The sequence below is a fragment of the Diceros bicornis genome, chromosome 3, assembly GCF_020826845.1.
Source record: "Diceros bicornis minor isolate mBicDic1 chromosome 3, mDicBic1.mat.cur, whole genome shotgun sequence".
NCBI classification, from domain to species: Eukaryota; Metazoa; Chordata; class Mammalia; order Perissodactyla; family Rhinocerotidae; genus Diceros; species Diceros bicornis.
In genome coordinates, this window is record NC_080742.1 from 87,097,380 (window position 1) to 87,240,951 (window position 143,572).

Consider the following 143,572-nt stretch of genomic DNA (forward strand, 5'->3'; position numbering starts at 1 on the left):
AACGACTGAGCGCGAGGAGCGTGCGCGCACACGTCGCGGCGACGGTGGCGGCGAGCGGCGTCAGAGCTTGGAGGGGGGGGCTGACGGCTTCTGGCGGGTGGCGGTGTTGGAGGCCAGAGCTTCTTAGCCCGTATCGCTTCTGTCCCAGGAACCCGACGGAGAGTGAGGGAACGAGGGTCGCTTTCGGGGGCTGCTGCCTTCCACGTACGCGTCGTCGTGAGGAGCGCAGCCCGGACTCTCCTGCAACCCGTCCGGCTCCCTTTCCGCACGCCTCGAGGCGGCGGCGGCGGCGGCCACCGGGACAGCGCCTCATCTTCCCCCACCCCTTTCCCTTGTCCCCCCGCCCGAAAGGGCCTGGCTGGCGCCCCACCCCCGCCCGTCCGCCCGCTACGCCGCCGCCATGTCGGCGCAGGCCCAGATGCGCGCGATGCTGGACCAGTTGATGGGCACCTCCCGGGACGGTAAGTCTCTGCCAGCGCCCTGGGGGTGGGGGAGGGGGCCGGGGCCGGCGAGGGGCTGGGGCTCCGCGGGCGCACTTGGGCTTGTGTGTGTGGCTGAGTAAGGGGCTCCCAGATTGGTAACACGAGGTCCCGGCTCCCGTCCCATCCAATCAGGGCTGGGCAGGCGGGTTTGGGGGCGGCGACAGAACGGATTGGCGGGAACTGCTGCCAATGGGGTCAGGCGGGGCCTGGAGGAAGAAGGGAGAGTTTGAGCCCTCCGTGTTGGCTTGGCGGGGACGGGAGAGCCCACGTCTCCCTTGCGTAGTCGGGCGGCCCGTTTTGTGGCTCTGTAGGGACCTGGGCTGCTCACGCCTCCGCCCCCTGAACTAAGGCCTTCACCCAGGGCTGGGGCTCCTGCCTCGCCGCCGCCCTCCAGCGTATCAGAGAACTGCCCTCCGCCCCTTACCTGGGGCCGGAGGAAGCCTTGACGGTGAACCCAGGCCCAGAGGCGCACTCTCGAGCCCCTCAGGAACAACCATTCTTGTGAGAAATCTGACCCAAACCATGGTTTCTTGAAGTGAGTGTGTTTGGCCCCATTTTGTGAAAAGAAAAATGTTATGGCTTGTTTTTTCGAGAGACCTCCATCTTGTTAGACAATTTAATAGAAGCTGTGTTCAGTAAATAGTGACAAATCTTGCTTGTGCCCCAAATAGAACCATTTTGAAAATGTTTTGCCCAGTGAAGTAGAATTGAGGGAAACAGCGGTCCTTTTAGGCACTTAGGTTAGAATTTGTATAGAAAACCACTAATTGCTGGATATCTTTTTGTCATATAGAGAATTTCTAAATGAGATGAAATGCTGTTGCTTTTTTTGATGATGATAATTGGTGATGTACTCTTTGAAATTCAGCTCAAATCCATGCTAACCTGGAGGAAAGGTCTAGTTAAGTACTTTCTTAAAAACAAAGCAAAACACTTGCTCATTTTTGTATGTTGGTTGTTCAGGCAAATCGTTTCTTAGACATTAAATAAATGCTTTTTTCTTGACAAGTTGTGTAAATTGCTTGATATAAGAGAAAAGGCACACAAATTTTTAGCAGTCGCTGTTATAATTTTCTTGAGTGCTTTGCAGCAAAATATGAGTGAGTAGATTAAAAAATTTATTGAATTCAAATATTTTTAGCAATGCATATTTAGAATGGCTTTTCACTGTTCACAGTTCTGTTTTAATAAAAACCCGCATTGGGAACTTTTCTTCGAAGAACATACAGACAAATAGGTATAGATGGCAAACCTACTTGTGGTTGTGTAGAGAGGAGGGGAAGATTGGGAAAAAAATGAATTTTATTTGTGTAGTTAACCCTTGAAAGTTAACATTAATTAAAAATGTCCGTGGAGAAACTTTTACCCGTTATCATTTTTCACTTTTAGATAAAAATGGTTATTTTATAACTGCAGCATGTCTTAACATTGCTCCTTTTCCATTATGAAAACTGTAATGGGAAGGGGGCTTAATCCAGGATTTTAGCTGACAGAATAATCTTTGTAATAAAATTATAGAAATATTCAAGACTTACTTTACATGATCCTTTTAATCCTAGATGGTACCATTTTTGGTACCTTCTGCATGGATTGAATTTCCTAATTTTACTGGGAGGGTAGGTAGTTGGATCAAAGTAATTACTATCACCTGATAAATTTCCGAACTAAGTAGCTAATCTAGTACTGCAAAGCTAAATTTAAAAAAACTATGTATTCCTGTGTGTGTAGTCAGCAGAAACATGGATTTTTCTTAAAATCCACTCTGTACACAAATAAATTTATATTTTTTATGTGTCTGTTACTCGATTTTTTTTGCCTCCAGATAAGAGGTTTACCAATGAATTCATGTTTACGAGTCCATGATATTATTTGGCTGAAATGACTGCATTTTTACTACTGTGTTGGGCCAGAAGTAAGAAACATACTACTTTCAAGGAAAAGAATTGAATCTTCTTTTACATACCCAAATTAGTTCTTTTATGTATACAAGATAAGAATCAGAACATTTCTTTTCCTTCTTACAGATAATTAATGAGTTTATGTATTTCATCTTATGGTTCAGGACCTTTAAATAATTAGGATTGTTCTTTTTTAGCATACAGTCAGCTTCGTTATCCAGGGATAGGGGAGTGTGGATATGTTCTTGACTAACATGAATTTGAAACCATGTAATGGGAAGCTTTGTATTGGACACAGGAAAAGCTTACAGGGGATGCTGTTGGGTGTCTTTGGCACTGAGAGGTGGAAATGGGTTCCGAGAGGTGGGAGAGAGTTGGAAAAGGTAGGTAGGAGGTTTTTAAGGCAGCTCTGTTCATTTTTTTTTTTTTTTTTTTAAATCCCAGAGCAACCACTGTCTTCTTGGATAGTAGGACTCAAGGTGGCAATGACCCCCTCAGTCCTTAGTGTCCTGCCTTTGAGGGAATCTAAAGTGACACAGGTGGTCCAGGCCACTGGGAAAACCTTACTTCCTTTCACCTCCCTCTCTCCTCCAATGAAAGATTTATTTCTTCTCCTCCCTCTCCAAAATCAGTTTTTAATTAGTTCCTTTTTAAACTCCTTGGAGATTTAAGTTTCTTAAATGTACCTTATTTTGAATTACTTAAGTCAATTAATCGTTTAGCTTACCTAAACTTCGTGAATAGGAATTTTAGTGGCAGGGAAATGGAGAGGTAATTTTGGATCACTGGGCACTTTCAGAAAGGACAGTCCTGGGTGAGTGGTGGAAGTGGGGGGCTTTGGACAACCAGAGGGCAGCATGATGGCACTGGGAGGCTGGGCAGGGGGATGACCAGGAGGTGGGAGAGGAATGCACAGGGGAGGTGGGAGGGCCAAAGACAAACTTTGCCTTCTTTGCAATTTTGCCTAGGGCCCTGGTGGTGGCAACCGCCTGTGTGCCACTGAAAATCGTGCCGATGCCTGGCATACTGCATAAATGGAAGCAGGGTACCGCGTGAGTTGAAACATTGGTCACACTATATAAAGTTTGTATATGTGAATCAGTGTAACTCATACCCATGTAACTGGGGGTCTGACTGTATTTGGATTTTTTTGATAAGGCTTCATGGGCTAAGGAAAAGAGCACTGGGCTGAGACTCAGGAGACCTGGTTTCTAGCCCCAGCTGTACCTCTAATTGTAACCTTGGGTAAGTCACTTAACCTTTTTTGCCTCAAGTTACATCTATAATTTGTTAAATGGGAGACCAAATAATTTCCTATGTTATACTCAAAAAATGTTGAAAAATAAGTATATTTTAAGTTTTTTAGAAAGGAGGAACCATAAGTAGATATAAAGTAGTATCTTATTTTATCTGAAGTTTAAGATACATTAAATTTTATAAATACCTTTCTGTTTTAGTTATTAGCATTAATAGAAGGGAGAGGGATAATTTGTTTTCCCTGAATATGTTCCGTTTGAAAGGGAGGAGCAGCGCAGGAAAATTCAGGCAGCAGTTTGAGAATTGTCTGTGTGACAGTTGGAAGAACCCAGTGTCTTCACTCAGGCTATAGTCATTTTTGCTGAGTTGGGTTAATTGCAAGGATGTCCCTGAGATAAAGCCCTTTTGCCAACAAATGCAGTTTGGTTATGATAAGTCTCTGGTCCTGACTCCAGAAAGGTCTGGCGAGGTGCAAGGGATAGGAATTAAACAAAATTGAGGGTGTGAATTTAGATTACATCCTGAGTTTAGAAACTAGGAAGTTACAGACGGTAGTTTTGAGGATTCCATACCTCTTAATTGCTTATAATCTTTTAATGGTATTAGAAACAATCTCTAAAGGTTAAGGTTAAAACAAGCCAGGGATGGCAATCTGCCCTCAGAAACAACGAGTAGACTAATACAATGTAGAATATGGAATAAAATTTTATAGCATCATTAGTTGTCCATTACAGTTAGGGAATGTTTAGGGCAAGTTAAAGCTTTCAGATAATTTGAGCTATTTTTGATGGTAATCTTTCTGAACATATAATGATGTGCTTCCTCAGTTAATAGAGTATATTAATCATAATTTCGTATTTTTGCTAATCAGTTGTATTGTAATTTATGGGATGTAAAATTAAAAGAATACTCATCCTAGGAGATATGCAGGAAAATACAGTTCAGAAAATCATTTACTTGTTTCTAATATAAGTTTAGTTATACATATCTGTTGAACCTATAGGGCAGTATGACATCTCTGCCTTTTCTGCAAAATAAATTATTGAATCACAGATTGAAGTAGTGTTTTCTTTAGCGTATTTTCTTCATAAAATCATCTTTAATCTGTGTTCTTTGACTTGTCATCAGCATTGAGAGCATTTCTTTTCATTTTTTCTCATTAACATAATGAACCATATTTATTTCTTGGTCAGTTGTAAGCCATTCTTCTCTTCCACTGGATTGTTCATTTTAAGTGAAGGAGGCATAGCCTTTAATGTACAGGCACACGTTTTTTGAAATAATAATGGAGTATATCTCACTCCAGAGCTTGTAAATTGTTTAATGTTATAAGAAATTTTAGCAAACATAAGGTTAAACAGTAGTCAAATGTAAGGTTAAACAGAGTTTTAGTAAATATTTGAGTTTATCAGAGGTCCAGGCATATCAAAACACTGAAAGCTCTGTTAACACCCACATAGTGAATCCAGTTAAAAAAAACTTCAACTCATTTTCATTTTGAACTCTGAATAATATTTCTATCGACAGAACAGCCCAGAAAACAATAATGGTATCACCTCATATAACCTTGCATTGTCCTTGGATTCTCTAAAGTTGTTTAGCTCTTCTCAAGGAAGCCTATGCTTCTGAGACACTCTTTTACTTCAGGTAAAAAAATAAAACCAAAGAAAAGTCCTTTTGTCTGTCACTGCATAACCTCTATAAGCAGCAGGTAAATGCTTTGATTTGGTTTGGGTAAGATGTCATATAGGGATAAATGGTAGTGAGCTGAGTGTTCAAGATGGGTAGCAGGAACTCAAAGGCAAGTAGGTGTCATGGATCAGGGTCAGAGTTGGTGAGTCAGTGTTCAATACCAGGTGGTTCATACAAACATTAAAATTTGAAGTTGCTAAGGATTTAGGCAAGCAGTGGGGTTGCAGAGATAGGCACATGGCTTAAAACTAAAGGTCAGTAAGTGTGGGTAAGACTAGATAAATGAGGCAGATACTCCTCAAGAATGGAATTCCAGAAAGATGCTTGAAATGGATTAAATCCTAAAAGCCCAGGGCTATTGGTATAGTCCTCAAGGAAACATAAGCGATCCTACTACCCAACTTAGTCTACTAAGAAATTGTAGACTAAAAAGATGAAGTAAGTTGGGAACATTTTGCTGGGGAAAGAATGAGGCAGAGAGAGGGAGTTTCTGACAGGAATCTTGTGGATGCAATACCTGCAGAAAAGTCATTCTGTTCCTTTTTGGTTTAAATTCTCATGTACCAGCAGCAGCTGGGGTAGAAATTGGAAGGCAAGGCCAGAATAGATCATTTAATCAGTTTTGTAAGATTATTGAGGATATAGAGAAAAGTAGTTTGTAAAAACTCTGAAATTGGCTACAGCTTCATATTCTTGTTTTAACTGAATAACAGGACTCTGAAAAGTCAGCCATCCAAAAGTAACATGTAGCTCAGTCAACTGAATAAATGCCATATTTTGCTATTTAACATAGACTAGAGAAAGGAGTCTTTAAAACTTTTTTCTAAAAAACACTCACTAGATATTGATTCATATGTTCTAATTTAGTTTTGAACCATGTGCAATGATGTTTGACCTGTGTGATTCAACATGAAAAGAATTTAACTAGCTGCTCTTGCCGAGTCTTTTGTCATGTCTCCTGAATGCATGGTAAATTGTTTTGTTTTTATCTTCTTGAGACCTCAGTTTTCTCTTTTGGAGTTAAAACTTGCCAAAGCTTTGCCTTTCAGTAAAATATATTGGGTATTTTTTGGCTAGTATTTATAGTGTACCTAGCTGTTCGACTGCTCTATATTCTGTCCTACTATTAGGTTACACGGTGTACCCTTTTCAGTTACTTAAAGGTATGTTTTAGATCAGGGTTGGCACTGTGGCCCACCTGCTTTTTTTGTTGTTGTTGTTGAGGAAAAGCGGCCCTGAGCTAACATCCGTTGCCAGTCTTCCTCTTTTTGCTGAGCTAACATCCATGCCCATCTTCCTCTATTTTGTATATGGGATGCCTCCACAGTGTGGCTGATGAGTGGAGAAGGTCTACACCCTGGAGCTGAACCTGCGAACCCTGGGCCACTGAAGCGGAGTGTGCAAACTTAACCACTATGCCCCTGGGCTGGCCACCCACCTGCTTTTTGTAAATAAAGTTTTATTGGAACACAACCATGTCTATTTGTGTACATATTATCTATGGCTGCTTTACCTTACAACAGCAGAGTTGAGTAGTTGCAGCAAAGACATATGGCTGGCAAGCTTAAAATATTTGCTCTCTGGCCATTTAAGAAAAGGCTTGTTGGGGCTGACCCAGTGGCGTGGTGGGTTAAGTTCGCAGGCGGTCCAGGGTTTGAATCTCGGGCGAGGACCAACACACTGCTCATCAAGCTGTGCTGTGGTGGTGTCCCACATACAAAACAAAGGAATATAAGTGCAGATGTTAGCTCAAAGCCAATCTTCCTCAGCCAAAAGGGGAAGATTGGCAACAAATGTTAGCTCAGGGCCAATCTTCCTCACAAAAAAAAAAAAAAAAAAGATGACGATGACTTGTTGACCACTGTTCCAGATGACTGATTCTCAAAGTGTGGTCCCCAGGCCAGCAACCTTAGTGTCACCTGGGAACTTGTTGGAAATGTATATTCTTGGGCCTACCCCAGGCCTACTGAATCAGAAATTCTGGGGATGGGGTCCAGCAATCTGTGCTTTAAGAAGTCTTCCACATGACTCTGATGCACATTAAAAGTTTTGAGAAACCCTGTTCTAGATAAGTGTTCCCCAAATGTTAATCCCACTTATCACCTTTCCTATTTTTTATCCCATTTTCTGTTTATTTAATATTTTTTCTTTATGTCAACTCACTTTCTAAAAATTTAAGTTAATTTTAAAATGAAAGTTTGTCACCAGAAAAATAAATGCAGTGAAAACCACATGGTGTTAAAAGGATAACTAGATTCTGTTGTCATTTACCTTACGCTAAAAGTTTGAACTTGTTAATACAACTGTTAGATGTATTAAACACATAACTAAGTGCCAAATGGAAACTTTTTCTTGACTCAGTCATGTTAAATAATCGCCACTAAGTGATTGAGTGGTGTTTAAAATGTCGTGTTGGTAAAATCATAGAACGCCCAAAATCATCTTTTGTACAAATCCCATACTTTGCAAAATACTGTTCTAGTTATTCCTGTGAAAGGAAAGCTGCTTGAACTGTATCTATGCAAGCCCCTAAGTAGAAATGACTGGCCAGAAATACACACCTGTGAGATGCAGAGATCTAGGAGTCTCTGGAGAGGCCCATCTAGACTTCTAGGGTGAAATTACCTCATTTAGCTTAATTTCTCACCTCTCCATTAGTGTTTTGGTTTATAATGGTCACCAGTTCTACAGGATTTCACCAGTCTGTTCCACAGTGGGAATGTGAAAAAGTCCCTGGCTGTGGGAAAAGCTGCTTATTGTAGATAACTCCTGGACTAGAAACTGGGGAAAGTGGCTGTGATTCTACATTATGGACAGGGGAACAGCGGGGCATGCTTGTCAGGAAAACAGTGGATTCACCTCAGATTTTAGAAACCATGTGTTTGTATTTTGAGAAATTCCTGTGTTATGATTTAATTTGCTTCAGTATTAGAAGGAATATTTTCCCAGACATGGTATTCTGTATATTTATTGGCTGATGTGCTTCAGGGTGTAGTAATTGTTGATAGAAATAGAATCTTACTTTCCTAAATATCCTTAAGTTGCTGAGTTGCTTTAGTTATTTCTTCCTTTCCTTTCTTAGAGATTATGGACATATTTGCTTCTACTGTCTTTAGACTCTGCAATAAAGTAGTGACATAGGACTCTAATCCTAGAGGGATGTGAAAATTTACATACGAACAATTACGTTTATTATTTTGTTTTCAAGGAAGATTAGCCCTGAGCTAACATCTGTTGCCAATCTTCCTATTTTTGCTGAGGAGGATTGGCCCTGGGCTAGCATCTGTATCCATCTTCCTCTACTTTGTATGGGACATCACCACAGCATGGCTTGACAAATGGTGCGTCTGTCCATGCCTGGGATCAGAACCTTTGAACCCTGGGCCGCCGAAGTGGAGTGCGCAAATTTAACCGCTATGCCACCAGGCCAACCCCACGTTTATTTTTAAATGATGAATTCTGTGACACTGATTATAGATGTCTAATTTTGAAAAAAGTGTGTAAAAATACAAAAGACAAACACCTGTATGAGTGAACAAATGTTATTTTGTATATTTCTCTCAAATTAAAAAAATGAAGCATTACATATGAAGTCTCTTATGTTCCCCTTCACAGTCTCATTCCTTTCTCCAGAGGCAATCCTTGTGAATTTGGTGTGTATTCAATGTGACACAGTATTTCTGCTGTGTTGTTTCAGCAGTTGTAAGGCTCAGTCTCCTTCATGGTAATCTGTGTTTTTCATTTTAACTTCCTTTGTCATTGAATTGTTTCTCACCTCTGTCCTTTGATATTCTCATTTCTTTCCCTTTTTTATTTCTTTCCTTCATTGATTTTAGATTTGGGGAGGCTCTGCTTAGCTTTTATAGGTATCACCAACCAATGAGAACTTATCTTTTTAATGGATAAATCAGCCAATCACTTTTTCTTTTGTTCTTTTCAGCTATTTCTTTATAGCCCAAGATAGCTTTCTTCTATTTTGTGTATAGAAAGTTCTGGATGATAGAAGGCACCAGATATCCAGAGTACCAGTGTTACTGTATCAGAATTGCAGCTCTGCAAGTAAGTATCAAAATATAAAATTTAGCAGGCTGCAACTTTTTAATGACTGACTTTTATGATGTATATCATAAAACAAATTCTATATAATCTTCTTTTAGAACTTAATTTTTAGATGACTATTGAAGCTTTTCTAATGTATTTCTTAAATCAAAGAGGAAAAATATGTTGATAGATTTCCTAAAGCATGTCTACTCCCCCAGTAATGTGATGATATTGACCGTGGCTAATGGCCAAGACTGTATGCTTGTATAAAGAGGAAGATAGTATTGTGGCAAGGGGTGAAATAGAGCCCTTAGAATGTAGCTATTTAGTAGTATTTCTGTTCTCCCATTTCTGTCACCATTCTGATAGCTCTTAAAGACCATATAAGCTTTTTCTCCTACTACCCAGGCTGTTTCCCAGTCTCATTCCTTATAATTTTGTTACATAGTTTTCATAAACAAGTAGGCTGGTAGATTTAAAAAATGATTTTAGCATTATTAATCTTTGATCATATTCAGCAAGAATGAATTTGTTCTGGAAATTTCTTCTACAATGGGCATTACATTTTTAAAATATTGGGCTTGTCATGGGGGTTCTGGTGGGGGTGGTATTAGCACCTGTTTGTAATTATAAACTTAGAGGACCATATGAAAGGATTAAGAGGGATAGCCTTTCTGAACTGTATAGTACATTTATTTTTGCATTTTCTGGAGGAAAGGAAAGCTGCTACTACTACTCAGGATGAGTTTATAAGCTCCATTAGAAAGAAGTGATTTGGGGGTCAGCCCCGTGGCTTAGCGGTTAAGTGAGCGCGCTCTGCTACTGGCGGCCTGGGTTTGGATTCCGGGCACACACTGACACACTGCTTGCCCAGCCATGCTGAGGCGGCGTCCCACATAGAGCAACTAGAAGGATGTGCAGCTATGACATACAACTATCTACTGGGGCCTTGGGGAGAAAAAGGGGAAAAAAAAAAAAAAAGGGAGGAGGATTTGCAATAGATGTTAGCTCAGGGCTGGTCTTCCTCAGCAGAAAGAGGAGGATTGGCGTGGATGTTAGCTCAGGGCTAATCTTCCTCACAAAAAAAAAGAAAGAAAGAAAGAAAGAAGTGACTTGATGTTACATTTGGAAGGAAGAATATCTAATTGGTTTTTTCCACTACCATCTTTGGCTGAGTACTCTTTCTTTCCTTTCCTTTTGTAATAAATATATTCCTGAAAAGTTTGACATGTATAAGTCATATTAATGTTTCAAAGCATCTGTAATCATATTATGTTAAAATATGGTAGAGAGTCCTTTTATAAAATGAATCCTATATTTTGAGCTGTAAAAATATCCAGTGAATTAAACTGAATGTATTTATTAACAAAGGAACATGGAGTAATAAGAATTTTTTGTGAGGAAGATCAGCCCTGAACTAACATCCATGCCAATCCTCCTCTTTTTGCTGAGGAATACTGGCCCTGAGCTAACATTCGTGCCCATTGTCCTCCACTTGATATGGGACGCCGCCACAGCATGGCCTGACAAGCGGTGCGTCGGTGCACCCCCAGGATCCGAACCTGGGCCACCAGGAGCAGAGCAGGCCCACTTACCTGCTACGCCACGGGACCGGCCCCCAAGAATTTTTTTTTTAAAGGTTAATTACAAAAGGGTTTTTATGGGTGAGTTTTAGGCTGAATTCTAAAGGAACAATAAGGGTAGGTGGGAGAAATTAGTAGAGTCAGTGAGAAAATTTGAGGAGGGTGTAAAAGGCGAATTGGTTCTTTAGTATAATAGTCACTGTGCAGCAGCAGTCACCTGCTTTTACCTTGGTTCCACATGAAGACATAAGGGTTTACTAGTACAGGGCAGATCTCTTCCTGTAGTTCCCACATTGTTATATGGACTCTGTAGCTTGTATTGTAAGAAATGGTAATAAGAGGGTGGAACATTTCTCTGCATTTGAGGATTTGAGGGTACAGGGAAATAAGAAGCTTTAAGCTCTTCGTTATATACTTCTCTGAGCTCTGGTGTTCCTTTCACTGAAGGTGTGTGGATTTTATTTCAGAGAGAATGTACCTACCCTGTCCCAAGCTGTCAGTAACATGTGGCCGCTAACAAGTGTACCTGTGGGGAGGGATTTGGTTGTCACATTGGAGAATATGGGAGGGCTTTCTCTCTCCTGGCCTCGTTTATAAACTAGGGGATGCTTCCATTTGCTTTGTGTGCTGTTGAGTTTTCTCCTCTCTGTTTCCCCTAAGCTAAGCTCTAAGCTAATTAGTTGTTTTTTTATAAATTGCTTGCCATTAATGCCTGATAATATGCAGTAAAATAAGGATTCTGCATACCGTTGTATATGTCAAATATTACAAACTTTAAGGTTCTTTTGAGATTATAATACTAAACTCAGTTCACTTTTGCTTAGCCTTCACAGTTGTTGATCACATAGCATGGTCATCCACTCACAGCTTAAAAAAATACAGGGAGCATCGGAGAGAATGGGTAAAGTAAAATTTTGATGTTTTTAAAATAGCATCTAAATCTATGAAAGTTGGTTTAATTTATTGTTTGTATGGGTGGGAGAGGGTGGGTGGCACTGGAGGGGGAGGGGGTGGATATTGGGAAAATAGCATGCACCATGTAAATGATATTAGATACCATCTAGGGTAAGGTTTTAAGTGTTACTGCTACAATTTAAGGTGGTCAGTTTCAGAAAAGGCAGGGTCATAAAATCGCAGTGTTGGGATTTACAGTGGGCTTATTTTCCTCTCCCAACAAATTGAAGGGGATTTTGAGAATAGCAGTATTTGAGTATAGTTTGGACAGGAGCCGCCTTTTTAGTCTGGCCTGTCCGTATTACCTGAGTGAAACTGCCTCGGTATCACTTCAGGCTCTGTTAGATTGCTGAAAGCCCTCAAGAGGAATAATATGCATTCATTTCTTATTGTACACCCCTGATTCAGGTGTTTCCAAATACAGTTTATAACTCATGAAACTCATGAAGGGTTTGAATGAAAGAGAGAGGTTAATAGAGTTGTTACTCTGAAGTTAGTTGCTTGGTAGGAAATACTAATGGAAATTTTGATGCTTCCATTCAAATGAAGAACACTTTGCCTGCCAAAGTTCGTATTCAAGTTTCTAATTCTAAAAACTTGGCGTTGTAGTTATGTACAAAGCCTGATTAATTGTGGAGGTTATAGGGCAGAGAGACCTCCATGTTTTTATGGGTAGGACGTGTTGTTGTTAACTCGAATAACTTGGTCTAATCTCTGTCCCATTATTTTTAATTTTTTTTTTTTTTACATTGTTTACACACTAAAAATCTGGATTGAAGAAAAAAATGAAAAAGTTATTTAAGAAATCAAATTTTACCCAAAAAATATTGTTCTGGCCCAACTTTTCTGTTCCCCTACGTGAAGCCATTTGCCAAAGCTAAATGTGATTTACTTACTGTTCCCCAAACCTTCCAGCCTCTATAAGCTTTGTCAAAGATATTACTCCAGTTGGAATGCTCTTCTTTCTCCTTTCCTTTAGTCTAAGTCCTATCTTTCCTTCAAATTTTGGCTTCTACTTATTGCATGAAGCCTTTTCTAACCTCTCCAGTCCTTGGTAGTCGTTCTAGTCTTAGAATTCCTCAAGTACTACTATTTGAAACATCCATTTGGTGCTTGCATTGTGCTACCTTGTATTATTGTTACTTCATTTAAATGTCCTATTTCTCTAGCAAAATCATGGCCTCTTTAAGGATAGAGAGCTTGTCCTATATGCTTTATTCTAACCTCATTGCCTAGCACAGAGGTTATGTTCACTAATAGGTTTGATTCTATGATTTGCATCCAATGTTAGTGTAACAAGGCAATTATTTTTTCTTAACTTAGGTTATTTTATATGAATATATGCCCAGAAAACCCAAAGATAAAATGCATTGAATTCATAAACTAATTCCTTATATTATAAGGAGATTTGGTTCATATTTGTTCCCTATTAATTGTAGTCCACCCCCTTCCCCCAAATGAGTGCTGTTTTACCTAGTTTCTTTTGAAAAACATGGTTTGGGCCAGATATCTTGACAGAAACCAAAATTACCGGTATTTTTATTTTAAAATTTTTTGTTGGTGTAGCCAAATTATAGTTTTATGGCATAAACCTAAATAAATTTATTAAATACTGCATGGTAATGTAGCCAAATTATTTTTAAATGTTAACCTTAAAGTCTCTTAAGTAATACTTTAAAAATATCAATAAATAGATACTCGATTGCTAGTCCCTCTCAGAGTATTTCTGTATCTCAAATTATTAGAGATTTTATTATTTTGTTGTTTTAAAAGTTTCTATAATGTACACAGGCTGATATTTGATAGCTGTATTTGTGTTTGCTGCACTTATCTAATGTCTATAGAGCAACCATTCATATGCAGTGAGGAGTTATTTTAAAATACTTTTTGGCATTTATAGAAACTGAATCTTTTTTTAAAAACTCATCACGGATAATATTTGCTAAATTTGTATTTGGAATTGTTCATATCTTATCTGACAGTTGTGTCTTCAGGGCACATATATCTTAATGACAGATTTAATGTTATGATTTCTGAAGCAAAAACAGTCGTCCTACTTGATGAAATGTTTCATTAGTAAAACTTGTATGAATCTTGATTTTATTCTGAGGCCTGGCTTCTAATATTCTTGAGCCGTTATTTTGCCAAAGCACTGAAACAATACTGTTGTTGCATTACTGAGAAGCTTAGATACTTGTAGCAGGGAGACTCCTAGGTATGTAAGATTTTTTTTCTCTTATTTAAAAACTTAATATCATCTTTAAGTTTTTTAGCATAATTTGGGTACAGATTTAAAATAAAACATTTTTTCTTAGATGCTAGGAATCAAAAACCCTCTAATATAGCATTGCCATTCTGGTGCAAGCTTATCATAGTCCCTTTCTAACATGAGTTTAAGGCCCTCACCGAAGTCTTGATGAAGTATACTTTTTAAAAAAAACATTTTTTAAAACCCTATTGGCCCAAGGACCACTTTCTAGAGCTGCAGCCTTGGACTTTTACCTATGGTCAGTCATATTCTTCTCCAGGGTTACACTTATTAAGTCAATATTTAAAAAAATAAAACACCCTGATTTTGTTCACTTTTGTTTTCATATACAAGAATCTTTACAGTCAACATGTACTTCTAGATGCTGTATTAAAATTGCTGGCAGAGTCTATTCTATACAGACTGAACAATCTGGCCCCTTGTTTTATTTGTAAAGGTTCAATGTTTCTATGCCTGCCTACTTCAATCAGCAAGGGAGTATCAGAAAGGCCCCGCATTCGCCGAGCCGTGAGTTATCACTAACTTTTCAGATGTGTTAATGAATGTGGAACAAAAGCAGTTGTGTTTAAAAGGAAAAAAGGACCATCAAAATAACCTTTATTATAGTAGCAGGCGTGAACACCAAGTGGATTATTCCAAATTGTGGTGTCAAAAGTAAGCTACTTTAACTAGAGAGTAGCCTCTAGAAAACCTATTGTTGAACTGCTCTGAAGCTATCAGTTTAGCTATAAATTACTGTTCTTAAAATTTTATATACCATTTGCAAATCAGAATGTTCTTTAGGTCTTTTTAACCAAGTCAAAACAATTTGAACAAAATCTTACCCCACCTAAAAATGACAGTATTTAGTTGACTTTGAGTTAAGCTCTTCAAAATAAGACCATGTGAAAGGGGTAAAGTTTAACCTTTTTTGTTATTCACATGTGAAAAACAGAAATTAATTTAAATAATTGAATCACTCCCTAGATGAAAGGTTTTGGAGTGCTGCAAGCATCATGTGAAGTACAAAGGTATTTACATTCTATTTTGGTACCAACAGTTCTCGCTTCAGTAATTCACCAGTAGGTTTTCATTCATCAATGATGATATCAATGTAAGGCTAAAATAAAACACCCACATTTCTTAGGGCTTATCATTCTACATAGGGGAAACATCCTTGAGTTTTTTCTTTTCCTTTTTTTTTTTTTTAACAAAGATTCTAAGCAAAAAAATTGTAACTAACTTCTATATCTTGTTATTAGAGCTAGTTACTTTTCTTTTTCTTAGATTCTTTAAAATTTTAAGTAGATAGGCATATTTGATTAGCAGGTTGGATGCTTCTGTTGCTTAGGAGGTGTATTGTGCTATATGAAGACAGAATGAATTTAAATGTATCCAGTTTGGCCATATATAGCATAGACTACAAAAAAGTTGGAGATGTGGGACCTTAGGAGCCATTAAAGTTAACATTTCATTTAGGCAATGTGCCTTTGTTTGACTGGTGTGTAAGTCCTTCTTCCAGGTTTGTACGCTCTTAAACACGTTATTCTACCCTCTCTAACTCCTCCCAGCAGCAAAAGGGAGACACTTCAGCTGGAACAAAATAGTGGAAGAAATGGCGTCTGGGGTTCAGTGGGGATTCGCAGTGTGTATGCAATGTTTGCAAGATTACTTTTTATGTTTTTCAATTAATGTAAATAATTATGGAATAAATCAATGCTTAGTGTCAAGTAGGGAACGTTGTATACCAGTAGAAACTCTCCTAGTGGGTCTGCTGCAAGTCGCTTAACCTCTTGGGGCCTCAGTTTCCTCATCTGCAATATGAAGGAGTTGGACTCAATAATCTTTAAGGTCCATTCCTGCTCTAAAATCCTATGCTTTTCTGAAGTACTCTGTTTAACAGAATGCGTTGCTTTCCCACTTTGACTATTTGAGTTACATGTGCAGTACACATACTGCAACTGCATGTTGTCTAAAATAGATTTTCTGTAGGATATTATATAAAAAACTAATCCCTCTTAAGCTGATTTCTAAATGTGTGTGTAATAAGCCACACATAAAAGCTAGTGATAGTAGGGCACTCAGAAAATAAGTATTTTCCAGTTGTCTAACCTTGAATGTTATTAACTTTCCTATATTACAGGAGATACTACTCGTCAACGAATCAAATTCAGTGATGACAGAGTATGCAAGAGTCACCTTCTCAACTGTTGCCCCCATGATGTCCTCTCTGGAACTGTATGTATTATTAAATCTATTGTTTGATTATTGGTATACTACAAAAATGAACTACTTGATAAAGTGTTAATTCCTTGTCAAATTATTATGCAGTGATTTTTTTAAACACTGTTTAAACACTAACTGTCATTAGTGGAGGGATTTGTATCCCTTATATTGTTTATTTATTTTGGTTGATAATTTAAATATGCAGTGATGGGATTTCTCGCAAAAGTAATTTTGCTATGCTTTGCTTTATAGTTTTTTTCATTCTTCAGAGCAATTTACAAAGCATTTCTTGTTATAAACCAATGTTACTGCAATAAAAAAAGCATTTCTTATTTGGAATATAAAGGCAGTTATACAGTAGTTGCACTTTTAGTTTAGAAGTAATATAAATACTTTTTAAAATAGTTTACTGTTGAGCAGAGTAGACTTTTATCCAAAACAGTATACATTTTTGTTAAAATTTGTGCACATTTATATTGTGGAAATCATAGTGAGGAAAATATATTAGTAAATACTTAAATTCACACAGCTTAATTTATGAGTAGTGTTGTCCCTTAAAATTCATTTATATTGCTGACTCCTAATAATGTAAAGCTCACCTAATTTAGATTTCTCTGTCTGATGATGATGGTTGATTTTAGAGTATCAGCATTTTAATTTGAAAGATAAACCACTTGATGATAGACCTATTAAATGGAGCAAAGAATTTGGTTCCCTGACTTTCGGATTTGGTTGAAATGATTACTCACTGCCAGAGCTTCCCTTCACAGGCTGCATCTGATGGCAGAGGAGCCCCAGTAGTGGCTATACATTTAGTTGATTTTATTTCTATTTAATTTTGTTTGCCAGAAATGACTGAAATAAGGAAAAGACTTCTGACTTCCCTTTTCAGAAGTGATGAGTTCCTTTAGTTAAAATGTCTAAATGAGTGATTTCTTCTTGATAGGAAGAGTTAAATACCCCAAACAGATATATATCAAGGCATATGCAATAGGAAACATCTCTGTCTTTTTCCAGTAGGAAAGACTATCGAAAATATGTTAAAAGGAAAAAAGAGCCTATATTTTAAAAAATATTTAATACGTAAATTTTTTTAAAGTATAATACCACAAGGCAAGAAATCTAGTTTGTCAGCACTTGAATTAGGACTATGACAGATAATTAACCCTCAGATCTACTCTTTAGAGTTTCATAATTGAAGTATTTTCTACTGTGCTGTAATAAAATTGAAATCTGTAAAATCTATAATTATCTGTAGTGTACTTTAATTCTTCACATTTATTATTGTATTACATTTAACAAAGTCATTTAATGGCTAAATTATCACTTCAAGTAAATTTTGAGAACAAGATTAATAAGGTGACAGAATTTAGTTTTTTTATTTTTTAATACTTTAAAACCAGCCGTAGCAAGACTTTGACTATTATATTCCTCAGATATGTTATTAATAATAAAAATCTGGCATCACAGTTGTCCTTTACATTTTATAATGCACATATGCAGTTATGCTCATTTATTTATTAAAAGAGTTCTGTGAGGTATATGATCTATGGTTAGCCTAAATAATAGTAAGTCGCTTATTCAAAATCACTCAGTTCTGTTGATTTAAAGTAAATTTGGGACCAAACCCAAATTTTCTGAGTTATAGTCTTAATTTCTTTTTTTGGTGAGAAAGATTGGCCCTGAGCTAACACGGTTGCCAATCTTCCTCTTTTTGCTGAGGAAGATTGTTGCTGAGCTAACATCCATGCCAGTCTTCCTCTACTATATATATGGGATGCCACCAGAGGATGGCTTGATGAGCAGTGTGTAGATCTGCAGCCAGGGGCCAAACCCCCAAACCCCAGGCAGCCAAAGCAGAGCGCATGAACTTAACCACTATGCCACTGGGCCAGCCCCCTGAGCTATAGTCTTATTCGGCATGTTTTCTACTCTATAGGTAATACTTAATCCTTCATCATGTTAAAAAGGGGGCCGGCCCGGTGGCGCAAGCGGTTAAGTGCGCGCGCTCCGCTGCGGCGGCCCGGGGTTCGCTGGTTCGGATCCCGGGCGCGCACCGACGCACTGCTTGGTAAGTCATGCTGTGGCGGCGTCCCATATAAAGTGGAGGAAGATAGGCACAGATGTTAGCCCAGGGCCGTCTTCCTCAGCAAAAAAAGAGGAGAATTGGCGGATGTTATCTCAGGGCTGATCTCCTCACAAAAAAAAAAAAAAAAAAAAGGATGAGTGGTTGGTCTTGGGCTTTCTTTCTTGTAAAATTCTTGCCACTGGATTTATAAGATGCACAGCTTTTCAAATTTTAACATCTCTGAAATGTACATCTTAAAATTGATGATAGGGGCCTGCCCGGTGGCATAGTGGTTAAGTTCATGTGCTCCGCTTCTTTGGCAGCCCGGGGTTCGCAGGTTCGGATCCTGGGTGTGGACCTACGCACCGCTTGTCAAGCCATGCTGTGGCAGCATCCCATATAAAGAAGAGGAAGATGGGCTCAGTTATTAGCCCAGGGCCAATCTTCCTCAGCAAAAAGGAGGATTGGCAACAGATGTTAGCTCAGGGCTAATCTTCCTCACACACACAAAAAAATCGATGATAGAAAAATACTCTTCATTGGTAACGTTTTTCTTATGGTATAGAACTTACTGATGAAGCTTAAAATTGGTGGTATGTTGGATTACATGAAAAATAGTTAAGGAAGGCCCTCCAAAAGGCGCTTGCCAGGAAAACCCAAGATGACAAGTACCTCCTTTTTGTCAGTCTAATAGACAAGAAATTTTCATATGTAAGGATGAGGTAGTTGTGAACCTGTGTCAGAATTTAAGCAGAGTTTTAAGGACTGGCTGTAGGACTTTGTGAGACTCCAGGGTTGCCATAGAGTGCTACCCTTGAGAACTTGAAACCATCCATAGTGTGACTTCCTCATGACCCTTATTATTACTAAAAAGGGCTATTTATAACTGTTCATCATATGTACACGTGGTTTGTAATTGTAGAGCTGTGACTTCTTTAGCAACCAGTTGCTGTAGAACAAGTGCTTTTCTGGCACAAAGTCTAACAGTTCACATCTGTTTATGTTGAAGATGCCAATTTGTTTTCTTTCTTTTTTTTTTTTTTTTACATGTTAGATGAAGGATGAAAAGAACTGAATTGTAACTGTTGATTTTATAATGCTTTTTCTTTGTTGTATAACTAAAGGTTGCTCTTTAGTTTTCCTGACCTTGTTCTTCAGAACTGTCACTTCCAACAGAGCAGGACTCACCAGTATTCTAGGTTATTTAGCACGAGAATACACAGAAATGTATTCTCTGTCTTTTTCCATTGTAAAGAGTTTGAACTTTATATCGAGCTCTTGGAGATGGAGAACTGTGATTTCTAAAAATATACTCTAACTGATAATTAGTATGGAATATTTTTGGAATTCAGTTTGATGAAATGCCCCTGTGACGTGTTACCTTTCGTTAGTCTGATACTCTGGTATAACTAATTCTTAAGCTAATAAATTAAAGAGGAGGTAAAATGTAGAACAGAGAATCAAAATAATTGTGTGTGTGTATATATATATATCTTTGGATTATGATTTTTATAAGAAACATGAATATTTCTTATAATTTAGGAAGTTAGTCTATTTCAAAGGCTTGGATTATTTTCCTATGCGTCTAGAATATTTTCTTGTTTTAGTCCCACTCTTTTCTGCCTTTTTGCACACTTGGTTTCTCCCCGTTCTGTTCAGCGTGGAGACAGCACTAGACACTAGACAGCATCCCATTTCAGATTTTAGGCAAACCAAAAAGCTAAGCAGAGTTGTCTTCCTTCCGCCCCGCGCACACATTTCTGTTATGTATTTTCCCTGAGGAAAGGTAAGTATATTGAAGTGCTGTAAAAAAAAGTCTATCTAGTTCCTAGTGATCTGGGAAAAAGATATGTGAGAGTGATAATTTACAAAAGGCATTGATCTAAAGCAGAGTTGGTAACAGAAGCTTGATATTAAGATCTGCAGAGATGGAAATGTGTATTCTCATAATGTGCCTGTCCTAAATTCAGAAATGGCCACTACTAATTTTTTTTTTTTTGAGGAAGATTGGCCCTGAGCTAACATCTGTTGCCAATCTTCCTCCTTTTTTTCTCCCCAAAGGCCCAGTAGATAGTTATATGTCATAGTCACACATCCTTCTAGTTGCTCTATGTGGGACGCTACCTCAGGATGGCTTGATGAGCGGTGCATAGGTCTGCATCCAGGATCCGAACCTGCGAACCCCCTGGCTGCCGAAGTGAAGCACGTGAACGTAACTGCTATGCCACTGGGCTGGCCCCAAGCCACTACTAATTTTGTTATAGCCCTCATCATAGTATAATTTTAGCACTGACAGGCCCTTATGTCTTCTATAAAATTTTCCCATTTTATAGATGGGAAAAATTAAAGCTCAGAGAAATTGTGTTTGTCAGATGTCTGACAATCAAAGAATCACTGTATATTATGCCATGCAGGAATCCCAGCATTATTTAAATCTAAATACCTTTTTAAATGGTTTTGTTGTTGTTGTTGTTGTTGTTAGTTTTTTAGGTAACACAATTACCTAGGGCAGTGACTTTCAGATGTTTCTTACTAAGGACATGAGGATAGGCCAATCTTTCCTATTTAAACTAGAATTTTACATATTTTAAAGATAGAAATTTTCCATGAAATTTTGTTTGGAAAAAAAGAGATTCTACTGCTCAGAAATAGAATTTAGAAAGAACTGATCTTAAATACTTAGGGACAGGGGTAAAGTAAAAATTTTATCTGCCTTTTTTTTTTTGCTGAGGAAGACCAGCTCTGGGCTAACATCCATGCCGGTCCTCCTCCACTTTATATGGGACACTGCCACAGCATGGCCTAACAAACGGTGCGTCAGTGTGCGCCCGGGATCCAAACTGGCGAATCCCAGGCTGCCGCGGGGAAGCGTGCGCACTTAACCACTTGCACCACTGGGCCGGCCCCATCTGCCTTTTTGACTTGCGCCACTGGGCCGGCCCCATCTGCCTTTTTGAAGTGACTTGATGGGAGTATTGGTTATCAACAGTTCTGACTGAGTTGATTCTATGGTGCCCCAGTAAGTTCTGGGTTCTATCCAAAGTGCAGTTTTTACTAATTGAAACTCTTTTATTGCTTCTCTAACTCTTTTAAGCCTTGTTCTAAAATCAATTAGTTGGGTACATACAAACCTGAACTTTAAAATTGCTGAGGTCTCTTTGGTAGTACGTATATAAAAGAGCAATGAAAGTGTGGAGAAGCAGAATAAATGATAAGAGGTAAACCTGCACAAAATTTTCTTAACCAGCCACTAGAATGTAAGTTTCATATAGCAAGAGCAGGGACATTGTTTCGTTCAGTGCCATATCCCCAGCATTTAGAACAGTGTCCCTCCATTGTGTTGAATGAATAATCAGTCCACTCAAAAGTGGAATGCTAAATAAGTAAGTATGTTTCAAAAACCAACTTTGAGTTTCAAAAATTAAAGATTGTTAATGGGAAATGTGTTACCTTTTAACAAGGAGCTGGAGAGTATCTTGATTTTCTTGGGATGCTTATCAAAATATGACAGCAGTGGTTCCACATGCAAATGTGAAAAAATTAATCTGTAGTTACTTTAAACTCAGTCTCTTCCCCAGAAATGGTTTGTTTTGGGCTACTTTGGTTTTTTTTTTGGGAGGAAGATCAGCCCTGAGCTAACATCCATGCTAACCCTCCTCTTCTTGCTGAGGAAGACCGGCTCTGAGCTAACGTCTATTGCCAATCCTCCTCCTTTTTTCTCCCCAAAGCCCCAGCAGATAGTTGTATGTCATAGGTGCACATCCTTCTAGTTGCTGTACGTGGGACGCGGCCTCAGCATGGCCGGAGAAGCGGTGCATCGGTGTGCACCCGGGATCCGAACCCGGGCTGCCAGGAGCGGAGTGCGTGCACTTAACCGCTAAGCCACGGGGCTGGCCCTACTTTTGTATTTTGTAACACGTGTTTTTAGCATTAGCCCAGATTACTGGCTTGATTTTTGTTGTTGTTTTAATTTGTATGAGAACCAATTTCTAGAGCTTCCTAATTTGCAAAATGCCAGAAAACATAGGTTTTACCAGATTTGGTTTTTGAAGGGGTTTATGTCCTCATATTAAGCAGATTTGCTGCTTGTATTTTATTCTTCTCAGTGTCTTATCAAAAATGTGTTTTTTTTTTTTGTGAGGAGATCAGCCCTGTGCTAACATCTGCCAATCCTCCTCTTTTTTTTTTTTTTTTTTTTTTGCTGAGGAAGACTGGCCCTGGGCTAACATTCCTGCCCATCTTCCTCTACTTTTCTATGGGATGCCGCCACAGCATGGCTTGCCAAGTGGTGCATCGGTGCGCGCCTGGGATCCGAACCGTCGAACCCCGAGCCGCCACAGCAGAGCGCGTGCACTTAACTGCTTGCGCCACCGGGCCAGCCCCTATGTGTTCTTTTAATAAGCATTTCTAGCGACTACATAAAACCAAAAATGCACTTGATGCCTAGGAAATCAGAGGCACATTAAAAGCTTCCCAGTGAATAATTAAACCTTTACTGTTAAACTTTAAAAGCCAAGTTCTGAATATAGTTTGGAGCATTGTTGGCAAATTGGCGCATGAATACACTGAACTACTCAAGTTGTGGTACATATGCCCTTGGGATATAACCTTTTTCTGTCATTCTGAATAATCTTTCAGTCATTCATTTTATATACTGAAAATAACTTAATATACTTCAGGCTTATGGAGGTGATTTAGTTTTTTAAGGTGACCCAGAGACCATGTATTCTAGAATCTTGTTCTAGTTTAGTCTGTTCTAATTGAGATTGGTCAGCGTATTTGTCCATTACTTGGATTAATGATTAAATACAAATACATACATGCGTGTAGATATGATGAACCATAGTGCTGATGTCCAGTATAAATCAAATACAAATTAGTTTTACTTTAACTTCTTTAATAGAAAATTTTAAATATAAATGAAAGTAGAGAGAATTGTATATTGAACTTCATGTACCCATACGCCAGCTTCAATAAATATTTTACACATAACTACCTTACTTCATTTATAATCACTTATGTCCTCTCCATCCTTTTGCTTGTTTTTTTAAGCAAATCTTAAATCTTGGACCTGTCATTTAGCATGACTTCTGAAACAATACAAAGTAGCAAAGACCAGTTACTCCCAAGCAAAGCTGAATGAGGTCTGGAAGTCATTGTTGAAACAAATCGTTTTTCATAGTCTGGTACTTGGTTAACATATTTCAGTGTCACATTTGTTTTTCTGTACAGTGATTCTCAATAAATGCTTATTACCTAAGAACCAGGTATCATCCTCTTAGTATTCCCTGAACTCTTCAGATCTTTTTTAGCAATAAGTACAGTTTTGTAAACTGCATTGTAACAAGTCTGAAGAAGTTAGTGTGTTCTCTGAGGCTATTTATTGAAAAGAGGAGGATGGAGTAATAAATGCATCGTTTGGAGGATGTAGATAGTGAACACAAAATAGAGCAAATGCATGGTAATAAGTGAAAACTTGAAACATATTTTTATTGTACAGGTGATTAACCACAAACATCAAGTGAAGTCACGGATTCTCTATGACTGGAAATATTTTTTTAAATGTGATGCGTTCTGCCTTGATGTGCAGGTGGCAAGACCAGATGACTTAGTAAAATCCTTTCTAGTTTGATGATTCTTACTCATTAAGGGAACTTTTTTGTTGTTTGTTTTTTTGGTGAGGAAAACTGGCCCTGAGCTGACATCTGTTGCTAGTCTTCCTATTTTTGCTGAGGAAGATTTGCCCTGAGCTAACATCTGTGCCCATCTTCCTCTATTTTGTATGTGGGATGCCGCCACAGCATGGCTTGATAAGCAGTGCGTCAGGTCCATGCCCGGGATTTGAACCTTTGAAGCCAGGGCCACTGAAGCAGAGCGTGTGAACTTAACCACTATGCCAGCGGGCCAGCCACTAAAGGAACTTCTTTTTTTTTGTGTGAGGAAGATCAGCCCTGAGCTAACATCTGTGCTAATCCTCCTCTTTTTGCTGAGGAAGACTGGCTCTGTACTAACATCTATTGCGAATCTTCCTCCTTTTTTTTTTTTTTCCCCTCCAAAGCCCCAGTAGATAGTTGTATGTCATAGTTGCATATCCTTCTAGTTGCTGTATGTGGGACGCGGCCTCAGCATGGCTGGAGAAGCGATGCGTCAGTGCGTGCCCAGGGTCCGAATTCAGGCTGCAGCAGCGGAGCGCGCGCACTTAACCACTAAGCCACGGGGCCGGCCCTAAAGGAACTTTTAAAGGCATTTGGTGTTTTACTCTCACCTTTATAGAATAAAACATCTTAAAAATATATTATATAGACTTCTTGGTCTACAGGATCAAAAAATATAGGCATACGTATATTCCTGTATTTGGATAATGTAATTTGGGGAATTTCCAAATTTAGGTTATGTTTTTTTCCCCTTTATGGTATTTATTATAATAGTGTTTAGAGTAATGAAATTACGTAATATTGGAATTAAGCAGAGGAAGAAATAAAAAAGTGAGCAAGATGTATCAGATTAATGAGGGCTGAGTGGAGAAGTTAAAGAGAATTCACAATAGAAGGTATAAAAAATTGCCCTTCAAGAAGTGATTTATCCTTTCAATGCCGATTGCTGAGATCAGCATTTATTCATTCACTCACTTAACAGGTACTTATTGAGGACCTGCTATGTACCATGTGCTATGCTGGGGATACAGAAGTTGACACGGGTTTCTGCTTTAGTGGTGGGAGCTACATTCCAATGTGTGAGCCACATAACCAAGTATGAAAAGAAATAAGGTGATTTCAGGTGGTGATTTAAGTGCTGTGACAAAGAAGTGTGGTTAGGTAATTTAGATTGTCTGGGACAGTGGGCGAGAAGCTACTCTACTTTGGCAGGGTGGTTGGAGGAAACTTTTTCGATGAAGTGACATTTGAAGAGATCTTCTCTTTCTACCACACTGACTTGTTCATTGTTGTCTCACTCCTTTCCTTCCCCAACGTGCTTCTTTTTGCCTACACTCTTTTTCTCTGCCTGGAATACCCTTTCTCCTCTGTAGATTTAAATCCTGCCTGGCTTACTACGCGTGATTGCCTTAGCCTATAGCAGTTTAGCCTCTGAACCCCAGTGTAGCACCTGCTCTCCATACTACTGCATAGGCACTTGTTATTTTATCTTGTTTGTGTATATATTCTCTCTCTCTTCTCAGTTGCATAGTATAGTCTTTGTGGGGCAAGGCCTTTTGTTTTAATTTTATCTAGATATCTTTGCATATGTAGGGTTAGAAATGATAAGAAAGTATTTTCTGCCATGTTCTTCAAAAAATATTAAGAAAACGTAGAAGGGCTTTATTTTCTTTATCTACTTAGAGAAAAATGGACTTGGAGGTGGAACATACAAGTGGGAACAGGCAGTTAAAAAATTAGAAAGTAGTAGAATAGCAGAAATTACTTTCTGCATGCACAGTGTGCCCCATCTTTCTTCATTGAATGTTCATGTTTGACTTAATTTGTTTTGAGAGCCAGGAAGTAGGAAATTGGAATTGGGAAAGAAAAACTTTAATTTTTATTTTAAGACAGTAGTGGCATAACTGAAACTCATACCCAGGTTTTGTTATTTCGGGGCTTTTCCCATATTATTCTAGGCTCTCTCTTGTTGTTGAGCTGGGTGTTGAAGCAAACATTGAACTTGGATGGAAGAGAGATTTTAGAGATAGGAGGAAGGAAGAAAGTGAAGGTGCAAGAAGTGAGGATCAAAGTGTAGGTGATTTTGTTTTAGAAAATAGTACTGGCTTTGGAGGGGTGTATATATGGAAGGTTCAAATGCTAGGCCAGGGCTTTGTATTTCCTGTGCTGTCTGTCCTGCTGCCATGATTTTCTTTCACTTTTTCTCCAGCTGATATGTATTCCTTTAGTACTTTACCAATGTTGCTATCTATTCTTATATTCCTTGCTGTCTTTCTACTATATCTTAATTATCATTTGTCACATTTTGATGTCTTTCACTTAAGACTCTTAAAATAGTGTAAGAAAACATAATAAAAAGGCATGGGGAAATTATTTTAAACAAACTAAGCAGTATAAATAAATAAATGGAAGAATTGAGGCCAGATTAGATGAAAATAGAACTGTTGCTCTCATGAAGGTGGTTTTTAAGAAAACAGTATTGTTAAATAAAGTTACCAAGGAATAGGGTTTCTTAAATCTTAAGTATGATTCAAGTTCTTTTTTTCATTATTAAGACACATTTTATAGAAATTTATACTGTTATTCCCAACCATTCTTCCTCACTTTCTCCCCCATTAAATTTTCCTGTGGCGATTTCATACTGTTGTGATCTTTAGAAATACTTTTCAGTGTCTCCACTGTTAATAAATTAACCTAGGGTGGTTAGACTCAGGGTTTCCATATAATTTGTTAATGCGAGTCCCCTAGAAAAATACTTGAGCTATAACTCCAAGGAGGAATATGTAAAACTTTCTGCTTGGAAAACTTAGTTGGATAAAGAAAGCCTTTAGTCAATATAGTCTTGTATCTGGCCAATACTGGACACTGCTACTTAGATTTCCTGTTGTTACATCAAATTCAGCATGTCCAAAACAAAACATCTCCTTCACAGGTCAACTCTCCTGTTTGATTTAGTCTCTTCGTGGCATCATTGTTTGCTCATGCCTGAAATATTTGAAGCCTTGATAAGACTCCTGAACTTTTTCTCTCCACATGTCGTTTCCATTTAGTTAAAACCTATTGATTTGGGAGTCATTGAAAGAATATTGAGCTATATTATAAAGAATAGGTTCAAATTTTTACTCTGCTACCACTAGCTTATTATGACTTCTCTGAGCCTTGATTTCTGTGTTTGTAGGAAGGTGGTGATGAAATTGATGATTTCAGAGATCTTTCCTATCTTTAAAATGCTTTTATTCTTTAGCACTCTATTTGACCTCCATCACCTCCTTTCTCTTTCCTCTTCTAATTTGACCCTTACGGCTTTATTTCTGGTTTTTTGTCATAGCCTCTTCTGCCCTTGGTCTGTTTCTTCTTGTCAGTCCATTCAGTAGTGTGATGTTAATGCTTCTAAAATATAGATTTTATCATGTCATATTCCTGCCCAAGTAGTCAAGCATTCTTCTTGCCTACAGAGAAAATTCTGCATATGTTGACTCATATTTAAAATCTTCTTCCATCTAGTCAGAGTCTGTAGTTTGATCCATACAGCAGTCCTGAAGTACTTGAGAAAAGAGATTAAGTGAACTAATTCACTTAATCTTAAATCACTTAATTCAGAGAGTAAGTGAATTTCTCAGTGAAATGGATATTAAGAGGTAAAGGGAGGTCTTCTGAGTTGGTCAGGGCTCAGTCTGTCTTATTTTGTTTATTACTTAGGCAATATAGTCTTCAAGTATAAGAGGTAAAAGTGTAAAACATGAACATTTCCTATTATACATCATCCCCCTTTCCAGACTGTTAACAATTTAATGTACATCTTTCACTCTCCTGTGTGTGCATTTATAAGTGTGTGTGTTTTAACAAATGGCATTATATTGTTTGAATTTTTCTCACTCATCTTGAAGAAGTTTCCATATTAGTGGTCTACATTTTTTTTTTTTTTTTTTTTTTTTTTGCTGAGGAGGATTAGCCCTGAGCTAACATCTGTGCCAGTCTTTCTCTACTTTATATGTGGGTCACCACCACAGCATGGCTGACGAGTGGTGTAGGACTGTGCCTGGGATCCAAACCCGTGAACCCGGCCTGCCGAAGCAGAACACACCGAACTTAACTGCTACGCCATGGGGCCGGCCCCTTCACTTTAAAAAAATACCTGCATTATATTTCATAATATGACTGTCCCCTAAATTATTTATCCAATGACTATTAATAGTTTTTGTTTCTGTTCTTGGTGTACGGTGTGGCAGTGAAAATTCTTGTATATACATATTTGTGTACATTTGCAACTGTTGCTTTAGTTGAATGTCTTGTTTTTTCATTGAGAATATAAATTGCTTGATAGCAGGAATTGTATTATCATACTGTTTTGTAATTCCCTTCAGGATCTAGCTCATAGAACTGAGCAAATGTACTAACATATAACAAAGCAAGAATATTTACAATTACTTGGAGCTCTTACTATGCCTAGTTTATGTCACTGATATATTCATTAACATATTACTGCCATTAGTTTACACTTGGCAGTACACTCAAATGTATGTCAGCCCTTTGATTTGCTCTACTATAGTATCATTTTTATTTGTTGATTTTGATGTATAATTTCCACATCTCTGTTGCTGTTACTTAATTTTTTTCTCCAAAATTGAAGTGGCTTCATTGATTTTTCTGATTGTAAGGATATTATATGCTCATGATGTTTAGTTCAACCAGTATCAGAAAGTTCAAACAAACTAACCTCACGGGAATATCTGTATGTAAATTTGCAAAAATGACATTTCATTTTATGTCTTTCTTTGTTATCTTCTGTTTTGTCCACTTAGTATTAAGAACGTCATTTCTAATGGCTCTATAATGTTGTAGTGTCGTATGACTGTTCCATAATTCAGTTAATCACACCCCTGTTGTTAAGCTCTTAAAATATTTCTAATTTTTTAAATCAAAAACATGATTTTAAAACTTGATCATCCATTTATCTTTGTGTACTTATTTCATTGTTTCCTCAAGTTGTTAGAAGTATAATTCTTTACTCGAATCGTTGAGTTTATTTAATAGTCATGGATTGTGCAAAACCTGGTCTTATATGTAGGAGGGAAAAATAAGAGAAATAAACCATTTTCCTCATGAAGCTTAGAGTCTATTTGGAGAGAGATTTTAGAATTTCAAAAGAACAGTTAAAAAGCACTCAACAGAATCAACTTTGTTAAACAGTAAAACACTATAAAATGCTGTGAGGTTATAAGGAATCAGTTATAGTTATTTAAAACTTCATAGAGGAAATGGATTTAGGATGAAGAAGACAAAAGGCAGAACTGAATTTATCCAATTAAAATTAAGCATTATCTTTTTCATTTACAATCTAAGAATTTAGATGTCTGTTAAAATACCAAGAATAAACTTGTGGAAAGAATTCAATTATGAAGTAAATTACCTGTTCAATTTAAAAATTCAAAACGCTTCCTATGGCTTTCCTCATGAAAAGTCATTTTAAGTTAAACAACCAAACATTTTATTTTGTCAGGTTTGAAGCTCACTTATTTCAAAAGAGAAGTAGCAGCGGCAAATATCTGTGCACTTAATGTTCAAAGCATTATTGCACCATCAGTTATGAAGACAGGATTGATTGGGCTTTTCAGGATTGGTCTACAGTTGGTCATGGTGTGATTTTATCATGGTTCCCTCTGGTTGCTTTTTAATTAGATGACTAGGATCACAGAGAACATTAACATATGCATACTTTCCCTTTACTCACTTTTACAGTGGCAAATAATTGGTGTATTTTGGCTTACTTGGTTTTTTTTATTTTAAATACTCCACGTGTCCTTGGCACAGTGCCAGAGTAGATGCTTAGTCATGACGTACAGACAGAGGGAGTAAATGACTAGTATCACGAATTCTGAAAATCTGCCTTTGCTACCCCTACTGTCTTGCTAGGTCCCTGAAGAAAAAAATCTTTAGGGGCCAGCCCCATGGCCTAGTGGTTAAGTTCGGTGTGCTCCGCTTCAGTGGCCCAGGTTTGGTTCCAGGGCACAGACCTAGATCACTCATTGGCAGCCCACATATAAAATAGAGGAAGATTGGCACAGATGTTAGCTCAGGACGAATCTTCCTCAGCAAAAAAATATCTTGATTATAGCTAGGCCCTTCCTCCTAGGGCTTTGGCCCAAAAATCTGTGGTGAGCCAGACTATACTGTAAACCTGCAGGGGCTCATGGCCCAGGATAGTGAAAAGCTGAAGTAGTCTACCTCCTGGAGGAGAGGAGCACACAGGAAAAAAGAAGAGTAGCTCAAAATACTTATGAAGGAAAGGAAGTCAAGCAAAGGAAATAATCCACGGAGAGGCTAAGAAGACCTTCCCCTACAGAGCTCAGACCACTTTTGTCCTGGGGTGCATCCTGACCACCCTTGCTTGTCAAGCCCAGGGCCCTCTGTGCCAAATGCCGTCTTTTCCCAGTTTGGTTCATTCAACAAATATTTATTAAACATTCCTATATACCAGGCACAGGTACATACTGTACAGTGTGGATAAAACAGAAAAAATCTGTGTCCTTGTGGAGCTTACATTCTAGTGAGTTAATAAATCTTTTCCCCTCCCATGAATCTCCCCCAAGGCATACATTACCCCCAACTCTACTCTCACCAAAACTCCAGCCCTACCAGAGAGGTATATTTGTGTCTTTTTTGGTGTTCATTTTGTTCTTGACCCATATAGTTGCTTTTCTTCTTTTGGTTGGTTGTGTGATGTAAATTTAAAGATAGAGTGGGGGGAAAGCCTAGAATTCCTGCCAAAGGGTAGTATGGATGGGCAACAGAGATGTTTAGGTTAAACAGACAAAATTTATATGTTACTTCTAAGTTTTTGTTGAGAACAGAGTAGAAATGTAGTTAATCAGAGGATAAAGAAGAGATAACTGGAGGAAAGGCAGTAGATAGCTGCTTTGAATATCTGCTGTGTACAGAGGTTTTTTAGATGTTATGGGGGATATCATTTGAAAATATTAAAAGATAAGTTACTACTGAAATACTTGGAAGTAGCATGATAAAGTAGAAGGGATGTTAGCCTAGGAATCAGTCTAACCAGATTTTCTAATAAGTACCCTGAACAAGTCAGTGGGCTTCAGTTCCTGTGTCTGTAGAATAAGAATAAAACTAGAGGGGCCAGCCCCGTGGCTTAGCGGTTAAGTGCATGCGCTCTGCTGCTGGCGGCCCGGGTTCAGATCCCGGGCGCGCACCGACGCACCGCTTCTCCGGCCATGCTGAGGCCGTGTCCCACATACAGCAACTAGAAGGATGTGCGACTATGACATACAACTGTCTACTGGGGCTTTGGGGGGAAAAAATAAAATAAATCTTCAAAAAAAAAAAAGAATAAAACTAGATCAGTGAGTGGTTCGCAACAGCATACATTACAAACACCTGGGAGACTTTTACAGTTCAGTCTTGAAAGGGTAAGACTTAGGCCTATTTTCAAAAGCTCCCATCAGTATTATTTAAAAGCTCCCTGGGTCCACGTTGAGAACCACTCAAGGTGGCTGAACAAAGGCATTTCCAACTGTGACATCTTAACATTTTATGAAATAGGTGTAACGTCCGTATAAGTGTAACATCCCATGAACAGCTATAGCTGTGGAAATACATACAAATGTAAAGGGAGTTGTTGGAGTGATTAATGTTAAGATATTATTAATTAAGAAAATGAGGGCCAGGGCCGGCCCCGTGGCTTAGCGGTTAAGTGCGCGTGCTCCGCTACTGGCGGCCCGGGTTCTGTCCCGGACGCGCACTGACGCACCGCTTCTCTGGCCATGCTGAGGCCGTGTCCCACATATAGCAACTAGAAGGATGTGCAACTATGACATACAGCTATCTACTGGGGCTTTGGGGAAGAAAAAAGAGGAGGAGGATTAGCAATAGATGTTAGCTCAGAGCCGGTCTTGCTCAGCAAAAAGAGGAGGATTAGCACGGATGTTAGCTCAGGGCTGAGCTCCCTCACCAAAAAAAAAAGAAAATGAGGGCCAGCCTGATGGCCTAGTGATTCAAGTTTGGCATGCTTTGGTGGCCCGGGTTCGGTTCCTGGGCACAGAACCACACCACTCATCTGTCAGTGGCCATGTTTTGGAGGCAGCTCACGTTAAAAAAAAAGAGGAAGATTGGCAACAGTTGTTAGCTCAGGACAGTCTTTCTCAGCAAAAAAAATAAGACTGGCTAGTGTAGCAGTAACATTATTCGTTAACTTGTTTCATTCCTCTCTTCCTTTCCTGCGTGTTTTTTTGAAAGTATTACATTGTTTCTTAATAAATGTTTAATAAGCAGCTTTGAATTTCCACATGTCTATAGAAAGTTTCAGTTGCTGTTTGTCACCAGAAAAATCCTTAGTTTGTTAGCCCATAGACTAATGAATGGGAGTAAGCAATGGGGCCTGGGAAAATCTCAGCATGCTCAGCAACACCATGATACTTTAGAGCCGTTAGTGTGATGATGACTTTTATAATAGTGGTGGATATTGCTTATTATTTCCCAGAGGGTATCTTTGAGGGCATTGTCTATTTTCCTGTTCGTTGCTTTATGCAGTAAAGAACTGAGGTAATAAAGTTTTACAGAGAAACCTTTTTTTTGAGATAGTTATAAAATCTCAGAGTTGGAAGGAAGAATAAAAGCTCCCTGATGGTTGAATTCTTTCCTCAATACCCTAGAAATATAGTTGTCTAACCTGTATTTGAGGGCCAGCCCCGTGACTTAGCGGTTAAGTGCACGAGCTCCGCTGCTGGCAGCCTGGGTTCGGATCCTGGGTGCGCACCAACGCACCACTTCTCCGGCCATGGTGAGGCCGCATCCCACATACAGCAACTAGAAGGATGTGCAGCTATGACATACAACTATCTACTGGGGCTTTGGGGGAAAAATAAATAAAGAAAGAAATAACCAAAGTGTATTTGAATCTCTGTTATCTAGAAACTCACTGAGGGAGCTTATTCCATCTTTGCAACGGTCCGATCATTAAAAAGTTTGTTGTTTCTTTTGTTTTTTTTTTTTTTTTTTTTTTTTGGTGAGGAAGAGTCGCCGTGAGCTACCATCTGTTGCCAGTCTTCCTCTTTTCACTTGAGGAAGATTTGCCCTGGGCTAACATCTGTGCCAGTCTTCCTCTATTGTGTATTTGAGTCACTGCCACAGCATGGCTGACGAGTGGTGTAGGTCTACAGCCTGGGATCCGAACCAGCAAACCTGAGCCACTGAAGCAGAGTGTACCGAAGCCAACTGCTAGGCCACAAGGCCCGCCTCAGAGAGCATTTTCTTACAGTGCGAGAGTTAAAATCTGACTAGAGTCCCTTGGGGCCATAATAAGACCTTTTCAGTTGATTGATGACTAGGTTCACATCTTGATTCTTCTCCAACTAATTACGTCTGTTCTCTGGCTTTTTTGTATAGCTTGGTTTTGAGACAGTTTGTCTAATTTATTCATATCCCTTTTGAAATGTATTACCACACAGAATGTGTGTTTTGGAAAGAGAATTGTGTGCTTTTAAAACCAGCTTTCAATAAGAGATTTCTCACTTTCCTCATACTATATCCTAGAAGTTAGCTTTATATCAATAACTTTATGTTGATCATGCTACACTGTACCCCTTACTTTTGACTAGTAAGTTTTTTTAATTTGTCTAATTTTCTGCTCATCCCTAGTTATTTGTAAAATTTTTTTTCTTAGGTATAACCATAGGACTTTCATATTTATTTATTTTAAATTTTATCTGGTCTGTCGAGCTGTTTGACTCTTTTAGCTTGGGATATTGTGCAAAATTGACGATCATATCGTTTGTTGTACACATATCCAGATTGTTGGCAAAAAAGTTAAATAGGCAAGGTCATTTCTAGATACCATATACAAAGCTGAGACTCAAATCTGTGTGCTATAGATACCCTAGTCCTCTTCCTTGCTACTAGAAACTTCCCTTTGATTGAATGACACTGGCACGTCCTTTTTTGCAAGATCTGCCTTCTGTGAAACCTGGCACACTCTTAAGGTTAGTTTGCTTCCTCTCGCTTTTGAGATCCAGTTTAAATGTATCCTCTTTAGAAAGATCTTCTCTGACCACCTCATCGCAAGCCTCCCATAGTAATGGGAGCATTACTCTTTTGTTACGTCATTTAACTTTGTTCAGAGACACAGTTATGGTTCATTATTTGTTTCCCTTTCTCTAGAATGTCAGCTCCATGAGATCAGAGACTGTACCTTGGTGTCACTTATTGCTGTGTCCCTCGAACCTAGCATAGTGCTTGGCGTAAGTGGGTACTCGGTTTGAAGGAATGATTTTACTGCGGTGATGTTTTGTTGTACTTTTACTTTACATGTAGCTTGTGTAACAAAACAAAAGGAATGTTTACTGGACCTTTCTGCATTACTGTATTCCCTTTTCCCCAGTCCTCCAGAGATTCTGAGACATTGCAGTGATGGGATAGCATACCTCCAATTAGGAAATCTCTGCTTTGCTTTTTATCACCCATTAATCACATCTGTAATTATCTTTGCATCTAGCCCCTTTTTTCCCCCAAAAGGATTTCATGAAACATCGGTTTCTCAGTTACATGTAAAAATTGACAGATTTTTAGGAATTTTTGTCATAGATATGAGAAAAGCCTCTGATTTGGTAACTAATGTCTAATTAGAATTCTAAGTAGAAAGATCCTAGGTTCAATAAGAGTATTTATTTTATTTCCCTGATATATACTTATCATAGGTGGGGTTAGATACTTGTTCTTTGTTGAGTTATACTGAGTCTTAATAAATTTTCTTTGCTAGTTCACTTGGGATCTTGTCTGGAATCCATGTCAAGCTTACCAGTCTATTATTTGAGGACTCCATCTTTATTTGAAAATCAGAATGTTCTTCAAAGAATATTGACTATAATTCAGCAATTTGATTTATACAATCTTTTAGTTTGATTTTAAATTAACTTTATCTTTTCTGTGTTAAAGGGCCAAGTGAAATATGTTTTGATATAGAAGCTAGAAGCATTTTTCTGATTCTGACAGGCTTTTCCTTGTCCGTTTGTTCTTAGGTACAAAAGTGATCACTATTCCCATCTGTTGGTAGACAGAGTTGGTGTGATTTCTTTCTAGCACCAATTTTTATACTTGTCCATAAAATTTCATAATTTGAAAGTTTATAAAGAAGAATCTGTATAATTTAATATGTATTCGGAAGAGAACTGTGGTGGTTAATGATTTTGGAAAAATGTGTTTTCTGTTTCAATAATATGTGTCTCTTTTCCCCCCGTAGAGAATGGATCTTGGAGAATGTCTGAAAGTCCATGACCTGGCTTTAAGGGCGGATTATGAAATTGCATCCAAAGAACAAGATTTTTTCTTTGAGCTTGATGTATGTGATTTTGCTTTAATGGGTTAGATTATCTTTTCCAGTAAAACGTTTTGAATATGGATTAATATCTCTTGATAGGAAAAAGCTCGTATCAAATTACCTTTGTTGTAGTTATATGAAGGGTAGTACTAAATTAAGATCATGTACTTGCTTGACTAACAACATTTTTTATAAACATAAGGTGAAACAGTATTTTAAGAAAATATGTAAAAGTCCTGCTATTCATGTATTCTTCTGAAAATTAAGTGTATTCTTCCAAATAAAGTAGTAATGATTAAGGAAATATCAGTTTAAGCAAATGAAAACAACTAATTTCTAGTGTATATAAGGTCCTTTAATAATCTACTTAATTTTTACATTCATACTCATTTTTGTATCTGTAAGTATATATATAGAGAGGGAGGATACTAAGAATAATGTTTTTTATGTAAATCTAATAGAAGAAATAGAAGATAACATTTAGGTATCTGAAGGGCTCAAAATCTGATTTTATATTATTGTTTATACAAACATGAGAATTGTTTGTATAGAAATAGGGAAACTTTTTTCGTGTTCATATAAAATATACCAATCAGCATTACATAAAACATACTGATAAGCATAAATCTTATGACACTTTTTATCAGTGAGGTAGTAGGTGTTTTATTTGGTTTGGGAGATAAAGCAATAAAAAGGCCCCCCTGTCTACTTCTCTGAACTTCTAAGAATTTCTGCTAACAGAAATGAAAATCATCAATGTAAACATAATTTAATATGGAGTTGAAATAATTGGGAAAAACACCTTAAAGCAGTTGGATTATGATTTAATATACACTGGGCATAAAATACTACAGAAATTCACCATCATCTAGATGTAGGGATATGGATATTTAGGTTATTTTCAGTCTTTTTCTATTATAGTATGATAATATATTATTTTTGCTTATCAAGTGTTCATAGAATAAATTTCTAGAAATAGATTAACTTGAGTCAAAGAGTAATTTTGCCAAGTTGCTCTCCATGAGAGTTACCAATTTGCACTCCTGCTAGTAATATATGAGATTATCTATTTCCCATATGGCGAGTGTGTTGTCAAGATTTCTTTGCAACTTTAATAGATGAAATGTGGAATATAAATTGTAGTTTTAATTTGTATTTCTCTTATGAGTGAGTTTGAACATATTTCATACATTTAAGATCTATTTCTATTTCCTTTACAGTGAACTGTTAGTGTACAACTATTCTTTTGGCTATTGGCTAATCTTGTATGTTAGCATTTTTCTAATTGATTTGTACTAACTCTCTAAATATTATGAAAATTAGTCCCTTCCCTCAGATAGTATGCTGCATTTTTTCCTATTTTTCTTTTGGTGGTTGTGGGCCTTGCAGAATACTTTTATAGGTGTCTAATTTATCAGTCTTTTAAAAATCTCTTGTTAGGGGGCCAGCCCTGTGGTGTATTGGTTAAGTGTGCCACGCTCCGCTGCTGGCAGCCCGGGTTTGGATCCTGGGCGCGCACCAATGCGCTGCTTGTCAGGCCATGCTGTGGCAGTGTCCCATATAAAGTAGAGGAAGATGGGCACGGATGTTAGCCCAGGGCCAGTCTTCGTCAGCAAAAAGAGCAGGATTGGCATGGATGTTACTTCAGAGCTGATCTTCTCACAAAAATAAAAAAATCTCGTTAGATTAATTCAAAAGGTCTTCCCTATTCTGAGGTGATAAGAGTTCTCTACCATAGTTTCTTCTGGTATTTTTTTATTTTTTCTTTATTTTTTTTATTATTTATTTATTTATTTTTTGTGAGGAAGATCAGCCCTGAGCTAACATCCGTGCTAATCCTCCTCTTTTTGCTGAGGAAGACCAGCTCTGAGCTAACATCTATTGCCAATCCTCCTCCTTTTTTTTTTTCCCCAAAGCCCCAGTAGATAGTTGTATGTCATAGTTGCACATCCTTCTAATTGCTGTATGTGGGACGCGGCCTCCGCATGGCTGGAGAAGCAGTGTGTCGGTGCGCACCTGGGATCCGAACCCGGGCCGCCAGTAGCGGCGCGTGCACTTAACCGCTAAGCCACGGGGCTGTCCCCACTTCTGGTATTTTTATGGTTTTGTTTTGTACACTTAAATCTTTGATCCAACTTAAATTTATTCTGATCTCAGGAATTAAAGTATAGATGTAGATTTTTTTCCAGATAGCTGCTTAGTTGACCTAACATTTTTTATTGATTAGTCCATCTTTTCTCTCACTGCTTTGAGATGCTACTTTTATACTTCCCACAAGGAAATTTTAGATTTCTGTTGTGATTTTAAAGATGAATTTTATTTTATTTATTTATTTATTTTTAAGTCAATAAATTTTTATTTAAGTAATTTCACACGTTGTGATTCTTTCCATTGCCAGTCACCTTAGTTCCTCCAAAGTTTTGAGTCCTGGTCTTCAAGATAGCCCTTTTAAAAAGAAATTTTGCTCAATCCACGGTTGTCATGTCAGTCAGTTCATGATTCTTTTAATTGGGCTTGTTTGATTTCCACTTGAATATGAACATTCTTTAAAAATTCCCCACCTGTAATCTTTGGGATCCAATTTCTTCAACCAATTTACTTTTTAGGGCCCTAGGAGTTAAATTATAGGACGTACACATTGCTATTTTGGCAAGTGATCTAAAAGTATATTACTCCTTAATCATTTCTAATATTAAAAAATATTTTTACATCCAATTTTTACTCATGAGCCTAACAAAAAATGTTACAGGTCTCATTGTCACCACTGCAATAAACTTACTGTGATGGAAGCATAACCTGTGTCTCAATGTAGCCACATTAACAATTTCTGGACACCATGAACAACAGTGCCCATTTTCATCTAGAATGAGGCTTCTAAAGATGAATTTTAAATTAAAAGAGTTAAATAGCTACTTCTTTGTCATCACAGATAAAAGCTTTTAAATGACCCTTATTGCTTTTCACTTTCTAGAAATTCTTGGGTTAACCAACCATTTTTAGAATTCGATTTGTGTTTTAAATTAGCTGTGTTTCTGTGTAGTAAGATATGGACGTCCAAATTGCTTAACTGGGGAATAAATCTTAAGTTTACTTTTAAATAAATTATTATTTAATTATAGGCATATTGATATATGCTTGACAAATGTCTTTTATATAAATATTGAACTAGATTTTTTTCAGTGTAGACACTGCTAAAATTCTCAATGGTTTATTCTCTGAAAAAAGGACAAGTTTTCCTGATTATAACATTTTCATTGTGGAAAATTTGTAAAAGGCAGAAAAACAAATTATTAAAAGAATTATCCAAATATTCAGAAATAATTATTAACATTTTATGTATGCTCTTCCATCTTTTTCTGTGCTTCTTTATTTTACAAAATTGGGATCTTACTGCATATAACACTTTGTAACTTTTTATTTACAAATCAATCATAAACATTTTCTTACATCCTTCATCCATACATCCTTTAATAGTGTTCTATTAAAATATTTTAATGGCTGAAGATCGAAATTTCTACGTTACCTGGATTAGTTGGGGTATTTACAACTTTTCACCATTATAAATAACACTGTGAAGAACATATTTGAATATTAATCCTTCTATATATCTCTGATCACTTTCTTAAAACAAATTTCTGGCAATAACATTACTAAGTCAGGGGACATTTTTCAGGCTTTTGATACCAGTTACCACACTGCCATTTTATAGAGGCTGCACTGGTTTGTGCTTCCTTCAGCAGGGTGTGAGAGTGGCAGTTTTTTTTAGCCTTTCTTGGGAATTATTTATGTTTACTCTTTGCCACTTTGATAGATGATGAATAGTATTTTCGATTCATAATTGAACCTGCTTTTGTTATTTTTTTACTTCTATAGTAGCGTTTTAAAAAACTGTAATTTTTGTGTAAAGATATATTTGAATAAAGTTGATTTTTCTGGCAGTAATTATCTTTTAATTAAACGTTGTAGGCTATGGATCATCTGCAGTCATTCATTGCAGATTGTGATCGAAGAACAGAAGTGGCTAAGAAAAGATTAGCAGAGACTCAAGAAGAGATTAGTGCTGAAGTGGCAGCAAAGGTAAGAATTTCAATCATTTCATTAGTACAAAGTATAGTTTCAGCTCACTACTTTTGTTTTTAACTTTTTATTTTGAAATAATTATATTCACAGGAGATTGCAAGACGTATACAGGGAATTCTATGTATTCTTCCTCTAGCTTACCCTTATATTAACATCTTACATAACTATAGTACAATATCAAAGCCAAGAAATTGATATTGGTCCAGTCCTTACATTTTATTCAGTTATGCATGCACTCATTTGTGTGTCTGTGTGTGTGTGCAGCTCTTTGCAGTTTTATCATGTGTAACTCGGCTAACTATCAGCATAATTAAGTTACTTAACTGTAACATTGCCACAAGACTTCCTCATGTTACCCCTTTATGGCCACATCCATTCCCCTTTATCCCTAGCCCCTGGCAACCATTAATCTATTCTCCATCTCTATAATTATGTTATTTCACTGAATATTACACAAATGGAGTCATGCAGTATGTGTTCTTTTGAGATTGGCTTTCTTCACTCAGCACAACTTCCTTGCAATTCATACAGGTTGATGTGTGTATCAGTAAATAGTTCATTCCTTTTTATTTCTGAATCATATTCCATGGATGGATATACCAGTGGTTTAACATTTACACATTGAAGGGCAGTTGAGTTGTTTCCAGTTATTGGCTAATAACAGTAAAGCTACAGTAAACATTTGTGTACAGATTTTTATGTGGACATAAGTTTTCATTTCTCTGGGATAAATGCCCAAGAATGCAATTGCTGGGTCATATGGTAAGTCCATTTTTAGTTTGGATAGCAAGTGCCAAACATTTTTCTAGAGTGACTGTACTGTTTTACATTCCTACCAGCAATGTATTAGAGATCCAGTCTCCACATCCGTGCCAGCATTTGATGGTGTCACCATGTTTCATTTTATCCATTCTGAGAGTCGTATAATGATTGAGGTTTCAATTTGCATTTCCCTAATGACTAATGATGTTGACCATTTTTTTCACATGCTTATTTCCCATTCTTATATCTTCTTCAGTGAAATGTCTGTATGTCTTATGCCTGTTTTCCAATTGGATTCTCATTTTTAAATGTTGTTTTGAGCATTATTCACATCTTCTACTTTACTCACTACTTTTTAAAAATGTTTTATTGTGAACTTAATGTACCTGAAAAGTAGAGTGAATCTCAGTGGATTCAAAGCCATCAGTTTTTTGCTATTGTTTCATTATTTTAAAAGCATTTTCTAGATGTCATATCATTTCACCTCTAAACACTAACCACAAAATCACATTATAAAGTTAACAATAATTTTTTAGTATTATGTAATATCCAGAATGTGTTTGTTTTTCCTAGATAGAGTTGATTTGTTCTAATAAGAATCCAAACAAGGTCTGTATATTGCTTTTTTTTTTTTTTTTTTTTTTGCTGAGGAAGACTGACTCTGAGCTAACATCTATTGCCAATCCTCCTCCTTTTTTTTTCCCCCAAAGCCCCAGTAGATAGTTGTATGTCATAGTTGCACATCCTTCTAGTTGCTGTATGTGGGACGTGGCCTCAGCATGGCCGCAGAAGTGGTGCGTCGGTGAGCACCTGGGATCCGAACCCGGGCCGCCAGTAGCAGAGCACGCGCACTTAACCGCTAAGCCATGGGGCTGGCCCCTGCATTTTGTTGATTTGATGACTTATTCCTTTATAACATTCTGTTCCATTTAGCACAGTCTGGTACATCTTATGAAAGTGCAGAATGGAGACAAAGAGTTACCTAGATAGAATTTAGATGACAGCATTAAATATAGTGCTCAGATATGTATGTACAAAGGGAAATAGATTCCCTTGTTTGAGGGAAGGGTTACTTTTAGCCAGCTTTTTCTGGAAAGTTTTCTGAAGATGGAGACTAGAAAGATGGGCATCCTGAAGTACAAGGGATCTAATATTTCACTGTTGAAAGAGATCCAAAGTGCAGGCTAGACCCCAAGCTGTACTGGTTTGTATAGCATTGTAGTGGTTATCCATTACTACGAAAATGCTGTTTAACAAACGACCTCAAAACTCAGTGACTTAAAACAGTATTTATTTACCCCATGAGTCTCTAGTCAGTGATTTAGGCTGAACTTGACTGGGCAGTTATTCCTGTCTCAGCTGAGCTCACTCCATGTCTTCCAGCTAGCCAGAGGCTACTAAACAAACTATGCCCAGAAGGCTAGCCTGGCCATGTTCTCATGGTAGTAGCAGAGATGTAAAAGCTTCATGCCCAGTCATACAAGTGCTTTTCAAGCCTTTCTTTTGTTATGTTTGCTACTGTCCCATTAACCAAAGCCAGTTACATGGCCAAGTTCAGAGTCAGAGTATGTTGGTACTCAGTCACATAGCAAAGGGCATGGATACAAGGAAGGGTGAAGAGCTTTGGGCATTAGTGCAATCATTCTATGACAGATATTTAAAGAAAAGTACCACTTTGTTATTAAAGAAGTAGGATAATGATAATAGAATTGGGAATTTCTTTGAGGGACAGATATCTTGGATTCAAGGAGATTTGAGAAGTAAACATTATTGGCACACTAGTTTGTTGGGATTAGGTGTCCGTATCAAATTAAACCTTCTTTGCTAATATAATTGGCCACACAGGTTGAATACTTATTCTGTGGCCAAAATAAAGACTATGTATATGTATCATGTGCCATCAAAACAATAGGAATGAGGGGGGCCAGCCCAGTGGCGCAAGCGGTTAAGTGCATGTGCTCCACTGCAGCGGCCCAGGGTTCACCGGTTCGGATCCCGGGCTCGCACCAATGCACCACTTGGTAAGCCGTGCTGTGGCGGCATCCATATAAAGTGGAGGAAGATCGGCACGGGTGTTAGCCCAGGGCCAGTCTTCCTCAGCAAAAAAAGAGGAGGATTGGCAGATATTAGCACAGGGCTGATCTTCCTCACAAAAACAAACAAACAATAAGAATGAACTAGGTTTCCAGGATGATGGTGATGAGGGGGAGGAGGCATATCAAATACCAAGGCAAGAATTAATCATGGTGGAAAGACGTGGACTAAGGGAGAAAGGGTGTCTTGTTAGTACACTGAAAAATCAGTAATATGCTGTGCAATGTATGTACAAGGCACATATTCTCATTTCTCACAACTTTGTGAGATAAGTATTATCCCTGTTTCTCCAGTGAGGAAGTGGATTCAGGTTAAATAATATGGCCAAAATTGCATAGCTGGTAATTGGTTTTGCAATAAGCCAGATCTGTTGGACCATAAGGCCATATCTTTGCTTTAAAGAATGTCTACTAATTCATTCCTTTAACTCGTGTTTGAACCTGTGCTATTTGTTGAGCATTGGAGATACAAAGATGGGAAGTAGAGATAGCTATCTTTAAAGTGGTGTGATATATGTAAAGGTAATTGTCATAAAAGATACAAAGGTGGCACAAAGGAGGGTATGGCTCTCTCTGTTTATGTGTTTAGGTGGGGGTGAGATGTGGTAATTTATTGGTCAAGAATGCTTCACAGAATAGACTCTTGAGTTGGATCTGGTTGAATGAATAGACATTCACTAGGCAGGCAAAGGAGGTAAGGGATGGCATCCCAGGAAGAGGGAACAGTATATGCAATGTCACAGAGGCAGAAAACAACAGGGTAAGTTTGGGAAACATAACTATAGATTTTGTTGTGAACAGCAAGAGATGGTTTGGAAAGGTACAGAGGGTCAGATTGTGGAAGAAAAGGTATTTTATACTTGAAATACACTGCCTAAGCAAGGTTGGAAAGTAGTAGTTATACTGAAATCAGTTGTATTCCTGACCTCACTGAAGTGAAGGCAGGCAGACTCAAAATATCCTGATGTCCCACCAATTCATTTGTGATATGCTCAGAAGGCATTATTTATACTCATATTACCTTAGATAACTTAAGTCTTTCCTGAGCATTTCTGAAATATTTTGAACTTCGGTACTCATTCTGCTTTTCATTCATGATCTTTTCTGTTTCTTTCTAGGCAGAACGTGTTCATGAGTTAAATGAAGAAATTGGTAAATTGTTGGCCAAGGTGGAACAACTAGGAGCTGAAGGGAATGTGGAAGAATCCCAGAAAGTAATGGATGAAGTAGAGAAAGCACGGGCAAAGAAAAGAGAAGCTGAGGTAACTAAATTCTTAATGGTAGTATATAGAGCCTTAGCATCTATAGTTAAAGAACATATATTTGACTGGAAATTATTGAAAAGTTATTAAAGGGAATTTAAAGCAATTTAAAAATATTTAATTTGTCTGTGTCATGCTAGTGGACTGTGTATCAAAATTAGAGTTTTTTGGAATTTAGAGCCATTGATTTGTTGAAATTTATAACTGGTGAATGAAGTTAACTAAGTTAGCTAGTCGTACACAGTAGTCACACACACATGATAGACATACGCTCTGCGTATAAGTGGTGATACCCTACTCCCCACTCTACCCTCTTGCAAAGGTACTTTCCATCTCAGTACAATATGCTAGCGCCTTGGGAGCCGCCTCTCATTCTTCCTCTGTAGCACAGGTCAAAATCTGATATCCTGCAGACAGAGTTCTTTTTGGTTGGCCCACCTGATGTTTTTTAGAAAATCAAATGCCTTCAGATGAGATTGTACTCTCCCTTTTGCCATAGTCTCTCCTTCTTCTAACTATCACACCTGGGTTTAATTTGTTCTTATTCTAGCCTCTTAAGGGTGGAAGCTTAGATCATTGATTTTAGACCATTTTAATGCTGTTAGTTTTCTTCTAAGCACAACTATAGCTGGAGCCCACAGATTTTCATATTTTGTGTCTTCATTTTCATTCAATTCAAAATATTGGCTAATAATTATATTATGATTTCTTCTTTGACCTATGGGTTATTTTGGGTGTGTTTAGTTTTTATTTGGTGTTTTTTCCATATATTTTTCTGTTACTGATTTTAATTTAATTCTGTTGTGGTCAGAGAACATTTTTGTGATTTCAGTTCTCTTAAATATGTCTGCACTTGTTTTATAGCCCTGCATATGGTCTGTCTTGGTGAATATTCTATCTGTGCTTGAAAAGAATGATATTCTGCCTTGTTAAGTGGAGTGTTCTATAAATGTCAATTGAGTCAAGATAGTTGATAGATTTGTTCAAGTCTTCTATATCCTATTGATTTTCTACTTGCTCTGCGCTATTTACTGAGAGGAATGTTGAAGTCTGCAGCTGTAATTGTGAATTTGTCTATTTGTGCTTTCCATTTTGTCAGTTTTCGTTTTGTGTATTTTGAAGCTCTGTTATTAGGTTAATATACATTTAGGATTGTTAGGTCTTTTTGATTAGTTGAACCCTTTATTATTTTGAAATGTCCTTCCTTATCCCTAGTAACCTCCCTTATTCTGAAATCTCCTTTGTCTGATATTAATAAAACCTCTGGCTTTCTTTTTAAGTTAGAAGTTTTGTACCATAAACCCTAGAGAAACCATTAGAGGTAAAAATGAGGTATAACTAATAGTGGAAATAAAATGGAATCTAAGAAATACTTAATCCAAAAGAAGGCAGAAGAAAAGGAGCAAACAACAGATTGGACATACGGAAAAAAAATTAGCATGATGGTAGATTTAAATCCAGTGTATCAATAATTACATTAAATGTAAATGGTGTAAACATTCCAATTAAAAGGCAGAGATTGTGAGATTGGATTTTTTTAAAAAGCAGGATTTAGCTATATACTAGCTACAAAAAATCCACTTTAAAGACGCAGGTTAGGGGCTGGCCCCGTGGCTTAGTGGTTAAGTGCGCGCACTCTGCTACCGGTGGCCCGGGTTCGGATCCCGGGTGCGCACCGACGCACCGCTTCTCCGGCCATGCTGGGGCCGCGTCCCACATACAGCAACCAGAAGGATGTACAACTATGACATACAACTATCTACTGGGGCTTTGGGGAAAAAAAAAAGGAGGAAGATTGGCAATAGATGTTAGCTCAGAGCCGGTCTTCCTCAGCAAAAAAGAGGAGGATTAGCATGGATGTTAGCTCAGCGTGATCTTCCTTCCCTTCCTCTCACACACACACACACACACAAAAATAAATAAAGACACAGGTTAAAGGTAGTAATAGGATGACAAAAGATATGCCATGTAGCCATTCTTGGTAATTTTAATGTCTTAATATTTAGGATTTCTTTAAGTGTAATTAATATCAATCCAGAAAATAAAACACTGTTATAAAATGCAAAGTGTTTATACTTATATGTATCTAGTACTATAGCTAATTTATTTCCCCAAAAGACTCTTGGGTAATGAAGCTGCTGAACATTATTACTTTCCTTCCATATATTACAGTTCCCATAAAACTTCATATATATATGTACTTGAAGATTTACTGGTATTACACAGTAGCTTAACTTCTTTAGCCTCTTATGTATTATCTTCAGTTGATTTTTATTAAGGACAGCGCATTAAAAAATTTACTTGTACTTTACTAAGGACAGTACATTTAAAAACTCATAGATTGTGTTCAGCTGCACATAATAGAAAACTTAACTTATAATGGCTTAACCAAAAAAAGGTTTTGTTTTTTCTCATTTAATAAATACTCACAGAGAGTCTGGGATTGGTACAGCAACTCTATCATGCCATCTATCATACAGGCTACTTCTAGCTTTATGTTGGATTCATCTTTATGCTTATCAGTTTGTAGTAGCAGTATGGCCACTAAGCCTAAAGCCTTTCCTCTATGCATAAGTGGAAAGAAGAGGAATAACAAGGCACAAAAATTGAGTTGACTTGCCTTTGTGTGTTGTGCATTAGTGTTTTCCTTTTTTAAAATTTTTATTTTGAAATATTTTCAGAAAAGTAAAAAAAATAGTATAAAGATGTCTGGCCACATGCCCAGTTGGGTGAGCTGTGCGGGATGGGTTGCAGAGAGACCAAAGAAAAGACCCGGAAACGGCGAACAAGACATATAGGTTTATTGCAAGTTACTTACAGGTCCAGTGGTGGCCGGCTGGACAGCAATGTGCACCGGCAAGCCACGGGCCGGGAGGGGGTTGCTTATATAGGCAGGGGACACAAGGCTGTTTGCTTGCCAAGAGGGGCTGTCCCTGGTATGACCAGCATTCCCAGGAACAGTAGCTCATGTGGAGGGGCTCTGTATCCCTTTAAGACGTGATGTTCTTTAAGTGAGATAAGGTAAGATCCGGGCTGGCCAGGCCCTGGACTTTTACAAATCCCAGCAGCTGGGCGTCCTGCCCAGAAGGGAGCCAGAAGGACACATGGTTGCAATGGGCTTGTGGGCTCTATCTTTCACCCAGACTCCCCAATAACATTTTACTATATTTGCTTTATCATTCTCCTCCTCTGTGTGTGTGTATTTGAACTGTTTGGTAGTAAGTTGCAGATATGGTACCTCTTTATCCCTAAATACCTCAGTGTGTATTTCCTAAAAACAAGGATATTTTATTACATAACCACAGTACAATTATCTGAATCAAGAATGAGCACTGATGCAGTACTTTTAATTAATCTAAAGACTTTATTCAGATTTTGCCAATTGTCCCAATAGTGTTCTTTTTCATAAAAGAAAGAAAATTCTCTTTATTTAAGATCCAGTCCAGGATCGTGTTTTGCATTTAGTTGTTCTGTCTCTTTAGTCTCCTTTAATCTGGAACCTCAGTCTTTGATATAATCTTGACAGTTTTGAAAATTGTAGGCCAGTTATTTTGTAAAATGTCCTTCAGTTTGGGTTTGTCTAATTTTTCTTCCTGGTTAGATTTTTGACAGGAATACTACTGAAGTAATATTATATCCTATTAGAAGGCACATTTTAGTCGTTTGTCCCATTTCTGGTGATGTTGCCTATTTTTCCACTGTGAAGTTACTATGTTTTCTTTTTGTGATTAATAAGTATCTTGGTGTGACACTTTCAAAACTATAAATATTCTCTTTCCCATCACTTTTTGATCCACAGCTTGCAGCAGTCATTGGTGATTTTTGTCTGAATCTATTGACTCCCTTTTAGAGAACTTTCCTGTAGTTTCTATCCAGCAATGTCTAATTATATCTCCTTAGCCAAAGCTACATGGAAGCTTGGAAGTTTAATGTTTTTAATTGGGCATGCTGCTACCTCAAACAAAAACCAGAATTGTCAGGGAAGAGGGTAGAGTGGATAGGCAAACCCACTAATATTTATTATTTCATTGAAAACCTTAAATAAAATGGTTGAGTACAAGACATCTTAATCTCAGTAAGGCACTTTTCATCTCTTGTCTTATAGAACTACTTTTAGTGGGAACCCTTATCGTTAGTATGCCCTGTCCACATTTCCAGAGGGAGGAAGAGTGATCTGTGGGAAAGAAAGCAATGGAAGCAAGCTGTAGTAATATGGAAGATACACGTTGCTTCTCTGCAAGCATGGGTGACTTTTGCTTCCTTGACCCTTCACTGATGTATAGTTTTGGGGTTGCTACATCTCCTTTTTAACAAAAATGATAGAACATTGTAAAACATTAAGAAAACCTTTTCAAGTTCCGTTCTGTATCATGGTAGAACTGTTATGGTAGTTCTTGGCAAAAGATGTTTGAGGCTCTGCTCTTTAGCCTCCAGTGGAGAGGTCCCAAGAACAGAGGATGGGGGAAATGGAGGATCTATAATTTTCATGACAATAGCCATGATTTTGTATATTCATTTAAAAATAAGTTTAGTATAAATAGTATATTTTAATTGTATGACTTTCAGTGATGTTTATATGAAAATTTGTTTTTCTCACTTTTGTTTAGGAAGTTTATCGGAATTCTATGCCAGCTTCCAGTTTCCAACAGCAGAAACTTAGGGTCTGTGAAGTCTGCTCTGCCTATTTAGGTCTTCATGATAATGACAGAAGATTAGCTGATCATTTTGGGGGTAAATTGCACCTGGGATTTATTGAAATAAGAGAGAAGCTTGAAGAATTAAAGGTATATTGGTAAATTAATCTCGCGCACTTTATCCTGTTTAGCCACTCATTCTGTTGATCTGTGTTAGTTGTCTTTTTGTATAATATTCTAGACTGTGATTCTGTTACTAGTTCATACTGAATAGTGTAGGAGTATAAATGGAGATACCAGCTGGTTTAATGGATGATGTCTGAGAAACAGACTTTGAAATGTTATCCTGTCATTCTAGGAGGTAATATGTTGTGTTGGATATGATATTGAATTAGGAATTTTCCAAACTGGGTTCTAAACTAATTCTTTCATGCAAATCCCCTAAAATTTCTATCGTTATTTTCTTTTCTATAAAATTAATAATAATATATTAATATAACAATGTTTACTTTAAAGGAAGACTATTTTTAAAAAATGGATGATAACTGTCAGTTAAATATATAGGCTATTGTGAGAAAGGCAACATAGTTCTTACTCATCTGCTAAGTTCTTTTGAGAAGATAAAAAAAATGTGAGGGTATTTCTGAAGAGGTAAAGTTAAGCAGTCGATGGATATGATCAGTTTGCTTTTCGACAGTCTGATGTGGCTAGTTTTTTAAAACTTGTGGCACTGCAGCATTTTGTCATGAATTAAGGACTGGCTCAAAGATGGCAAACACTGGATAGTGACTTGTGATGCAGTTATCACTGGAATTAACCCAAGATCCATAGTTTGACATTTAAAATTATGTGGAATCAGAAACACCTAGAGACATCTCCATGTTCGCAGTTAACAGTGAGCTCTTGTCAGTCTTGTGAGTAGTGAGCATGATGATCTTGGGTTAAATTTTTTTTTAATGACGAAATGAGTTTCACTATAAAAAGTGGTTATTGGGCTGTAAGTTAAAATTCAAAAATTTTACCTATTTGGGAATCTTTGCAGATATAGACTGAACAACAGAATTGTTTAGCGTTTTACTAGTATTTTTTAAAGCAGCAACATCAAGATGGTAATTGGAAGTGACAGAAGACATTTCTATATTTGAAATCTCTAATAGAGTATGGAAACTTGTAGTAATTTATAATGGTTGATGTTCTCAAAATAATGCTAGAAAACATTGAGGAGAATAATCTTAAAGAAGTGGTTTTGAAATATCATTAAGAAATCATGGAGAGACATGAGGTTTTACAAATGTTCCCCAAAAGGGGGAAAGATTTTAGAAAGCAGACTTGTAAGCCTAATGATTGTACCTGGCAGAACTTCAAATTGAATTGTTATTAAGCAGATTTTGATATTACTTGTACTGTATTGGAAACCAGATATGGTAAAGTTTAAGATAATGCTCATTAAGAATGGACTCAGTAAATAATGCTTCTCATTTATTATTATTTGAACTGTCATTGTTTTTTAAGAGAGTTGTGGCTGAGAAGCAGGAGAAAAGAAACCAGGAACGCCTGAAACGAAGAGAAGAGAGGGAGAGAGAAGAAAGGGAGAAGCTGAGGAGGTATGAAGTAATTAGTTGATTAGTCTGAGTATCTGAAGTTGAATATCCCCAGTTCTAAAAAGGTGGTAATTCACCTAAAATCCAATACAAGATTTTAGATGTTAATAAATCTGGACTTCGGAAATTTCGTTTACTCTTAAAAATATTACCATATGAAACAATGTTTATACAAGTATGTTAACTTACGGCCATTTAAGTCAAGGCAGTTTCCTTTAAAATATGCTGAAGACTGAACAAATAGTGCTTCGCATCTTTATGTTTTGTAATATGTATAACAGAGCCCTTTTCTCGCCCTCTGATTTTCATAATGGGCTAGATTTGTACCAGATTGGTATAGAACTATTTTTATTTTTAAGATACATTTTATACTAGTTGATAGAAGGTTTGGGTTTCTTGGGTTTTTTTTGTGGGTTATTTTACATTATACTTTGATTCTATATTTCAATTCTAGGAGCTTTAAACTATTAAAAATTCTATTAATTAAGTAATAGCTGTATGTACACAATCTTTTTTTTTTTTTTGCTGAAGTAGATTCGCCTTGAGCTAACATCTGTTGCCAATCTTCCTCTCTTTGAGGAAGATTTGCCGTGAGCTAACGTCTGTGCCAGTCTTCCTCTATTTTGTTTGTGGGTTGCCACCACAGCATGGCTGCCAACAAGTGGTGTAGGTTCATGCCCGGGAACCACACCTGGGCCACCAAAGTGGAGCGTGCCAAATTTAACCACTAGGCCGTGGGGTCGGCCCCCATAATGCTTTTTATATTGATATTCATTAATTGATAAAATCATATAATTCTTCATATTTTGAATGTTTAAATGTTCTGAGTCACTTTTATCCATTGGCAACAAATTGCATGGCATCATGGTGAAACATTCTTGGTAACTCATTTTTGTAACTTCTTTAACAACTTTAAGATGGACAGGTTACCACAGAAGATTTACCTGCAGTTTTAATTTATAGTATTCCTTTAATTGTATTACACATCTCTAAAATTTAAATACCTTCTCTTCTCTTCTGCAGATGTTGTGTCTAAGTTAATTAAAACCCTTTATAATATGTGACTAGGTCATGCCACCTTCCTCCAAGCTTTGAGCATGTTATACTTAGTCTGTTTCAAGACATTTAAACTACTTCATTTGTGTTACATAGCTTGTAACAGGTAATCTGTTTGCACTATAATGACAAAATGAAACACAGCTACATGTGGATATCCTCCGTTTTTAGGGGAAGTGATGTCATCCCTCCATTGATATATATGTTCTTCATTTACCATAAATCTTACCTCAGTGCTCTTTTGTGTACACTAAGTTTCTATGGGAAAATTGCCCAGTATTGTAATATTTAAGATGATATAAATGACATTAGAAATCTCAGTTTAGGTTAAAATTCAACTGAATGTAGTGCTGCTAATATATGATTCAACTTAGGTGACAGTCAAATGGTGAAAAAAGAAATTCTTTGCATGATTACGTTTTCATATTCATAGATGCCAAGAAAGTATATCACATCTTACTTGTTTGTTGCCAACTGGCAGATTTCTTTTAACACTTATTGTAAAATGTAACACTGTTTCAGAAATGTTTTTGAAAATTTCTGTTTTAATCTATGAACTTGAGAAAATGTTGCAACTAAGTATAGAAGATGAGGAAATTACAAGCGAGTACAAAATTACACAAGATGGGATTGCAAGTACGGTATTGAAAAGGATAATGATAAAAATTACTATCACTTACTGGGTGCTTATTATGTGCCAGGCACTATGCTAAGAATTTACATATGTTAGTTCATCTAATCCTCACAACCCCCTGTGAAATTGATATCACTAGTCCTCTTGCAATTGACAAACTGAGCTGAGGGAAGATATGTATTCTGCCCAGGTCACACAGATGGTGAGTGGTGGAATCAGAGTTACGATTTACATCAGGCTGAGTCCAAAGCCATGCCTCAACCATGCTGTATATTCTCCACAAAAAACCCCCTGTGGCTTCCTAGTAACCATAACATTAACTATTATTATTTATTGAGCATTAATTGTGTGCTAGGAAATGTGAAGAGTGCTTTAATATAAGAGTATCACGTTTCATGTTAAGAAACAGATGTTGTAAGATTGAATCGGGTGTTCTAGGGGTTATAGTATGAGACTGTAGTTCCAAAGCGTATGCATCTCAGATCATGGAAATTTTACTCTGTTTCCAGAGGGAAAGAAGAAATGACAGAGATATAAATAACAAAGAATTTTGTCCAGGTTGGGAAGTGGTTTCTGGAGAATTAGTGAGTTGTGATGTGTACCGTATTTTAGTCTCCTAGGAGCATATTCTTTTTTTAAGAGCCAGTTATCCTAGTTAAGGAAGCTCCTATGCCAAGGTGGGGGAACCTGTAGAGTTTGTGGTGCATTTTGGAAAAATTTGTGTGCATACCTACATGCCTTATATTTATAAAATTAGTGTAAAAATCAGAAATCAGGAAGAATGTAATTTTAAAAGCACACTTTTTCTCATTTATAGTTACTTTTCTAAAAATAGATTTTTTTTTTAGGTCTCGATCACATAGCAAGAATCCGAAAAGGTAGGTATTGTATAAGATAGGTATAAGTAGTGAAGCTGGGTTTTTCAAAGGTAGTTTTTGTGGATTAAATATTGTTTAAAAATGAGTGAGAATTAGGGGCTGGCCCGGTGGTGCAAGTGGTTAAGTGCGTGAGCTCTGCTGCGGCGGCTCAGGGTTCGCTGGCTTGGACCCCGGGTGCATACCGACGCACTGCTTGGCAAGCTATGCTGTGGTGGCGTCCCATATAAAGTGGAGGAAGATGGGCACAGATGTTAGCCCAGGGCCAGTCTTGCTCAGCAAAAAAGAGGATTGGCAGATGTTAGCACAGGGCTGATTTTCCTCACCAAAAAAAAAAAAAAAAAAAAAAAAACGAGTGAGAATTAGTAGATTAGTACTCTTAATTCTTTTTTTTTTTTTTAATTTTTTTTATTTATTTATTTTTCCGCCAAAGCCCCAGTAGATAGTTGTATGTCATGGTTGCACATCCTTCTAGTTGCTGTATGTGGGACACGGCCTCAGCATGGCCAGAGAAGCGGTTCCTTGGTGCGCGCCGGGGATCCGAACCCGGGCTGCCAGCAGCAGAGTGCACACTTAACCGCTAAGCCACAAGGCCGGCCCAATACTCTTAATTCTTTTGTAGTTCAAGTTTGAGCAGTGCCATTTGAGAAGAAACTGGTCAGAAGACACTCAATGAACTACCATTTAGTGTTATCAGAGTAAACTTATATACAGTGCCCTGGAGTTATAGAGAAAGCTAAAAATATTTCAGAATATTTCTTTAAAATTTTCTTTAGAAGCTCAGAGTAAATATCTGACAGGATTTATTTTTTTTATTTTTATTTTTTGGTGAGGGAGGTTAGCCCTGAGCTAACATCTGTTGCCAATCCCCCTCTTTTTGCTGAGGAAGATTGGCCCTGGGCTAACATCCGTGCCCATCTTCCTCTACTTCATATGTGGGACACCTGCCACAGCATGGCTTGATAAGTGGTGCCTAGGTCCCTGCCCGCGATCTGAACCTGCAAACCCTGGGCCGCTGAAGCAGAGCATGCAAAACTTAACTGCTACGCCACCGGGCCAGCCCCAGGATTTATTTTTTAAAAATCAGTTTGAGTGGTACATTTAAGAAACACATTCTAAGAGGTTGTACCTGTTGAAAATGTAAGTAGGTTAAATAGTTGGATATATTTTTGAATGAAAAGATCCATGGTGGGTTGTTAAGAGAAACTAAAATGTTTCATTTACGCCTTGATCTTGAGTTTATTACTTATCCCTTGGTACAGTGATCGCAAGAAGCTTTCAAGGGTGCTTACAGTGAAGAGAACAAGATAACACTTTCTTTTGATTTTTGGCATTAATATTTGGGGGCTTTTTGAAGCCTTTCTTTACAGTTTTTACTAATTACTGGTAATTTTTTTCTGTCTAAGGAAGGTGGGGAACATGATGTATTGCATCCTTCTTAATTCTTCACTTGCCATTTGCATTCCTGTCCTGGAGTCTTGCTCATGAATCCATTCCCACCTAGAATGCCCATTCTCTCACTCTTTTTCAAATCCTGCCGTTCCTCCTGTTTGGAGTACATCTTCTTTTTGAAACCTTCTGAGTACTCTGAACTCGCTTAAAGAGTAACTATTTCCCAAGAACTTGGCCCTATTATAAATCGGAGCATTTGTTATGAAAGAAAAACCTTATGTTTCTGTTAAATCCTCCTTAACTTTCTAGAAAATTTCAGTGGTATTTCTGCTTAAAACATCAGAAAATGAAGACTTAATAAACGAGATCAATTTGTGTCAGCCAAATTATATTGTTGTGAGTTTCTCAAATCCAGGATAAGAAGTAGAAACATTAAATGATGACACCTGTTGTTTACCGATTAACTAATGCAAGCTAGTCTTTTTGTTCAAAAGATACTTACTATTTATTTGTACATATTAGATAGTCATGCCAGAAATTTAATTTCTGTCACTCTAGTCCAAGCCACCTCTTTATCTCTCTATTATACAATAGCCTCTTAACTGGTCTCTTAATTTCTATACTTGCCCACTCCCCTTTTCTGCCTCAGTCTGTTTTTCACACATCAGCCAGAATGAGCCCTTCAGAAATGAGCCATAAATGACATCGGCCCTCTGTTTAAACCCTCCAAAGGTGCTCCATCTCACTAGCAGGAGAAGTTGAAATCCTCACCATAGCTTTTAAGTAGTGTGATCAGTCTGCCCTGGGTTGCATTTTATGTTTTGTCTCAGCATATTCATTAATTGCTCCCCCTTTCCTTCTATATAACTTATCATTCAGAGCATCCTGTTTTGAATGTTAAAGTACTTGGTCATCCTGCCTATAATACCCCTGATATTATTCTTCCTTGCTCACTTCATTCCAGCCAAATGGGTCTTCTGTTCCTTCAACATGCTGAACTTTGTCTCACCTCAGGGGCTTTGCACCTGTGTTCCCTCTACCAGACACACTCTTCTCCGAGATGGCTTGTTAGCTGATTCCCTTACTTCATTTCATCTTTGCTTTAATGCCATCCTATCAGAAAAGCCTTCCCTGCCTATTCTGTATGAAAGATTACCACCTCCTTTCTTTCTCCATCTTTACCCTTCTCAATATATCATTTCTTTACTGCCTGGCCTATCTTTATTTACTGCCTACATACCTGTGTAAACGTCTTTCTGGAGAATAAGCTCCATGAGGTTAAGGACTTTATTTACTGCTCAGTCTCCTTAGTACCTAGAACAGTACAATGGGCACCCAGTAAATAGTTTTTGAATGAATGAGTAATTGTCTAAATTTTTTACAAAGATGAATCATTGTGTTGGAAGAAATAGATTCATTATAACAGCTCAAAATGAGTGATTAAACAAAGTATCATTTGATAAACTTTTATTGAGTGAATTTTATGTTCTTTTCCCTCTGCTCCTTTTCAGAAATGTTTTATTCAATTGTGGAAATAGTCTCTTCAACTGGTGGTTGCTAGCTCCACAATATATGCCTTTCTCTGACTATAATGTTGACATGAGCTGAATGCTTTTAAACTTCATTTAACAAAATGATCATTTGAAAATAAACTAAATTGTATCACCTGAATAATGTGCTTTTTAACTTACTCTATCAAATTATGAGAAAACATCACATTCTTAAAGTGACTTCAGAAAAATTTTTAACAGCTTTATTGAGGTATAATTTACATAAGTTCACCCCTTTTAAGTCTACAAGTTAATGATTTTTAGTAAATTTAAAGTTGTGCAACTATCAATCCATTTTAGAACATTTTCATCACTCTTATAATTTTTTATTTATTTATTTTTCCCCCAAAGCCCTAGTAGATGTATGTCACAGCTGCATATCCTTCTAGTTGCTGCATGTGGGATGCGGCCTCAGCATGGCCGGAGAAGCGGTGCGTCGGTGCACGCCAGGGGATCCGAACCTGGGCCGCCAGTAGCAGAGCGCGCGCACCCAACCGCTAAGCCACGGGGCCGGCCCCTTCATCACTCTTAAAGTGACTCTTTTAACAAAGTTGCATACCTTTCTTCCCCTTTGTTTTCTCTCAGATTTTTTTTTTTTTAAAGATTTTATTTTTATTATTTTTTTCCCCCCAAAGCCCCAGCAGACAGTTGCATGTCACAGCTGCACATCCTTCTAGTTGCTGCATGTGGGACGCGGCTCCAGCATGGCCGGAGAAGTGGCGCGTCGGTGCGCGCCCGGAATCCGAACCCGGGCTTCCAGCAGCGGAGCGCACGCACTTAACCGCTAAGCCACGGGGCCGGCCCTCTCTCAGATGTTTTAAGTCCTCTGCATATGCCATCCCTACCCTCACCACACACACAATACACAAGGTAGTTTTGTGACCCAGTGGAGCCTACGGGAGTGTTTTTCCTTCTAGCTTCTTCAAAATGTTGTTCCTCCTATGTGCTTGTTGTAAATACTTTTTTTTTTTTTTTGCAACTTAAAGTTCTCAAATGACTTATGCAGGTTAGTTCTCTATTCAAGCAGAACGTGATTTGTTTGTGAGAAAAAACTATCTTACTGTGTTGTTTTTTTATGTGTGTGTGAGGAAGATTGGCTCTGAGCTAACATCTGCCAATCCTCCTCTTTTGTTTTTTTGCTGAGGGAGACTGGCCCTGGGCTAACATCCATGCCCATCTTCCTCCACTTTATATGGGACGCTGCCACGGCATGGCTTGACAAGCAATGTGTGCCCACCGGGATCCGAACCGGCGAATCCCAGGCCGCCGCAGCGGAGCGTGCGCACGTTTAACCCCTTGCGCCACCAGGCCGGCCCCTATCTTACTGTGTTTTGATTACTCTATGACTAGGTATATTGCGGACATTCAAACTTACTTGATGCTCATATAACCTTTCTAATTCAGAGAGTTAGTAACTTATCCTAAAGAATATTCTTTCTCATGCCTCTCCTCTCTTCTGTCCATGTACATCAGGTACATACTTTATTTCTAAAGTATACTAAAAATCTTAGCAGTTTAAATGAAATGAAATCCATAAAGCCTCTAGGTAATACAATCCGTGGTGTGTAGTAGTGGTATAGATTGTTTCCTTCAGTTTTTTATTATTCCTGATGTAAATTTATACAATACTGATTGACCTCTGAGAACCAGTGTTTAATTTTTATTTTGAAATTCTAGTAGGAAGTTATTTAATATACCAGCAATTTATTTTAGTATAGATTTAGCTGACTTGAAACAGAATTGGCATTAGTGAGGCTGCTGAGGGGGATAGTTTCTCTTTAAAGAAAAGGCTTTAGGGGCTGGCCACGTGGTGTAGCGGTTAAGTGCGAGAGCTCCACTGCTGGCAGCCCGGTTCGGATCCCGGGCGCGCACTGACGCACCGCTTGTCAAGCCATGCTGTGGTGGCGTCCCATATAAAGTGGAGGAAGACAGTCACAGATGTTAGCCCAGGGCCAGTCTTCCTCAGCAAAAAGAGGAGGATTGGCATGGATGTTAGCTCAGGGCTGATCTTCCTCACAAAAAAAAAAAAAGCCTTTAGTAAGTGAGAAATGTAGTGCTGATGAAGCTAAAAACTAAATCAAGTGTTTTCTGTAGATCCAGGTCCAGAGAGCATCGCAGACATCGGTCTCGCTCCATGTCACGGGAACGGAAGAGGAGAACTCGCTCCAAATCTCGGGAGAAACGCCATCGCCACAGATCCCGTTCTAGCAGCCGCAGCCGAAGCCGCAGCCACCAGAGAAGCGGGCACAGTTCTAGAGACAGGAGCAGAGAGCGATCCAGGAGGAGGTACTGAGGTGTCTGTAAGAGGATACAGAGCTACCTTTATGGTTTAGAGTTGGAATACTGTTGGTTTGAAACTTGCATCTGGTAATATGTACACATTTGTATGGGTGTATAACATTTTTTCCCCTAATTACATGGGTAATTCATTAAGAATATACTTATGAGCCAGAGTAAGAAATTGGAACCAATATGTGCAAAGGTTACTGCTTCTCTCTGCTTAGTGTGTCTAGTAACAAAAAAAAGTACTTTATGGGCAAATAATTTTAGGTACCAATACTCTTCGAGTTTTTTTTCAGTATGTATTGGCAAATTAGGGGCTCCGAGAAGTCCTTTCATTAAAAGAGTTGTTTAGCTTTGATTCATTGTTTTCCAAATTTCTTTGAACTTGTGCACTTTTTCAGAGCAGACACGTTCTAGTATATTCTTGTTTAATCTGCACTTAGGTATGCATTATTATATACAGTTAGCTTGGCAGGGCAGATTCAGAATCTTAAGGAAGTTAGACTTCCTTGGCATGAAAACTCAAAAAGTGCAGAGAGGACAGACTCAGAGTGAGGAATGTTTAGGGACCTGAGTATCTATTCAGGACAAAGGATTAGAATATGGTGGAGCCTTAACATTCGCAGTATATATAGACCAAGCTCTCAGAACTTCTCAGGTCACATGATGGCCCTTAAGCCAGGTAGTTTCTATGGAACATAAACTGTGCTTAAAATTGCTTTTTTCCTGCCAACCAGTCTTAAGTATATATATGGCAAACTTTTTGAGTGCCTGGTACCTACTAGTCTTAAATTTTCTATAGATTACTCCACATAAAGCCCATGATAGAATCCACAGAAAGCTGTTGAAAATCTATTTTTTTTGACCCTCAACTAGCCATTCCCTGAAACTACTCACAAGCTCAGTTGGTTAATAGGCTCTCAATCAGTATTTTATTTATTTCTTATATTCTTGCCTTGTTCCAAGTAGGTTTGTTTATTTTTTTTTGAAGTTGATTCTTCTTTTTTCCCCACCTTTATTGAGGTATAATTGACAAATAAAATTGTAAGATATTTCAAGTGTACATCGTGGTGATTTGATATATGTATACATTGTGAAAGGATCCCACCATTAGTTAATTGACACATCCATCACCTCACATATTTATGTTTTTTCCTTTGGTGAGAATGTTTAAGTTCTGTTCTCTTAGCAAACGAAGTAGTTCTTAAGGTGACTTCAATCAGTAAGAATTGTATACTTTCTACTGTACTAGGCTACTAAAAAAAAAACAAAGAAATACAACATAGTTGAACAACTTTGAGTGAGTTAGAACACAGGACTAACATCTTTGACAATAATGAGACTGATATAAGACCTAATATAATGTGATAAACTGTATATCATAGAGTATATATTACAGGAGTTTAGGTGAGGGAGATTCCAGAGTAATAAAAAATGGCTTCAGGTAGTAGGTAAAACTTGAATAAAGGTAGGTATAATTTGAATAGATAAAACCAGGGAGGAAAAAGATGTTCTAGATAGAGTATCATAGGCAAATGCAGAAAATGAGCAAGGAATTTGTAAGGGACAGAGTTTGTCATACTGTGATTTGTAGTCCACTTATCTCATTCTTAAAACTGTGGGCACACAGTGCAGTGCCCAGAAAACTGCATTTTAAAAAATTCTCTGTGAGTCTTGCCTGCACTGTAAATTTTGAGAATCGTCCTTCTGGTTGATGGAGATCTAGACAATTTCCCTTGTCAGCCTCCTCACCTGTCCTTGTTTCTGGTGTCTGTGAACTCTTAAATGTCTTTATTGGTGGTGGGAATGGAAGGGGGATGGGCATGAAGTCTCATCTAAGATTGGGTTTTCCTAGTCCCTAATGCTTCCTGCATTTATGAAGTTGTATAGGAAATTTTTCCACCATACTACATGATACCTCTAATCTAATATTTTCAGCATGTTCATAAAGAGGATTATTTAAAACTTAAAAGTTTTGCTTTTCTCAAGGGCAGTTCTGATCTTGATATTCAAATTATTCTCTTTCAAAGGAACATTCTTTGTTTTTAACCAAAATTGGCAGACAATTGTTATTAAAACCTACATGTTATTACGTATAAGATAACTTGACGTTATTGCTACATATTTGAGTTTAACTTTCAAGGGAAAAGTCCCAGTTAGAAATCTCTTGTTTGCAGTTCTCCTGCTCCAACTGTGAAATATTGGTCTCTGAGATAAGTAGATTCTGCTTGTGATCTTTCTCTGGCAACAATTACCATTGGTAAATGAGGACTATTTGCATTTTTTTGCTTCCCGCTCTGTTAAGACACAGGTAGTGCAGACTTCAGAGTCAGACTACTTGGGTTCAGTGGCCCTGCGCCAAGTAATCTAATTATCCTACCTGTCTTTCCGCATCTACTAAGTAGAGATGGTAAGAGTACCGACTTTATTAGGATTATTGGTAGTTTGAGTGACATAGTGAATAGAAACTGCTTACGTGTGGGACATTGTAATCTCAAAACATTAGTCAGTGCTCATCTCATAGTTGTTTTTCAGTTATTAGTACCAACCTCTGGGACTTACCAGCAACTGGTGTCCTTACTCTTAGGCATCGTCTCCATCATCTCTCTTCACATTCCGTTCTTACGAAGACTGTGGGTAGGACTAGTGTAACCGGACGTGCACTGTGTGATTTTTTTACATATCATTTTTAAATTAAGGGTATTAAAACCTTAATTAAATAGAATAATCAAAGTTGACATTAATTCTTCAACCTTTTTCATTTAACCCTCCTTAAGTATATTTCTAAGACTGATTTCAGTGGTATTTTTTTCCTGCCTTAGAAGTTGAAAGTATTACTTATTCAGGTTTTTGGCAGTGCCTCAGATCCTAATTCTGAACATGGGTTAAGTGAGATAATTATGTACAAGTACCATGTCACCTGTAAAGAATCAAATAAATGTAAAATATGTTACTGATTCATTCTAGATATTGAAAGTATAGAAGATTCCATATTAATTCTGATCCCATAATGTCCTTTGGTTTTCCTTCTGATTGAATCTCTGATATGAGCTTGTTTTGTTATTATTTACGTTTCTTATTGAAGTTGGGTATGGGGATGGAGAAGGTGGTATTAAGAAACAGTTATGATTAATCAAGATTTATTATAGTGTGATCATCTTTGTCTTCCATTCTGATTTTTTCTGTTGGTTGAATGAGCTAACTCAGGAGGAGTAAAGCAGATAATTCAAAATAATAAATGGTTATTTACAGCCATATTGTTAATTGAGTAGTTCTCTTATCTAAGTCAAGTGTTGGCAGACTGTTGCCTGCAGCCCAAATCTGGCCCTGTAGCTTGTTTTTGTATAGCTGGTGAGCTATGGATGGTTTTTACATTGATAAAGGGTTGATAAAAAGAAAGGGAAGAATGTACCTTAGAGACTGTATGTGACTTGCAGCATCTTAAAATATTTACTGTCTGGCTAGACAGCAAAGAAGAAAGGTTTGCTGACCCCTGTTCTAAGTCACTGATTTCCATTCAATTTGGAGTCTATGTTCTATTATATATTTTTTCAAAATTTGATAACATTTTTCACTTTTTTAAGGTATTGTCTATATATTATTTTTATATTAAATACATTTGCTATGAATTGGAGAAGCTTTATGATTGCCTCTGAGATAATCAGAACATCCTATAAATCATTATTTTAGCTTATGGTTTTTGACCCTTAGCTATTTGTTTTTACCCATTTCCTTGGTTTAGTACCCTTATCAAATATAGTAGTGCTCTTTTCTATCAGGAAACGGACTCCCCTGTCTTTCTTGGATGTATTCTGTATATCTTCAGCTATCAGTACCTTAATATTTATCCGATTCTTTCATTTGGATTTTGGGTTTCCCAACACATTTTGCTCCTCAAATTAATATTTTTCAGATCCTCAAAAGAAAGATTCAGAGACCAAGACTTAGCATCACGTGACAGAGACAGGAGTTCAAGAGACAGATCACCTCGTGACAGAGATCGAAAAGATAAGAAGCGGTCCTATGAGAGCGCTAATGGCAGATCAGAAGACAGGAGGAGCTCTGAAGAGCGCGAAGCAGGGGAGATATAATTAGCTATGTACACATCCTCAATCCTTAAGCTTCCTCTGGAGTTACATACTATTGTTTAGTTTACAGCTGTTCGGGGTGACACAGTGAGCAGTTCCAGACACCAATCCAGCTAGGCTAGATGTACAGTATCTAACTTGATCTGAACTGAACTTGTTTTCCTTGTGAAGCCTAGAGCTACATCCATAGTTTCTCGTGAAGCTGTAATACAATTCTGAAAGAAAGTTTTATATAATAAGATGCCATGTCTTTATTCTTTCTAGTAGGAGTGACAGTGAATGAATTGTGTTACTTGCCCTGGGATTTTTTGAACCTTTGTAAAATGCTGTCTTCCTTTCTAGTTCAAACAGCAGCAGCTTTGGGAATTTTTTTTTTTTTATTCTTCTTCCTGACTTTTGTATCCTCTAATTTCAAGAGAAAGGGGGGCAGGGAAGCAATATAACTTCTGTTCTAAGATTCTATTCCCATTATTAATTACTAGCTGATTACAGTTCAGAGCATTATATTGGAATGTGTGCTGGAGAAATTTAAAGTACTGGGAGGTTTTCTTTGTTTGTTTAACGGTGCCTATTTAGAGTTGGAACTTGAACAGCTGTTGCATTACATAGTTTGCTTTTGTATTGAAATTTTGAAATCAGACATGTCTTGATTTTTCTGTTCTATTGAATTGCTACGTTCAGGATGTTTTGAAGAGGGGGGTGGGGGCAGGGACTCTTTCATAAGCACTTCTTGTTTTATTTTGTGTGTGTGGAGTATAAAGGCTACACCCTTATTGTGAAAAAAAATAATAATAGTAATAAAATGAAAGAAACAATCACCACCACCATCATTAAACTGTAACTTGTCTAGTAAATTGTCACTAGAACTATTTGCTGTGGGCATTTCTTCTATTCTGTTATATCATTAATGGTGCCTTGCTGGAAGGCACCAAAGGAAATAAATACATACTTGCCAAGATTCAGGATGAACTCTTGCTCCACCTGGGCTCCTTGCTGACTCTATTCCAGCTGCTTCAGGGTTGTTTGTAATAACTGCTGTGGAGAAGGACCGGACTGGCAGAAGAAGTTGGTTTTTCTGTTTGTTTTTGGTTTGTTTTGTTTTTCTTCTCCTCCAGCAAACTGAAATAAAAACGTGGTGTAACCAACATGATGAGACTAACGATTTCTCCATTGAAGATCTCTGTACCCACTAGTGATTTAAACAGTTGTTGGCAGGTATCACTTGTGAGTCTAGAAAATCTGAGGGACAAAAATACATTAACTAATGAAATTACTGTCTGTGAATATAATTAAGATTACCTTTCAAGAACTATTTCTGTTTTTGGACCCCCCAAGTGTAACAAATTTGATGTGACAGAGGAATGTGGGCCTCAGAGAGAAAGGGAAACTGATATCATTCTAAACGACATCAGATTTATGTCTTAAAGGGACACTAATCAAATTCCCAGTTGACCAAGCTGTGCCTCATTCGCTGAAGGTTTTCCACCATATTTGGTTTCACACAGTTCAATTTATACAGAGTTTAATCTGAGAGACCCATCTGCACAGTGCCCTATTGCCTTTTATTTTTGGTTGCTGGGAAATTGTTTTTATCTACTTTGTTCCTAGTGATCTGCACTGTTCTCTTAAATCCTTATAAGTACTTTGGATTTCGTACCTTGGGGTATGGAGTAAGATCAAAAAGGTTAAACTGGTGGGTGCAAGGAAGACTGTCTGGACGTGACCTGTTAGGATTAGTGATATATCTGAAGTTAGATACCGAACTCCAAAATATGATTGAAAAATATATTTTAGAATTACGTTTGTATAATTAGAATTTAACACTTGTTCTCTGCCTAATTGTATAAATGACTGGGAAGTAACGCAATGTCTGTCTTATTAGCTGTTACTGCAGTTGTGATTTGTAGGTGGTGCAGGCTGCCCGACCACCAGCAGTCAGCCACAGCCAGTGAAGGACATCCTCACCCAGAGCTGGCACCGTGGTGGATCACTCACGCTGTGTGGTTGTTTAAGTGAATGAGCCCATTTTTAAAAACCCTTTTTAAAAAATTCTGTCGCTTAGATACTTCTAGTATTTAGACTTTGGGGTAAACAGTCTACATTTTTAATAATCATCCTTAAGCCAGGGCAGCCACTCTGAATTAGAATAATCCTAGAATCTCAATATCTGTCTCTTCTCAGACACACAATTTTTGGTACTTTGTGTTATCTGGTGACAATAATAGAAAGTATAAGTTTAATCACACATTTGCAAAAACATTTGATAATCTAGGGATGTCATGCTAAGTGTTTCCTTCAGTAAGGCCTTTGTTTTGCTGTCATCAAACATTCCCCCTAAAGAAAAAAACCTCCATTTCTAAGTAGATTTGTTTTTTTCAAGAAAGACCTTTCCTCTCTGATAATTAACCCTAAAACGTTCAAATTTGTCTTTTCCAAGTTCCTGTTTTTTCCTTCCATGTTCCATTTTAAGAGTCTATTTTAATTGTTTAATTGTAGCTTCCAACATTAGCCCTTTGAACCAAAGCCAAGGGTGAGTTAAACACTTTTGTCATTCATTGTGGTAATTTGTCATTCAGTGTGGTACATTTCAAAGTGGTAGGTTTAGGTAATGACCCATTTTCATAATATAAGTTTTTATAAGTAAATGTTGGTGACAGTTTTTAAAATCAAATGTTTATAAGTTTTGCAACATTAAAAATCCAAGTAAATGTTACATAGTTTAAAATACATATATATCCGAGGTGGATATTCAGCTGGTATATGATTGGTATGGCTATACAAATTGTTAAACCATTGAAACATGCCTCTTCAATCAGTCATTAGATGCTGCCCTGAGCCTCTTGAGGGGCTTCCTCTCACCCAAGACCATGCTTACATTTCTCAAGGTTGGTGTCTGGCACAGCTGAGAACCTTCATAACCTTGGTCCACCACAATGTGCTATATAGTGACTTAAAGATTTTGAAAGACATCCTTGTCTGTATTTTTCCTATTTGAAAAAACAGACCTGTGTTTACATCATGCTTTTATTATACCTTGACTATTGAGGATTAGATTTTCCCAGGGTATAAATAAGGCACTACACAGTTGCCCTTTCTGTCTTTTTTCTTTCCATTGCCTGTTCTAATTTGAAAAAATAATCCCAGCTTCAGGGGAATTAGGAAGGGCTGGAGAGGGCTGAGAAAACAGGGTTTTGATGACAGAGGCCGACTGGGGGACAAGGCAGAGGTCTACCAGTGGAGTGGTGCTGCGGCCAGCAGATGTTTCTGAACTGTGAGGTGTACCCACACATTCACGTACCAGCAGAAACCAGGATGTCAGAGGTTCTGGGTCTACAAGCATATCTGGGGATCAGACCAAACTAATGGCCAGCATAGTAGGGTTAGGCTGAAAGCAAGGCATTGAGACTCAGAACTAGGCTCTCAATCAAGGATCCAGCAAGGAAAGAGGCCGTACAGGAGAAGCCAAAGGCTGGTGCCTGTAGCAGAATCAACTCTGATACTGCTTTGGGAGAGTGGCTCTAGAGGTCCCAGATGTAGCACACTCCTATATCTGGATACTATTGGCTGCCTGTAACAGAAGATCCAACTCAAACGGGCTTAAAAATGAAGGGTTTGTATTGGCTCATGGGATTGAGTTCCATGTGATAGCTTCATCCTTAGGTTAGCACCTGAGCCTTATCTCCAGATGGAAAGAAACAATTCCATCTTGTGTGTCTAAAGAGCAAGGCAATTTTTTTCTCACATCTGTGACCCAAACTGGGTCGTGTTCCCACTTGGGAACCAACCAAAGTGGGCAGAATAATGGCACCCATGATTGGTTTAGGCTGGGGGCTGGGATTGCAAGGTTGGCAGGAGTTGGTTAGGTGTCAGGTACCTCCCAAGCTATCCCTTGGGGGTATCACCGTACCCCCAAACTGGAGTCACTACCAGCCCACATGGCTACTCCATGGTGTGGGGCAGGAGGGTGGAACAGAGGAGGGAGAGGCAACCCCAAGGATTCCTTGGCCTGAATGCACACACTGGTGTTTGCATCCAGACCGAGTTCTGGGGCAGAGAATGGACCTTGTTTCCTGCATTCTCCTATGAGCCTGGCACAGAGACATAGCTGATGCTCAATAGATGTGGAATGAATGAATGAATTGCCTTATTGGTTCAAACACATTAATCCATGTGATCTCATTTCACTCATACATCACTGTGAAGCTGCAGGTGCGGTAGCCCATCATCACACCCGTTCTACAGGGAAGGAAACTGAATGGTGCCAAGTGACTAATCGAAGTCACGACAGTCAGCCGATGTCTTTTTGATTCTGAGCTTGAGGCTCCTCCTGGTATAACATTGTGACAGGTATGTCCTGGGCTTGGAGAGGCAATATGGGACCAACAAAAATGTCCAAAGAGGGAACAAAAAAGGCCAAAATGAGTGAAGGCAGAATAAAACTATCTATAGCAGAAGAAAACTATCTATAGTACTCTACCATTTCTAAAACCCTTTTGTAGTCTCATTTACTTTTTTTTTTTTTCCTGAGGAAGGTTGGCCCTGAGCTAACATCTGCCAATCCTCCTCTTTTTTTTTTTTTGGCTGAGGAACACTAGCCCTGGGCTAATATCCATGTCCATCTTCCTCCACTTTATATGGGATGCTGCCACAGCATGGCTTGACAAGCGGTGCGTTGGTGCGTGCCTGGGATCCGAACCGGCGAACCTGGGATCCGAACCGGCGAACCTGGGCCACTGCAGCGGAGCACACGCACTTAACCACTTGTGCCACTGGGCCGGCCCCTCATTTTACTTTTATATTACCTCTAAAACTGAGAATAACAGATGAAAAGTCAATATTCAAATTGGAATATGTGAGTGATATGTTTTAGTTACCTGAAAAAATTTTTTTATAAAGTTTGGTACAAATTACTTGAAATCAATGTTAAAATCTATCAATGATGAAATATGAACTACCCAATGTCACGAAGTATTTCTTTCAAAAATGTTTATATTGAATCTAAGCCTAACTTCCAGTTTACATGAAATAAGACAAATCCAGAATATGTGTCACTCTACAAGATAGCTTGTATGGTATCTTCAAAAAGTCAATGTTACAGAAAAAAAAGTTCTAGGTTAAAAGAGACTAAATATAACCAATTACAATGCCTAAACCCTGATTGGATCATTGTTTAAAAGACAGTGAAACAACTGGGGAAATTGGAACATGGATTGAATAGGAACTTAATGTTAATCTTAGTTAATGAACTGTGATTGTGGAATCACAATTGTAGAAAAATATTCTTGTTTTTAGGCAATGCATGCTGAAGTATTTAGGGGTGAAGTATCTTGATATCTGCAATTTCAAATGGTTCAACAGTTTTATGTATACACATAAATAAAAGAGTAAATGTGGCAAACGTTAACAGTTGTTAGGTTTGGCTAGAGAGCATATGGGTGTTCATCGTGTCATGTTTTTCAACTCTGTATTTTGAAAATTTTCACAAAGTTGAGGGATATCTTAGATTTTCCATTTAAATCATCACTAAAAATGCTCTGCCCCCGTGGGCATATGAGTCTTTTAGGCAGATTTCTCTAACTGTGATCTTTGGACCATCAGTGTCAGACTCACAAGAAAATATGCAAACAGCCAGTGAGCACATGAAAAGCTCAATATTACTCATCAGGAAAATGCAAATGAAAACTACAATGAGGTTCCACTACACATACCAACTAGAATGGCTGTATGTACAGACTAGTAATACCAGTGTTGGTGAAGATATGGAGCTACTGGAACTCTTGTATTTTTTTGGTGGGATTGTAAAATGGTGGAGCTACTTTGGAAAACAGTTAGGCAGTTTCTTATAAATTACAACATATCCTTACCATTCAACCCAGTAATCCTAATCCCAGGTACCCAAGAGAAATGTCCACACACAGCCTGGTATTTGAATTTTCATAGCAGCTGTATTCATGATAGCCAAAAGCTGGAGACAACCGTAATATCACCAACTAGAGAAAAGATAAGTTGTGATAAATCCCTTCAAAAGAACTACATGCAGCAACGTGAATAAGCCTTTAAAACATTATACTAATCTAAGAAAGCAGACACAAGAGTATGTACTGTTCGATTCGATTCTCTTTTCTATGAAATCCTAGAACAAGCCAGCCTTAATCTACAGAGACAATGCAGATTTGCCTGGGGCTGGAGATCAGGGAGGAGGGAGGATTGACTGCAAAGGGACTGAGAGCACTTTCTGGCGCATTGGAACTATTCCCTATCTTGATTGGCAGAGGTTACATGGGTGCCTACATTTGTCAAGTTACTCTTGAGATGGGTGCATTTTCTTTTGTGCAAATTATACATCAATAAGGTTGATTTAAAATATATGCACATTTTTTTTCCTGGTGGCAATGTGGGCTCCTTTAAATTTTTATTTATTTTTTCCCCCAAAGCCCCAGTAGATAGTTGTATGTCATAGCTGCACATCCTTCTAGTTGCTGTATGTGGGACGCGGCCTCAGCATGGCCAGAGAAGCGGTGCGTTGGTGCACGCCCGGGATCCGAACCTGGGCCGCCAGCAACGGAGCGCACGCACTTAACCACTAAGCCACGGGGCCGGCCCACTGTGGGCTCCTTTAGACAGGGTTTCTCAAAATGTGGTTTCTGAACTGTCTGCATCAGAATCACCAGGAAAGCTGCTACAAACCTGACTTGGGGGCCGCTATCCCACCCTTAACCCAGTGAATCAGAATCTCACAACTTGGGGGAGAATGAGTTGTGTGTGCTTAACACAGGTAACTCCTCCACAAACCAGATGTCGAGAGCTGCTCCTCGGAGGCTGCTGTGAGCTTCTGGGCCAGCCGGTGTTAGAGGCTGGTCTCCAAAGCTCCATGAAACAGGCCGGTGCTGGTGGCAACATTATTAGATGTGGATTTCAAACAAGAGCAGCTGGCAACGCCTGGTGGGAAAAGAGACTAGGAAAATTATTCAGAGGAATTCCATGCAGACCAACCTGCTGAGTAACTTTCTAGCTTCTGTTTTGTAGAAAGGGAGAGGCATGCTCTGAAGGTGAGGCTGAAACTTGTGAGAGTGTACCTCAGTGAAAGAAATAATTACAGGCTGTAAGAAAAGGCAGTCACAGGAATAACTTCTGAAGCTGGTAGTTCTCAAGCCAGGCTGCACATCAGAATCTTGTGGACCTTTTAAAAAATCTAATTTCTCTTTTTATCAAAGTATACATGAATACTTTCTTTAAAAATGTGTATATGGTTTTAAGTTAGTACTAAAGGATGTATGTTAGAAGAAAAAAAAAATATATATATATATTAATATATAGTCCCCCTGTAACCTCAGTCCTGTCCCTTGGAGAGAGACATTTAAAAGGTTTTCAGTCTTAAGTGTAACGGTTTGATGAATTCTTACATATGTATCCACCCAACCCCACCCAGATCAAGATCTAGACCATTTCCAGCCCTCTAGAATGTTTCCTACTAGTGCCCCTTCCTAGCTAATACTCCCCTCCCCCAAGATAGCCAGTATTCTGACTTATGTCACCATTGATTAGTTTTAAGCCAACCACTTTATTTTTGAGGTTTCTTCTAGTTTTTGTCTCCATATTTCTAATAACCTTGCACTGCTATTTCCTGGTTTGCCAACTTTGGACAGTAACTAGTAGCTTCCTAGTGTGGTAGATCAGTTCACTGTCTTATTCCCCTTCCTCACCAAATGAAGCCAAAGCACTCAGATTCCCAGGCCCAGCACCATACCACCACACCCTGGGCACCTGCATCTTTTAACCTCCACAAGTGATTCTAAGTGGCCCCTGTGCCCAGGGAGCCCCAAGTCTGTGGTACTTGGCCCTGACGCTGGGAGGAGCTGAAGGGCTCCTGATGTTAACCCGGCCTGGCGCACCAGACAGGGTGTTCACTTAGGAGGCTTTAAAATGAGTTAAAATTGAGCATGTTATCAAGCTCGAGGGTTAATTTGTAGTTGGAATAACAAAACCATGAGAAAGACCGAAGTGTTTCTAGGATTTTTATTGCTTGTTAAGTGTACTCTTAGAACTCTCCTCCCCGCCCTCTTCTCCCAGGCGGCCCAGACATTCTGTACAAGCTGTTGGTTTAAATGGACCTTTTAAGATTTCTCTGTTTGAAAGGAATTTGGATGCATGGTTTGACTTTAAAAGGAAGGTTGGTTTGCACATGACAGCTGTGTTGAATGTTTGGCACCAAGATAAGACACAGATACAGGCTAAAGTAACTAAACAAGTTCTTCGTCCCACCCCACTGCCACTCCCTGTAGCCCGAAGGCTCTTCACTGAACACCGACACAGAGACATCTTCAGGCTAGTATCTCCACATTTTTCCACTTGCCTTTCTCACTCAGACCCATCCTCTCCCGTTTACCAGGTGGGGGGTGCTCCCTTGGCTTCTCCTGCCCAGATGGCCCATTCCTCTGCATCTTCCCAGCCATGGGCATCAGCTGCAGAGGCCCCGCCCTCCCCACACGATGGTCTCCATGCAGAACCTCTCTGCCAGTCCTTTGCCAACTCTCGGGACAGGGAAGGAACCTCCCTTTCTCCTCTGGGGGCCAGCCACCTCTCATTTGCTGTCCTCCACAGACACTGCTGGTCAGCTGTGTCAGCCGTGCGCCCAGCTGCCTGGAAATGGCATTTATAGCAACGATGTTATGGCTGCCAAATCCCATTGCCATAAAGTAACGGAAGACTCATTTCATGGGCTCAGATGAGACCCCAGATTGGGGTCACCTGTGATCGTTAGTCCTTTCTGTTCCTTTGTGACTGAAGGTGTGTGCCTATGATTAAGCAGGTAGGGGAGAGATGGGAAATGGCCATTTTAATGAGGGAGAAATCGAGGCTCAGAAATGCTAAAAAAACCTTCCGAAGGTCACTGAACAAATCTGCTTCAGAAGCTGGAGACTAAATGGGCACCGAGACACATGGCCACAGAAGGTCTCCTTTCCCTCGGATGTGATCTTCCTGCGCCGGTTCGCCCAGGAAGGGCTCCTTGAGCATGGAGCAGGGAGGCCTGGAAGCCGGGGTCCAGGGAAGAGCTGCCTCAGCTCTCAACTTGGCCTCCCCTGGGGGGGCTGCATGCCCCCAACAGGCTCAGGACAGGCAGAACCCGAATCACTTGGTCCCCTTGGCGCAGACCCAGGGTCTTGGAGAGGCGCAGTCCAAAGCCACGAGCTTGCCTCCCTCCAGGCCCCCGCACTTGAGATCCGGCTTGTCCTTGTCCTTCTCCGGGAGTCTGGGGAAGGGCAAAAAGAGAGGAGGAGCTCAAGATGACGGGGCCACTTGGCCTTTGTGGGCCCTCCCAGCCTGCATGCCTGCTGCCTCTGCTGGCCCAGCTACTGCTTGGATCGCCACACAGGGCCAGGGGCTCCGGAGACAGCCCTTGGGTAGGAGTCATGAGGATGCCCCTGGCTCGTCAGCTATGTGGCTCTGGGTGAACCACCAAACCTCTCTGAGCTGCACACCCTTTATCTGTAGAACAGGGTGACAAATCGTGCTTGGGTGAATGTGCTGGGGGACCCAAATAAGGGATGGGGAGATGGAGACTAAACAAAAACCCTGAGTATGGGTGTGGGATCAGTCTCCTGAGAGGCCCCCCAGGCTGGGGGTGGAGCAGGGAGGCTGAATCTGGAGACAGAGGGAGGATTCAGAACAGCAGTGGGAGGAGGTGTTGGCAGAGGAGGGGAAGGCCTCCAGCTCCTCTTTGGCGCCTGCTGTGATGTCACACTGGGGAACCCACACTAGTGCATTGGGGACAGAGAGGGCCTCCCACTCAGGCCCATGGTCACTCACAGCTGGGGCGGCAGGGGGGCCCCATCGATCCAGTGCCAGCCCTGGGGGCCTCGCCGGGCCCCCACCCAGGAGTACGTGGTGATTGGGTATCTGCCCAGGAAATCCTGAGGGAGAAAAGCAGCTGCTCACTCTCCCCCACACTGGGATGGCTCACCTGGGGCTCCGTCAGGCTTCTGCAAGTTCCCAGCTCCTCAAGAAGCTCCAGAGAAATCCAAAGAAGTGACTCTGCTCAACCCACCTCTCCCCATACATCAGGAACTGGAAAGTTGTATTGGACACTTGCTAGCTGCCAGGCACTTTGCTCAGGACTGGGGACCAGAAATGGGGGTGATCCATCTGGGCCCTCAAGGGGAGAGAGGATGTGAAGGCCAATCCCACCAAGCAATGCACCACGAGTATTGAGAGGACAGAAACGAAGACGCTCAGAGAAGGTGGGGAAAGGCCTGGGCAGAGCTGGAGGCCATGAAGCACATCCAGGTAACAGCAAATAGCCTAACTGGGCAGGAGGCAACTGATGGGGCTGCTTAGGCTGCAGCGGTGACCTGGGAGCAGATGGCCAGCAAGAGCATACGTTACGTTGTAACCGTTCAGCACAATATTAAGACCATTAAAAAAAGACAAGTGTGAGGACTGTGGAGCCATATGGGGAAAAGTTATAGTATATGAAGGGTTACAGTAAGTGAAAAAGCTGAATCAAAGTTGTGGCATGATTATAATAATGAAAAAATAAGTATGCACATGGACGCAGACACACAAGGAACAACAAAAAACAAAACAAGTTACGTTAGGAGAGCTATTAGAGATGATTTTTTTTCTTTTAAGTATTTGTCCTCAACATCCTGTTGTCTTGAGCAACGAATTAAAGCAAAAGATCGTATTTAAAAATTTCCGGGGGGGCTGGCCCGGTGGCGCAGTGGTTAAGTGCACGCACTCCGCTTTGGCAGTCCAGGGTTCGCAGGTTCGGATCCCGGGCACAGACCGACGCACCACTTGTCAAGCCATGCTGTGGCGGCGTCCCATATAAAGTAGATGATGGGCATGGATGTTAGCCCAGGGCCAATCTTCCATAGCAAAAAGAGAAGGATTGGCAACGGATGTGAGCTCAGGGCTAATCTTCCTCACACACACACACACAAAAAACTTCAGGGGCCAGCCCCACGGCCAAGTGGTTAAAGTTCTGTGCACTCTGCTTCGGCAGCCCGGGTTTGCTGGTTTGGATCCCAGGCGCAGCAGACCTGCACCACTCAACAAGCCATGCTGTGGAGGTGACCTACATACAAAGTAGAGGAAGACTGGCACAGATGTTAGCTCAGGGCTAATCTTCCTCAGCAAAAACAAAAAAAAATTTCAGGTTGGAAAAAGATGTTTCAGTATTGCAAGTCCTGGTGTGGGGACTTGGTGGAGTGGGGCAGCGATGTTGGCGTAGTCCACACATGCCCAGTCTTTCTGGAACATAATTTGGTGCCATGTAATGAGCAGTAACACAGTTCCTATTGCTCGGATGAGTGATTCCACTTTGGGGAATAAATCCAAGAACGTAAAGGGGAGAAAACGAACTTACCGAAAGGTAACACAGTGCTATTTATAAAGAAAAAATGGAAACACCCAAATGCTCAGCAATTGGAAAATAACTAGGCAAGTTATGGGACATCAACATGATGGAAAATTACAGCGCTGTTAAAGATGACAAGTAAATAGAAAATGTAGTTATGCAAGAAAAGGTAAATAGGAAATTATGCCAAGTAAAAAAAAAAAGTAGGCCACACCAGCAAATACACATCGCTCACAATGCCAAAAAGCATACATTCACATTAGTGAAGATTAGAAGTGGACTGGTATAAATGGATTTAACATGTGTTCAGTTCTTCTCTAGAAAACTGTTTAAGTTGGTAAGACAAAACCTCTATATTTAACCCTGGGAATTAGAAAGCAAGCTGGAATGATGACTGTCCCCTTAGTACTACTAAGGTTTCAATTTAAAGGTCACTTCCTGTGGGGACACCGTGCTGACCCCCTCTAAGGCGAGCTCCCTCTGTGCTGCCATAATCTTCATAGTTTAGCGGTTGGTGTGCTGCATTTCAATGGCTTGCTTCCTTGTCTATTTCCTGTATTGGACAGTGAACTTGGTGAGGACCGGGGGCCTGTCTTATTGACCACTGACTGTGAGAGCCCAGCACACAGTAGGCCAGCTCAACAAAACTGCCTCCCTCTGCTGTCAGTCACCAACAAGGGCCACAGGTCACACACAGGCCATCAGGCCGTGTGCCCCAGAAGTGTCAGTGCAGACCCATCTTCTCCCCTCAAGGGAGCACCAGCCTATCCAGGCTGAGAGAGAAGCCAGAAGCAACTTCCAGGCTGACAGTTGTTAATCTTATCCCTTCAGAAATCCCAAAGCTCAGACTGCATTTGAAAGTGGAGAGTGGTGGCCAGAACAGGTAAGGCGCACACAGCCTTGCCATGGCTGGTTCTTCCCTCTCCAGCTGGACTCCACAGGCTGGGGCTTGCGGGCAGGACTGGGTGGGGCGGGGCGGGGCGCTTGGGCGAGAAAGAGAAGGATCCTGGGCTGGCTCTGAGATGTGAGTCAGAGGGCTGAGCAGCCGCAAGCATCTCACTGCCGTGGCTGCAGCAGATCTGGGGCACCCGCTGGCCAGCACCATCCCAGGAGCAATTAGCTGCCTGTTCAGGAAGGCACACCAGGGCTCGGAGCCTCTCCTAGGGCTGAGAGGGGCCTATCACTGGGGAGAGTAGAGCTTTGGGGCCAGGCTGCCCATGTTCAAATTCTGGTTCTGTGACTTGTAAGTTATGTGACCTTAAGCAAGTTACCCAACCTTTCAGAGGTTCAGTGTGGTCCTCTGTAAAAAGGGGGAGATGTTCGTAATGAGGCCTGAGATAATATGTACAAAGCCAAGGGCACATAGTACACACTCATTCAAGAGGAATCGCCAGTCTGTGCTGGCACAATGCTTTGTGCCCTGTCCCCAACACAGTGACCTTATTTGATGGCACTGCCAAGAGGATCCAGCCGTTCTTTCTGTCCTCGCCCCAGGCCCTCTGGCTCTCCGTCCCTTCAACCTCAGGCCTCCTGGTGACAGCTCCACCCACTCATCCAGTCCTCCTTCCTTGCAGCCCAGACTCGATTAACCTGTTCTCATTGTTAGCAAAAAAGTACAGTGTAGGAAAAGCATTGTCCAGAGATATAAATAAATTCCAGAAACTTCTGAGTAATTTATGGCTCAAAGGACTGCTCTGTATTGATGGCACAGATGTCCCATCTGTGCTTCTCCAACTTTGCCACCAATGTGGAAAGGGGGAATGTGAGCCTGAGCAGAATTTACTGGAAATCTCAAATTTTACATCTTAAAATTAAGGTAAATTATTTTCTATGCCTTCATACATTTCCTTTTAATTATGGTAAAGTATACATATCATAAAATTTACCATTTCAACCATTTTTAAGTGTACAGTTCAGTGGTACCACGTTGGTTCACATTGTTGTGCAACCATCTGCCCTCCATCTCCAGAACTTTTTCATCTTCCCCAACTGAAACTCTGCACCCATTAAACAACTCCCCTTCCTCACTCCCCGACAACCACCATTCTACTTTCTGCCTTCATACATTTCTGCTTTAATATTTAAATGTTTTGAATCATTTAATTTTTCTAATCCTATGATGTATATTCACGTTTTCCTCTTTCTGCAATCAAGATGTGGCTTTCAGTCCACGTGTACATTTAAGGTAGCTTCTTCCTCCCTCCATCCTCAAAACAAAGCTGTTCTTACACCAACGGCGAGTGAATCTAATGACTGATGGCACAGGTGGTGCTTAAACACCCTCCTTTTCTCTAACCGTGAGCAAAAGCAGCTCTTGGGGAGGATGAGATGTGTTTATCCTGGGGCTGTGTATACTACTGGTACCCTGGCATGTCCCTGGGGTTTGTGCGTCCCAGCTCCCGGAGCCTGGCCTTTGCCAGCGGGCCCAGCCCCTCTGCCAACCTGTCCTTGGTTGCTCCTCCCCACCCCCACCTCAGTGCCTCCTGGAGCTTCTGGCCCTCGTCCAGAACTCAGGAGAATTCCAGAGCACCACAGTTAGCATATTTCAAATCGTAACTGCCTGGGTCCCAAATCTTCACTTTGGTCTTTTTGCAAGGAGCTTTTTGGAAGGAGCTTATCCAGACTTTGCGATATATTTTCTGAATCTTTACCTGTGTTTCAAATGGTTGATCCCGTATGCTTAGTTTTAAAAGAAACTCAAGCTCCATTTGCAATTTGGATGGTTATGCCCATCTTCCCCTTTGAGGACCCACCAGCCACAGGGAGGCCATTTGCTCAGCCAAGGTCTGAGGTCATTCTGGTTTGAACCTGTCTGATGAGGCTGGAGGGCAAGGACCCTTTATTTCACCTGCTTTCTGATGACACTTGCTGTGCTCAGTGGGTCTGTCTCAGGAGATGGAAAAATTACGCTGCGCTGCCGAGTCCCTGCCTGGCTCGGACCCTTCCCCAGCTCCAGGCCTCTCTAGGGACCCACTACGTTTCTACTGGCCCTCATTTTGCAGATGCAACCGGGCTGGGTGGTGTGGTGCAGGGGCCTGGGAAGCTTTCTCTGCACAGCCTGTTCTCATCTCACAATTATAAGAACTCGGGGCCCAAAACAGGCCCCGGGCAGAAACCGTTATATACGTCCTGATCTCTTGCTTTCATGGGCTACCATTCCTCTAACATTTCCTCCTAATCATCACGCATGTTGTTTGTAGAACATTTAGAAAATTTTTTAAAAAGCTTTAAAGAAGAAGAAAAAAAATTATTCGTAATCTTGGCTTCCAGTGGTAACCACTGTTAAAATATTAGTATATTTCATGGGGCCGGCCCTGTGGCATAGCTGTTAAGTGTGCGCGCTCCGCTGCTGGCAGCCCGGGTTTGGATCCCGGGCACGCACCGATGCACTGCTTGTCAGGCCACACTGTGGCGGCATCCCACGTAAAGTGGAGGAAGATCGGCACGATGTTAGCTCAGGGCCAGTCTTCCTCAGCAAATAGAGGGGGATTCGCATGGATGTTAGCTCAGGGCTGATCTTCCACACACACACACACTTAGTATATTTCAATGTTTTTTCTTTGCATATATATTTACCATACTGGAATTGCAGACTTGATTTTTTTCAGTCTACACTGTATCTTTTTCATTTCCCCATGTTTTTTGAAAAATAAACGCTATTCCTGATAATAAAATAATCCATGTTCACTGTAAAACATTTTCTCCAGCAGATTTTTATATCCACTTCCAGGCAGGGAGCTCTCACAGATAAAAGAAAAAGAAATTGCCCTCTCTTGTTTTATGGAGCAGAATACCTTTGATTTCAGGACTGGGCAGGAACAGTCCAAGAAAACAAAATTTCATGCATGCAAAAATCTTAAGTTAAATATTAACCAGTCAAATCCAGAAGTATTTTGGGAAGAAAAAATCATGGCTAAGTAAACTTTATCACAAGATGCCAAGAATTAAAAAAAAAACAAAAAAACGTAATTCACCACAAGAAGAGATTAAAGGAGGAAACAAAAAAGATAGTATCATCTCAATGTACACAAAAAAGCATCCAAGGAAATTAAACTCATTCATGTTTAAAACTCTTAATAAAATAGGAATAGAGGGGAACTTATGTAAATGCTAACAGAAAGGGGAAAAAAGGACAATAAGAATAGGGGGAAATAATAGCAGATGAGAAATGTTGACAGAATTTTGGAAGCTGGACAACTATAATTGGCTTAGCAGACCCGAGAAAGCTCAGTGGATTTTCAAGGAAAGGGCGAGTGGGAGGAAGCTGAGAAATATGCCAATTTGTACTGAGAAACCCCAAATGCTCAAATATTAGAGGCAGCAGGTCCCTCTGAAGGCTAGGGTATGAGAAAAAGAAGGACTGATTGAAAGTCCATAAACAAGCAGTTAGGACCTCTCCCACTCCTTCCCCAAGATCCACCCACCTCACCCATGCAGCCAGGTAACTAGCAGAACTCTCTAGAGAGAGAAACCACAGGGGATTTTGGGATCCAGAGCACCAGGTTTGGCTGAGGGTTGAGGGTACTTACACTAGAAAGGGAGGGATTAAGTGCTACATTCTCAGAGGTGAAACCTCGGCTCCCTTCTCCCACTGCTCCTGGAATACTGACAGTTTTCACAAAGAAAATGGACGAGTGCCTGCCTGACTTCCCTATTGCAAAGCCTGCCTCAAATAAAGCCCAATACATCCACTCACCCCCATCCTAACACCCCTAAAGAGCTTCCAGTTGGCTGTTTAGTGCTTTACTGTTTATGACACTAAGGATCACCAGACATTTAAAGAAATTTCCTAACATGAAAAAGACAAAAAAGCCACTACACAGAATAAAAGGTAGTTGCAGAAAAACAGAGATATTGCAGGGAGCAAAAGAAAATTTCAGAAACACTATAATTAGTATCTACAATGAGATCAAAGAAGATACTGCATCCTTGTTTCAAAGAACAGAACACCATGAAAAAGGAACATTTGAAGAACCAAAAAGAATTCTTAAAATTACAAATAAGGCAGCAGAAATAAAAATGAAGAAAAAGACCCACAAAGGAATATTATTGTTAAATTTCAGGAAACTGAGTGGGAACAAAGGAGAAGACTCTGAAATTTTCCAGAAGGGGGAAAAAAGAGTCATAAAGGATTGGGGATCAGTGTGAACCAGACTTATTCATGGCAAGACTAAAAGCTAGAAGGTAATGGAGCAAAACGTACACAATTCTGAGGGAAAACTATTTCCAACCTCGATTTCTATACCCAGCCAAGTTATCAATCAAATAAGATGTTAAAATAAAAGTCTCTTCAGACATGAAAGGTCTCAAGAAAGTTATCTTTCATGCACTTTTTTTCCAGGAAATATACAGAGGATGTGCTCCACCAAAAAAATGCTATAAACCAAGAAAAAGATATGGGATCTAGGAAACAGGGGATTCCACACAGCAAAGAGGTAGGGCATACTGAGGATGGAGGTAAACAGAAATTCCAAGACAACAGCTGTGTAGCAGGCCTAGTGAGCAACTAGTCCAGACTGGAGCAGAGACCAGAGGACTCCAGGAGGCTGTCTGGCCATCTCCCTGACCTTTTCTCAGTTATTTTTTTTTTTTTTTTTTCAGGTCCATGCTCACTCACCCACCTTGACCTTCAGATCACATCCTCCTGTACTCTTGGAGCACTGCGCACCTTCCCTACATGGCACAGGTCAATATAGTAATTAAGCATCCATTTCTTTTTTTTTTTTTTTTTAAGATTTTATTTATTTATTTATTTTCCTCCCAAAGCCCCAGTAGATAGTTGGTATGTCATAGGTGCACATCCTTCTAGTTGCTGTATGTGGGACGCGGCCTCAGCATGGCTGGAGAAGCGGTGCGTCGGTGCGCGCCTGGGATCCGAACCTGGGCCGCCAGCAGCAGAGCGCGCGCACCCAACCGCTAAGCCACGGGGCCGGCCCTAAGCATCCATTTCTATGGTTTCTTGATTAACGTCTGCCTCACTCACTGTTCTCTTAGCCTTGTGAAGGTGGAGGCTGTGCTATTCTGGCTCATCATTGAATCCCCAGTGTCAAACACAGTCTAGGTGCTCAATAAATATTTATTAAAGCACTGACTGAAGGAATGCTGCATTTTCATGCATATTGGAACAGCTAATATAAATTCTTGGCACCTGCCCTAAATTAGATAAAATTAAGCCAAGGGCTGGATCCAGTTTATAGGTCCTTTATTGTAGCCACTTTCAAACCCACTGACTGGATTATTATTCAGCCAATACTCACTCTTCTCCTCCTTGCCACTGGGGATGGCATGTACCACCCTGTCCCTTTGATGTTGGCCTTGGCCATGTGATTTATTTTGGCCAATGGAATGTTAGCAGATATGACGTGAGCAGAGTCCTTAAATAGTGCTTGGTTCTTGCCCTTCTGCCATTTTTCTTATGTAGAGTTTCTCTCGGGAAGAAGGATGAGCAACTCACAGAGCATGTGCAAACCCAACCCACAGCCTCATGCTAAGCCCAGCCAATCTGCATCCTGAAGCTGAGCTGTCCCGCTAAACCCAGCCAACATCAGCCCATCAACAGTCCTCCCACAGACCAATGATAAGACTTTTGGGGTGATTTGTTACCCAGCATAATTATAGCAACACCTGACTAGTAAACCCACTAAATCTAATTTCTTTTCCATACTACCTCCCAGAGAGTACACGTCTCCCCCACAGACCTGCCAGCACAGACTGGGTCCTGAGCTCACTGCTAATTGCTTGGCCACCAGGCTGGATGGGAGCATCCCTGCTCCAGCCCTCCAGCTCCAGCTCCACTTCTCAGGATGAAGACCAAACTGACGTCTGGTCCTCCCGCATTTCAGTGTATTTCTCCAGGCCTTGGTGACTTACTTGGCAACGTAGAGTTGGACTAGATCTTTGAGATTCTTTCCAATGCTGGGAATCTGTAGTGACATCCACACCCTTCTCCTGCCCACCCCCCTTCTCACCTCGGTGTGGCTCAGCAGGGGCAGTGTAGCATGGTGAGCTGAGCAGAAAGCCTGGCTGGCCTCCCAGGCCTGAGCTTCGGCAGAGAGGTAGTAGCAGTGCTCCTCGGACCACATCCAGCCCTGGGGGCAGGGCCGGCACCTGGCCCCTGCAAGGACAGAGACCACTCGTGAGCACAGGGTAAACTGGAGACAGCTGAATGTACATACACTAAAAAGTCAAAACCTGGCTGCCGCCTTGAGTGAGGGGGCAAATCTGGAGGCATGGAACTGGCAAGCGGGGTGGGCAGGGCCCCCAGAAGGCTGCACAGTTCGTTCAGTGCACAAAGCCCCCTGGGTGGGGCTGCCATCCCACTGCTTGTCAGAGTGCAGGCTGTGTCCAGCAGGAGGAAGGAGCTTCTTCCTTATCTTTGTTCAGCAGGCCCCGTGTCTTTGTGCTGCATCTGCACCGTGGGGTGTCTTTTTCTAATTCTCACAAAGGTGCAGTAAGGACAGACAGCCTGGTGGAGGAGCAGAGCGGGGGTGGTCGGGGGGGAACTGGGAGGAGGCACCATACCTGCTCTAGAAGCCAGGGCCACAATGGCGACTGCGGACACCGCCAGGAGCACAGCCATGACTGCCAGCGCCCAGCGCAGGGACTTCATGTACATGGGCAGCCCTGGGGGAGGAGGGACGACCAGGAAAGACAGGTTAGGAAGACCACCCTGACCACACCCAACCAGAACCACACTGACTCATCCACCAGCATCAACGCCCCTGAGCACCCACCCCCTGGACCCAAGACACCAGGATAAACCACTCGATTTTGGTCAGATCTTCGTATGTGGGAGAAAAATGCTAGAAGATGTTCTGCTTTTTAAATAATTAGCAAGGAATGAGAGCTGGATTTGGTGTTCGACAGACCTGGCTCCACGTCCTGACCCACGGGCCCCTCAGGTGTTGTTGGAGTTTTCCCGTTTTAACCCTGGAATCACACCTGCCTCTTCTCTCTCTCCAGGCCACTGGAGGCCTCTAAGAAAGCATCGTGCAGAGAGCACTTTGCAGGCTGTCACTAGACAGATGTGAGTTGTCAGTAGCTCAAGGACCCAGGGGACCAGATGGTTGGAATGAGGCTGCAGAGGGGAAAGGAACTCCTGGCACAGGAGAACACTCCAGGCAAAGACTGAGAGAGAGAACATATTCAAATGCCACATCCCAGCCTGTTGAGGGAGTAACCAGGGAGGCCAGAGGGGAAACTTGGAGAATAAACACCATAAATGCTTAATTAATCACAGCCAGAGCGTGAAATCAGAGCAAGAGACCTCTCCTCTCCCAGACCCCTCGCTGCAGGGTGCCCCAGGACCCCCCAATCTCGGGGATAAGGGTCAGGAATGCCACGTAATTGGTGTGAGGGTCCTAAGAACTCAATCATACTTGCCAAAGCCTGAAACAGCAGAAGTAATTCTGTAGCAAATATTTATTATTTTGAAAAGACTAATTCCATTTTAAAAACCACATGTATATACCCGCATATAAATGTACACATGCATGTATGGTACACACACACACACAATTCCAAGGTCTGTAATACACCTTTAATAAACCTTTTTAATAAAGGTTTCAGTCATAATTCAACTTTAAAAGCACAGGCACTTTTGAAATCCCCATTTTTCCATTTGTTTTAGAGAAAACACTTGCTTCAAAGGGAAGTGTGTTACACTGATATCTGAAAAGTCGACATTCCACCTGTGACCGTTTTGGAGCTGTTGTTTTTTTTGAAATACATAATCTGCTTCTTAAAGGGATTTGACCCAAATTTCCATCAATTGATAAATGGATAACCAAAACGTAGTATATCCACCATACGATGGAATATTATTTAGCCATAAAAAGGGATGAAGTGCTGGTACATGCTACAACATGGATGAACTTTGAAAACATTATGCTAAGTGAAAGACGCCTGTCACAAAAGGACACGTATTATGTGAGTCGTTTTATGAAATGTCCGGAATAGGCAAACCCATAGAGACAGAAAATAGATTAGGGGTTGCCTAGGGCTGGGGGCGGGTGGGGAGTGATTGCTAAAACATACAGCATTTCCTTTTGGGGTGATGAAAATATTCTAAAACTGGTTGTGATGATGGTTGCACAACTCTGTGAATGTACTCAAGACCATTGAATTGTAGGCTTTAAATGGGTGAATTGTGCAGTAGGTAAATTACAGCTCAATGAAGCTGTTACCAAAAAAGGGACTTGAAAATGGTTAAAATAAAAGATACAGATAGACAGTCTTAAAATAATAAAAGCAGAACTAAAAAGCTTGAAGAATAGGAAAATAAATCCACCAATCACCTCAGTAAATATAATTATTGTGTCTGAACACTAAATTCAGCTCTGACCTTTCAGGAAACAAGGCAGTAAAGAAATACCCGTAGGTCACAAAAGTCTCACACAGCTTCTCACTCAGAGCTGACCTTGGAAATGCCACCCCCCCTAGAGCCGTCAGTCCTCCCCAACTTCCAGGCAAAGAGGAATTCCTGCCCAGCCCTTTCAAAAGCAATTCTTAATTACACAAGTAACACAAATACATTCTCCTTGTAAATAAATGAAACTAGATGAAGCTAAAATCCCCTTTAAACCTGTCTTCTCCCTACCCCAATCCTGGACCTTCTCCCTTTTTTTTTTGCTGAGGAAGATTAGCCCTGAGCTAACATGGTGCCAATCTTCCTCTAATTTGTGTGTGAGCCCCCACCACAGCATGGCCGCTGATGAGTGGTGTAGGTCCACACCCGGGAACTGAACCTGGGCTGCCAAAGCAGAGCACGCCGAACTTAACCACTAGGCCATGGGGTGAGCCCCGACCTTCTCTTTAAATCAAATTCTGTGCCTGCAAACACCCCCCAGTCCAATTCCTAAGAGAGCAGTAACATGGCAATAATAATATACATTTCCTTCCTCTCCAGCATTTTGCCTGCTGCCCCATTCTCTAGCTTCTACCCAACGTCGTTTTCAAACCCTAGACTGGCATCTCTGATGTTACCCCCTCTGCTTACTTCCTCACTGCTCATCCCATCTTCATTTTCTACATTTTGACTACCCTTCCTACGCGACAACTGAATCACCATCTGCTTCCTCCTAGTCAAATCCCAGAGCAGGGGTGGAGCCAGGTTTTGGGGGACTTAAATTTTATTCAGTTTGGGGGGTCATCTTAAAAACTATAACACGAACTTCCAAAGTTCAGTACAGGGACCCAGAGGGCTCCTGCCAGCCGGAGGCCTACTTCTGTGCCATCGCCTTCAGGTAAATCCACATCTGCCACCACCTCTGCTCCTCCCACTGAGCCTGACCCCGCTGGACATCACCCTCTCTGGGCTCCATTTCCTCCACACACTGAGCACTGAGAACATTCTTCCTCCTGCCCCACCAAAATCCTAACCACCTGCCCGACCTTCTCCAAAAGACACCTTCACCCACAGCCTCTGTTCTCACTCCTGGCTCCAGCTCTCCCTCCCTGTACCCCTCCTGACTCCAGCCCAGACTGCCTTGCGCTTTGCTTGTGAATGTGTTCTCCCCTGCCCAGACTGAGACTGCTGGAGGGCAGGGGCCAGGTCGGACACTTCCTCATGTCCTACACACCTGGTGTGCTGAGCACAGTCTAACAGGTGCCAGTGGGCTGGCCAACCATCAAGATCCAACTCTCGCTTAGAGGGCCGGGGGCCAAGAATTTCTGACATGTCTACTGAGAGGGTTAGGGCCGTCCACTTAGTAGTTATTGATAGATTAATGTGCCAGGTGTTGGAGAGTCCCTGAAAGACTCCACCTGCCATGCCTCCGAGGGGCTCAGAATCCAGGGGAGGATGCTTACAAAGAGGTAACTATGCCACCTGTGAGGAAAGCCGTGGTCGGGCCACACGAGGGCCAGTGGAAGCGTGGAATGGGGACACCTAATCCAGCCTTGGGGACCAGGCGAGGTAACTCTAAACCAACATCTAAGGGCGAAATATTCTCTACCGGAGGATCCAGCTCTTCCCCCACTCTTAGGCTCTCTGCAGACTGACTTCTCTTCTAGGCTGAGTGCTGCCACTGAGAACATTCTCTGAGTCTTTGATCAGAGATCTTTGGGACACCTGCCCAGAAAAGCAGGGAAGAGACAAAGCAGTGACACTCTCAGCCCTCTCCACACTGGCTTTTCCCCTCTCGGGTGCATAAGGAGGAGACAATGCAACAGCTGGCTTACGGCATTACCGCGTGGGCTGGGCAAGTCCTGGAGCCTGGCCCGGCTTTGGCCCCCTTGTTGAGGTGACCAGCCCGATCCCAGGCGTAAAGGTCAGCACAGGCAGAAAGCACTCTGCAGAGCTCCTCATCCAAGCAGCAGCCCTCAGACCAAGCCTCAGCCCTGCGCCCGGAACCCCGAGGTTCCTCAACCCCACATTTCCCAGAGAGCAAGCATCAGCATACACCCCGCGGTATCTTCTGTCCGGCATCTCACCTCCCACCATTCTTCTTCACACCCCCTGGTCACCTGCATCACCCCCAGAGCACTGTTTCAATGGGGCAGCACTCTGTAATCATCCAGTCCCAAAGTCTGCCTCTCCCTGACGCCTCAACAAACATCTGACACTGTTGACCACATTCTTCTAGAAACCCTCTCCTTTTTCTGCTTCTACGCTTCCTGATTCTCTTCCTACCGCCTACATTTTTCTTTCCCAGGCTGTAGCTGACTCTTCTTCCTTTAAACAACATCTCTACCTGGAACTCCCAAACGCACCTTCTTATTTATTTCTCCCACATCTCTTCCCCCATTCTCCATTTTGGAAGGATAACACGATCCATCATACAGCTACCCAAGTCAGCAACGTGGGGTCATGCCCACTCCTCCCACTAGCCCACCTTCACCAGCCCAGCTCACTAATTCTACCCCTTGCAGCCTCCCTCCCCCCGCTGCCATAGATCAACCCTTCATCATCTCTTGCTGGACTACAGATATCACCTCCTAACTGGTCTCCTCTCCCACCATCTCATGCCTGTCCCATCCTTGCTCCACACTGCTGTCAGAGCTCACTTTCTAGAATAAAAACCCAACCATGTCACACCTCCGCATTGACTCCCCACTTCTTTGTCATCCCACCCTTTTTAGCCACAGACTCTTTATTATTAATCTGATGAAAAGCTATAAACTCACTGTGGTAGACAGAATAATGTCCCCCTGAAGATGTCCATGTCTTCATCCCAGGAACCTATGAATATGTCAGGTTACACAGCACAGGGGAATTAAGGTTGCAGATGGAATTAAGGTTTCTAATCTGCTGACTTTGAGATGGGGAGATTATCCTGGATTTTCTGGGGTCCAATGTAATTATAAGGGTCCTTATAAATGGAAGAAGGAGGCAGAAGAACAGGAGAGTCAGCGAGATGGCAGAGGGAGAAGGATTCAGCCCGACACTGCTGGTTTTGAACATAGAGAGGGTCATGGGCTAAGAAATGAGGTGGCCCCTAGAGGCTAGAAAAGGCAGGGAAACAGAATCTCCCGCAGGGCTCCCAGAAAGGAACACAGCCCTGTTGACAACTGGACTTTAGACCACTGAGCCCACGTCGGACTTCTGACCTACAGAACTGTAAGATAATAAATTGGTCTCATTTTAAGCCTCTAAGTTTGTGGCAGGGCCGGCCCCATGGCTTAGCGGTTAAGTGCGTGCGCTCGGATGCTGGTGGCCAGGGTTCAGATCTCGGACGCGAACCGACGCACCGCTTCTCCGGCCATGCTGAGGTCGCGTCCCACGTACAGCAACTAGAAGGATGTGCAACTATGACATACAACTATCTACTGGGGCTTTGGGGGAAATAAATAAATAAATAAATAAATAAATAAATAAAAAGATGATTTAAGTTTGTGGCAATTTGTTATAGCCACAATAGAAAACCAATACACCCATCATGCAGCAAATGTGCTCCCACCAAACTCTGTAAAAGTTCCTGAGTGACCCCGGTCCCTGACCTCTACTCATGTCTAAGAACCCCTGGCACTTAGGGGCCCTCAGGAGTGGCGTCGTGTCTAGCTGGTCTGTCCTTCCTCTCATCGGGCCAAGCTTTTGGCAGTCTGCCTGCTGGGCAGGCCTCTAGCCCCTCCTGGCCTCTGTTCCTGCAGCTCTCCAGCCAGAAGTGGCCTCTACCACCCCCAACTCCTACTCACCTTTCAAGACTTAGCTCCTGGAAGCTTTCCCATGTCCCCAAGTTCACCAACCAGTCCCTCTTGGTTCCTTGTTCACGACTGTTCATAGCTTTTTCAAGCTCTTTCTTCTTCCCCGCCCTCCCCGCAACAAAACAATCCACACACACCCTGGCCTGTAGTCCCCACGCAGTAGCTGCTGAATGGATGAGTGAGTGGAGCCGAATGCTCCTCGGTATATGGAGGAGGGAAGGAGGGCGCCTAGGCCTGCGAGAGGTCGGCCAGCCTGGAGCCAGATGTCGGGAGACTGTTCCCGCCCGTGCCGCCACCACCGTCACGTGATCCTGAAAGACCCTTCTCTCGCCTGGAACTCCTTCCACCTCTACTTCTCAACGATGCTGCGCACGTGGAGAAAATGCACGAGTTCGAGGGGGTGAGGGGGTGGGGGAATAGTGGTTTTATTCTTTTACCGCAAACGATTTGAATTACATTTACGTAGGCCAGGTGGGGTCGGGGCATCGGGATGGTCGTCTGTGTCCCCTGGTCCCTCCACTGCTTAGGGGCCCGGCGCGGGGTGAATGTGGGGGGGGCAGCGCGGGCCCCCGGCGCCGGCGCGCGCTTACCGATGAGTGTTAGCGCCCGGGGCAGCTTCTTGTCGCCGTCCACCTCGGCGCGCGGCAGCAGCACCGCGTCCTCCCTCTTCTCCAGCCCCAGCTCCCGGCAGCGGCACGTGGGGGAGCCCGGGGACTCCGCGCGCCCCTCGGCGGGGCTGGCCCGGCCCCAGGTGCCGCCCGGCGACGGGGCCCGCGGCAGGAGCGGGTAGGCGGGGGAGGCGTGGCGGGAGAAGCCTGGGGACTCGGGCACCGGCACGGTGAGGAAGCGCGTGGGGGGCGCGGGCGAGGGCTCGCGGCTGCCGCCGGCCGCGCCCACGGGCTTCACGCGCACGTCCACCTGCAGTTCCATGGGAGCCCAGGTGCCGGGCGTCGGCTCCCCCGGCGCGGCCCCGGGCCCCAGCTCGGCCCCCGGCGTCTCGCCGTCCCGGGGCTGCTCGGCCGCGGCGGGGCCCGGCGACGGCGGCTCCGGGCCGGCGGACGTCTGGCGGCGGAAGGCGCCGTAGCCCAGGCTGGGCGGCGGCACCCGCAGCAGCGCGGGGCGAGGCGGCGGCAGCTTCGTCCCGCCCGAGACGTCCTGGTCCGCGCCCGCCGCCTCCTTCACGGCCCGGGCCGGACTCGGGCTGCTCGCGGGACTCCCAGGCCCTCGCTCCTCCGCGGGGACCTGCGGCTGCTCCAGCCCCGGGACCTGGCTGTCCAAGGGCTCCATTGGGGCCTCGGGCCCGGCTTGGTGTGCTCCCGATGCCTCCCGGGCGCACTCCACCCGGCGCGCGGAGCAAGCGAGAGACGCAGAGCGGAGCGCTTCTGTGCCCAGCTGGGGAGTCTGCTTCTCCTCCCGCGTCGGGTTTGGTCCAGCCGGCCGGCGGTGCTGTCCAGTCACGCCCTTCTTTCTCTCGGCCGCTCCCAACCGAGGTCCCCGCTGGGATTGGCTGTGGCTAGGACCATCTGGCCACGCCCCTTCCGGCCACCGGCCCCGCCTTCCCTCGGCACGCGGGAAAGAGAGCGGCGGAGGGCTGTTTGAGGGGTCACCCGGTAGGCCGTAGCTCTCGGGAGAAAGAGCCGGGAGCAGACGCGTAAGGGCGAACCCAGACCCTGGCCTGACTCTTCCCTCCTCTTTCTTCCCGGCTCCACCCATTTCCCCCTCCAGCCCTCTGCCGTTGTGCTGATTTTGAGAATTACACCTGGGGCGGGGAGCGGTTGGCCAAGTTTGGAGAGATCCTGGGACCTCAGAAAAATCAGCGGGTCTGAAGGAATTGGGGGGGCCTGCGGAAAAGAAGCAGAGCAGGTCGTCCCGACAGTGTAGTGGGGGTTGGGGCGCCACACCAGAGAGGACTCCTCACGGCAGAAGTCTCAGGGCAGCTACTCTGGAGGCCGGACTCCTACTTGCTTAACTTATTAAAGACTAAGGAAAAAATAAGCATAAAAATGTGTATTTTCACGGAGAGAGGAGCCTGGTCCCGGGGCAGCGTGGTGTGGTGGAGTGCCAGGTTCCCAACCCTGACAAGCGATCTGAATACCATTTGAAAAAATACAGATTTCTGGCTGGGCTCTACCCAGATCTACTGAATCTCATAAGGGGATGAGGCCAATGGTATTTTTATAAAGTGCCCCAGGGTAGGATTCACAGACAAAATATAGGCCAATCAGCTAAATCTGAATTTCAGATAAACCAGAGATAGGTTTTTTTAGTACAAGTATGTCCCGAGTGTTGTGTGGGATATACTTATTTTTAAATTATTTTAAATAGAATATTAAGTTATTTAAAATTTCATTAATTATTATTATTATTAAATTATTAAAATAAAATTATTTAAAATAAAAATTTAAAAATTATTCGTTATCTAAAATTTAACCTGCCTCCTATATTTTTATTTGCTAAATCTGGCCACCCTACCCCAGGACTTCAGCTGGAGTGGTCTCAGGAGCTGCATTTGGAAAGACCATGGCCTTCTTACTCAGCGGGGGAGAGGGAAGGAAGGAGAATGCGGAGGGAAGGCTCTTAGGAGGGGAGTTGAACTACTGGAAGGGATGCTCCCGAAGACAAGTAACTGAGAGAAAAAGTCCAGCGGAAAGAAAGTGCTATATGAGAACATTTTATGTTTAATCCCTTCAGAAACCCAGACTACATAGTTAATATGGGGACATATATAAGCATGAAAATGCATTTTAAAAGATGTGGAATGATACACCCCAAAGTGATAATAGTGGATTCTGCGCTAGATTGGTTGAGGGTGCGTGGGGGGATAGTTTAGGAGACTTTAACCTTATCTATAATGTTACCACTTTCTAGAAAGAGAATGTATGTATATTCTTAAATAAAAATTCAATTTTTTAAAAAAAGATGGCATACTGTAAGTTATTTTTTGGGCTAATGAAGATTACTGTAAAAATTAAAATTGTTAATATAAAGGAAAGCTCTCTCCCCTCCTCTGTTTCACCTCTCAGAGGCAGCCGCCATCCCTGCTGAGACTGGCTGCTTGCCCATTTTCAGTGTGGTTCCGAGCTGAGAGTGAGCATTCTGACTTGCTTTCCTGCTTAAATCTCTTCTCCTGGGATCAAATAGTTTATAAAATCAAGGATCTTTGGCTCAGAGAGAGTCAGTGAGGAAAACACAATGTGCATCGCTCTCAGACACGCTCACTCGGCCCCATGGGGGATCCTCGAGGCCTGGCTCCCCTGGCCACAGGCCACTGGCAGGGGCTCCTGACTCAGAGCCACCCAGGGGCATCTAAATCCCGCCTTGAATCTGAACTGAAGACCACAGTGCTTGCGGGAAGTGGGTGGTGGGCACTAGTGCTGAGAGGTCAGGAGTGGAGAGAATGCTGGCAGCAAGAGGAGTGGGCAGCGGCAGTGGCAGTGGCAGGGGTCTCAGAATGGGCCCTGGCCAGTCCCTCCAGCCTATGTCCTGGATTCTATCCCCTCCTGTCTGCAGTCATACTTTCATCTCAGCAAAATTTACTGAGCACCTATCTTGTGCCTGGCATGTGGGTATTCAGCCAGGGCACACCCTAGGGAGCTTGCACCACAATGATCTCCTCTCCCTTTAATCTCTCCCTTTCCCCTGGTTCTTTCCCATCATCTTTAACACGATCAAGTTGTAAATGCCTCCTTGGACCCTACATCCTCCTCCAGCTAACACCCTATCTATTTCCTCCTTGTCATGACCAACTTTCTTTAACGAGAGAATTGTCCCCGCTCTCTCTTTCCATTTCATCACATCCCAGGCACTCCTTAAACCACTAGTCTGTTTCTATCTCCACTAGTCTGCCAAAATTCTCCCTGCCAAGGGCACCCATGTCACCAAATCCAGCAGACATTCTTCAGTGCTTGCTTTATCTCTCAGAAGCTTTTGACATGGTTGATCATTTCCTCTTCCCCAAAACCCACACATCTGTGGCTTTCCTAACACCACACTTCACTGGTTTTCCTCTGCTCCCTGAGGCTTCCCACTCTCCGTTAAGTCCGTGACTCTCCAGCACAGATCTTTTTCCTGACCTTGACTGTAACTTATACCATGGGTTGAATTTTGTCTTCCCACCCTGCCCAGCCCCAAATTCTTATGTTGGAATGCTAACCCCTAGAGCCTCAGAATGTGACCTCATTTGGAATTAGGGCAGTTACAGATGTAATTAGTTGAGATGAAGTCACACTGGAGTAGGGTGGACCGTAATCCCATATGGCTGGTGTCCTTATAGAAAGGGGAAATTTGGACACAGACACACACAGGGAGAACGCCTTGTGAACATGAAGGCAGAGATCAGGGTGATGTGGCCACAAGCTAAGGAAGGCCAAAGATGGCCAGCAAACGTCCAGCAGCTACGGGAGAGGCCTGGAACAGATTCTGCCTCACAGCCCTCAGAAGGAACCAACCGGGCTGACGCCATGATCTCGGACTTCCAGCCTCCAGAACTGTGAGAAAATAAATTTCTGTCGTTTAAGCCACTCAGTTTGTGGCACTTTGTGACAGCAGCCCTAGCAAACCAGTACAAGTCACTTGTTCAGATGGTTGCCTGCCCTGTGGACAGCTCTCTGGACGCACAGGTGGTTTCTGCCACCAAACCTTTCACCATGGCGAACTCAGCTGGGCCACGCAGATTTTCCCTCCCAGGAAATTGGCTCTTGATCTGAGAGGCCCAGGGCTGGGAGTTGTCACGCCTCCCAACAGGGCAGCTTTCTAGAGAGAAGGCCCACCAACTCCTCCTCAGGTCCCTGGAGCTTCTCTGGTTTCAGCCCCTCCTAAAGCTGGCTTGTGGATTTCCTGGGACCCTGGACTATCCTTCCCCTAGCTCCCTTTTCTTGCCTTAAATTAGCATATCATTTACCAGTCTGACTGCAAGTGGCAGAAAACCCAAGTCCAACCACTGGCTCCCTGGGGCTCTCTCAGGATGAGGACCAGGCTTTGCCACAGTCTCCATCGCGCCTTCCTTGGCAGAGCCACAGCAGCCCTGGTGGCAGAAAGCTGTTTACAACTTCTATGGTGGGGACCCTAATGCAGATGAATTACTCAAATGTTTCAAGGAGGTTCAGATGCTGGCTGGTCCCAAAGAAGGACAATTATCCACTGCAGTCCTTCTTGGCATCCTTCTCGCTCACTTTAAAATCCTTTTGTTCTGCTTACAACAGCAATATATGCTTGTGATACAAAATTTAAATATTATAGAAATACTGTAGAAGGTGAAAGTCCCCAGCATTTCATGCATCAGAGACCTCCATTATTAACATTTCAGTATACAATCTTTGGGATTTTTTTTCTATGCATAGCCTAACCTATATTGTTATTATATGTACCTATATTTATTTACAAAACTTCACTCATATTAAATGTATGCCTATACCTAATTTATTTAAGCAGTCTCCTACTGGTGGACATTCTAGTTGTTTCCATTTGGGTGACATAATTACTGCAATGCTCCAAATGCTGCAGTTATAATTCAGTGACCATCCTTGCACATTGTTTTAAAAAAATCACATCTCTGATGATATCTTCAGAATAGATTCATTAAAATGGAACTGCTGAGACAAAGGGTGGTCACAGTTTCACATTTGATGGACAGGGCCAAAATTACCAAAATGACTCACAAGAGGCTGAACAAACAATGATGAGAGACTGTTACCCACAATCTCTCCAGACTTGATATTATCAACCTTCCTAGTCTCTACCAATCCAATGGGTGAAAATATGAAATTTCAACTTGCATTTCTTTAGTTATGAATGAGGTTGAACATCTTTTCATTTGTTAATGGTGTCATGAGAGGCATCTCTGCCAGTCTCATGACAGCTACTCAGGGGCCTGTGTAAAAGGCCCCTGAGATTCCCTCTAAGGCCAGTTCCATATCACCGACTGGTTCCAGGAAGTGGCTCAGCAGGACTCCCTGTCACCCACTCCTGCCCCCACTCTGCACCACCCACTGGTCCAGGGATGCTGATGGGATCTGGCCTGTCTGAACAGACTAAGAGTTAAAAGAGCATAAACTAAACCAGGGCTGGCTGCTCCTAGAGAGGACACAGACATGCCCAGCTTCTGGTGATGTCACCCCCGATGGCATCCTGGGCCCTTCTAGGGCCCCTGGACACACAGATGACCAGGGGAGGGAGGTTTCTGCACGGACAGCTCCCCGGCGCGGTCCAACCTCAGCTCACATTCCACATGCTCAGAGGCTCAGGGGCACCCAAGCCAGTGTCACTCCCAGCCCTGGTCCCTGGTCCTCACCCATGGACAGCCCCTCCCCTGTGGATAGCACCTCCCCCGTGGATAGCACCTCCCCGGTGGACAGCCCCTCAACCGTGGACAGCCCCTCATCCGTGGACAGCCCCTCACCCGTGACAGCCCCTCCCCTGTGGACAGTCCCTCCCCTGTGGACAGCCCCTCCACTGTGGACAGTCCCTCACCCGCGGACAGGCCCTCCCCTGTGGACAGTCCCTCCCCTGTGGACAGCCCCTCCACTGTGGACAGTCCCTCACCCGTGGACAGCCCCTCCCCTGTGGACAGTCCCTCCCCTGTGGACAGCCCCTCCACTGTGACAGCCCCTCTCCCGTGGACAGCCCCTCCCCTGTGGACAGTCCCTCGCCTGTGGACAGTCCCTCACCTGCGGACCGTCTTCATAGCACTCAGCACTGTCTTTGGCCAACATGTTCACATATTTGTTTTGTGGTTTGATTTTTGTCTGTGGCCCTCTAGAAATCATTGCTGTATCCACAGAACAGTGTCTCACATGCCCATCCCTGGTTCTTGGCTGATGTCACCCCCAGTGGCTTAGTGGATATTTATGAAATAAATAATGCTGAACGGGTCATTGTGCGGGGTGCCTGACATACTTTGGCTCGTTCATTCTTTTTCTCCTCCAACTTTTATTTGACAAATTTTAAACATTAAGAAAAATGGAAAGAATAAACAATGAACACTTGAATACCCTCCAACTAGATTCAACAATTAGCATTTCACTATGTTTGCTTTGTCTTTACCTCCATGCAAACATACTTCTTGTTGTTGCTGAACCATGTGAGGGCGCTGCAGACCTCGTGAAACTTCCCCCTTAAGCACTTCAGCATCTGTCTCCTACGAATACATGTATTCTCCATAAGTACAATGTCATCTCACACCAAGACAGGAACCATTACTCCATGCTGGATGAGTATAGAGATGTGATAGAGACTGTATTTAAATTTCCCCAATTTTTTCAAACCAAGATCCAATCAAGGTTCACACATTGCATTCGGCTGTTATGTCTACTTACTCTTCATAATAACTTTAAGGAAGGCACTAAAATTCCTACTTTACAGGTAAGGACACTGAGAGTCAGAGAGGCTGAGGAACGTGCCAGGATCACACGACTGCTAAGTGGGAAAGTCAAGATGCTGTCACGCATCTCTGACTTCCAAACACGTCTTTTTTCTCGCTTTCCTGCATCTTACTCCCCTAGTCCTCTTGGTTCCCTGGAGGTTTCATTCCCAGTCTCTGGCTGATCTGATCCGCGCAAATCATGGGCTGGGGCCGAGGTGGAGGCGCTGACCCAGTTACTCAGTAGACTCGGTCTGGTTTGCAAGTTCCTCCAGCCGCACACCCACTCTCCACCCCGATCTTGTCTCTGTTGCTGTCTGAGACACTAGTCGTCGATTGGGAGTGACAAGGCATCCTGTTTCTGCCTTATTTATCTAGTGGAGGATCCACTTGCAGCTGGGCAGAGAGACAGATGTGGCTCTGGTGGAGGAACAAAAGGTGGCTTTTGCTTAGGTGTGTAGGTAAGGGTGCAACAGGGATTGAGAGAACGTTCCACCTGGATCATGCAAGCTCATCCAGGAAGACCTGTAGAAGAGCCTTCACAGGGCAGGAAAACATCTCCCTGAGTCATCAGCTGTTTGCTCCCTGCAAGTCAAAACAAAGGTCCTCCTTGCTGGGAGTTCCACCCCTGGAATCCGTCCCTGGATTGTGAGTAACTAACATGTTCGAGAAAAGACACACCAGACTCAGTAACATTTGGGGCAGACCGAGCTCTCCTATGGATTAACGCCCCCGCCTTAGCTGATCTCTCTGGGTCTGGGGCTCAACCGTTGGATGGGGGCAGGTCCAAGGCCCAGGAGACCAGGGGCAGAAACGGACAAGAGGGCAAGGGAACGTGACACCAGGAGAAGCAGCACCCACCCCCTGACATCACAGGCGTAAAGGACTCTCTCCATCAGGCTGGCGGAACCCGCTTCACGAGTCTGCGAGCAGCAAAAGGAGAAGGAGACACAGGTGCCCAAGAGCACATGGTGAGGAGGCCCCAAATTTGGGGGTAAAGTTACTCTCTTCCCCTCTGAGACTTGCTAGTAAGTCCTTAGGCATAGGGTATCTCCCAAATCAAAGTGGGCCTTGCAAAAATGGAATTAAAATCTAGAGTCCATCACCAGGGCTCCATGACTGAATGTGTAAAACGGTAGCCTAATCAAATATACCAGTAGCTGAAGAATATGTGTTTCAAGACAAAAACGGTAATTATTTATATAATCAGGCAAAAAGCCATGAAGCAATCATTTCCAGAGAAACGAGGTGGAGAAAACAGCGGACTATAAGAACAGGTCTCCTGAATACAAGAATTTTAAGCTTTTCCAGCACTTCTCAATATAGAGACACACCAGCTGTTCCAGTCCCCAGAGACATGGGGGAGCCCTGCCTGCCCCAGGCCACTCGCCACCGTGGGTGAGAGCCCCTCACTCCATGGTCGCCCCACCGAGGCCCTGAGCCAATGGGGAGGGGGCCAGCCGGGAAGGATCGGGGGTGCCTCACCACTGCTGTGCAGGTGGCTGGCGAGTCTGGGACACATCTCTCATCTCTCATCACCTCCCTTTCTGACCCCTGAGTACAGGGCCATTCTGCCTCTGTGGCCTTCTGCCAAGCCCTGACCCCATATCCCACCTAGACCCATCTGAGGTCCTCAGCCTTGCTCTGAAGCTTGGCCCAGTTGTCTGTCACCCCTGGTTCCCAGCCACCCTCCCTTTTTCTTCCCCCTCTCAAGGACTCGGGCATCTGAGTCCTTTAGTCTGTGGTGAAAACTTGCCGTTGAAACCATCCACTCCCCACTTTAGACTGGATCCTGCCTGACCCGTCTAGAGTCTACTGTTCCCCTGTGGTCTTGGTGAGTGGCCTCACCACTAGGGCCCCCTCATCTATCTTGATGGCTTCAGCTCCTGTTCTGCCTAATCTTGACTCTTCAAGGGAAGACCCTTGAAGGAGCTCCCTGCAGGTAGAAGTGGGGAGGCCATGTCCACAGAACCTCCCCCACCGTGTGTGAAGACTTAAAATCTGGTGTATGTGTGATTTGGTGACCATCTGCCTGGTTTTTTAGACGAGAGCCCAGAGATCTCTAGGCTGAACCACTGTGTCTGGGCAATACCCTCTATAATACTGTGACTTACAATAAGAAATATATGTTTGATCTTCGTCCCCATTTCTGGCACACAGCTCCTAAAACCCGTGGAATTTCCTAAATGATGAGAGTAATAAAGGTATCTTTTGTTATGTTAATGAGGTGTCTTTTGGACTGCACTAAAAGAGGAGGAGAACCAACCAAGGGATCATAGAGTTGGAACTCTCAGTCCCATAACCATGACCTCCAGGGAGGGGAAGGGACTGGAGGTTGAATCAATCACCAACGACCAATGATTTAATCAATAGTGCTTTTGTAACAAAGCCTCCATAAAAATCCAAGCTCTAATCCTGGAGAGCTTCCAGGTTGGTGAACACGTGGAGATGCAGGGAAGAGGGCATGGAAGCTCTGCACCCCTTCCCACACACCTTGCCCTATGCATCCCTTCCATCTGGATGTTCCTGAGTTATATCCTTTTATAATAAACCAGTAGTCTAGTAAGTAGACTGGTTCCTGAGTTCTGTGAGCCACTCTGCAAATTAATGGAAACTTACATTACAATGTAAGTTTACTGTGACTTACAATAAGAAATATATATTTGATCTTCATCCCCATTTCTGGCACACAGCTCCTAAAACCACCCCCCTAAGGAGGGGGTCGTGGGAACCTCTGATTTATAGCCAGTTGGTCAGAAGTACAGGTAACGACCTAGACTTGTGATTGACATCTGAAGTGGGGGCAGTCTTGTGGGACTGAGTCCTTAACCTGTGGGATCTGACACTATCTCCAGGTAGATAGTGTCAGAATTGAGTTGAATTGTAGGACACCCAGCTGGTGTCACAGAATTGCTTGTTGGTATGGGAAAAAGCCCTCACATCTCACTTTCTTTAAAATTCAACGCCTCACTTAGGTAATAGCTACTGAGATAAACTGTTCATTACTTGAATCCTATCAAATTCCTTTCTTATTTCTGCATCACTGTTGTCCCTTCGATGGACAGGGCTCCTAAAGGTCTGTAAGGGGTAGTCATGTGCTTCTCAACATTTAAGTACAAGAAATGCCACCTTTCTTTATTTTCCTGAATCATACTATATCCAATTCAAGCCCTCACTTATGGAGGCCTATGAGAACTCCACTATGAGTCATTTTCCAGGGCCCCCTCTCTCACGTGCATTAAGCAAGGACCCCAGGACTTATTAGTGTCCTGAGAGAGGATGCCCATTCTTGAATCTTGGGTCCCCATTTTGCTGTTCCCTCTGCCTGACACAGATGCAGCCTCCAGGTGCTGGTCTTCCATTCTTTAGGGCTTAGACCCCACTCCCCACACACACACGTGGGTGCAGACAGCTGGGGCATCGGTCTTCTCCTGCCCTCAGACTGGAACTACACCTTTGGCTCTACTGGGTCTCCAGCCTCCAAGATGGCAGATCTTGAGATTTCTCAGCCTCTGTAATCATGGGACCCAATTCCTTATAATAATTATATACAAATATATATCTCTTATTGATTTTGTTTCTCTAAAGAACACCGACTAACACAGCCTTTGTAATACAGACTCCCTCCTCCCTGGCCGTCCTTCCAGAGCTGCACCTCTCAGAGGAGGCTCCACACACACATCCACTCATCCCTCCCCAGTCTGAGGTCCTGCCACCTTCCTGGCCCCTTTAGGGGCAGGTCTCTGGCACTGTGGGAACACCTGTCGCCACCCAGTCTCCTCCATCCTTGGGCTATTCTTTGGACTCCATCCATGGAGTCCTCTTCTATCCCAAACGTCCTGTGTTATTATTATTTTATGAGTCTAGGCTTTTAAAAACGAGACACTCAACTCTCCCTGGGGCTAGGAACGCTTCAATTTTCAGGACAAAAAGTCCAACTGCCCTCTGAAGAGGAAGCAGCAGAAAATACCTCTCTTTTTTGGTAATGAGTGGAAATGGAAAGTAAGATGGCTAACTCTGAGTCAGACTCTTCGTTCACATCAGCTTTGTTTCTTTATTGCTGTCAGGAGCAGGGTGATGAGGTGCTCTGCTCCAGGGATGCTCACAGAATCCAGGGGAGTGGCATCCGTGTGCTAAGCAGTCCGTTGCCTGCACTGTTGATTGCACACCCTGGTCAAGAGCCCCTCTGCTGGACCCTGTGCCCCGGCCCCAGTGGGTGACTGACTACAGAAGAAGATGTGAGGGTCTCCTTGCAAGACTCCAACTACCCACTCTAGGCCCAAGAGGGCAGAGCTCAATGAGGACAAAGAGCCTGAGTTAATTTCAAACCCACCAGATTCCGGCCCCACCTGGATCGCAAGGATTGGTCCTCCCAGGAAGTCGGGCTGCTCCAGCTGGATGCTAGGCTAGAGAGCAGTGCTGGAGCCAGAAGGCAGCCTTGGGCTGCTCAGGATAAAAGGTCAGATGCAAGGCCTCAGCAACCCCACAGCCCACTGGGGGGCCGTCTCTTCTGACTGTCTCCTGGGCCCTGGACTTGGCTCTATCGGAAGGGAACTGACCTGGCTGCCTCCGCCTGTCCGAGACATGGGGTCGCCTGCCCTCCCAGGCCCTGGCCCATCTCAGTCCTGTTCTGCTTCTGTGACAGCTCCCTCTCACCTGCCTCCATCTGCCCCTCAGTCTCTTCCACCCACCTCAGGACAGGTGGGCCTGCTTCCTGTGACTTGTCTTGGATGTTGGAAGAGCCCCAAATACTCAAAGATTTGTCCATGTCAGAAAGAAGAGAAGTCTTGCATGAACACTGTGACTCCTCAGGGATCACCACCCCTTCACAAGGAGCACCCCTAGAATCCAGGGATTCTCCACACTCTGCCCCCAAGTCACGGCCACCTCTCCTCCCTGCCAGTCCCAATGCCAGCACATCTCATGGCCAAGTTTTCCCTCAGACCTTAATCCAAACCATGTCTCTTTTCTCCAGGGCCTCAGGGGCCTAAGTCTACCTCCCACCCACAGATCCAGCCATACCTCAGTTGCCCCAATGACCCGAGACTGGCAGTGGCAGGGCAAGTCCACAGACTGGACTTGCTCACCTGTGGACATTTTGTGCCAACTCCTGCACCTGTCAGGACCACCTTCAAGATGTAGACTCCTCATGAGTGTAGACTCCTCAATTCCTGACCATGGATGGCCCAGAAAGAACCGGAAATTCCCCCACTGCCCCAAAGTTGTGAGGAGTTGTGAGGACCTTCCTTGGCCCAGGTTAATAACACTGGTGATGACCATGGCCTTTAAGGGAGACCAGGAGCTCATGACAATATGATACCCTGACCCTAACGCCCTGCATAAGGCTTGGCTGGGGAGGGGGATTTCCTTGGCCGCCTTCTGGGTTCTGTCACACAGATGCTTTCCAAACAGCGAGCATGTGTGGGCAGACACTGCACAGTCCTGCGTGGTAGCGAGCATAACATGACTGCCAGCCTAAGTACAAGGACAGGGATGGCCAGAGAGAGAGGGTCACAGCACACAGCGAGGTGGAGATCTTCCCGGGGTGCCCTACACGTGCCTCAAAATGGCCCAGCTTTCTAGATGACATTAAAGCAAAAACTGCAAGCAAATAGAGAAAAAGAGGTTTCTCTCCCCAAAGCAAAAGCCAAATCCATCAGTGCGTGAAGAACTGATGTCTGATGGGGAGGCTATTGAAGAGCTCTGACTGTGAAGGAAATCTGTTTAAGAAAATAGTTTAGGGGCTGGTCTGGTGGCATAGCTGTAAAATTCACACATCCCGCTTTGGTGGCCTGGGGTTCACCTGTTTGGATCCTGAGCTGGGACCTACTCACCGCTCATCAAGCCATGCTGAGGTGGCGTCCCACATAGAAGAACTAGAAGGACCTACAACTAGGATATACAACTGTGTACTGGGGCTTTGGGGAGAAAAAAGTAAAAAACAACAAAAAAAGAGGAAGATGGGCAACAGATGTTAGCTCAGGGCCAATCTTCCTCAAAAAAAAAAAAGAAAGAAAATAGTTTAAACAGTTTGCTTACATTTCTTAATTTATTTCTGTAAAAGTTGATATCTGGCTGTCCTTTTTATAATGCAGACTGAGAACTTTCTCTACTATGTACCATGAGTGTTATCTAGGCATAAATTACATGTATATATGGCAATATCCATATATAGATATGGATCTATACATATACAGGGGAGAGTGGTAGAAAAGGGTCAGACAATGGGGAGAATGAGAGAGAGAGAGCGAGTTGGACTAGCTTCTCTCCCAGTTATAAACACTGTGAATCCTTTGGCCAAGTAGAAGTTATCTGCCGCTCAGCTCTGGGTGATGTGAACACAAACCCTCTACACAGACAAACGTCTAGGGGAAGGGTCTTATATCCCTAACAGTCTTGGGACCAAGTCCATGGACTCCATTGAAGCCCACCCTTCTCCATAAAGGGACAGACATTTCTATTGCTGGGGACGCATCAGAGACCCCAGGCCACAGGGGACTACATCATATGCCACTCTGTGACGACAAGAACGTAGCCTTAGACCAAATTATAAATCCACATACATAACCTGGACAGGAAATTCAAGGTCCAGATTGGGAGATTAACCATTGTCAAGTTTAAAGGTCTTGTTCCCACTGCTAACAATCCTAAATTTCATGATGAGCTTCTACACTTTAGAAGAAAATTGAATGTACTGTTTTACCATAAAGATGTGTGAGGGGATGGGAGTTTTTAGGACAGCAGTTCTTCGTTGGTGTGTGTATACATTCCTTTGAGTCTCCAGTGAAAGCAGGGGACCCCCTCCCCAGTGAAATACATACATTTTGCAGTTTTGAGTTTTTGGGGGTCACAGATTCCCTGAAGCAGCAACGCAAGGAGCCTGGTCTACAGGGTGAAGCTCTAACCAGCTGGCTTATTGATTCCACCGCATTTTTGCCCATGGAGCTTTCACCGGCCCTTGGAGGGCTATTTCCCACCTGTCTCGTCAGAGCCCCAAATTGGCATTCTGGATGACTTTTATATACAACAGATTTAAATACTGTGACTCAGAGAGCATGAGAGCCAGTCTGGCCATGGTGCTTGAGGAACAAACACTGTGATTTTCAACCGGAACTATGACATTTCTGCAAGCGAAATACATCGACTAAAACAGGCATTTAAGCTATTGTTAATTTTAAGGAGACTTTCATAATGATGATTAAGAAAACTTATAATTTCAAAAGCCGAAGGGGCAGCCTCCCGCAAGGTCTATGACAGCTCATGGTGCCGGGTCTGTCATGCCTTCTAAAGACCTGCATTTCTCTGGCCACTGGGACAGTGCAGGTCTGTTTTGGCTATTGAAGCCTCCCTCTCCTTTGAGGTCTGGGGACACATAAATAAGAGACCGTCTGGCTTGTTTGTCTGTCTTTGAGATTTTATTGGTGACCTGGGGATCAGACAGGATCCTGATACAAATCTGACACAGAAAGAAAAGCTTTTTTGTAGCTTTTATGAGCTGAACTTCCCCTGTTCCTCCAACATCGCCTCCTCCTGTTGCCATAGTAATGGGTAGAAGATGAGGATTTTAGTGCTATCTTGTTTGGGAATCTTACTCTCATGGGTTGAATTGTGTCCTTCCCAAATTCATGTGTTCAAGTCCTAACCCCCAGTAGCTCAGAATGTGACCTTATTAGGAGATAGAGTCGCTGCAGATGTAATTAGTTAAGGTGAGGTCATTAGAGTGGGCCCTAATCCAATATGACTGGTGTCCTTATAAAAAGGGGATATCTGGACACAGACAGGCACACAGGGAGAATGCCTTGTGAACATGAAGGCAGATCGGGGTGATGCGTCTACAAGCCAAAGAACACCAAAGATGCCAGCAAACCACCAGACGCTAGGAGAGAGGCCTGGAACATTCCCCACCACAGCCTTCAGAGGAACCAACCCTGCCAATATCTTGAGTTCAGACTTCTAGACTCCAGAACCATGAGACAGTACATTCCTGTTGTCTACACCACCTGGTTTGTGGTATTTTGTTATAGCAGCCTCAGCAAATGAATACAATTTCCCAGTCCTTTGACAGGCCACGAGGAAATGCCTCACTGTTCCATTTCAAACATTGACAAGTGCTAAACTACCCGGATTTTATAGACCAGATGTTGGAAACATAAGCCCACCTTTGGGCCCACCTTTGTCTTTGTCCACTGAGACTGCAACGACCTTTCAGTCTAGGGGCGTGTCTGTGTATTCGGGGTATTCTGAGAACAAGAGAAATGAGGCAGGATCTTCACAGCTTGGCTTGAGGAATCAGGCCAGAGTCAGCAGAAGGGTGGCAAATACATGTTTTCTGCCTGAAAAACATTGTAATCAATACTAGCCTTCTGCAAGAGTATTGACACTACGCCCCAGACAAGGCTTGCCCCTCCAGCTAATACACTGGACACCTCTGAGGGAATTTCTACGTGTGGGAGAACAGAGGTGAGTCAGGGCCCACAGAAGCCAAGGAGGCCTGGGCTCCATGCAGGAAGCCTTTTCTCCAAGGAGAGTCACCTAACTCCCCAAGGGCTACAGCTGGCCCCTATCTGTGCCTTTGTGAGAATTAGGAAAAGGAGGCCCCTGTGGGCAGGCTCACAGAGAACAGGTGAATTTGAACACTGGGCCCCTTCCTCCAGGCAGTGGCTCCTTGCCAGGTGGCACAGCGTTGTGATCAGGTAAGGGCTGAATTCCAGATCCCAATGGCCTTCCAGGCCAGGTACATTGTGCGGTTAGCAACTTGCACAAACGTATGTGGCAGCTCTGATTATTCTCTCTGTTCTCAGTTTGCATCTGCTTCTATTATTGCGCTTATCCCATATGGATGGGGAATTTGTCCTATTGCCCAAGAATGGCAGTGAAGGCCCAAAGCTGTGGATTAGAGGTGCTAAGAGCCCCACATTCTAAGTTCAAGGAACTCCAGCAGTCTGGCCAAGCCTATCCACAGGGCTTACTGAGTGGTGCCTATTGAGAACTTTTTTTTTTCCCTCTCTTCCTCAACCCCCCTCAATATAGGAGCATGGAGAGGGAAGGAGGTCATCAGCCTCCAAGAGTACAGTGCTGACAGAGAGGCTATTCCCTTAAAGGGGGTGGGTGCTTTCTCTCCATGAAGCCAAGCTGGGGGCTGTAGTTAAGATAAGGAGGTGTCTAATAAGAGGAGACTGGAGTCTCCTTCCCACCTGAATGTTTGCTGAGCTGCAGAATGCACTTGCCCCTTGGGTCTGTGCCTGGAGCAAGCGAGAGTGGTGGGGTGAGGTAGCTCCAGCGGAGACTAGTCCAGGAACCTAGGAGTCCTGCCCTCTCCCCTCCCCTGTCTTCAGAGTCTATCACTGGAGGTGCACTCAGGGAGGGCAGGAGTAAGGCCTGTTCTGGGGTCTTAGCACAGGCGGAGCTCCCCCCCGGTACCCTTGTCTCCCTGAACACCTTACTTCCTGACAGGTCTTATGCTGAGTGCGAGCTCTCAGAGCCAACCTCTCAGGCCTCCCCTTTTGAAGAACAAGATCACTGTCAACAGGAGGCCTGACTCAATGTCTGGACCAGGCCGGCCTTCCTCTGCGGAGATGGCCCCAGGCAGTGTTTCGAGGGTTGCGAAGGGCCGTCAATCATCCTCCTCCAACAGGGCCTGGAATTGGGTCCATTCCCCACCACAGAGCTTTCCCGAACAAACCAGAACGTTCCAAAGTTGTAGCGTTAGCCATCTTCCGTTAGAACGAGGTAGTACAACCTTGTCGTCACTAGATGGCGACCCTGTGTAAAGGTAAAGCAAAAGGCCGCTGGAAGCCGCTCGCCTGGCGCGGCTGCCTGGGCGGAGTGGGAAGGGCGGACCCTCTCCCCCGAGGCGGGTCTCCTGAGGGAGTCAAGACGACACAAGGCTGGTGACCACGGCGCCCGCGTTCCTGGCCCGCCCGGGGCTCGGGAGGCGGCGTTCTTGGGGGCGATGCCTCCCCTGCCCCAGGCCCCTCACGAGCGCGCTCGCCCGGCGGGGGACCCGGCAGCCGCCCCGCGCCCCGGGGCGCCGGGAGCCGCGCGCAGACGGCAAGTGGCACTTCGCTGGCGGGTTGTGAACCTGCTTTGCCCCCCAAATGCTGTGTTTAGGTGAAGCACTAACTCAGGGCGAGAACGTTCCCCCCTGAGAGAAGGAGGGAGAACACACGCCGGCCGAGCCAGGGCCTCCCGGGCACAGACCCCGGGCTCAAGGCCACGGCCAGGGGGCGCCCGCCCGCGGGGGCCAGCGCGCCAGCAGCACGATCCCGCCGCGGAGCAGTTTGCTCGAAAAGCCGGAACGGCTCGTGTCTCAGCTTGTACAATTTAACAACAACAACAATAATAACAACAGCTCTGCAATGTGTTTGGAAGCCTGTAGAATTGCTTCACAGTCATGCACATCACGGCACCAAAATCAAAGGGTTTGTGTATCGATGAGTTTAAGGGAGAAGAAACGGCCGTTGTGAGCGAATTTTCCGCGGCCCGATTAGACCTCACGCTCACTGTGAATTCACTCTGCCCTGCGAATTGCCTGGCTCAGATATCATGCGTCTCCCCAGGACTCCAGGGCCGAGGCTCCGCGGGGCCACCGGTGTCACCTGTGGGTTATACACACAAAGAATGAGGGATGGGGGGCGCTTCAGAGAAACTGTCGCCCGCCGGCGAAAGGGAAGCCAAACCAGGGAAAATAATGTTTCAAAGGCTGTATGTATTTCTACCCCATTCAAAATGACAACAGTTTTAGCACTACAGGAAACAGTGCTTATTCTTACCACTTGGGACACCTACTTAATTGGATCGTAGAATGTGAGAAAAAAACCTATCCTGCTTTTTAGCTCCTAAAACGTTCCTTGATGTCTGGGCATGTCTGAAAAGTAACAACTGTAGGCAAATTTCTAATTTCATCATTTGCATTTATTCACGGTATATGTTCTACTTCGGTGTCATTTCAGCCCTGGAACAACCCCAGCAGGTGGACGGGAACTGAGGCTTAGAGGAGGGGGTGTGATTTGCTCAAGGGCACGTGGTAAATTAACAGCCCAACTAGGCTGAAATTAGCCTGTGCGATGTGGCCAGAAGCATTTGCTGTAGGATTCAGGGAATTTGGAGCCAAGATGCTTGGGCCCTCGTGTCTTGCAGGTTATCCAATCAGAAAGATGATGGGCCCTGACCACCCCATCTGGAACAGCTCCCCCTCGCGACAGTCATTACCTTCTCTCCTGGTCATGGCTTATCACAGCAAATGTCCCCACCTGATAAGCTTACTGTCAGTCTCACCCACTGCCACTCCACTATAGCATACGTCCAGGAGCAGGTGCCCAATAAATACTTGGGGAGCACATGAAGAAGCCTGCAGTTCTCCAACGGGCCCTCTCACCAGGGGTTTCTCCCTCAATCTCCCTCTGGGCAAGGCAGCCCCAGAGCTTCCAGTTTTCTGGAAGGGTTCCCTTCCACCACACTCTGCTGCTCCAGAAACCAAGTTATAGGTTTCTTGTTTGAGGCTCTTCCAGTCCCCAGAGGCCGCTCCCTTCGCTGTGGGCTACACACCCCGCGCCATGGTAGCTGAATTCAGGCTGCTGCTCTTGATGAGGGAAAACACCTAAGAACAATTACCAGAAGTCCAAAGTGGTTCCTGTGGTTGGAGGCGGAGTCCACGGCAGCTTCAAGGGAGATCCTCCCCAAAGTCTTCTTGAATCTCCAAGTGTTCAGATACGGCAGTGGTTCTAGAGACATTAATGACTGTCACAACTGGGTGTGGGGGGTTGCTAGTGGCGTCTAGTGGATAGACACTGCTAAACATCCTCCAATGCCCAGGACAGCCTCTCATAACAAAGAATTATCCAGACCAAAATGTCAACAGTACAGAAGGTGAGAAACCCTGGAAAATGGGAGTGTTTATTTGGCTCCTGAGTTGTTCCTTAAAAAAAATCACAGTCTCGAGTTTCCTGGTCTACTAATGTCTTATTTCTTACCTTGTGACCCTTTTTAAAACAATTGTGCTAGTTCCTATCACTCTGGAGCATCACTGAATGTTCAGTAATGTGGGGACAACAGCAAAACTACAGTGAGAGATGGACGCTGGAGAGGCCCACTGACTAGGTAAGGGAGTGACTTCTACACCATTGTGGGAAAATCTATGCACGACCGCATATCATGGGCTTCTAGTCACTCGCCAAATGAGAACACCAAGACTTACCCAGTATTGTGCTTTATTGTATTAATTTTATTTAAGAAGAGATTTAGATAGCAAATACTTACTGGGTGAGTTTAAGAACAATTGAGAAACTGACCCCTAGTTTATTGTCTAAACAGGCAGAGGATCAGTTAGGGTAGTGAGGATAGGTGCTGACAGCCAAATGCCTCTTGGGGGCGCTGTTCTCTCTCCAGAACAACACTTAACTAGTCTGAGGGCTTCTCACGCTCATGCGTGATCCGTCCTCATGTGTGGTCAACTGTGTGTTCAGTCCATGACTAAACCTGATGCTGCCGGTCAAAACTCCTCAAACGTTCATGTCAGTGGATCAGGGAGACCCCGACTCAGGAATCCTGCTCTGCTGAATTCATGTCCTAAGGAGGGAACTGACTGGAACATTTCTGACCAGGCCAGCCCAAGAGCACAGAGCATACCCATAGGCACATTTTGCAGCTTGCTCTAAATAATTAATCTTGTGTATTATTTTATAACTCTCTGGTCTGCAGTGTTCACTTACACACTATTCTTTACTTCAAAATCAAGTTAAACCATTTCAGAGAACTTTTGACCCAGTAATTCCACTTCTAGAAATTTCTTCCACAGAAACACTTCTACAAGGGCACAAAAGTATATGTGCTAGAATGATCAGTGCAGTGTTGTTTGTACTATTAGAAAATTAGAAACAATTTAAATGTCCATCAATAGGAGAATAATGAAGTAAAAATAATTATGCTACCTCCATACTATGGAATTCTATGTAAGTGTTAAAAAGGAGTGCAGCAGAGCTACATGAAGTGACATAAGAAGCAAGATGCAGACTGTATTAAGTAATTTCACTTTTGTAAAAAAAATTATATTTATTTCACATATATTAAAATGTGCTTAGAAGCACATATAGTATACTAAACTCTAAAGAAAAGTCCTTAAAAAAGTTTACATGTTGTTTGCATGAAAACAGCCTATGTATTAGTTTTGTAACAAGAAAATCTGTTTATTTTTGTCATTTTAGGGAAGAAACACAAAAGCAGGTTCTTTTCCTCAGCTGGTGTGAGGTGAGTTTTCTGTCACTTGCAGGTTCCTGTTTCCCTCCAGGGAAGACTAATGTGTGAGACAGTGGTTTTTGGCAGGATTATTGTTGAAGACATCATTCTCGTCCACAAGTCAATCTTTTGGCCAGGACCAGCTCTTCTTGGCTGCGGGTTTTGGTTCCATCAGGAGATGCTAAACATAGCTGCCCTCGCACTTTCCGAGCTGGGAGCCAGGGCCCTCACTTTGTGGTGTGTGAGGCCTGGTGGTCTCTCACTCGGGAACTTCTACAGAGAAAGAGAGACCTAGGGGTTCAGCTTCCGTCCACCCCTGGGGCCCTTGTCATGAAGCTCCAAGGGCCGGGCCTGGGTATGTCTTTGAGCTCTGTAGTCTCAGCACCCAGCACAGCACCTAGCATGTAGCTGATGCTCAGTAACTGTTGAATGAATTTGTTGAAGGAAGAAAGGCTTTTTGAACCCTGTCAGCCTGATTTTTGTGTATCTTGGGGAAATGAGGTGTCTGTGAAGATGGCTGGAGCTGTCTCTGAACCCAGAATCAATACCACAGTTGACCTGACATGTCTTAGTGATTTGCAGAATCTGCTACACAATAAGCAGATACAAATGTTAATCACCTTATATAAATAACGTGAGTGGTGTTCATGGCCAAACCAAAATCAAGTACTTCTAGGACATCTTTGGGGCCAAGGTGCAAAGAGGGGCCTAAGTAGGCTTTCAGCTGCCCTGAGATCCCTCCAAAGACCCGTTGGACCCCAAATCCAGGCCTATCCAGATGCCAGGCCTCTCTGCGTTTCTGAAAAAGGAGGAAAGTCCTTAGCCTTGAGCTCTCAGAACTGAGCCTTAAGCTCTCCTTTCCCTCTGAAGGTCTCCCCAGGCTCTGCCCCGGACCAAAGAAACATGACGGGTGGCTCTGCACTGCCTTGCTGGGGCCTTGCTAATAAAGGCGAATTTCTCCTTAGTCAAAATCTCAGCCAGGTCACAGATTCCATGCACCCAGTGATCTTCCCCAGACTGTGTGAGGTAAAAATTCTAACATAGATGCTCTGAATGCAACTTAAAGATGGGGCCTGGTAGGTCAATGTTTAATGAAAATGCACACATACTGAGTTAAACATTCAGAAGGATAGAAAACAAAAAATGAGTCTTCCTTCCACCCCACACCCCAGTTCCACTGTACCCAGATAAATACCTATTGTTTTTTTGTGTATTCTCCCCAATATCTTCATGCCTATACAAGCACACATGTACACCCTCCCCCCCTGACACACACACATCTTTTGGTGGACACAAATAGGCACACACTGTATACTCTTCTGCACCTTGCTTTCTTCTAACTTAATTTATCTTGGAGATTGTTCCAAATCAGCAGATTTATTCTTTTTTAAATGGCTGCATACTGTTCCACTGAATATATGGCAAATATTTGTTGTTTTTTTCTCACCTGTAGCCTTTCCTCTTTCTTCTTGTAATAGAAGCCTGCATTTTCTTTGGAGAATTGTCTCTTTCTCCCTCTGTCCTGTGATTTGGGTGGGGGTGACCCTGACCCCAGCTCCAGGCTTGAACATATGGCCCAGACCTTACCACAGTGATTGTTTCAGGGATGGACATGTGACTGGTGGGGGGGTGGAGGAGGCAATGCCAGTCAGGGCCGGGACTTTATTTGAACTATTAAGGGAAGAGAAGCTCTCTTCTTTCTGCTGGACTCGCCCCTGGGAAGATGTAGGCCTGGGGCACTTTCCATTGTGTAGAATCTGAGAATGAAGCCAAGATGAAGAAGAGCAGAGCCAAACTATGGAGAGAGATGGTGCTTGTCTGGATGACATGGTTTAAGAGTCTGGTTCAGGTTGTACCTGGAGCCCTCCCTCTCCACCATGAACTTTCGGTTACATGAGCCAATGAATTTCTTTTTTGCCTAAGCCAATGCGGGCCGGGCTTTCTGTAGCTTACCCTGAGGAGAGTCCTGATACGGAAACTGGCATCTAGAATGGGGAATTGCATGTGACCCTGGAATATAGAATTGGCCGAGACAAGGCAAGGTGGAGACCGTTCTCTTCTCAGCAGCAAGTTGGCCTTTTTGTTAAGTAGCAATGAAGCAACTAATTACATTGTGGCCACTCAGACTAGTGTTTACCAATGCTGGAGAATTAAGGTGCTAAATAGAGACAGCTGATGCGCTCTTCCTGCCCCTTTCAGTAAGATCCTGTATGAAAGAAACAGCCTACAGGGAATTCTGACCCCTCTACAACATGGACAAACCTTGAGGACAGTATCCTAAGTGAAATAAGCCAGTCACAAAAAGACAAATACTGTATTATTCTATTTATATGAAGTACTTAAACTAGTCAAATTCATAGGGAGAGAAAGTAGAGCGGTGGTTGCCAGGGGCTGGGAGGAGATGGAAACAGGGAGTTGTTGTTTACTGGGTACAGAGTTTCAGTTTTGCAAAGGTGAAAGGAGATGGATGGTGGTGATGGTTGCACAACAACATGAATGTACTGGATACCACTGAACTGTGCACTTAAAAATGATTAAGGGCCAGCCCTGATGGCCTACTGGTTAAAGTTCAGTGTGCTCCATTTGGGCGGCCCAGGTTTGGTTCCTGGGTGGGGAACCATGCCACTCATCTGTCAGTAGCCATGCTGTGGCAGCAGCTCACATAGAAGAACTAGAAAGACTTACAACTAGAATATACAACTGTGTACTGGGGCTTAGGGGAGGGAAAAAAAAGAGCGGAAGATTGGCAACAGATGCCAATTTTTCCCAGCAACCAGGGCAAATTTTTCCCAGCAAAAAAAAAAAAAAAAGGTTAAGATGATCAATTTTATGTTATGTGTATTTTGCCACAGTTAAAATAAAACATACACAGAAGGAAGAAAATACAGCTTTATTAAGAGAGGCGCTTTCTGCCTGTGACCTGCCATCCAATATGGTGAGAGTCTGTTCAAGCTACATTGGATGAGCTGAATTTCCTGCAACAAGCTAAAGTTACTGTGAGCAAAGGCCAAGAGGCAGAAAACAGCAAGAGAGAAGGTTGGAACTTAGGAGAATAATGACAATAACTGACATTTAGGTGTCTCTTGTAAGTTTCTACGTATATGAACTCGTCTAGTTATAACAACCCTCTGAAGTAGGTGCTGATTTACAGATAAGGAAAATAAAGGCATGGGGAACTTAAAGAAACAAACCCTGAGGTAGTAAGGAACAGAGCAGGACTGCGGCCTGGGTGGTCTGGGTCAGAAGCGGAGCTTCTAGCCTTTGCACCACCCAGACTCTGGTTATTTCTGCTGCTTCTAAGCACCTCCTCACCAGAGTCAGGCAGTAATGATCCTCTGTTTCCTCTAACCCAAAGCTGCCTATAGTGCCCTCTTATCCCAAGGCAGGGGCCAAGATGGGGGTCCTTCATGGTTGATTGGAGCACTGAGGCCTGAAATGTCCAGGACAGATGCTAGAATCAAAGACTTCCCTGTGACAAGATTTCTGAGAAGTCACATTGCCTTTCCCCTCATACTGGCACACACCCAGAAGTCAAGAGTCAAGATTAACAAGGGTCGGTGGCTTTGTTGCTGCTCCACGGCATTGGGAAGCAAATAGCCGGGAATCCCCCTGAAATCCTAAGGGAACTGTGTTGTCAGAGACACTGGCATCGGCTCACAAAGGCTGGTGTTGGCTAAACGCACAGGACCATCTCCAGGCCCTGCTGCACCAATGAGGGGATACAGGCTGTGCCTCTGACCTTGGGTGCAGAAAATTTGACGTGGGGATTCAAAAGCTGCCAGCTTGCCCACCCTTATCTTCACTCTCACATCCTTTAACTCCCGTGGACTCCCTTCCTAAGAACAATCGTTGGAGCAGTTTAGGAAAACTGCTGGCTATGCAAAATTATTTGCCACTTCGAAGATTTATTCGCCATCATCATCTTTTGATGTGCACACATCCAGGAACTGACCACACCCATGCTCATTTTCTGGGCCACAGTACCATTGGCAATGTGTCTCACAGTTGGCTCTGTGATTGGAATATCTCTTGGCCAAAGTCTTTTGACTATCCCCCTTTCTTCTGCTTTGAGCAATTGATTTGTGTGTGCTACTTGAGGTCGCAGATATAGGCTGCGTATGAGGGTTAGGCTGAGGGCTAAAAAGATTCAGAGTCATGACCCAGCCTGAGAAGGGGCTGAACCAGCAGAGGATGGAGGATGGAGGATGAATCACATCACTGGGAACCTGTGGCAAAAAGGACCAGACAGAGGAATGGTCCTTACCTGCTGGGGAGACTTATTCCAGCAAGATGAGCCACGGTCCAGAGCGAGACACAGATAAACTTGACGGAAAGGAGCCTTTGTCCCAGGGGAGAGGCATTTCTTCCATAGAAGGATGTCCCCTTTGTTCCACAGAAAGGACCCTGTCTTCCTGAACCCAAAGAAGAAGGACCTTGAAGACCCCCTGGCTCCAAGCGGAGTAGTGAGTCATATGGCGATACTCACATGGACTTGGCAATGAGAATTTGATTGTTGACAGCCAAGAACAGACTCTGTGAAGGAGACTGTGCCAAAATGCAACCGCATAATAAAGTATATTCTACTACCAATACTTAGTTTTTCTTCTCCTTGTCTTGGTTTCACAATTTTTTCTCTTCATTAACTCATGGAAAGTAAAGTGAATTATTTATATTTGTTATTATAAATGATCCATTCCTAGCCATCTTTCTGCCAAGAGCTAAGACCTGCCTGGCATCCCATGGTGACGTGCAGCCCGGTTGCAGATTTTAGGTGATTTCATTGACTTCCAGGTGTGTGCCAGTGTTGGGGGAAGGCAATGTGACTTCTCAAGCCCAGTCCAAAAGAATAAACCAAGAAACCTAGAACCTGTACACAGGTTAATTCCTCATCCATACAGGAATACCTTTCCTGCTATCTTCCCAGTTCAGCTCCTGCTCATAGCCATGACAACCCACACCCTGTCCTCACATCATAAGCAGTGAGAAGTTTCTTTCCAGATGGGAGAAACAGGACAGCAAATGAGGTCCTTGCCTAATAAGGAGGGTCTTTGGGGATCTCATCTAGGGACCATTTTTCCTAAGGTCTTGTGACATCTTGTGCTATACAGGGTCCCTGACATCCTGACATCAAATGTGTTGCTTAAATCAGAGATTGTCAATTGGTAGCCCAGAGGCCAAATCGATCTTGGAGATGTGTGTGTGTTGTTGTTGCTCTTTTTTGGCTTATACAGTATTTTCTATTAAAAATATGAATTATTTGCCAGCATTAAAACTTGTGAAGTTTCACATAACAACTCAGATTTCCACCTCCTTTGGAAAACTGGGAAGCACTGGTAACATGGATCTGCATTCCCACTTGGCAACGCAGCTCCCGACCTGACCTGAGTGAGGGGGTCCTCTCCAGCCCACACTGGTGGGATTTACTCCTTCTGTGACTAGTCGGTCCCTGGAGATTTGGGTTTGCAACTCTGTGCCCTCCTGGTCCAATAAACGCCAACATTCCAGAACTGCACAGGGCATGTGGGGAAAAAGATGAAGTGTTCAGGTCTAACCAGCAAACTCTGGCAGGCGGCAGGATAAGCTATTCTAATAAAATTTTTGTTTGTCTCTCTACAGATTTCCTAATTGTAAGCAATTCACCAGGCTTTGTACCTCCTCGCCTAAAGGATTTTGGTGGGGCAGAGAGCATAGCAGCCTGAAAATGAAGCTGATCTGTACTAAAAACCTAAGGCCACTGAAGAGATGATGGGTTGTCCTGGAGAGGGAGGGAGAAGGGAGAGGGCCTTGGAGAAGTGGTAAGGATGGGCCAGCCCCAGTAGCCTAGTGCTTAAGTTTGGTGCACTCTGCTTCTGTGGCCCGGGCTCAGTTCCTGGGCATGGACCTACACCACTCATCAGTGGCCGTGCTGTGGCGGTGGCTCACATACAAAATAGAGGAAGATTGGCACAGATGTTAGCTCAGGGCTAATCTTCCTCAGCAAAAAAAAAAAAAAACAAAAAGTGGTAAGGTGGGGAGGGCAAGCCCCTGCCAAGTAAGGGCAGAGAGGTCTGGGGGCTCCTCAAGGGCAGCAGGGCCCATCACCCAGGCCATGATAGCCTCCTGGAGGTGGCCACTTGGAGAGGTGGCAGGAGAGACAGGACTCTGGCCCCAGAGCCCCAGCACCAGCAAAGACCCCATGTCCCATGAAAGCCGGAAAGCAGGGCCTGCTGGGCTTCGAGAGACATGCTCGCTTGACAACGGGGGTCAGCCATGACTTCTCTCATAAGCCTTGGGGATTCCGACACGACCTTGAAAGGACAGCCCTCAAAACAGACTGGGGTGAAAAGGAACGAGGGACTGACACACACTACATCAGGGATGACCCTTGAAAACATGCCAAGTGAAAGAAGCCGGTCACAAAAGACCACGTAGTGAATGATTCCATTTATGTGAAATGTCCAGAATAGGCAAATCCATGGAGTCATAAAGCAGATGAGTGGTTGACAGGGGCTGGGGGAGGGGGAATGGGGAGCGACTGCCTGATGAGTACCAGGTTTGTTTTTAGGGTGGTGAAAATGTTCTGAATTAGAGAGTGGTGATGGTTGCACAACGTGGTGAATATACTAAAAGACACTGAATTGTAGACTTTAAAATGGTTAAAATGGTGAATTTTATGTTATGTAAATTTTATCTCAATCAAAAATTTTTTAAAAACCGAGATGGAATTTTTTACCACCCCAGTGAGATGGTGACCTGAAGTTAAAGTTAAGATGATTCAGGGGCTGGCCCAGTGGCATAGCGGTTAAATTCACACACACTGCTTCTGCGGCCCAGGGTTCAAAGGTTCCGATCCCGGGCGCTGACCGACGCACTGCTTGGCAAGCCATGCTGTGGCGGCGTCCCATATAAAGTGGAGGAAGATGGGCACGGATGTTAGCCCAGGGCCAATCTTCCTCAGCAAAAAGAGAAGGATTGGCAACAGGTGTTAGCTCAGGGCTGATCTTCCTCAGGCACACAAAAATAAATAAGATGATTTAAAAGAAGAAAAGGAGATGTTGGTTTTTCCTTTGAATGAATGAATGAATTCCTGTTACCTAACTCTAAGAAAAGGAGACTGAGTCAATATCCTGAGACACAGGGGGACACAAGTTTACCTGGGATGGAGCCTTCTAGAGACAAGGACATGCAATGTATTAGGAAGCGATAAAAACACTGCCCAGGGGGACAAAGGGGAGAGTGGTGCTGGCCAGGGAGGGTTTGAAATATTTCCAGACCTCTACTGCCTCAGCTGGGAGAGCTCACCCCGATTCTGATCAAGTATCTGTTAAGCATCGTTAATAGCATGTGACACTGATTTGGGGGCTCCCTGGGGAATTTTAGGTGTCCAGTGTAAGAATCCAAGGGGCTTTGATAGTAGAGGATTTGTGACTTGATAGCAGGGTCTGTCAGACAGCACTGGGTCCCCGCGAGGGAAGCTTATTCCTGGTGGTACAGCTGCTGCAGCCGTGGCCCCCATGTCCCTGAGGAGGGCCATCACAAAGGCTCTGTGCTCTCTCTGAGCTAGGGACAGGGGTCTGGATGGCTTTATCTCAGCTGTAGTGTCCATTATCGTGAGTCTCCTGGCGACCGCAGCAGCCCCTCTCAGAGGACTCTAATGTAGACAGCCCCGAGGGTCATTGTCGTGTGGGTTTCCCTGAGCAGAGCAGACCCTGACACAAGGACTCGAGTAGTTAAGTAGTTAATCTGGGAAGTGATCCCAGGAAGCACTGGGAGGGAGCAGGGACTCTGGGAGGCTCAGTCCTTACCTCCGACCAGGTCCTGAAGGCTGTCGACTGGCCGCTGGAATGCTTCTAAGGCCAGCTCCAGGCCAGTGCTTTGGTATTACGCTCTTCTTTCCCATGCCCACTATTTATTGCAAGAGCCTCCTCGCTGATCTTCCTACTCTCCAACCGCCTTACACTTGACGCCAAACGTAATTTTCCCAAAGCGTGTTGTGATCATGATGGTTCCCTGCTCAAGTATCTTTGGTGCCTCCTCCTGCCTGTGTGATGGAGTCTGAAGCTCTGGGCCTTGTATCCCAGCCAGGCCCTGCACTAGGAGCAGGGAGCATAGCAGTGCCTGCCCCCATGCAGCTGGCCGTCTGGTTGGGGAGGCGAGCAATGACAGTAGGCTGTGGTCAGGGGTATGGTAAGAGAGGGAGAGAGTGTTCTAGGACCCAAAGCAGATATGCCAAACACAGTCTTGGGTCACAGGAGACTTTTGATGCAGAGACTGTTGTTCCTGCATGGGATCCATTCTCCCCCTCTTCCTAACAGATGTCCTGCCTTATTGAGAGTGGCAATGGCTCCAGCTAAACATCACCACACTCCCCAGACTTCCTTGCAGATAGAAGCGGCCAGCGAGAGATAAATGGAAGTCTTTGCAGTTTCCAGAAAAGCTCTTTACAGGAACCTGATTCAACAATAGGCATGCCTTTTCCCCTTTTGTCTTTCCTACTTCCTGCAGTCCGGTGCTGGTGTGATGGCTGAAACCACAGTGGCCAGATTGTGACTATGAGGGAATCCTGAAGATGGACGCTGTATGCTAAGGATGGTGAGCAGAAAGATGGAAGGAGCCTGGGTCCCTGATGACCCTGGAGTTCTCAACCCAGTTCTGGACTGACCACCTCCAGATTTCTTTTATGGAAGAAAAATTAAACTTCATTCTAGTTTAAGCCACTGTTATTTGGTTTTCTCTTATATTTGCTGAACTGAATCTGAATGAATGCAGTGTCCTAGAGGATGTGCAATCTGAAGCATTAGCAGAAGTTAAGTAGGAGAACTGGTGTGTAAGGGGCTACAGGTTGGGATTAGAGGGACCAAGGAGGAAATGTTTTCCAGGCAGAGGGAGATGTTCATAGGCCTGGAGGAAAGACAGAATATAGTTGGGTGTGTCTGAGGCCAGCAGAAAAGGGGTAGAAGGAGATGCAGCCTGAAATAAGAGCAGGACCAAGACCACGAAGGACCTTGTAGCCTTGAAAAAGTTGGACTTAACTCAAGGGAGAGGGCGCGCTGCAGGGGTGGTGAGGTTTGATCTGTAGGAAGAGCCCTCTGGTGCTGAGGTGGTGGGGCTGGATTGGAGGGAGCAGGAGTTGAGGGGGACCAGTTAGGCGGCTGCTGCTGTGGTCAGACAAGAGGTGAAATTGACTTGTTCTTGGGAGTGGCCGTAGGACTGGAGAGAAATGGACAGGCTGAGACTTGAAAAGAGTGCCTTCATAGGAGTTGGTGGCTGACGAGATTTGGGGGAGAGAGAGCTGGAGGAGTCGAGGATGAGGAACCGCAGACAAGACAGGAAAGAGACCTGGGATTGGGACCGGAGAGGAAAAGAGGGTCAGGGCTGGAGGCAGGGAGCCTGAGGCGATGCAGGGTCAGCCGCGGAGCGAGTGCAGGCCCCGCGGAGGCCACGGAGGGAGCCCGGCCTGGAGTCGGAAGAGCGGCCAGGCACACACTCGCGCGGTGCCGCCTTCAGAAATGCCCTTGACCTTTTGGATTCAACTCTCAACGTAAACCGGGGATGTTGTCAGCTAATGCATGTAGACGCTCCTGGCTTAGCAGATGCTCCATCACTGTTAACTGAATCTGAAATGTCGCTCCACGTGTCCCCTTAGACCTCTGCTCTCTTACCGTTCTCTGTCGTTTCTCTCACCTGTCAAGAGTCTGAGTCAAGTCACAGCCCCCAACCCTTTGCTGTGGCTCCAGGGCAGCCCAGAGGAAAACCCCTCACCGTCCTGGAGCCTCACTGCGCGGTCCCCGAAAACTTTCTTCCCGTTTTACAGGAGGACAAGCCGGAGGCTGGGAGGCGGAGCTGAGTTAGGACCCAGGTCTCCCGGCTCCGGGGTCGGCGCTCCTCGCGCCGCAGCACCTGGCCTCCTGCCGAGGGAGCGGGCGGGCTGGGCCGGGACGGTGGGGCTGTGCCTGCTCCTGCGCGCTCCTCCCTCCCCGCCCCTCCCGCTCCCGCGCCTCCGCCCGCTCCCCCCCGCGCCCGGCTCTGCGCGCAGGCTGCGGCTCGGCCAGGCAGGCGGCGCGCACGGCCGGCGGCGGCGAGCGGGCGCAGCGGGTCGGGCGCGGGGAGCCGGGCTCAGCCCCGGCCTGCGCTGCCCGAGGCCGGCCTGGGGGGCCCGCAGGGCGCGCGGAGCGCCGAGTGCGCGTCGGGCTGGGCTCCGCACCGCGGCGCAGCAGCGCGGGCGCGGCGCGGCGGAGCGCGGGGCATGGAGCCCGCCCGCGAGCCCCCCGCCCGGGAGTCCCCAGCGCGGGCCCGGCCGCCGCCCCCCGCCGCCCGCCCCGCGCCCGCCCCCGCCGCGCCCAGGCCGCGCTCGCCCGGCGAGGCGGAGAGCCGCGGCCCCGAGGGGCTGCTGCGGCGATCGGGGTCGGGCTACGAGGGCAGCACCAGCTGGAAGGCGGCGTTGGAGGGTAAGCGGGGAGCGGCCCTCCATCCCCGAGCCCGGGACCCGGAGGCGGGCCAGAGTCACCTTGGCCGGTCTCCCGGAGGGGACAGTGGGGAGCGCGACTCTGGAACCCGGAGGATTGATTTCAGGGCCATCAGATCCCACATGGGGCGGGGGAGGAGGCTGTATAACCGGGGGCCTAAGAGACAGCCTTGACCCTGCCTCTGCAGCTCACTCACTCTTTGTCCTTGGGAGCCAGTTTCATGCTCTGAGGCCCAGTTTGCTCGTGAGTGACGGGGGACGCTTAGGGTCGGGCACTCACTGACGGGCATGTTGACAGGGAGGCTTGAATCTGTAGCAGTGGAAATGCTTTGGGCAAAGTGACAAAAGCTGTAGATCCCAGAGATGGTGCCTGTGCCCTGTGAGAAGGGGGGCACCTGGTGGTGACAGGGCTACTTGGAGAGGGGAGAGGTGGAGAGTATGCAGGGTCATGGGTCCTGCCTACCCCTTCCAGTAAGATGGGCTCAGGGAGTGACCCCTGGCTGGTCAAAGGGGCAGTAACCAAAGTGGAAAATAGATTTCAAGTTTGTGAGTTCTTTTAGGAAACTTTGTGGCCACTGGTGGTGTGTGGTGTGGGAGATGCTGGAGTTGGCAAGAGAAAGGACTCTGGACTTCTCAGCACTCCTGACACCCCCAGTCCAAAGGCTGAGGACCTGGGCAGCATTCACCAGGGAAGCCCAGAGTCTGGATCACCCAATCCATAAGGACGGAGTGTCAGGAAAGGAAGGCTTCCTGGAGTAGGTGACCTCTTTGGAGGTGTGGAGAGCAGAAGGAAGGGTGTACCAGGCTCAAGGAGTGACATGTTCAGGGGCCAAGTATCCAGAGCAAGCCTGTCTCCTGTGGGGAACTGAACTCCAGGATACCAGGATGGGGGGAGGTGTGAGAAGAGATGAGTCTGGGGGACCCAGACGGGGCATGGCCACCCAGGCCTTACCCAAGAGTTTGGACTTTGTTGGAAGGAGCTGTTGGGAGGTTTTAAGCATAGAATGAGACAGTGAGTTTGCCCTTGGAAAAGTGGTGGTGGCCCAGAGGGGTCAGACCAAGGCCAGGTCAGTGAGGAAGGATGGGCAGAGGTCAGGGGAGGGACATAACCAGCACCTGCCAGGGAAGGTGTCTTGCTGAGGAGGGAGAGGTGAGGATGGTAATGTCAGCATTTGGCCCAAAGCCTGATGGGCCAGGGAGTATGGACTGTCTGGGGAGGGGCTGTGCAGACTCTGGAGGGGGAGTTGGATGCCTGGATGGTGATTTGGGACAAAGGAGGCAAAGATGTTGGATCTTCAGGAAGAGCTCTGGGCTGAGAAGAGTGGAGTTGAATAAAGGTGGACAAGCCCCTCTCTTTGGTGGGCATCTCCAGGTGCGTTGTTGGACTTGCCTGTGACCCCCTGCTTCCCTCCTGCCCAAGTTATTTCTTGAAGTTGCTCACTTCTCTTACTTGTAGGTCTTCATTCATTCATTCAAAAGCATTTCTGCAGGGTCTGCCCTAACCTAACTCTAACCCCCCAAGGATTAGGGCCACTCCAGGGATGGTGTGGCCTCTTTCAGTGCCTCTGGCTTGCTGGTTCCTGTTCTGCACCACCCCCCCCCAACTCCCAACCGTGGCTGGGCCGACCACCTTCGAGTTAGGCTGAAGAAGAAGGTGCACAGCAGGCAGGGAAATGATCCAGCGGCTCTCTCCGGACACTGGGTCTTCCAGCCCCTGTGGAGTCTAGCCCACTCCGAGCTTAGTGCCTGCTTGCGGCCCAGCCTTGTCTCACCTGTCCTGGTGTGGCTCCCTACCTGGCCTGGCTCTGTGTCTCATGCTCTCTCTGGCCCCTGCCCTCCTGCCCTTGATCCCCCCAGGAGCAGCTCCACCCTTCATGCTTGGGGTCCCCCGGGGGCTTATGGACTTTTTCCACAGGAGTTTTAGGATCTGGAGTCTGAGTCCCTGCGAGGGGCTTCCCCTCTGCCGCCGGTCCCCTGAGGGTGTCCCAGGTGTTCCTGGGCGTCCCCATCTCCTGTCAGAAGAGGGGAGCTCCTGGACCAGGGCTGGTGCTCTCCAGGGTGCTGCTGGGTGGGCCCAGCGCTGTCTCTGCCCTGGCCTCCCACGTTCGCTCACTCTTCCTTCCCTTGCACAAGCATTTATGGAGTGCCCACACTGTCCAGGCACAGCTCTACGCACTGGGAGCATCCCTGCCCTCGCAGAAATCACGGGACGGGCCCGAGGCAGCCTGGCGAGGTGCACAGAGCGTGGAGTCTGGAATTGGGTAAGCCTGAGCCAGATCCTTCCGCCGCCCGGGGCTGGCAGGCTTTTGAATTGGTTTGAGCCTCATTTTCCTCCTCTGCTGAGCCAGATACTGGTTTCTGCCTCTCGGGGCTACACAGCCAAAGGCGCTGGCGTGTGGGCTCCGTGCAGGTGACCCCTCTCCTCGCCTCCAGGACTCGGCGCCCTGCGGCCCTGATGGGGAACTCGGTTAAAATCCTTTGACTGCCGGTCTGCCTCCCTTGAGTCTACTCCCACCCCAGACTGGGGTCCACGTAGTGAGCCCAGTCCCCGGACGCCGGGAACCACCCGTGATCAGACGAGGGGTCTGCCAGGTGTGGGGACCAAGGGGTTTTGCAGCCCCTGTTTAGCCAAGCACCTGTCTTGAGAGAAACAGGGGACTTCTTGACTTCACCGAGCTGAACAGTCAGGGGGCCTGTGCTCCTTTCTTCCCGTGTGCTCAACATTTATTAAGCACCTGCTGTGTGCTGGACGCGGGGCTGGGGGCTTTCCCGATACCGTCTCATTTATTCCTCCCACCTGCGCTTGCAGGGGCTTGGCGAGTGTTCTGTCTCTTTTATAGATGAGAACACAGACTCAGAGAGGCTAAGTGTCTTGCCCAAGGACACGCGTTGGTTACTGACACTTGAAACCCCCTGTGGGGTTTGCCACAGGGCTCTCTGACGTGAGTGCTCGTGCGCTGAGCAAGGACATCGGGCTTGGTGAGACTGATTGGAGAGGACCAAACTGTGCTTCCGGGGCTTGTGGCTCTCCTCCCACGCTCCTCAGACAACCCTGCCACCTCCAGCACGGACGTTTTTCCTCTTCCCAGGTTACGTGCAATGGGAACTTCTTCAATCACAGAGCTGGGCTTCCAGCCCAGGTCTTTAAGACTTTCCTTAGATGAACCATCAGCTTTATAAATCGAAAGCCAAACAGAAGTTTTCCTGATCAAGTCTTCCTCTCTGTGGATAGTCACCTTTCCTTCCACCCCCCCGCCTCAGGAAGAGGCTGGAAAAGGTGACCCAGCGCCCCGGCCTGGGTTCTGGAAAGCCTGGAGGTGATTGGAGATAGGGATATTCCTGGCATTGGGGATGGGAATGGGAAAAAGTGGCCTGAGGGTACTGGAGGGGGACAGAGTGATTCTGTATCTCTCAGGCTATGGATTTTTCCATGCTCACTGATTCTGAATTTTTAATGTTGAAAGTTTCTTGATTAGGCCTAAAGCCACAACTTCCTGGTCAAAACCACACACATGCATTTAGCAAAGCCTCTTAAAAATTTAAAAGTTACCAAACTCTACATTTGGTAATTTTGAACAGTCAAGATTATGCTCACCAGGCTGTGGCCCCGACAACTTAGAGACGGCAGTCCTGAATCTCTCTTGGGCTGTGGTGTGAGGGGGATGGGGGATTTGTCTGGGCTTGGAAGCCAGATTTTTTCAGTTGTTCTTTCTAACATTAGGCTAAATCATATACATCTATAAACATACATAAACTGCACCCTCAAACTGCATCTAACACGGGCCGTTGCATGGAAGGAAGGATTGTGAGTTAGGCATTTGTTATGGCTTGCATTGTGTCCCCCTGGAGAGGTATGTTGAAGTCCTAACCCCTAGTACCTCAGAATGTGACCTTATTTGGAAATAGGTCATTGCAGATGTAATTAGTTAAGATGCGAGTGTACTGGAGGAGGGTGGGCCCCTTCCAATATGACTGATGTCTTTGTAAGAAGACAGTTACATGAAGACAGAGACACATGGGGAGAAGGCCACGTGACGATGAAGGCAGAGATAGGGGTGGTGCAGCGGCAAGCCAAGGAGCACCAAAGATCACCAGCAAACCACCGGAAGCTGGGACAAGCAGGGCAGGATTCCCCTACTGCTGCCTCGATTGTGGACTTCTGGCCTCCAGGCCTCCAGAACTGTGAGACAATGAATTTCTGGTGTTTTAAGCTACCTCGTTTGTGATACTTTGTTACTCAACCCTAGGAAACTAATACAACATTGTTTTGGATTGTCCAGCTGTCCTCTGTGAGGGAAGACAGTGAACAATGAGTCGGACTCCCTAGTGTGTCCTCTCTCTGTCCCCAGTGCAGCGTCCAGAGCAGTTATTCCCATGAGAGAATAAAGAGGCTCCTCAGTTCTGGGGATGTTGGAGACACATGCACAGATCCCCCTTTCCCCAGAGGGCGGGTGTGTATCACAATGGACCAAGACCATTGTCATTCAGTGTAGCTAAGTTCCCCTCATGCTCTAGTACCAGTGGGTGCTCTATAACCTGCAAGGCAGTGACTGAGCCCTTACACGGACTCCAAAGACAGATGAGCACAGCCCTAACCCTAGGGGAGCCTGTGGGCTTTTCATCATCATCGTGATGGTAATTGCTGACATTGAAGTAGAGCTTACCGTGCCAGGCACTGTTATAAAAACTATATATTGAATTCTCATAAAATTCTAAGAGGCAGATACTATTATTACTTCATTTTAAAGATGAAGAAAATGAGATGAAATAGAAGCTAAGGAACTTTGCCATGCAAAAGTTATTAAGTCACCTAGAAAGCGGCAGAGCTGGGATTTGAACCCAGGCAGAGTGGTTTAAGGCAGTACGCTCTTATCCTCAATGCACCAAGGGTTACAGTGCCGTGTTATGGAAGAGGATTGAGAGGCCTGTAGAGGAGGGAGAGGAAGGATACATACAGCGCCCTTGCCCCAGGCAGCCATCGTGCAGCTCAAGGGGGATCTGCCTTACGTGACAAACTGCCACTGCGGACAGCAGAGCAGACACAGAAAGAGTCCAGCCCTGGAGGACAGGCGTGAGCTTCTGCTCTTACTGTACCTGGAGCCACCTGCCTCCGGACTCCTGGTCACTTGCCAGGGTAGGCCTTGCTCGTAGGAAGGACTCCAAAATGTGAGTTGGACTTGCAGGTGAAGACGGCAGACTGAGTGCATGCGTTTCTTCTCTTTCCCTTCTGAAGCCCACTAACACAACAGTAAAGGGAGTTTTAAAAGGCCACAAGGATGACAAGAACAGGAGAGGAGACAGTAGCGACAAAATTGGGAGCTCGGGAGCAAATAGTGAGTGGTAGCTGACTCCACGGGCCTGAGAAAATTCAGAAAGTGGAGGAGCAACCCGAGTTACACGCAGGACCCCCAAAGCACAGAGATGGGGGCACCAGTCATCATGGCAGTGAGTGAAGATGGCGCTGAAAACAGGAGGCCTGGTTGAACATTTCTTTAGGGAGGATTAAGGTCTCCAGATCCTCCTGCCATTCTGTACAGCTTCTTCCCAGCCCCGGCAGGAGCCTGAGGTGAAATCTCCTGAGAGAGGACCTCTAGACCCCAACACATTTGAGAGCAAGTGATTGAAGTGACATTTACATACCGAATGCTGAGGATGGCCTCTCAGCCTCTTCTCCAGGCCAAGCCTACACCCTCCAGGAGGGAAGACAGAGAGCCTTCTCCAAGGCCTCTGACCCCCCCAAGAGGAAAAACCCAAGGAGGTCAACATACAGAGAGCCTTGAGGATCAGCCCAGCCAGATCGCTCTGTGTGACCCCCACATTTAATAAGCCCCTCCATGTCTCAGAGACTCCAATGAACTCTTTAGTCCTCCTGCCTTAATTATGAACAAATAACCAAGGATCTTCAGACATCAGAACAGAGTCTCCAACATGGAAACTAGAGACCAAAACAAATGAACAGAAAAAAAGCAATTTGGAGCCAGACCTGATGGCCTAGTGGTTAAAGTTCAGCGCTCTCACCGCTTCAGTGGCCCGGGTTCATCTCCCAGTCACAGAACCATACCACCTGTCTGTCGGTTGCCATGCTGTGGCAGCAGCTCACATAGAAGAACTAGAAGGACTTACAACTAGGGTATACAACCATGCACTGGGGCTTTGGGGAGAAGGAGAAAAAAAAACAAAACGAAGAAGATTGGCAACAGATGTTAGCTCAGGGTGAATCCTTCCCTGCGGGGGTGGTGGGGAAGCAATTTGGAGGAAACAGAGATTATACAGGGAGGAATAAACTTTCCGCCCACCTCTTCTCACTCCCCTCCCGCCAAAAACTGTCAGTAATATCCTCAGAGAGATGGGAGCAAGGATTGCATCATTAAAGTAAGAACAGGATGCTTTAAGCAGAGGTATTCAGAGAACAGCAGCAACAAAACCAAAACAACTCAGAAATTAAAAATAATCACAGAAATGACAAATTCAGTAGAAGGGTAGGAAGATAAAGCTGAAAGAAATCTTCCAGGCAATAGAGCAAAAAAGGCAGAGATAGTGGATATGGGAGAAGGAGAGAAAAAAAGAAACTTGGAGGACCAGTCCAAGAGGTCCAACATTTGAAGAACTTGACTTCTAGAAAGAGGACAAAGAAAATAGAAGAGAGGAAACCATCAGTGATACAATTAAAGAAAATTTCCTGGAACTGTGGGACATGAGCTTCCAGATGGAAAGGGCCCATTGATTGCCTACCACAGTAGATGAAACAGACCCAGACCAAGGCACGGCATGCGTGATGATATTTTAGAACACTGCAGGATAAAGAAAAGATCCTAAAAGCTTCCAGAGGGGAAAAAAAATAAACAATTGATATTAAGAGGATCATGGATGAGAATGGCTCTAGACTTTTCAAAAGCAGCACTGGAGCTAGAAGACAATTAAGTAATGCCTTCAAAATTCTGAAGGAGAATTATTTCCAACCTATAGTACTCAGGCCTCTGAGTTCACAACTCCAGGGGGCCCCATTCACTACTGCACACAATGAGGAACGTTCTCTACCATGGAAGCTAGAGACCAAGATAAATGAACAGAAAAAAAGCAATTTGAAATAAATAGAGACTAGAGAGGGAGGAATAAACTTTCTGCCCCTTGGAGATTTGTGCAGTGCAGTGGTCCTGCTCTACCCTTTCTCAGGCAGCCATCGGAAGGTGTGCTCCACCAAAACAAGCGAGTAAACCAAGACAGAGGAAGACATGGGCTAGAAGGAGCAGGAGAGCCAGCACAGGAGAAAGGCAGAGAGATCCTCAGGCTGCTGGTGAAGGGAGATCCCAGGGTGGCAGCTGAGCTTAGAAGGCACAGTCAGATTGGAGCAGCTCAGAAGGTTCTGGGGGACACTTCATTGAGAAGGTTGCTATGGACTGAATGTTTGTGTACCCCCAAATTCACGTGTCAAAGCCCTAACCCTCAATGTGATAGTAGGAGGAGGTGGGGCCTTTGGGAGATGATTAGGTTTAGATGAGGTCATGAGGGTGGGGCCCCCATGGTGGGATTAGTGCCCTTATAAGAAGATGAAGAGACACCAGAGCTTCCTCTCTCTGCCATGTGAAGACACATGGAGAGGGCGGCCATCTGCAAGCCAGGAAAAGGGCCCTCACCAAGAACAGAATCTACCAGCACCTTGATCTTGGACTTTCTAGGCTCCAGAACTTTGAGAAATAAATGTTTTTTGTTTAAGCCACACAATCTATGATGTTTTGTTATAGAAACCTGAGCTGACTAAGACAAAGGTGAAATAGAATTCCTGATTTTTTTCTCATCATCTTAGAGGAGTTTTGGGGTTGAAATAATGATAAGCACACAGAAGTCTAAGCAAAGGAGAAAGAAGACTATGATTAACTACAGGGAAACAAGAAGTTGTGTTGAAATAAAGATCATAATACACTGCATGGCTTCGCTGGGAGTAGTGTTTACATTGTTATAAGAGTAACACCATGTTATCAATCCAACCCAGGCACAGGGCTGTCAGGGAGGACTGGATTATTTCAAGGAGTCCGTGTGACTGAAACCAGGCAGGCACCAGGTAGAGAAGCAGCAGGAGATTCAAGGTTGGAAAGTTCTGACAGCCACAGAAGGAGTTCAGGTGCATGGCCTTGGAGGGAGAGTTCTTTTTTTTTTTTTTTTTTTTGCTGAGGAGGATCGGCCCTGAGCTAACATCTGTGCCAGTCTTCCTCTATTTTGTATGTGGGTCACCGCCACAGCATGGTGGCTGATGAGTGGTGTAGGTCTGCGCCCAGGAACTGGACCCGGGCCACCAAAGCAGAGGGCGCTGAACTTAACCACTAGGCCACAGGGCTGGCCCTTTGGAGGCAGGGTTTTTAAGCAGAGGAATCACAGAATCAGAACTGTGCTCTAGGACAATGACCCTCAGACTTTGTTATGCATCAGGATCACCCAGAGGGGTTGTTAAAACAGCTTGCTCGGCCACCCCCAGATTTTCTCACTGTTGGGCCTTGGGGCTGGCGGTGGGGATTGGCAGTGGGGTGGGTGGCCAGGAATTGAACCCCTTTCTCTTCTCCGCAGACACCACCACACGTCTCCTGCTGGGGGCCATCGCCGTCCTTCTGTTTGCCATTCTGGTGGTGATGAGCATCTTGGGTGAGCATGGATGTCAGAGCACTTACGCAATTCAGTTTATACACACCTTGTCAAGAGCACATCTAATTAGGAAAGAAAAGTTCCAGACATACCACAAGTTCTGTGGGGGACAAAGTAAATAGAAAATAGAGTGTTAATTCTAGATGAGATTTAGCTTAAAATAATATATTCACACATTGACTATACACGTCCCCTTGACTAAGCCATGCGGGGAAGGTGGAGATGCTACGTAGGTATTATTACGTAAATGCTTCGAGAACTCAGAACAGACTGGGGGTGGGTTAGGCAGGCAATGCTTCTTGGAGGAGGTGATGTGGGGATAAGGGCCTTTAAAAATCACATTCATTCATTTAACAAACATTTACTGAGCCCTGCTGTATATTAGGCCCTGGACTAAGTGCTAGGGATTTAAAAAAAGAAAAGTGAGTGTGACATCATCTCCCCTGTCCAGTTATAGAGATATTACTGCTGGGTGCTTCCCAGAGAGGGAAACACCTGTGTGCTAAACCCTGAAGAATGAATAGAGGCTTCCTGGAGACCAGGACAGAGAGGGAACAGAACATTCCAAGGGGGGAGAGGCCTGAGAAACAAGGAGTGGCGTGTGGGATTGAAAGGGTTGAAGGAATAAAGAAGGAGGAAACTCCCACTAAGGACAGGTGAGGCTATGTGACCAGGGAATTTGGCTGCTTTTAATGGATTCAAGTCGAAGAATGTCGTGGGTTCTAAAGAGTTTGCAAAGTGATTTCAGTGGCTCTGTCTTTACTCTTTGAGTAGCACCGTGAGACCAGGGGTGGGCACCTAAAGATGGGAGAAAAGTCCACGGACAATAGCAGTCCCCCCAGATCCTCACCTGGAGGGTGGGCATGATGAGCAGCGAGTTTGTGGGTGTTTAGAAGAGAATGTGGTGACCACCGGCACCAGCTGGGATTCACCTAGAATAATTACTACAAATTAAATCGGTTTTCTTTTGTCTTGTTGCTAAGTTGGGAGCTCAGGGCAGTGCAACCATAGCATATTGTGATTTCAGTAAAGTAGGACAGAGTCTCTTCTGAGATCCTTGTGGAAAAGCAGTTGAAATGTAGTCACACCGGGGTCAGTACTCCCAGGTGGCCCTGCAGCTCCCTGAGCAGATATGCCAGGGTGTCGATTACTTAATTGGTGTCACTGTGGCTGTGGCTCCCAAGCGGCTGGAGTACCACGGGCCTGCTCTTGTCTCTGTCCTGGTCTACACTTTAATCAATCACTTGTATGAACACAAATGGAATTTGTAGGTGATACAATCCAAAGAGGGATGCTTAACATGACAGATGAAAAAAAGTCAAGATTAAAATGTATCTTTAAAATCTCAAATGAGCCAACGTGCATGAGATAAATGTGGAAGACATAAATATAAGATGCTGCACTTGGATTTAAAAAGTCATTTACACATGGTCTGAACACTGGAGAGACCTGCCTCGGAAATAGATCATATGAAAACAGTTGAAGAGTATGGCTTAATTCCTTTTGGCAAGAGGCCCTTTGAGAATCTGATGAAAGCTCCGGGCTTCCTTCCCAGAAAAGTGCATGTATGCACGTACCCACAGTTTCTTTTCACTGAAGCAGTCTGCGGACTGGAAAGCCCATAGCACCTGGAAGGCAATATGGTGATCCCTGTTGCTGGTGGTGGGGCAGCATCGGACGTGTTCCAGTCTGTTCTGGTGGTGGTGTCTTGGCGGTAATGTGGGCACACTGCAGTGAGCCAGGCAGGATGGAGAAGGGTCTGGAGAGCATCTGCTGCCATGGATCATGGAAGAGACTGTGTCTGTTTAAGCCTGGATGAGGGGAGGCTGGTGTCCTTCTTTCAGTAGTCCATAGAAGGTGAACTGGGTTTGCTCTGGGTCACTCCAGAGGCAGATCCTAGACCAGTAGGTCTAGGGTGCAGGAAGGCAGGTTGGGACTCAAAATTGAAAAAGAACTTTCCAGCAGTTCAGAGGTGGAACAGGCTGCCTTGTTAGCTAATGAGGGCGTAGCCAACGAGAGCGGGCCCATTGAGCCTGCCAACAGTTCCCAACCCGGGCTGGAGAGGATGCATGGCCTCCAGGTCACTTCCAAATCTGAGTCTCTGGGGTTCCATGCCTTGGGAAGTTTGGAGAAAGAGAGGAGATCTTAACCCAGAGGCTAACCTGCTGTCCCTTCCTCTCATGGTGGTGCCCCTGCCAGCCTCCCAAATTCCTCCTCCTTATTCATTTAGTCACCAACCTTTTATCTGCCAGGCACTGTAAGAGGTGCTCACCTGAGAAGAGAGCCACATGAGTCGTGTCACTGAAGGGCACCAAAGTTGAGGCAGGTGGAGGGAGCTGTGGGGATCAGAGTAGATTCTTCAGGGCCAGGCGGGGGCCAGGCGTGCTGGTGGATGCCGAGCCCCCTCTCTCTTCCCTGCAGCTTCCAAGGGCTGTATCAAGTGCGAGGCGCCCTGCCCGGAGGACTGGCTGCTCTACGGAAGGAAATGCTACTTCTTTTCTGAGGAACCGAGAGACTGGAACACGGGCAGGCAGTACTGTCACAGCCACGAGGCCGCGCTGGCTGTAATTCAGAGCCAGAAGGAGCTGGTGAGTGTGGGGCTGGGGAAACCTTAGGGGAGGGGTGCCCCAAGGATGTGGTGTCCCCATGACATGTTTCCAGAGCACACTCAGCCGCGGCACAGCCGGGGGTGTGCAGGCGGGCCCCCCGGTCTGAGCAGTTCATGAGTGGCTCTTGTTTTCCCCTGCTGTTGTCAAGGCCAGCTTTGTCACTCCAAGGCTGGCATGCTGAGCTCAGCTCAGTGTTGTAAAGTGCAAGAATTACAAATTGTAAATGCGCTTGTTGACTGTTAAAACACATTGGCATCATCTACTAGTCCAAATGAGGGCACGATCTCTCATTTAACACCCCAAACAGCTTTAGCAATAGAAATGTGAAGGAAACACAATTAATGAGTCAATTGGTCATTTTTTGATTTTGAGGTTAATGATGGTGTGACAATCCAAAGTAGCAAATAATCTAAAAATCACTTCTGTTTGTCTCTGATACACAGTATGATAGCCCCCTTCTGCAGAGAAAGGCCCAGAAGTATGCAGGTAGAACAACCAACAGGAGTGTTGAGATGTGTCCCAGATAATCCATCAAGTAGAAAATCAGGAATGCTGGCACGTTGGGCCGCTGAGCTAGGAGGACAAACGCTGTGCCTGGCTTCCTGGCCCAGTGCGCATGCTCCCAGAGCCCGGTACCCTAGAGGAGGTCAGTGTGAGTGCAGGGCCCTCTGTAACCCCAGCTCCTCACCCTGGGGATGCAGTGAGGCGTGCCCCTCTTGGCGTCTGTACATTGTGGGAGCCAGTCTTCCGAGGTGGGGTTAGTCTTGGGATGTGTTAGCAGTCAAGAGACCACATTTGACTCTGAGGTCTCTCTCTTCCTTGGTGCAGGAATTTTTGTTCAAGTTCACACGGAGGGAGCCCTGGATTGGCCTGCGCAGAGTCGGGGACGAATTCCACTGGGTCAACGGGGACCCGTTTGACCCGGACACGTGAGCTGAGGCTTCATCTTCTGGCCACTGAGCTTAGACTAGGGGAGGCCTGGCCCCCTGGACACAACCTCCCAAGGGAGAACTACTTGGTTTTGTGCTAGCTACAGCTGCTAACCTCTAGGTTCAGTGGTGTGTGACAGAGACCCATTTGTGATGATGGCTTCACTTCTCTCTCTCCCCCATGAAGTCCAGCCTGGTCTGGTGGCTCTGCTGCATGTAGTCATCAGAGGTTCCTGCTGCCAGGGCCCAGGCTCTTTCCATGTTGTGACTCCCCCATCCATGTAGCAGCCTGTCTGCATGGCTCAGTGTGGCTCAGAGGAAGGGGAGTCTGTGCCCTGGACATCCCTCTGCATTGGCCAGAACTTAGCCACGTGAACACACCTGGCTGCAAGGGAGGGTGGGAGATGGTGCCTCTATTCTGGACAGCCAGGTGCCACCTAAACATTGTTATTATGGAAGAAAGGGGATCTGAGCCCTGGGCACCACGAGCATTCTCTTAGAGACAACACCTCTTGAGGGTGTTGGTGTGTGGAGTGGTGGTCTTATTTTTGTGGCCCAAGTGGTGTAGAAATGAGCATGTGATGGGGTGGTGGGTGTGCAATCCAGGGACTGGTTTGTGGTGTGGGGTGATGGTGGTAGTGGTAATGGGTGGTGGGGGTGTATGGCTGTGGCAGTAGGGGTGGAGATAGGGTGTGTGTGTTGGGGGAGCAGTCTAGGTTTAGGAAATGCAGGGAGGTGCATACAGGGGAACAAGAGCCTCAGCTTCTGATGGAGACCCCGAGGCTGGAGCAATAGGCCCTGAGGAGCCGGGGTGGGGCACAGCTGTTGACCTGATGATGACAATGCGTGAGTGTCCTCAAGGCAGGAGAAGTGAAAGGGCACCCAAGACCCCCACTGTGGCCAGAGGCTACCCATCAGCTGCCTCCCATCCAAGGCTGGCTTTTGGCCACCTCAGCACCCACAGCCTCCAGAGGGTGAGGGCCCCTAGACAGCTCCTTCCCTTTTCCTTTTCCCTGCCTCCTTTCTGCATTTTGCATCTCTCTTTGTCCTCAGTGCCTCTTCCTTTTTTTCTCTTTCCTTTTCCTGCCCCCATCCCAGATCTGTTCTTACAGCTGCTGAAGAAGTCTTGCACTTTCTGCCCCCTTTTCCCCCTTCTGGAGAGCCCTAGAGGCTGGGGTCCCCAGAGTGCCAACCAGCTAGGGCCTTGGGGCCACGTTTCCCTGACGCCGAGGTGGTCCTGCCCTCGCATCCCCTCTCAGCCTCGCCTTCTCTGTGAGACCCCAGCTCCAGCCTTGGCAGGAGGCTCAGATCAGGGTGACCAAATGCAGTTCAGAAGAAATCTTGAGACTGGAAAGATGATTTTAGGCAGGGAGAAACCCTGCCCATGCCCCCCATGCACAGTTCCAGGAATGATTCCTTGGCAGCACAGCTCAGGTGATAAACACTGGGGTTATTCGGGTCACCCCTAACCTGTGAGGTCATTGAATTCCGCTATCTCTGCTGAGCTCCTCCTAGGCCAGACACTGTGTGCTGTAGCGGAGCCAAGATGAGAGAGGCGCAGAGTCCGCTGTTCAGGAGCTGACCACCTCAGGGACTGTGGGGACAGACAGACACAGGCCCCCAGGAGGCTGTGACCAGCAGTGCCCCACGATGTCGGCAGGGTGCTGCAGGGAGGGAGGGAGGGCAGAGGGTGGTCCTGACCTGGGTACCGGGCTCCTGGGACGAATGAGCTGACCCTGGAAGGATGTGGAAGTGCAGGGTGTGTCTAGGAAGTGTCCGTGGGCATCCCCAGGGTGGCTGGAGCCGTGGTGCACGGAGGAGGGAGACAGTGAGACGCGGTGCTAGAAGGTCTGTCGGGGCTCAATGTCCTGGAAGGCAGCTCCAGAGGGAGGGGCAGGTCTCAGGGCCTCCACACCACCCAGTGGTGGGCTGTGTATGCAGGTCGTGAGCTCCTGGTCTCTTCTCTCCTGGCCAGATTCCCCATCTCGGGCCCGGGGGAGTGCGTCTTCGTGGAGCCCACCAGGCTGGTGTCGACGGAGTGTCTGATGACCCGGCCCTGGGTGTGCAGCAAGATGGCCTATACCTGAGGTGGGTCAGGCTGGAGGCGGCCCTCCAGCCCGGCTTCGAGACCCGCCTGCCCCAGGCTCCTCTCCAAGGCGAAGCAGTGAGGGGGTTGGCCTCCTCCCTCAGCCCCTCTCCTAGGCCCTGGAGCGCTCGTTCCTGGTCTCCTTGGCCCCAGGCAGGTCCTGTGGCTCAGCAGTCAAATCCCACATGCTCAGTAGTGTAGGCGCCTGTCCTCCAAATGTGTGCACGCGCACACTCACACACACACGCATGCAAATGCATGCACACACTGCCCTCTCAAGTTCAGAGTCCACCCTTTGTCACTCCAACAAGTCCCTCCCTGGCCATGCCCTGGAACATTCCTTCCTCATGCAGCCCTGGTGCTTTGAGGAAGGATGGGAGCTGACACAGATTGTGCTACTGACGGCACAGACAGGCCTCCCTCCCCAGTTGTCTCTCTCCTGGTTGCCGGGGAGGCACAGAGGGATGCTCCCCCTCACCTGGATCCCCGCATCCATCCTCTTTGCCTTGCCTGGGGTTTTCAGACGGGCCCCTGCTGTGTCCATGGTGCTGTTGTGTTGGTCACTGATGGAATAAAGAGATGACTGGTGTCCAGAGAAGTCTGCTGCCATTTGTTCCAAGGTCATGGCTCAGGGAAGGGGCAGAGGGGCAGGTCCCTGGGGGGGTGTCTGTGGAGGGGCACCACCAAGATGCACTAGTGTGGCAGGAGGCAGTGTGTAGGAATGGAGGACAAAAATACATTCTGTGGCCTGAGGGCACCATTTAATTGTGCTCCTCCCATGAGTTATTCTTAGATGTCTGAGGGGTGTGCTGCATCTGGCTCCTTCATTACTATTCAATTCAATATAACAAACGTTTATTTACACCCACCACGTGCCAGACACCACGCCAGGCATGGGAATCAACAGCTTTATCCCCCAGGGAGCACACAGGGAGCAGAGGAAACAGCTTGGAAAACACCAGAATATTCTGGAACACAGTCGAGGGATGGTTTATTCTGCCTTAGGGGAGGATGAGGTGAAGTGAGCAGGAAGATTAGCCATGGAGAAGAGATGATGTTCATGTTGGGTCCCATAAGAGTTTGTGCAGGTCCTATGGCCCCTTCCTCACCCCGTTGGTTGGGCTGGGGAAGAAGTAGGGGACTGGCAGTTCCCTTGGGCCTTCAGAGGCTCCGAGTGCCACCCCCTCCAACACACACACACTTGGAGCCCCAGAGCAGCTGCAGTGGGGCCTGGATCCTCCCAGCCTGCTCTCGGTGTCCCTGGCTGGGTGAGAGGCAGGCGGCCTGCCTGGGAGATGCGGGTGTGAATATGGGTCCTGGCCCATTTTCAGAAAATAGCTCAGAGGGAAACCAGGTCCTGCTCTGCTCTGCTCAGTCCTTTTACTGTCAGTTTTCAAACTGTCAAATTGGTTTTGTTGACCTTTCTGCGTGCTTTCCAGATATTTAGTAAAATGTCGATATTTTATGGTTTCATATTTTGTCTTTATTGGGAAGCCAGTGGGGAACCTGGGTGTACAATAAAGAAGTGAAGGGAATTCAGTGTGGTTGGATGGTGGGCCTGTGGGGGGTGGCAGGAAGCCCACCGCCTTCCAGCACCTGTGGGGAAGTGTGCTGAGGGACTGAGATTGAGGAAGTGGTCAGCTGCTGCTGCTGCTGCTACTTGGGGCGGGGCGGGGGGGGGCGGGCAGTGAGGGTCTCTCACACCTGTTTGCAGTCAGGCACAGCCTGGTGGTTCCCACCGTGTCTTCCCCTCAGAGATGGTGAGGCTCAAAAGCCTTAGCTCGTTGTTTTACATGTGGTACCTCATTTAATTCTTGCAGAAATGCCCGAGGCAGGTAATGCTGCCAGAGGTGATGAAGGGTCCCAAGGCCGTGAGGATATTAGAGCGGGCCTAGGGCTCAGAGCTGTGCTTCTGTCCTGCCCTGTGGGTTCAGGTGGAGAGAACCCAGCAATGAGGTGGGCTGGGAAGGAAACTGGGAGGTGTGACAGGACAGGGAACGGTGAACCCATGCCATTCGGATCTTATTTCCTATTCGGTTGTCCAAAGCCTGCTGCCTGAAGCTTTCAAGGCACATTGGCAAATAGGCTCTCCTAACCTTGGGTTTGTCCTGGGAACACACAACAATTCTAGATCACTTTAGTAAAGCTAAAGGAACCCTGACTCAGGGTCACCAGTGTCTTAGGCGTTTTCCTATTTGGGTCCCACAAAGGAAGGAAGCACCAGACAGAAACAAAACAAAACACTGGAATGTCCGACTTCAGAAATGTAGAAAATCCTTTCAAGGTTATAAACCAGCCAAGCACCCCCCACCTTCCTACCTGGGTTGCCCGGGGCCCTGCTAGCTGGGCGGCCGTGCCCTGTGCTGTGCTCCTGGTGGCCCCAGGGGGCAGCATTGAGAGTGAACACGCCGCTGTTTCTGACCCCGGGAGCTCGAGTCTTCCTCCGGGGAGGGCCCAAGGGACGACGCTTGCCCCAAGCCCCGCTCCTCAGCCCCTTCGGAAGATTTTTCCTTTCTGAGGAGACTCCTCTGGGGTTGAGAGTGTGCTCTTTTAGGCTGGAGACTGGGCTGCAGCTCTGTGGGCGGATTTGAACCCAAACCCCAGTCCGGTCCTCAGTGTAACCCCTGGAGCGGGCAGGGCGCCTATAGAAGGCTGTATGGAGCACACATGCCCCTTCAGACGTCCTTTGTGAAGATGGAGGATGACAGGGAAGACTTTTTTAGGAGGACTTGTGGGTGGTAGTGTTGGTGCTGTGCTAGTGGGTTAGCTAGTGTTTGCTTAATCAGTCCTCCACAATGCTGCAAAGTCAGCATTATGGCCCATTCTCTCAGAGGAGGAAGCCAGCTCAGAGAGGTTAAGGGACTTGCTCCACATTACACAGCCAGGAGGTGGTACAGGTAGGATCTGAACCCAGATCCACCCCCAAAGGGCCCTTGGGAAGCCGCTCGTGTGGCAGGCATCTCCCCCTCCCAGCCTGTCAGCTCTGGGGGTAGGGAGTGTCTGTGGGTTCCAGTGATGGAGAAAGGGCCACTCTGGGAAAGGACATCCGGTGCCCACAGGTGATTCTTTTTCTGGACACTTTTCTCTTCTTCATATGATTTTCATGTGAATTACCTGTAGAGAGTGAGTAATGCAAATAATGACTTCTGTCTTTCTCTCCCTTCAAGGCCCATCTTGAGCCCCCCTGGGACGCCTTCCAGCTGCAGCCCTCAGTGACCACTCCTTGTCCCCATGGCCTCTAGCACGTCAGACTAGCCTCTCACGTGACCTGAGTCTATGTAGCCTTGTCGTCTGTCACTCGTCTCTTCATATCATCTGACCGCTCCTGTCATCTGGTTACAAGCCCCTGGATAGTAGGGATGTGTGTTGATGGCCTCCTCGTAGCGCACATAGCATGTGCTCGAAAAATTGTTGTAGGTGGCAATAAGATTGCCCCCAGCGTCATCTAACTGTTTGTGACTGTGGGAGACAGCCGTGGCCGGCCATCGTGAGAAGGCTTGTCTTTTTGGTTTGGTGGGCATGGCATGATTTTAGAGGCGCAGCAAAGCTGAACTCTGTCATTTGTTTTGGTTCAATAACACGAGCTCACTCACATTCCCTAAGCGTGCACACACTGGGAGGCCGAGTGGGGGTGACCCAGAGGACAGGGCGATGAGGGAGAGCTGCCGCAGCCTCTGAAATGTCCTTTGCGTCATGCACAGAGCCCAGGGCTGAGGAGACGGCTGAGAGTGGAAGCCAGCCCTGGGAGGGTTTCCAGCCGGGACTGGGGTGGTGCTGAAGATTCTGTGAGTCCCAGGACATCATGCCAATGTCACTGTGCTGCTCCATGAAAGACGGGCTGATTTTCAGAAATGCCCACCGTCTGCCCAGAGCTTACCCCGGGAGGGGGTGGAGTGCAGAACGTAACTGCCTCTGTCCTCTTCTTGGTCTGTAGCCAGCTCCAGACTGGGAGTAAGTATGAGATTCAAACTAGGGGCCTCTGGAAAACCTCCCACCATGCCCCTTAGAGAGCCCACCTCTCTGCCAAGGCAGCCTGGAGGGGGCACACGCTAGGCCTGGCTCCGAAGACCTACCTGAGTCTAGTCTGCGGCCAGCTCTACCAACACACAGTTGTGTGGCTCAGGCTGCTCTGCTAAACCTCTGTGCCTCCAGGCTTCACCTCCGTAAAGGAGAAATCATGCCTGCCCTGCCTATCTCACGGGGTTTTGAGAACTGTAGATGTCAGAATTTCAGGGATTAGAAATTACCCCATTCTCACTATCATGAGGCTCAGAGAGGTTAAGCAACATATCCAAGGTCACACAGCTAGTGGCAGAGCTAGAATTGAGGTCTTGTGGCTCTCCGATTCCCTGTGTATACTCCCCGTACATATCGTACTTTGTTTATTTGTTTACTTGTTCGCCATCCATGCAGCACTGTAAGCTCCTAGAGGGCAGGGATCCGCTCTCACACGCCTTTGTTTCTCTAGCGCCTGGTACATACAGAAGGTGCTCAATAAATGTGTGTTGAACTAAACTGATCTCAACTCCTAGTTCAAGTGCTCTTTCCTCTACACCATGCTGTCTCTGACCCCGGAAACCTGCACTTCCAGTTCAGCTGCCCACGAAGTATGAAAACTTGCTGCTGTTCTAGAGAAAAAGATATGCAAGATGTTCAGCCGCCTTGTGGTCTTATAATCTGGAGCACAGAATCCATTTGAGCAAATACATACACATCTAAGACAAAATTGGAAGAACAAGAACAATTAACACTAATTAAGAGCTTATTAGGGCCAGGCACGGTGCTAAACATTTCACACATGAAAAAATTATTATTACCATCTTCTTTAACTTTGACGTAAGTTGAATAGGGTTTTGGTCAGAGTATGCTGGCTTCTGTAATAATGCCCAAATTTCAGAGGCTCATCAAAGTAAAGATCTCTTTCTGGCTCACACCACAGACTACTGCAGGTCCTTGATGGGGAGCAGCTTTGCTCCATCCAGGGCTTCTGAATGTGGGGGTTCACACAGGGCGTGTTGCAGGGGATGTGGTAGATAGGGCTGCCGTGCACCAAGACTTTCTACTTGCCTTTCCTTCTGGGCACAAGGAAGGATTGTATTGCCTGGTCTCTTTGAAGTTAGGTATCCAGTGATTTGCCTTACCCAAGGAAGGTGACCGTGTCATTTCCAGGTGGAAGGATTTAAGGACCAATGCACACTTCTCCATATCTTCCCTCCCAGGGAATCATGATTTGTCTATTTGGCAGTATCATAAGAGTGAATCACCCTGGAATGCGGGGGACAGGTTTCCTGGAGAGCTGTCTGAGTTGGCAGTAAACCATGTCCACGAGCAGCAAAGCCCCGGAGACTGAGTTCGCTGTGGTCAGAGCATGTCTTACCCCAGCCCTGCAGGGGGCGCACGTCATTTCTGCCCATGGTCCATTGGCCACGATGGTCGCAGAAGGCTGAGAAATAGAGTCTGGCCGTCTGCCTGTATGCACTGAGATTCTTGATTCTACAAGTTTATTCATCAATTTCGGAAAATTCTCTGCCTTTTATCCTTTTAAATGTTTCTCCTGCCTGATCTTTCTTCTTTTCTCTCCTTCCAGGACTCCAATTAAGGCTGTTTGATATTGTCACACAGGTCTCTAATGCTCGATTTTTTTTTGGTCAGTTCTACAAAAGAAGCCTGCTGAGATTTTGATTGGGATTGCATTGAATCTGTAAATCAATTTGAGGAGCTATGTAATTTTAACAATTTGACTATTCCAATCGATCAATGAGGCAGATCTCTCCATTTAAGTTTTTAAAAATTTCAGCAACATTTTACAAGTTTTAAGTGTAGAATTTTTGCATATATTAAGTTTATCCTTACATATTTTTAATTTTCATGCTACTCTGGATGATCTAATTTTTAAATTTCATATTCCAACTCTTTGTTGCAAGTATAAAGAACTGGGATAGATTTTTGTACATTGACCTTTTATCCTGTAACCTTGCCAGATTGACTTTTTAGTTCTAGTAGATTTTTTTGTAGTCTGGTTAGGGTTTTTAATTGCATGCTTATCCAATGCTTTATTAAAGCATAACGTGGGCCATCATCTTTCCAGTTCCTGCAATCAGTTTCCTTATTTCTCTGTCCAGCTGCTAAGTCAATGTCAGGTATTTTATCTCAGATGTTTGTTACAGCAGTACCTCACTTTCAGGAATTGATGTCTATATTAGTCAGGATAGGCTAATCGCTATAACAAACAATCCTGAAACTTTAGTGGCTTAAATATAATGAAAACACATTTCTTGCTCTTTTGTGGTTTTGTCCAATGTGGTTTTATTAGGAGACCATGAAGTCATCCAGCGACCTGGTCTTCTTCCATCTGGTGGCCCCACTGTTCTCTAGGCCCTCAGAGTCCTTCATTGGCTCTTTCACATCTGTCCAGAAATTGAGGGAAGAGACTGTGGATAAATGTATGAGTGGCTTAGGGGTCAGGTCTGGCCATTTATTTATTTATTTTATTTAATTTGAGGAAGATTAGCCCTGAACTAACATCTGATGCCAATCCTCCTCTTTTTGCTGAGGAAGACCGGCCCTGGGCTAACATCCGTGCCCATCTTCCTCTGCTTTATATGGGATGCCGCCACAGCATATCTTAACAAGCGGTGCATCGGTGTGCACCCAGGATCTGGGCCTGCGAACCCTGGGTGGCCAAAGCAGAGCGCATGTACTTAACTGCTTTGCCACTGGGAGGTCTGGCCATATTTATCTGCAAGGGAAGCTAGGAGAGATTATCTTGCTGCGTGCTCAGCCAGAAGAGGAAATGGTTTGGGAAGTATCCAGCCACTCTTTGCCACAGGTAGTATTATCCCCATTTTACAGATAAGAAAACTGAGGCTTGAGAGGTTAACAGTCATAAACAGCCTGGAACTGAGTCTGAACAGGGCTGACTCCAAAGCTATGCTCTGAATCGCTCTGCTATCTACACTGCCTTCCCTCCTAATGCTGCACTGGCCTGTGCTATCTTACGACCTGTGACAGTCTTTTCCCCCTCCTACCCCCTTCCTCCAAGCACTCACTTTTTCCTTCTGGATTTGGCCTTTTATCTATCAATGGGTAGTTTATTCTCTTACAAGCAGCCCTGTCCACAGGCTTAGTCTGTAATAGATAAAGATTCTGAGACAGCCACTTCTTATGCAATGAAGCGTTAAGAAGACATTTAAACAGAACATAAAAAGACATAGAGTAGATGTCAAGGGTTTCTTTACAAGGGACCTGTACTGCAGCATTGTTTCAGAAGTGCTGCCAAATGCATAGAGTCTCAGTAGAAGGGACTACAGACCTCCCATAGACAAGCACGTGTAAAACATAGACGGTCTCACAATGTGGAGGGCTGTCTAGCTCCTAGCTCTGCCTTTTGCCTATAGAGCGAGGATTAGGGTTGTTGCTGAACTGTGGGGTTCTTCCATCTTCAAGCAGCGCCAAACAGCGCAGGGGAAGCTGTGGAGGAAAGAGACTAAGAGGAAGTTTGCACGGTCCAAGTAGGACATAAATGTACCAGATGGGGAGGGGGGTCCAGGGCCCCTTCCAGCCCAGTCCTGGCAGAAAGGACGATGAAACACGCACCTTAAGAGGTCGTCTGGACACCCACCCATCAGTGTTACTGTGACACTTTGCTCTTAGTGTGTTCTCCGTTTTACACTTAACTTTAATATTTGCTTAAGCTTAGCTATTCTAGGGAAGAGTTAGAAAACTTGTAAGTCAGATTCACAACAAATGCACACCTGGCTGTTTGGAACAGGCTCTCGGGCTTGACCTCCACCATCCAGCAACATGCCCCCAAGCACCGGGGGCTCGGTGATGTGGGAGCACCTCCCTGGAAGCCGAAGCCCCAGAGGGCAGAGGCAGGGGTGGCCTCCGGGAGAGCACAATCTGAGTGTCGGTTTGCCTCATTCAGGGCTCCTTGGCTCTGCTGGGAAACAGTACTTGTTGGGGTGTTCTAGAACTCTGCTTCCTGTTCGTCATCAGTTCAAGGGAGCAACTTAAGACCACTTAAGATTTTTATTAGCCCAGTATTGAATATGCTTGAGGGAACATATCGACAACAGTAAGTTTGTCTTTTCACTTTAGATTTAAATAACTTTCCAAAGACACTGGTGGTGAGATCCTTATACACAGCTACAACGCATTTTTCTGTTGACATGCTCTTATCCCACTGGTACATAGGGTCTGCTTCTCTCTCCATGGCCATGGGCTGTGAGCTCTGGCAGTGCATTTCTAATTAAAAAAAAAAAAGTATGATGGCAGAGTTCTGAAGTTCTCAAAATCTTTTGCATAGATTTTTATGTAACTTGAATTTTGGCTGAGTAGAATTTAACCCAAGTTCAGGTATTACCTGAATTCTGGGAGACACAGAATTTGGAGAGGGAAAAGGTAGGTGGATTGGGCAATGAAAATGGGCTGACTAGTTTGTCCATTTATCCAAATATTTATTGACCACCCACTCTGTGCCTGGCATTGTAATAGAGGGCTTAGAAACAGAGATGAAACATAAATCCTTACTTGCAAGGATTTTGTGGTTTTGTGGGGAAGGGAAATCAGGAAAGAAATGTTGACAGGATGGCATAATGAGAATTATGCACACAGGGTTGGGAACCTAGACAAGGGACACCTACTCATCAGGAGCATTAGGGCAAGCTTCCCTGGGAGATGACTCAGGCTGGTTCTTGGAGGGCATAGACAGGAGGAAAGCGAGCAGGTCCAAAAGCAGGAGAGGATGCTTGATGAGAAAGAGCTCTGGAGAGTGAAGAAGGAGCCAGGTGGACGCAAGGCCCTTCTTCCTCTGAGGCTGAAGGAAGAAGACGTGGGAGGCAGACAGGTTTGTGGGAGGGGGTGAGGTTGAGGGAGCTCTGTAGCAGCCTGGGGGTAGGGGATCCGATGCGAGTGAGGGGGTAGAGAGTGGTGAGGTTTCCGATTAGCCACAGAGGGAGCTGATGAGCACCAAAGGCCCGGCTGAGGTTGGAGGTCTGCAGGATTTGGGGGTCTTCCCCAGCAGCTCTGGGAGCTTGGGTGTAGGAGCAGAGATGACAGATGGCTGAATCAATCCACAGCGAGTGCGGCAGGAGCAAAAGGTAGCAGGAGCTGAGGGTACAGGTGAGAGGGTGGGTGGAGTTCAGGCTGGTTGGGAAGCCTGTGAAACCAGGAGGCACAGAAAATGGAGGGCCAGGACCCTCCTCAGAGACTGGCAATGGAAGCCAAGATAAGAGTGCCTGGTGAGGAAACTGGAACCCCTATGCTTGCTAGTGGGAATGTACAATGGTGCAGCGGCTGTGGAACATGTTGACAGTTCCTCAAAAAGTTAAGAATTACCATTTAATCCAGCAATTCCACTCCTAGGCATATATCCAAGAGAACTGAAAGCACGGACTCAGATACTTGCACACCAATGGTCACAGAAGCACTGCTCACAAAAGCCAAAAGGAGGAAACGACTCATCTGTGAACAGATGAGTGGATAAACAAAATGTGGTCTATACATACAACGGAATGTCACTCAGTCTTAAAAAGGAAGGAAATTCTGACATGCTATAACATAGACGAACCTCGAAAACATTGTTAGGTGAAATAAGCCATACATAAAAGGGCAAATGTACGACTTCACTCACACGAGGTACCTAGAATAGGCAAATTCAGAGACAGAGAGTAGAAGCATGGTTGCCAAGTAGAAGTGGGAATGGGGAGTTATTGTTTAATGTGTACAGAGCTTGTTTGGGATGATGAAAGTTCTAGAAATAGCTAGTGATGATGGTTGCAGAACATTGTGAATGTAATTAATGCCACTAAATGTACACTTTAAAATGATTAAAATAGTAAATTTTATATTATGTATATTTCACCATCATAAAAAAAAAAAAGTGCTAGAAGGATGGGAAGCCACCGTTGGAGCAGGACGTGGAGCTCCTCACGCTTCCTGAGGTGGAGCAGCTACGGGACGAGGGCCAGAAAGGGGTTGTGGAGCTCACTGCTCAAGTGGGGAATCCCCGGGGAGGGCCCTGACCACAAGGTAGAGGAGGGAGGGGTGGCCTGACCCTGGAGTCCGGTGAGAGGGCAGGGCCTGGGGGCAGAGTAAGGCTGCACCTGGTGCCCAGATCGGGGACAAACAGTGGAAAGCTCTTAGGACGGCAGATGACAGCAACTCCATAGGCCTCAAGCACGGAGTTTGGAAGCAGGCGGGTTGGACTGGCTCCTTAGAGGTAATGGGAACTTGGAGACCCCCGCCCCGCCCAGCTGCACAGGAGCTGGTATGAAATAACCAGGTGGCTCATGAACACGTCCAGAGGTAGTAAATCACTTCTGAAGGGCTAAGTAACTTCTGAGAGATGTGACTTGTACCAATAATCTCTTTAGTCTGATAACTGGTCTGGTTCTAGAATAAATCAGCACGCCAGGCCGAGCATACAGTGATTCCAAACAGTTTAATGTAATTCCAAGACAAAGTGTGATTACATTCTACACATATACAATATGCATATGTGAGTTTACAAATTTTAATTAATAACTCGTTTCACCTCAGAGACCGAAAAAATGATCAAAAAGAAACTGTGAGTAACAAGCTATAACATAGTTCACCACAACGGGACCCCCCTTTCTCACCCTACAGTTAGTAATATTACAATTAAAATAACTATATTCTTCTATAATTTTTTTCTGTTAAAATCATCTCATAAATTTACAATGCTATTATTAGTTTCCAAGACTAATATAAATTCACTCCATTTTTCTACAACGAAAATGATTATTAATTTAGAAGCACACGACGTCATGATGAAAAACACAAGCATTTTAGTAGCAAGGACTTGATCAGTTAAGAATTATTTTTCTTGTAAAACATTCTAAAGCCAAGTAAAATATCCATTCTTATAACATACCTATAATATGAGACTAAGGAATAGGTTACATATAGGTCTACAACACGTTGGTTTGTCTTTAAAAAAAGTAGACATTTATAAATAAAAAAGAAAAGAGGGACAATTCACATAGGAAAAAGAGGTACACAAGAAAATACTGTTGCACGCAATAATTTTCACAGAGATTAACATGGATTAACACTTTTTATTACAGAAACCGTACAGTGAAGGAACACAACAGACCAGGGCTTTCATAGGGTTACTGAGCTGAGATGACCTGGTAGAGAAAGATCTGGGCGAGATGACCTTGGGGAGGGAGCCATGCTCCTTGGACTGGTGACCGAACGTCACCAGCTCTCCTCGTCCCTGTCCTCATGCTGGGGAGTGAGTCTTTCTATCCAGAGTGTCCTGAATTCATGGGCAGTTGAAAGGTAAACATTTCTACAGATCCGTTCTCTTTCCATCCTAATGGATCCCATTTTTGGAAACGTGATATAATATCAGAGGCTGCAGCTCAATACATGTGGTCAAAGCAAAGCGGGATGGAAAATTCCAGTCATTCTGATTTGTTGCCCACCTCACTCATCTATGCCCTTCATGCTGGGGACCCGGAGAGAGCAGTGGCACCCTTCAGGGCCACCTGCCTCCGCTGCGGTGAGGTGGGTGACCAGGGCCCGGTGCCAGGCCTCAGGCTCACGTAGGAAGGTGCAGCCTGGGCCATTCCGGGCTTGCCTAATACGCCAGTGCTGACTCCGACTTCTAAAAGCTCCTCTTCCGCCTCATCTGTAAAGCTATACTTTTCCTATCAGAAATTTGGTTTGATATATATATACACAAACATATATATCAACATCTATATCTATACAGTGATTCTACTAAACTAGAAGTTCTGCTGCCCCCAAGTATGACTTCCTGGTCTACTTCATTTGGTTAAAACAATGCACACAAAGAGGATGAGAGATGCTCTGGGGACCAGAAGTGATTGTGTCCTGGAAAAGCCACGGAAGCAAGCTTTAAATGAGCAGTAACACAAAAGTGAGGAGTGTGCGAGGGTGGGGAGACACCACGTGCTGTGGAGGCAGCGCCAATGGGAAGAGAGGAGGGGGAGGGGTGGGGGACGCTTAATCTTCCATTCAGAAGTCACAGAAAGCTACAGAGGA

The 143,572-nt window shown here is 44.2% G+C and overlaps 3 protein-coding genes and 1 non-coding gene across 10 annotated transcripts; 2 read left to right on the plus strand and 2 right to left on the minus strand.

Moving 5' to 3' along the window:
- Nucleotides 1–323: 323 nt before the first annotated feature.
- Nucleotides 324–62,887, plus strand: LUC7L2 (LUC7 like 2, pre-mRNA splicing factor). Of its 7 annotated transcripts, none has more exons than XM_058531145.1 (13): nucleotides 3,349–3,432; nucleotides 6,197–6,298; nucleotides 9,270–9,388; nucleotides 11,778–11,854; nucleotides 16,299–16,393; nucleotides 35,355–35,453; nucleotides 39,399–39,509; nucleotides 43,486–43,629; nucleotides 48,237–48,413; nucleotides 49,776–49,867; nucleotides 52,403–52,432; nucleotides 57,466–57,657; nucleotides 61,568–62,887. In XM_058531145.1, exons 4-13 carry the CDS (start codon nucleotides 11,803–11,805, stop codon nucleotides 61,743–61,745), a joined length of 1,170 nt encoding a protein of 389 aa, XP_058387128.1. In that variant the 5' UTR covers nucleotides 3,349–3,432; nucleotides 6,197–6,298; nucleotides 9,270–9,388; nucleotides 11,778–11,802; the 3' UTR covers nucleotides 61,746–62,887. The 7 variants fall into 7 exon arrangements, with proteins under 7 accessions (XP_058387099.1, XP_058387138.1, XP_058387148.1 ...); XM_058531135.1 differs by lacking the exon at nucleotides 3,349–3,432 and adding an exon at nucleotides 3,440–3,625; XM_058531125.1 differs by lacking the exons at nucleotides 3,349–3,432; nucleotides 6,197–6,298; nucleotides 9,270–9,388 and adding an exon at nucleotides 14,613–14,683.
- Nucleotides 38,171–38,305, minus strand: LOC131400760 (small nucleolar RNA SNORA1). The gene has a single exon (XR_009217437.1). It is a non-coding gene; the product is annotated as a small nucleolar RNA SNORA1 (small nucleolar RNA).
- A 7,913-nt stretch (nucleotides 62,888–70,800) lies between the features above and the next one.
- On the minus strand, nucleotides 70,801–87,957 carry KLRG2 (killer cell lectin like receptor G2). Its single transcript, XM_058534852.1, has 5 exons — nucleotides 86,835–87,957; nucleotides 80,623–80,724; nucleotides 80,070–80,215; nucleotides 71,550–71,653; nucleotides 70,801–70,992 (listed from the first exon to the last, which is right to left on the minus strand). Exons 1-5 carry the CDS (start codon nucleotides 87,955–87,957, stop codon nucleotides 70,872–70,874), a joined length of 1,596 nt encoding a protein of 531 aa, XP_058390835.1. The 3' UTR covers nucleotides 70,801–70,871.
- Nucleotides 87,958–116,949: 28,992 nt separating this feature from the next.
- Nucleotides 116,950–132,146, plus strand: CLEC2L (C-type lectin domain family 2 member L). The gene is made up of 5 exons (XM_058569402.1): nucleotides 116,950–117,261; nucleotides 125,838–125,912; nucleotides 128,334–128,500; nucleotides 129,350–129,450; nucleotides 131,426–132,146. The coding sequence occupies exons 1-5, from the start codon at nucleotides 117,060–117,062 to the stop codon at nucleotides 131,535–131,537; spliced, it is 657 nt and encodes a 218-aa protein (XP_058425385.1). The 5' UTR covers nucleotides 116,950–117,059; the 3' UTR covers nucleotides 131,538–132,146.
- The last annotated feature ends 11,426 nt before the right edge of the window (nucleotides 132,147–143,572 follow it).

Coding starts and splice junctions, on each gene's coding strand:
- LUC7L2 (XM_058531116.1), top strand. CDS start 401: ATGTCGGCGCAGGCCCAGATGCGCGCGATGCTGGACCAGTTGATGGGC. Junction 49,868..52,402: donor GAAAGGGAGAAGCTGAGGAG/GTATGAAGTAAT, acceptor TTTTTTTTTTAG/GTCTCGATCACATAGCAAGA. Junction 57,658..61,567: donor AGAGAGCGATCCAGGAGGAG/GTACTGAGGTGT, acceptor AATATTTTTCAG/ATCCTCAAAAGAAAGATTCA.
- KLRG2 (XM_058534852.1), bottom strand. CDS start 87,957: ATGGGTGGAGCCGGGAAGAAAGAGGAGGGAAGAGTCAGGCCAGGGTCT. Junction 80,216..80,622: donor GGCCCTGGCTTCTAGAGCAG/GTATGGTGCCTC, acceptor CTGTCCTTGCAG/GGGCCAGGTGCCGGCCCTGC. Junction 70,993..71,549: donor GCCCCCCTGCCGCCCCAGCT/GTGAGTGACCAT, acceptor GCCCTTCCCCAG/ACTCCCGGAGAAGGACAAGG.
- CLEC2L (XM_058569402.1), top strand. CDS start 117,060: ATGGAGCCCGCCCGCGAGCCCCCCGCCCGGGAGTCCCCAGCGCGGGCC. Junction 125,913..128,333: donor GGTGGTGATGAGCATCTTGG/GTGAGCATGGAT, acceptor TCTTCCCTGCAG/CTTCCAAGGGCTGTATCAAG. Junction 129,451..131,425: donor GACCCGTTTGACCCGGACAC/GTGAGCTGAGGC, acceptor TCTCCTGGCCAG/ATTCCCCATCTCGGGCCCGG.